A 132,704-nucleotide genomic window follows, 5' to 3' on the forward strand; every position below is an offset into this window, starting at 1 on the left:
CCCCCCCCCGTCTGCCTGCCCCCCCTCCTGGGTCTGTGGGTGCCTCGGCCTCCTGGCTTCATTCTGGATGTCACCTCCAGGGTTGAGCTGGAGCCAGTTAGACCATGGAGAGGAGCCAGGGCCTGGACTCTCCTCTGCTCCGGAGGCCGTCCAGCCAGACCCCCACCATCCCTGCCCTGGTCCCATCCCAGCCCTGCTCCCTGGAGCCCCTCCTTCATCTTCCACGCTACTCTGAGGGTCTCCTGGTGAGTCTTATTTTCCAGAGAAGGCCCTGGGCTGCTGGCCCGTGGGGCCCCCATAACACTCTCAGTGCAAAGGCCCCAACTATCCAGAAGCCTGCTGCCCGGAGATGACCAGAGTCCACTTCCTCTGCAGAGCCAGGGTGGGGGGACGCAAGACCTCACAGAGCACAGGAGGCAGGAGTAGGGGCTCTTTATTACCCTCCCTGCTCCCCCAGAAGGCAGTGCCGCTCAGGCCAGCCCCCACTCTGAGCGGGCCCAGGTCCCGCAGCAGGGTCAGGTGGGCCCAGCGCCTCTGCTCCTGGTCCTGCTCCTGCGTCCTTGGGGGTCTGGCAAAGTGACATGGGTTTCCCCAGCCCCCAAGACAAGGAAGGTGAGAAGCAGCCGAGTCCACCACAAGCCAACGTGCTGCCCAACAGCTGCAGAGGGGCTGGGTGGACCTAGCATGGTGGCCGGGATCGAGCAGCGCCAGGGACAGCGGTCACACTCTGGAAGCAGAGACCAGGCCAAGTCAAACCGGCACCTGCTGCTCATGTTGAAGCGCCCTCCTGAGTGCAGCATCTCTGAAGGGGCTCCGTGGGCGGGAGGCCAACTAGTGGCCCCACTGGGCTTCTTGGTCCTGGCTGGTCACCTCTGGTGTCACGGGGCTGCCACGAGGGTTGCCAGCCTCCTGCTCTCTGATGAGGCCCTTGCGCCCACCACGCCTCTCAGGGGCCAGGACTGCAGCTGGCTTCCTCGTGCCGTGCCAGAAGGGACATGCGGGAGAAGGTCTTGGCACAGCCCTTGCACTGGTATTTCTTGGTGCCAGAGTGGGTTTGCAGATGGGCCCGAAGGTTGGAGCGGTCAGCAAAGGCCCTGCTACAGTGAGGGCAGGAGTAGGGCTTCTCACCTGTGGGAGGAAGACAAGGACAGATGAGTGACCACAGACCAGGACAATGCCACAGGTGGTGACAGGAGCTCTCTGTGAGCAGTCTGCTCCTCCCCTCCAAGTACCCTCGCACTGGGGCCCCAGATGGAAGCTGCTTGGGCCACAGCCTGTCACCCACGGGCCAGGTGGGGCCACAGCCTGTCACCCACGGGCCAGGTGGGGCCACAGCCTGTCACCCGCGGGCCAGGTGGGGCCACAGCCTGTCACCCGCGGGCCAGGTGGGGCCACAGCCTGTCACCCGCGGGCCAGGCCGCAGCTTCTGAGGCCTTCCCAGGAGCACAGTCCGCAGAGGGCTGGCTAGCTTTCACTGGCTCTGCCTGGAGGGTCCCCTGGCTGCCCAGGTCTGTCCATCATTGGGGACCCTGGTATCTCTTCTGGGACCCTGGCCAGCAGAAGGTGGGAACTCCTGGCTTTCGGCCGAGGCCAGGGTGGGGGCAAAGAGGGACGGAGGAGCATGGTCCTTGAGAGGCACCACTTCCAGTCATGGTGACCAGGGACTGGACAAGGTCTTTCTGTAGAAACGTGGACCCCAGGATGACCCTACCAAGAACAGGGCGAGGGTCGCCGACCATCCCCTCCCAGTGCCCCAGTCTGTGGAGTGTTGAGACGCCAGCCGTTGACAGCACCTGCCTCCTGCTGGCTGGAAGCCCACAGGTTGGCTCCAGCTCCCCAGAGCCAGAGTCTCTGCCCTGGTGCTGGCCATATGTGACTCTGCTGACCCGGTTCTGATGCCCACTGGGCCTTCTCACCCCTCTCCCTGCTGCAGGTCCTGGAGGCCCTGAAACATGGGTAGACGCCCACTGAGGCCCTGTCCAGTCTCCTGTCCAACTGCATCCCCCAAAGGGATGTGTCCACTGACTCCTGCAGCCTCACTTGGAAACAGGGTCTTTGCAGATATGATAGTTAAGAGGAGGCTTGACAGTGTCCCCTATCCATGGGACAGATTCTGGTGTCGTACGGCAGGGGGAGACTTGGACACAGACACTGGGGGCTCAGATGAAGACCCAGGCAGAGGCAGGAACTGAGAGAGGCAGGAAGCAGCCTCCCCTAGAGCCTTCGGGGCAGTGTGGCCCCTGACGCCCTGAATTCAGGTGTCTGGCCTGCAGGGCTGAGAGAGGGTACGGGCTGCATCCTGGCAGCTGCAGGAGGGGGGCGGGCCAGGCTGGCAGAGGCTGTACATGGACGCGTCTCCCCCTCCTCCAGCCCACACCCTGCCCTCAGGCAGACCCTTCTTGGGGCCGCAGCCCTGACTTCCTACCCGTGTGGGTCCGGACATGGCCCTGGAGCAGCCAGGGCCTGGAGAAGGCCTTGCCGCAGAGCTGGCAGACGCAGGGCAGCGTGTGGGTGCGGATGTGCATCTTGAGGGCGCCCAGGCTGGCGTACTCCTTGCTGCAGAACTTGCAGGTGAAGGCGCGCCCGGCCTGCAGGTGGCAGTGCAGCTGCTGGTGCCTGGCCAGGCCCGCCAGTGTGTGGTAGGGTTTGTGACAGTGACCGCACTCGAAGCCCCCTGTAGTTCGAGGAGCCCCCTCAGTCCTGCACAGTTTGTCTGGAGCCCTGTGCCCATCTGGGTGCAGGATCGGGGGCCACCGGGTGGGCAGCACCAGCAGCGGGGGCAGGTTCAAGTGGTTCAGGCTGTCTTTGAGAGGGACGCTGGGGGCCTGGCCAGCCCGAGGGCCCATCCAGCTGATTTCCTGTGGGTGTGACCCTGAGGCCCCTGGTGATTCCTCATGATGTGGCAGGAGAGGCAGGGAGAGGCAGGCGACGGCGGGCGTGCTGTCCCGGGGGCTGGAAGGTGCCCTGGGTGTGGGAGCGGCCTCCTTGCTGGGGGGGTGGAGCGGTGCCCCCGGCCCCCGACAGGCAGAACAGGTGTCATCACCTGCTGGAAGGGCAGAGGGGAGAGAAGGTCTGGTGAAGACGAGTCCCAACGCCATCTGCTCTCACAGTCCTGTTCATGCCTGTGACCACAGCCATCTCTGAGGCCACCAGCAGCCCACAGGAGGGGGGGGACACTGCCCAGGACCAAGATGCAGGGGCCACACAGGTGGTGGTGATTGCAGCCAGGGCCCAGAATCACAGGAACCTGGGTCTAAGATTAAGCCTCTGCTGGGCCCAACAGCGAGAAGGGAACATCTCTCACAGCAACCAGCTCTCCCGGCACGCCCTGCCTGCAGACCACTCTGGGGAGCTCCCATCATACCCCGAGGTGGTGGGCAACGGCTGGGCCAGCACCCTCCAGGCTCCCACAAGCAGCCCCAGGTCAGAACACTTGGTAGCAGGATGCTGTGAGATCACCCCTCCCACCCCCATAATAATTGGCCTCCAGTCACCCCACCATCACCCCATGACGTCTCCGTAAGTGCATCAGGATGTGCTGGGCTCTGCAGCCTCCACGGCTCCGGCAGCACATGCTCCCTTCTCTGGGAACATGCACGAACGTGCTCGGTGGCCAACCGGGTTCAGTCACTGTCATCTTAGGGGGCAGCAGACCTGCTCCTGGCTCGGCGGGTGCTCTGGCTCTGGCTCCTGGGTTAAGGACCAGCTTGCTGTGTGTTTCATCCAGTTGTAATGCCAACTGGATGCCCAAATAAAGAGGCTGCTCTGCAGGTAAGAGGAAGTCTGGGTTCCTTGAGGTCTGAATCACCAAATGGCCTTCTGCCCATTTCTTTTTCCTAAATGTTGAGAGAAACCTCTGGCCCCATTTCCATCTCCTTTGAGTAGAGAAAGATAACCCACAGGCTGCGAGAAAGTATTTGCAGATCAGATATTTGATCCGAATATACAAAGCATGACTACATACAGAACGCCTGCAACTCTACAGGAAAGAACTGAAAACGGGCAGAAGAACAGCTGTTCGCCAAAGAAGACATGGACAGGAAGCCAACGAACCCACGAAGAGGTGCTCAACACGGGAGTCACCAGCAGCCCGGGAAGCACAGTGGGATGCCATCTCGCACAGGACGAGTCGGGAAAAGGAAGAGGAGGCAGAGAGGACACGGAGGGCCAGTGGAGAACGCCATCCCCTGCTGGCCCTCCTGCCCTCTCCTGCTTCCCCAATCATAAGGAGCATCCGGCTTCTGTCCTCCCCGAGAAGGGGAGGGCAGTGACAGTGAGAGGCGAAGTCCCACAGCAGGGGACTGCCCCTGCCCCTGCACCCAGGTTAGTCAGGGCCTCTCTCCAGGGGAAGTCACTTTCCCTGAGGCTCCGACTCAGCTTCAGCCCCTCTCTGTCCCAACTGTGGACCCTGCGGCCACCTCAGAGCACAGGCCAGCAGGGCCCCCAGGCGGGGGCCAGTGACTGTCTCCAGCCAGAGTCTCCCACAGCCTCTGCTCTCTGCTCACTCTACAGCCAGGTTCCTGGGAGGGGGTCTGAGTGCCCTCTGGCTTCTGGGGTTCCCTGGGTGCCCTAAAGAGGCACTTGTTTAAAAGGAGAGAGTGGGGGGCCCAAATCTCCACATCTCAGGTCTCTTCTGAGGTGACATCCTGGCAGGGGGGGAGGAGGACAGTGCCACTGGGCCCTGCGGAGCTAAGGTGCACATTCAGATGGTAAGGCTGGTGCACGGAATGACCCCAGGGACCCTAACAATGTTTTTTTAAAAATATTTTTATTAGTTATTGATGGACCTTTATTTATTTATCTGCTTATACATGGTGCTAAGAATGGAACCCAGTGCCTCACACATGCTAGGCAAGCGCTCTGCCCTGAGCCACAACCCAGCCCCTCAACAATGGTTGTAAGCTGTTCTAACTATGACCTCCGGGAGGGAGGAGGAAGCAGTGATATTGGTGGAATTCTATCGTCATGTTGTGTGTGTGTATGAATATATAACAGCAAATCCAACCCCATGTACAACCGTAACGCACCAATAAAAACGTGGAAAAAGAAAAATCTAACCAGGCAAAGATCAGGAGAGTAGAGGGAAGGAAACAGGGGAGGGAGGACAGGGGAAGAACAGGGGCTGAAATTGAACAAATGATGTTCCATCCTTTTATAATTATGTCAAATGAATCCTGTTGTCATGTATAACCAAAAAGAATCAATCAAAAAAAAAAATCTATGGTTCTAAAAATACAAAACAAAAGCTAGCTAGGCTCAGCAGCGCACACCTGTAATCCCAGCTCAGGAGGCTGAGGCAGGAGGATCACGAGTTCAAAGTCAGCCTCAGCAAAAGCAAGGCCCTAAGCAACTCAGTGAGGCCCGGTCTCTAAATAAAATACAAAATAGGGCTGGGGATGTGGCTCAGCGGTCCAGTGCCCCTGAGTTCAATCCCCGAACCACCACCACCCCCCAGAAAACTATGACCTGGGGCTATGGGTGAGTTAAGTGGTTATTACTTGCTAGCATGCAGGTAGCCAATGAACTACCTGGGTTCCATTCCTGGCACCCAAAAAAGAAAAAACGAGGCTGTGACCCATGGAAACCAGATTCCTGTCATATCTGTATTTACATCCACATACATCATTTGAAACAAAAGTTTCACTCACTGTGAGCTCTGCACTCTAATACTTCTATTTTGTTTTTAAAAAGTTCTGATGACTCTTTAAATTGGTTTCAAAATGCAAATTGGAAGAGCATAGTGCTAGGTGGCACCCCCTGGTGGCAGCCTGGGTAGCAATTGATCCAGGGGACACTCCCCTGCCCCAGGCACAGGGCAGGGCTCCCACGGGTGACCGGTGTGGCTGGGGGGTCCTGAGCTCTAGAATGCAGCCCCCCTTCTGGAGAAGTTGCCCAGCTGGGTGGGGGCCACTCTGCACTGGGGCAGGCTCTCCTCTGAGGAGCGAATTTCCAGCCCATGCGCCCCGCGGACAGGAACAAGTGGATACCTGAGCCTGCCTGGAGAACTGCAGTCCCTCAACCCAGCCTACACCCGGTCAGCAAAAGGGTGAGGGGAGTTTTGGGGAGGGAGGCCATCAGAGGGGCAAGAAGGCTGATGGAAACCCAGCTGAACAATGAGAGCTGGGCCTCCGAACCCCAGGGATCACAGGGGTCCTTCTTCTGGTCCCCTGAGGATGCTCTGGGGGAATCCTCCCTGGGCAGCTCCAGATGGCCCTTCCTCTCTCTCCCCACTACCCCAGGGCAAGTTTCACGACTTTGGGGATTACTTGGGCTTCCCCTGGGTGGGTGGACACAGCGCCTGGCTGGCCTTCTGACCTTCCCAAACTTCCTCCACAGGGAAAATTACTCCAGGGTCCCCTTAGCTGGGACTGTAGTGGTGGGAATGGACGCCGGTCCACAAGGAGACCTGGTGGCCTGAAAAACTTCTCCAAGCAGGGAGAAGAGCCCAGAGGCAGGTCTAAAGTGGAGAAGGGCCCGTGGGCCATCTCCCTGTCCGCAGCCCCGGTCTTGGCCAGGAAGGACTCCTGGGCCCCAACTGTGCAGAAGAGTTAGTTCCTTCTCCTCTCACCTGGGACAGGTGTGGCTCCGCTCTCGGAGACCTCCGGGCCCCCTCCCGTCCCGCAGGGGCGAGTTCTGGGAAGGGGCGCGGGGAGGCAGCCCCTACCTCTCTGCGTCTCCAGCTGTCCGTAGTTGGGGACTCTGTGGCTGAGGTGCGTTTTCACCAGGAAGGAGCGCGGCATGGTGCCCGCTAGGATGGTGGTCTGGGCGCTGGAGGCGAATGGGGTCCGACTGCAGCGTCTGCGGCGCCCGGCCGCGGGCAGCGAGGCCGGCAGGTGCGGGAAGGGTCAGGCTCATTAGCATAACGCGCCGCCTCAGCCAACCAGCGCCCGGCGCGGCGGGGCGGGACTGCAGCGCCACGCCCAGGACAGGTGCGCGGGCGGGGCCCGGCGCGTGGCCGCCGGTGTCCTCCCCACGGGACTTGGCTGGCGCGCGCCGCGGTCACGCACAGACCCTGGGGGCTGGCCACCCACTCGCAAGGCTGAGAGTGTAGAGTTTAGGGTGGGTGGAAACCGGCCGAGCTGCAGTCCACGCTGCGCGAGCGCTGGTCCTCGGAAAAACGTCGGACGCAGGTTAACCTGGCTACCACCTTTCCTAGCTCGGTCGTCTGCAAACCGAGTACAAGCCCTCAAGTCCATTGCTGGCCTACCTCAGCAGCCACAGCGGGGACCAGAGTCAGCACCTGGACAGCCCAGCACAGGCAGCCTGGGTAGAGTGGCCTTTCCTCCTGGGACAACGCTGTGGGAGTGTGCCCCATACCTCCGGAGAGCTGCTCTAGTTGGGGTAAAGGCAGCCTGGAACTCTGGGTTCCCCCGGGTGTGGGCAGTGCAGTAGAAGGGGCGAATCCCGCGTTCTGCAATGCCTGCAGCGAGGCGGACTAGCGCTCCCCGTTCCCTCCTCTGTCTCCTGCGGAAGGAAGAGTAGGGGGCAGTCTGTCTACTGTAAGTCCCTCTCATCCCAATGTTTCAGGGCTTTGGAGGCCTAGTGGGCAGTCTCTGGGTGGGTGGTCACTGCACCTGGCAGGCCCTTGAGAGCCCTAGCTGGGTGCCTCCCTGGCATTGTTTTTGACACCGCCCCCCCAGGACCAGAGATTGAACCCAGGACCTCTTGCATGTTGGGCAAGTGCTCTATCACAGAGTGACACCCCCAGCCCTTTTTAAACTTTTTATTTTGAGACAGAGTCTCTAAGTTGCCCAGCTAGACTTGAACTTGCCATCCTCCTGCTTCAGACTGGGCGAAGCAGTAGCTGGGAAAGGAGGCGGGAACCTGTAGAAGGCTGGGGAAGGAGCTGGTCACGGAGCACCTAGGTTCCTGTGGTTGTGGGGCAGGAGCAGCTGGGGTAGTGTCACCCCTGCCTGCAGGGAGGAAGCCAAAGCTCTTCAGGGTCAGGGAGCAGTGGAACTGGGACCGACTAGCACGCCAGCCACGGACAGCTGGAGACCATGCTCTGTGGCTTGATTAGGGAGCATGTCAACACAGGTGGCACTCCTGAGAAGGAGCACTTGTCCTGCAGCAGAGCCTGGCACTCTGTGCTGATGTGGTCTCAGAGGACACGCGTCTGCCTGCCACTCATTCACCTGCTCCTGGGCCTGGTAAGGTTTCTGTTTGTAGCCTCCTGGACACAGATGATGCCTGCCGAGGGCTGCGCCAGCCCTCCACCCACACGGTCCTGCCTCACCCACCCACCCGCTGGCTGTGTGGCCACCAGCCCTGGCTTGGCAAGTTTCTCTCCTGACCCCAGCCTGAGGCTCACATTGTAAGGCTCCTCTGGCCTGTCTGTGGGGACGGCCAGCCTGGCCTGGGAATTCCCCAGAGCGCCTGAGGGCCCTGAGTCCACCTTGGGGTGGGGCCCGTGGGGCCCCAGAGGAAGTCTGAGGTCCCGTGACCACCAGTGGTGCCTCCTCGCGGCTCTGCAGGCTCATTCCTCAGCTGTGACTCACGGTTGTGTCCAGGCTGGCCCTGCAGAGCTCGGGGAGGAAGACCTCAGTGCTGGCCCTGTCCCCACATGTGTGGCCCCAGGCAGGAACCTGGCTGTCTTCATCTGCTCAGTCTTTCTGTCCTAAGGGGCTAAACCTGCATGCCCGCATGGGAAGCCCCTTCCCCAACCTGAGAAGGCCCTGCAGCACCCGAGGTCCTGGCTCTCTTCCCTGGAAGTCTGGGACCTGGGGATGGCGGCCTGCTGTGGGCTGCACCCCCTCCACCAGACACTCAGTGCAGTTCTCAAGTGGAGTGTGTCGCCTTGGAGTGGAGCTGTGGGTCAGGCTGCAGGTCAGGGAAGACTGTGCCACCTTCTGTTCTTGTCGACATTTGTCCCCCTGCATCATGTGTGACGGTGCCGGATGCACAGTGCCCACACCATCTGTAGCCCATGGGGTGCTCGCCTTCTTGCTGGCAGGCCTCCTGGCCCCATATTGCCAGTGGCAGCCCTGGTGATGGACAGGTGGAAACAGCCCTGGTTAGGTGCAGTTTGCCTGTGGCCGGATCCACAGTGGGACCACCAATGCTTGTTGAGCTGGATGGAAAAGAATCAGGGCCCCCAAACAGCCTGGCCTTGCTGGAACACCTGCCCGGTGCCCTAGGGTTCTCTGAGGGCATGAGACCCCTCTGTGCCCGTGGTGGGGGGGACGTGGGGAGGTACAAGGCCCCAGTCTGACCCAGGCAGCTGAGGGCTTAGCTGTCCTGAGAGGTGGGGCAGAGGCTGGCACTGTGAGGGGCAGCACAGTCCTCAAGGGCAGGTGGATGTGATTAGACCCAATCATGCTCTGACCTGGGGCAGCCCCACCATTGTCCAAGGTCTGTGGAAACTGGAGCCCGATGCCTGAACTCCTAAAGGCCTGCATGTGCTTGGTCATCCTCAGTGAAGGGAACTCACTAGCACTCACAGGTGCCCACACCATGCCTGTTAGAGGTGAATGGTTCCTATGATGTGGGGGTCCTGGGAGATAGACATGGTCCCTTAAGACAGCCGGGCTGGGGGCTGAGGAGGGGTGCTGGGGAGGGCAGAGGGGCTGGCAGGAGGTGCTCTGTGTGCTTGTATACTCGCACACGTGTGCAAGTGTGTGTCTGTGTGCTCCTGTGAAGTTCCAGGAGCAGGATCAGATGTGGCCTGGAGGGAGTGAGTCCAGGGCCATGAAGGGAGGGCTCCGTGGGGTGAGGTTCCAGCCTGGTCCCAGCAGGGAGCTGGGTGCCCACTGGGCTGCTTGTCAGTAACGCCTGGTTCCCTGCCGGTGTTGGAGCCATGGAGATGTTTTGCAGGCCACCTTTGTCATGGGGGGTTGGGGGGCGGGTCTCCAGGGCACTTGATGTCCTTCGCTCACTCACTCAGTGTCTTGTGCTTCTCTAGTCCAGCCACAAGGAGGACAAAGGCCAACAAGGCCAGCCTGTCCTGCCAACAGCGCAGGGAGGCCTGTCTCTGGGGCTCACAGCTCACTGCAGCCTTGCTCCAAGGTGCTGAGACCTGGGGGCCAAACACGGCAGGACCCAGCGCAGGCAGTCCCTTCCCCACCAACCTGCATACTGAGTCACCTGCCACATTTAGCAGGGCTCCTGGTCAGCAGGTCTCAGCCACCTTCTGCCAGGCGGCACCCCAGTGGCCCTCCAGGCAGGGCAGGCTTCAAGGCAGCCAGGACACTGCCCTCACAAGAATGGGAGCCAGCATGGCTCTCTCTAACAGAACTTCCTGCCCAATGTGCCCAAGAGAGGTGGCTCCCAGCTTGTCCATATCTGGGCCTGTCTGCCTGAAGACAGATGGTCGTGAGTTGAATTACCAAAAGATGCTGGAGTCCTCCCCGTCCCCATGCACAAGACCTTATTCAGAGACAGGGTCTTTGCAGATGTGACCAGATCAGGATGAGCCTGTCAGGGCCGGCTCTAATCCAATGACTGGCATCTCATAAAAAGGGGAAACCTGAACTCAGACCCCAGCGGAGACCACGCGAGGCACGGGGCCCAGGCTCCACAAGCCAAAGGCTTGAACTGCCAGGAGCTTTTGAGGCCTGGGCTATCCTCTCAAGGGCCCTGTCCACCTCTGTGCTAGACTCCTGACCTCCAGAACTTACAGAGACCAGACTTCTGGGGTTCCCACTGCCATCCCTGGCACCTTGCCCCAGCAGCCTGGGACGCTCATGGAGATGGCATCCTAGATGGACAGAGCTGCAGGCTGGGGCTTGTGCCTGACTCTGAGGCCCAGGAGGGTTATCAGAGCTTTGTCTGTGGCGACCCACAGCACATCTGTCCAGAGCTTGTAGGAAGCACCTCCCCCAATTCCTAGCGGCCCACTCCTCACACACGTGTGCACTCGCCTCCCATCTCCAGGCGCTCCTAGGGTCAGGGAGGCACAGGTCTGCAAAGAGCCTCACCAGCCTCCGCTCCTCTTCCTGTTCCACAGATGGAGAGAAAGTCCAAGCCCAGGGCTCAGGGTCCTATCTACTTCCTTTGCCTGAGGTTCTGCCCGGGACACCACCCTAGGTCTTCCTGTTACCCTGCACAAACCACCCCAATTGCTTCCCAGAGTCTGCACTTAGAGACCTCCCTGGGGCCACTTTTGTTTTTGTTTTGCTGTACTCGGGTTGAGCCCAGGAGTGCTCTGCCACTGAGCTACGATCCTAGCCCATTTTATTTATTTTTTGAGGCTGATCTTGAATTCGTGTTCCTCTTGCCTCAGCCTCCTGAATAACTGGGGTCACAGGCACAGACCACCATGCCGACTCATTTTACTTTTTATTTTGAGATATGGTCTCACTAAATTGTTCAGGCCGGACTTGTGTTGAACTTGAGATCCTTCTGCCTTGGCCTCTCAAGTCCCTGGGGTTACGGGCGTGTTCCATTGTGTTCAGCTTTGGGCTGTGTCAGTCCTTGACACCTTGCTGTGAGTGAATTTAAGCCTCTTTCCCCAAAAATGTGTTCCGTGAGGGGACAGAGGGAGAGTCTGGTGTCTGAAGGAGGGTCATGGGAGGGAGGGCAGCAGTGGCGCTCAGCCTACCAGGTATTTTGTGTCCAGGGGAGGGGCCTGAGCCTGAACTGTGGCATGAGGACAGCTCCCTTCTCCTCCCAGGTGCTGGGGAGCACAGTCCTGGGGGCTGCCAGGTGTCCAGGTGCCAGGGCCCCGCCTTCCTCTCAGCAGGGGTTCGGCAGGTGCTCATGAAACAGAAGCAGCTACTTCTGTTTCTCTGGGACCTCACGAACCCCAGATGAGGTCCTCCTGCTCCACAGGAGCGTAGGCACTGCCCAGAAGTGCCTGAGGGGCCACGGCGCAGGGCTGCTAGCACAGGCAGGCAGCACAAGCTGTGGCGGGGGGACCTGTGCACACTGGCAGATCTGCAGCACTGGCTGGGTCTTGCAGACCTATTGTGTCCACCTGCTGCCACTGAGTGCACAGAGCTCAGGTGACATGGAAGTACGACTCCCAGACAGTTTCTCAGGAATCCTGAGTCTGGTGCAAGGTGCCGGTTCTGAGGTCAAGGACCTCTGTTCTCTGAGCATCTGCCTTGGGCTGGCTGCCTGACCCCTTCCTCACGGAGAGGCTCCAGGTACCTGGTGGCCTGGGGGCACTTTCTAGGAAGTGGGGTGCAAGCTCCCACACCATTGCATAATCTGAAACTATGGGCATGTTGCTGCTGGCCTGGGCCTGATTCCCTGGACCCTGTAGGGAACAGAGCCCAGGCTCCTGGGGGTGAGGCCCCGCTGGCTTCCTGCTGAGCCATGCATGCTTACATGGCTCAGGGTAGAGGGAGACCCCCGCCTAGAGAGGGTGGCTGCATGTGGGCCGAGGGGCCACCTGACAAGCCACTGGCTGATTTGCCTGAGGCCTGCGAAGACTGTGCTGTCTCCCAGCCCCGCTCTGACAACTGAGGGAGGACTGAGGCTATGTGGCAATGCCCACGGAGGGAGCACCTCCACTGGATGCCATCCTGTGGCCTTGCTAGGGGTGACTGGCCCCAAATGCTCCAGACACCAGACCAGGGGAAGGGCAGAGCAGACCCTCTCGGCTTTCCCACCTGATCCCAGAGCCTTAAAGCTGCCATCTGGAGGTTGGACAGGCAGGGGCAGGTTGGACTCCAGTGTTTGGAAAGGAAGGACAGGTTGGGAGCCAGGAGCGGCATGACCCCCTGGCTCCTCCTCCTCCTCTTGGTGCTGGTTCCCTCTGGTTTAACTGGGGTCTCTGTTGTGCACGTGGCAGGCTTGTGGTTACTGTTCATCCAGGGGGGAGCATGGGCCACCTGGTCCTGGAGGACAGTGGCCCATCTAGCTGGGCCCATGGAAAGGGCTCCCCTCCAGCCCTGTCCCTGTGACATCCTGACCCCACCTGGGACAGTTGTACCTTATTCCCCTCCCCAGGCTCCTGCCTTCCAGGGGCTCAGGTCCCCTCTGGGCCCCATTTGGCCTCATCCCAGGCACCCTGCACACAGCACTCACAGGAAGCCAGCAGAGCTCCTCCCTTCCTTCCCGTGGCGGTGCAGACCTCAATGACTTGGCAGACACTGTGGCCTCTGCAGATGAGACAGAGAAACTTGGTGGCGTCTCCCTGCGGGTGGGCGGTCAGCAGAGAGATGTTGTTGAGGTCAGGCCCTGCTGAGACAGGGCTTACCTCTGGGCTGCCTGGGCACGAGGGGTCATGCCCCATGACGACTCCTCTGTCAGTGGCACGCAGGCCTGGGCCTGCAAGAACAGCAACCTCAGTTCCCACGGAACAGCAGGTGGCTGCCCAAGGGTGGCAGGCTGGGCCAGCAACCAGGGGGTGAGCACAACCAGCCCTGCTCTGAGGGCTTTCGGCCTCACTTGGTTCCAGGGTGCTGTGTCTCTGGCCTCTTCCTGGAAGGCAATGGGGAGCACAGGCTGGCTGAAGTTCTGCTGATGCCCAGAACCCAGAGAGGGCCTCCCAGGCACAGAAACTGCACAGCAGATGGCAGAGGAGGTGGAACTCTGGTGTCTTCCACAAAAGCACCTGGAGGCCACTCTGCTCTTAAAGGTGTGCACGCTGGCCCAGCAACCAGATACCTCGAGTTACAACCTGTGGATCTTGGGCCTGCCTGGTCCACGCCATGCTCTAAAGCCCTGCAGAACACTCTCCCCTGAGAAGGACTGTCCAGAACAGAGATCTGCCTCTGGTCACCACCTGGGAACCGAGGGAGCAGGGAGGCACCTGTGAGCATGGCCACAGGGAGGTGATTCTGGTTGACCTGAGGGCATAGGCACCCTGTGGCCGTGAAGGTGGCCCCTCAGAGGTTCTGAGCAGCTGGCCCAAGGCCTGTGACCCGGGAACCCAGCCCCAGGCCAGCCAGAAATAAAGCCTGGGGGGACATTTCAGAGGGAGACGGCCTGGCCAGGGTCTTCTCAGTGGTTCTGTGCCCCCTACAAGAGGCTAGGAAAGCAGGGAAAGGGCACCTGGGGCGGCACAGCCATAGCAGCAGCTGCTGACTCAGACAGAGGAGGGCGGGTGCTCCAGCGTCCTCACTGGGCACCGAGAACAGAACCAACACAGGCCTCTGCAGATGCTCAGAAACATTTAATTTTTTTTGAAAAGACAGCAATAATTTATGCCATGGACACAACAGGAGAGCCTACAGGTGTTTTCTGGCATGACCCAGCTCCCAGCAGGCCACTGGTGGCCCCCCACACTCTGCCACTGTCGGATGCAGTCTCTGCCTGGGAAGGATGTGGTCTGCTCTGGAAGGTGACTCTGGGCCGAGGCCAGGACCTGGCAGAGGAAGCCCCCACACTGCACGGGCCACCCTGCGTCTGTAGGCATAGCCTCGGCAGGCAGTCAGGGAGGGAGCGGTGTCTTCTCCTGGTTATCGCCAAATAAACCACAAGCCAGAGCCCCCGCTAGCAGCAGCCTGGGTTTGCCACCTCGGTTCCCTTGCAGAGGACACCAGCTGCCTCTGGTTCCAGAGCACCCACTGCTCCTGCACTCCACACACTGATCCCTTACACGTTTTTTTTAAATCTTTTTTTTTAAAAATATAATTTTGTAAATGTTCCATAAAAATACTATTCTTCCTAGTCAAACACAGATATTGCAATATGAAGGTAACTGCTTCGTCTTTGCTCTATAAAACGTGAAAAGATTATCACATGGGATAAGATAGAAAAACGCTGGGGTTTCTAAGTATCACAAAAGCCAGTACCAGGTGCGTATGTGGAAGCGAGCTGGATGCCCGTCGGGCGGCGGGGCTCCTCCTCCCGTTCCTGCAGCACACCTCAGGGCACCCCATGCTTCCCAGCAAGGAGGACATCGTGGCTTGGAAGAGACAGCGACTGCTCTAAGTCCCAGATGGCAGCACCTGCCCCTCAAAGCACCGAATGCCCAGCGCGGCTGGCCAGGACCCAGGCAGCCCTGCTGATGGCAAGGGGTAGCCAGCCAGGTCCAGCCCTAGAGGCTCTCGGATGAGCCCTCCTCGTGCAGGAGATCCCACTTGGCCCGGTGAGGTGTGCTCCTGGGCAGGAGGGCAACAGCCCTGTTCCTTGAGGCGGGAGGGCGTCCTGGACCCCAGGCTAGGGGCAGGTGGCTGGCTACACCTTCAGTTCTCAGAGAGGGACAGAGCCAGGGCAGCCTGGAAGGCAGCTTCTTCATCGATGCTGTAGTCCTGGAAACAGCAAATGGAGATGGGCAAGGTCACAAGAGCCCAGCTGACCCCTGCAGAGCTGGGCTACTCCTGGTCCCAGCTGCCCCACACAGACTCGCTCCATTGCTTCAGATCTCCCTGATCACGGCTCACAGCACAGGACACCTGTCTGCCTTCCCTAGTTCTGCATTAAGCTGGTCCTGAGGGCGGCCTGGCCTCTGCAGACACTGCATGCCCTGACCGTGCTCCAGGGTGGATGCACCCGTGGGAGTGCCGTTCTTGCCTCCGACTGTAAGAACTGGGGTTTTGAGATGACAGGCAAGCCAGAAGGCTCCGAGACCTCCAGCAGTGGGCCGGAGTCGGCAGGAGTCTTGGGTGGCTGGAGGCCGGCAGGGTGGGAGGTGGAGTAAACAGAGAGGAAGGGCTGCCCGAGGGGAGAAGAGGCTGTGAGGGATCCACAGGCCTGGGGGGGCTCCCTTCCAGACCCACTGCAGAGGAAGACAGAGCAGAGCACGGGGGGGGGGGGGGGGAGTCCTCTAGCTTCCCTCCAGAAACACCTGGGAAGCCTGGCCCACCGAAGGCGCTCTGTCCCCCAGGTGCCGCCTCAGGGACACTAGAGCACTTGTGGCTGCTCTGGTGCCTAGTGTCCTCTAGTGGCCCCTGTGCCTGTCCTGTTCCAATGGGCCCCTCAGGTTTTGTTCTGGCCTTCTTGGGACACTTGGGCCCTAAAGCTGGCTGGGTCGAGCAGGAGGAGGGAGGGGTGTGGGCAGGGCACCCACCACGAAGGTGTCATAGGAAAACTTGTGCCGGTGCAGCAGGTGCTGGAGGAAGTTGGCGCTCTTGTAGCTGGGGTCGCCCCAGGGCATGGCGGAGCAGATGGGGCATACCTGGAACAAAGGGGCCAGTGTGTGGCCAGGGCTTCCCACAGGGAACTCGACCTCCACTGCCCAGGGACACATGGGGGCTCATGAGGGTTCACTGTGGCACTCACTGCACCCCAAGACTGACATGCCACCACCCCTGGGATCCTGGAAGGCCCTGGGCAGCTGGGCACCACAGGCAGTCCCTGCCCACGGCCTCCCAGCTGGCGCTCACCACGCGGTGGGGGTCACTGCGGTGGCTCTCAACACAGTGCTTCACCAACTCCTGCTGGTCCAGGTTGCGGGCGCCGCAGTAGGGGCAGGCGAAGGTAGACCTGTTTGGGATGTTGCTGGTGGAGCAGGAGGACAGTGAGCAACTGTGGGGTCAGGGAGCAAAGGGCACTGCCACCCTGTTCTCTCACACAGAGAGTGGCCAGCCTGCCCTCTGCTCTGTAAATTCCAGTCAGGAGTCAACTGCTGCATGGCTGCAGGAGCATCGTGGTTGGCAGGCAGGAGGCAGAGCTGGAGCCCTGAAGACCACCAGCCCAAACCTGCCCACACATCTGCACTCGGGTCTGACTGCTGAGAACCGCACAGGGAACCACCTCCCTCTCCCCCACCCCGGCTCAGTGGGGGTAGGGGGGTGTGGCCAATGAGGAGACCCTGTGCTGCCCACCCTGGGAGGTGCCATCTCTTAGTCCATCCCCCCGCCTGGTGTGGGTCCCCATCTTGGCTCCCACACCTGAGCTGTCCCCATCTATGAGTGGCATGGCTTCCCTAGAGTCACTTGCCCACTGAGCACCCCCAACCTGCTCAGAGATGGAAAGGAGGGGAGGCTTCCCACCTGGGGATGGGCTGGGACGTGGGTACCACAGGGACGAACTTGGGGCAGTTGGCCATCTGCTCCTGGACCTTCAGGCAGGAGGAAATGTGCACTCTCATCTTCGCCAGGGTGACCTAGGAGACAGGCAGGGAGGTGAGGCTGGCTCAGTCTGCAGCCGTGGCCACGCCTTCTGCTCCTAGGAGACCTGGAGGCCCTAGCAGCTGCATTCCAGCCAGGGGAAGGGGCATACCTGCTGAGGGAACCAACTGGAGACACCCCAACAGGTCACCTCTGCTGGAGGGAGCACCCCAGCAGGACACCCCTTCCAGCTGGCCAATTCCAGTCGCCTTGCCCTAGCACCTCAGTCTCCTCTGGCAATTGGACAAGGTGGCAGGCTTTGCAGCCTGAAGCCTCCCCTCCCGCCCTGCCCCAGGAGGTCAAGTGCTCTGCCCCCAGAGGTCAAGCATGTACCTTTTTGTGGCAGCCCCGGCAAGGTGCCTTGTAGGAGGACAGCTGCTTCTCCACATGTGCAGCCTTGTCCACTTTCTTTGGGTCAAAGGGCAGGCGGCAGAGCGGGCATAGGGGGGATGGCACCTGCAGGCACGGCTGGAGGCACTCCCCACAGAACCTGCAGGGGACATGGGCCTGAGGGCTGGTGGCCAGCATGGGCCTCATAGAGGCCACTTCTCATGCACTAGCACACAGGACTCGCTGTTCAAACATTCCTGGAGAGGGCTATGCCCGTGCCCAAGGCCCACCAGAAGGATGGGCACCATCTGGCTAAAAGATGAGCAGGGTCCCCTCCCAGCAATGGGGCTGCTGTGTTCTGAGGCTGGGCAGAGTCACGGCTTCAGCCTCCAGCACACGTGGCCCTACAGGAGGGGGAGGTTCTGTCCCACGGGCTCCTAGTCAGGGTGACAACAGAACCTCAGAGGGCAGGGGACAGCCTAGGAGCACAGAGAGTAAAATCACTAACAATTGTGGGAAGAGCCCTGGACTCACTGGACAGCACAGAGCTGAAGCTGGCCAGTTTGTCAACTGGGGACAGCTTCCTCGGCAGGAGGGGCTCAGTGACAGGAAGGGCTGTACTTGGGCTGGCTCAGGTACTGGACACACACTCAAGGCAGAGGTCCCCTGTGGCCCCTGAGCTCTAGCCAACATCACCTGGAGAGACTGTCCAGAGCCCTGCTTGCTGGCAGCAGGGGCCTGGCCTGGCCTGGCCACACTCCAGCCTGCGTTCACACCACTTCCACCTGCCACTTGCCAGTAGGGGGCGCCAGCTGCACAGGATGACCTCAGTACAGCTTCACCAGCAGCACTGTGGGGACAGCCCGTTCAACAAAACTCCTGAACACAAGGACACAGACTCCAGCCCTGAGGACGGAGCTCAGTTGGAGGAGGCAGAGCTGGCCCAGCCCCAACAGAAAGATGGAGAATTTGCAGACTGCAGGAAGTTCCCTGCACGCTGAGCAGGCTGGCCATGGGGTAAGGACGGGGAAGCCAGGCTGGATGGAAGGGATGTGGGAACGGTACTGAATTTAGAGATGACTCAGTTAAGGTTAAGGCCAGAGTTCCTCACATGATCTCATCCCCTCTCAAGAGAAGGTCCTTCTTGTGGTGCCCAGAGCTTGAGGCACCTTCGTCCCTCTTCCTGCCCTCTGCCATCTGGCTAGTCAGATTATCCCGCACCTGAAAGGGGCCAGACTCATCCTAAGACCTAAGGACTTCCAGGACACACAAGTTCCTATGAGCCTGTCCTGCAGAGTAGAGGGCCTCAGTCACTTCCTCCGAGTGGGTGGGGGTCTTGCCAGCACCACATATCACCCCAGTGCTGTCCCTGGCCCCAGGGTTTGGTGAGCCTGAGGAAGGGGCTGGCAAGGCCAGGCACAAGGTGTTCATGGCGGCAGACAGTGGCAGCATCCAGTGTGGATGTGACACTGGTGGAGGAAACGTGAGAGGAGCAAAGCAGCAACATACATGGGCCTGCTCGGGCCTCACCTGCTCAAGGCAGAGGTGCCCTGTGGCCCCTGAGCTCTAGCCAAGGGCGACACCAAGGCCATGTGCTGTGGACAGGGCTGCTATACGAAGTTCCAGCAGACACGCCTAATGATGGAGGCAGACCTGCAGCGGCCAGGGCTGGGGAGGACAGTGTGCACTGGGCTCCTTTCCAGGGCGGAGTGTTCTACACCGTGGGGAGTTTGTGCGACTGTGTGAACGCATTGGCTTCCATCTCAGTGGAATCCTTACTACCCATAGCAGGCAGGGCCACATGAAAAGGTCAGGCTGAGTCGCAGCCACTTCTTCCAGAAGGCAGCATGCCCTGTACTCCTGTGCAGGATGCAAGAAAGCTCAGGAGGAACCTGATCCACCTGCAGGGTGACTCCTGAGTCACAGCCCTTTAGGAGCAGAAAGCAGACTAGAATACTCACAGATAAGGCACAGCTCTTGACCAGGTGTGCAGTGACTGCCACCCTGGCACACTGTGGGCCAGCAGCCGCAAGCAGCAGCTTCCCCCACAGAAAGTCCCCCTGCGTCTGCTTAGGGTCTTCTGCAGCCCAGTGAGGTGGCTGAGAATGGTGGGAGTGGGGCCAACTTGCCTAGCACTTGGGACTGCCCAGGATGGGCTGCAGGTCAAATGGCACCAACCAATGTCACTCTGCCCTGGGCTCCTGTACACACCAGGGAGCTAGGAAGGGCCAGTTTCAGAGATCCACAAGGCTATCAGGCCTGTCTTCTCAGGCCAGCCTGACAGCTGTCCCACTGCAGGCTGCCTTACAAAGGCTTCCTGGGCAGCCTCATGGTTGTGTGTGTCCTGGCCCACTTGCTTCTGGACTGGATATGGCTCACACCCTAGGCTGTTCCTTAGGCAGCAGGCAATAGCTCCTTTGGGGCCCTAAGGCCATGTCTGCGAGCTGCTCCATTGAGGTTCCTCTTGCTCAAAGCTCAGGCTGGAAGACTCCCCTACCATCACCTCCTCTGCCTCCAGGCAGGGCCCCTCTCACCACAGGGAAGCCAGTCTTCAGAAGGGAAATGGCTCTAGAGCTCATGGCAAGGAAAGAATCAGACCATCAGTGAACTTTTAACAAGGGGACAGGATGTGCCCTTAAACCTTCTGTGTTCATCTGCACACCTCTCTCGGTTGCACCTGACAGACAAAGGAAGTCAGAGGCAGGCAACAGCCAGGAAATGAAGCCAGCAAAGTGGGAGGAAATCTTTTCAAGGCAGAGGCCACACAAAGGGTTCTTAAGGATCAGCAATGAGAAGAGCTGACAAGAAAGATGCTTCTCAGTCCCATGGAGTCTCCATCCTGTCATGCAGCTCTCATTTTAAGAAAAGACCAATTTTGGAAAAGAGAAAGGGAAAATACTGATTTGTACAGATTGAGAAACCAAAAGGCTGTGGCCCACATCACGGTGAAGGTGCTGGTTTCAGGGAGACACTGCACCAAACCTATAAAGGGTTTCCAAAACGCAGACAAGCCTCACAGTCCTCTCAACCACAGTCTGGAAGATGCAGAAGACAACACACCTACTAGCGTGTGCTCACAAGAAACAAGTCTCTGTCAGAGCCTGTCCTGCCAAAATGTCACAGCCAAGCAACTGAGTAGGAGCAGGGCACCACTCTCTGGTATAAGCAAGTGTCTGTGCTGCCTGACACCAGGGGGCAGGAACGTGAGGCAGCTCTGGATCCTGACACCATCCTCATCCTTGGATGACAAGCAGGCACACACGCCCACCCAGCAGTTCCAGTTCCCTCTCTGCAGCAGGAGCCTCCAGACAGCTGCCTTTGTTTGCAAAATGTTCTAGGGCTTCCTACCATGCTGGGTGCACCTTGCCCACCCCCACTCCCTGGAACCAGCACCCAGCTTCCTCAGCAGCATGGCCACTGCTGGGAAGCCCTCCAGCCCTCTCTCCCCATCCCCGGAATCGCTCCAGAGCTGTATCATGCAGCACTTAGGGGAGGTAGGAGCGCACACTCATGTTGACTCCTTCCCAACCGGGCTGGAGCTTCAGAGGTCTGGGACTTGAGCACAGCTCTGGGCCAGGGGGAGCTACATGCTCCAGGTTCAGTTCCTGAAACGCTGGAAACCCCTGCAGGATGCTTGGGGTCCGGTCCCCTCCGTGCCGGCCTGCATTCTGGCGTGACCCCAGTCCTTCAAAACAAAACAGCACCAGGCTCCAAACGAGCCCCCCAACTGAAGGGCACTCCTTTCCTCTGTCGTCAGAGCGAGCGGACAGCGGGTGGACAAACAGTTGACAGCACACGCCACAAGTCATTTATTTGCGTTGCCCGCCCGTCTGCACACCTCGGGGCCCCGCGCGGCGGCGGCGGCGGCGGCGGCCTCTGAGCACCCGGGGCTCGGGCGGCGGTGGCGCGGCCCTGACGCCCGCAGGCCGCCGCCGCGCCCGGCCGTCCCCCTCCCGCGGCTCCCGGCGCGCGCTCACGTGTGGCCGCAGCCGCCGATGGCCACGGGCCGGTGGTACACCTCCAGGCAGATGGGGCAGCTGAACTGCGCCTCCAGGCCGCTGTCGCCGCCCGCGGGCCCGGCCGGCGGCTGCCGCTGCTGCGCCGAGGCCACCAGGCTGCGGAACATCGCCATCCCGGGCCAGGCCGCCGCCGCCGCCCCCCCCGTCCTGGCCGGCCGGGCCCGCGTCACCGCCGCGCCGGCGCCGTGTGACGTCACGGGGAGCGCCCGCCACGGTCCCCGGAGACGTCATCGGGGCGCGCCCGCCTGGCCGCCGGCGCTCGGGAGGCGGCGGGCGCAGCCATGTGCCAGGCGGGCGAGCACTACGCGGAGCCGGCGCCCCGGGAGCCCCCGCCGGCGCCCAGGCCGGGGTGAGAGCCGCGGGCGGCTCGGACGAGCCCTCGCGTCCCCTGCGGGCGGAGCGGGAGGCCCCCGGGCCGGCCTCGGGGGCAGCCGGGAGGGAGCGCGGGGCGGGAGCGGGCGACCGTGCGACCGTGCGACCGTGCGACCGTGCTCTCTCTGGTTCTCCAAGCCGGGCGCAGAAGTGCGTGAAGTGCCGGGAAGGCCTGCCGGTGGTGGTGATCCGAGCGGGCGACGCCTTCTGCCGGTGAGCCGCGCGGGCCGCGTCGCCGCCGTGTCCCTGGGGCCTGTCGTGGAAGTGGGGCGCCACTGCCAGGGGCCTGGGCGGTCCCGGAGGGCACCTGTGGGGAGCGTGGAGAGCGGGCGGCGGCCACCAGGGGCGGGTGCTCCGGGTGGGACGGCGGCGGGGCGGGGGTCAGAGTTGGAGGGAGAGCTCCGGCCTCCCCGGGCCGCTGGGCCGAAGCCTGGCTTCTCCCGAGGGCCCGGGGCTCGGGTACCTCCCGTGGTGTCTGTGACTCTGGCCAGTGACAGCTTGGTGTTCCCGTTTTCCCTAGGTTGTAGCTCCCCAGGGTTAGGGTTAGATCTCTCCTGTGTTAGCCCTCTCATTCTTCGGGCGGTGTGCCTTATTTTATTGGGGGAGTTACCTCATGTCTTTAAGTTGGTCCCCAGAAATCTTGGGCTTTGTTTTTTAAAAAATGTGACAATTAATATGAATGATTATACTAGATATACTACTTAAAAAATATAAATATATATGCAACATAGTAGATGTAATTTTCTTTTATAATTTATTTATATTGCTATTTTTTTCTTATGGGGCTTTTTTTTTTTAAAGCCAGGATTGAATTCAGGGACTTCTAACTACTGAGACAAACCCCCAGCCTTATTTATTTATTTATTTTGAGACAGGGTCTTGCTAAATTGCTTAGGGCCTCCTCAAATTGCTGGGCCTGGCTTTGAACCCGAAATCCTCCTGCCTCAGCTTCCTGAAACACTAGGATTACAGGTGTGTGCCACCACGCCTGGCCTCTGGGAGGATGCTTTTAAAAATGTTCCTGGGAGAGGAAGAGAGCAAGGAGATTATTTTCCAAACACTTCCTCATTCCTAACCATCCTATATGTGTGGTCTTGAGAAGGGGTGGGAGGCCAGCTCTCCTGGTGCAAGTTTTGAGAATCTAGGTTTTGAGTGAGGCGCTCTGGTGACTCAGACCAGGCATGTGTAGAAACTCTGGCCTTTCCTGGCCCCTGGGAGAGTGGTTTTGTGAGTGCAAAGCCCTTGTTCACAGGAATCCACCATGCTGGAACCCAGCTGGCAAAGCAGGGAATGAATGGCAGGGTTCTCCTCACCCACAGCCTCACCCTTGCCTCCTCATGATCAGACTGTTCTCACTGAGCTGCACCTGGGAAGTCACTTTCTGTGTCCAGGCACTGGACTGGACCCTGGGCTCATCATTTTACCTTGAAACACTGAGCTGCTGTGGGGTAGAAATGTTGGCTCCTGTACCAAGTGCTCATTCGGTGTTGGGAGGCATTGCCATGGACACGGGGTGTTTCTGACAGGAAGGAAGCAGACCTGGGGCACAGGCAGCCTCTCACAGAAGCCTTGCTCCCCTTGTATCCAGCATTGCTCTACCCTGGCTGCATGCCAGGGATGCCAAGAGTTTTGTTTCTTTGTGGTGCGGAGGGTCAGACCCAGAGCCTTGTGCATGCTAGGCAAACTGAGCTACAACCCCAGAAAAACTTTTAAAATGGAAACTGCTGGGCTTGGGCCTGGGAATCTGACTCAAGTCAGGGAGGGGTCCAGGAGCCAGCTGGAATGCTTTTGAGGGCATAGCCTCTTGTGCCCTGCTGGAAGTTCTGCTCTGGGTTCTGGAGACCCCAGGCTTCTATTTGCTTGTGCTTCAGGGCCATTCATGCTTCAGTGGGTTTGGCATGCTGGAGTCTCTGGTGGGTGGGCCTGGAGACCCCGAATGTTAGGCACTCTCTGCAATTTATTCAGTGCTCCCCTCTCCCCTCTCCCAACTCGAGGGGTTGCGCTGCTGCCTGAAGGGCTCAAAACCAGGTTGTCAGCATGTTTCTTCTGAGTCGCTTCTGGCGGGCCTGTTGTTGAAGTGGAGACCTTCCCTGGGGCTGGAAGGTCTCTGAGGGAGCTTATTGGGAGAGTTGAGAGCAGGATTCAGGCCCTGCCCCATCTCTTCTGCCAAAAGCCTTCCTGAGCACTCATGGGGTGTTAGATGCAGCCCCGTGCCCTGTGTCGCTCACACCTGCTGGGGTCTGGATGGGACTCCAAGAACCTTAGTGCCCCCTGGGGAAGCCCTCTGCCAGGTGCTGGTAGAGCTTCTCTGTGCAGATGCTGCCCCTAAAAGGCTGAGTAACCCAGTGGGGCCCCAGGTTGCTGCCTGTGCTGAGCGTCTGTCTTGCAGGGACTGCTTCAAGGCCCTCTACGTGCACAAGTTCAGAGCCATGCTGGGGAAGAATCGGCTCATCTTTCCTGGTGAAAAGGTAGATCTGGGGCCCTGCTCTCAACACTTGGTGCCTCTTCTGCAGGCAGCCTCTCCCCACTGTAGCCCATCTGGGCTTTGAGGGTGGACTTGGTATCTGGGGCTACCCACAGGTGTGGGGGCACATGGTGTTGAAAGCACGTGTTGGCTAATATTTCTTCTCCCCAGGTGCTTTTGGCATGGTCTGGGGGTCCTTCGTCCAGCTCCATGGTCTGGCAGGTACTTGAGGTGGGTCTGTACTACCCTCTAGGCCAGGCTACTGGGCCCAGCTGGGGTGGGGAGCCTTCCTTCTCAGCCAGCACTGAAGGGCAGTTGGTTGGCACTAGGAAGCATCACAGCCCCCAGCTGGGATGTGCATTCAGCAGGTACACAAACCAGAGGACGTGTGTAGGCAGAGAGGCAGCACATGCAGGAGGGACAGAGGGAGTGGGTGGGACTTGAGTTGCCAACCTGGACTACAGGAGTACCTGAGGGCTCCCCTGGGCTCGGGGCCTCGGCAGAGGGGAGGGCATGCACACTTCCTCCACGCTTCCTGGGGGGCAAAGCTTCATGGGGCTGGTGAGGAGGCAGTAGCCACTGGGATGGGGTGGGGGGTGTCAGCCTGGCTAAGGGCACTGGCCCAGATAGGCCCCTGCCTGCAGGGTGATGAGATAAGCCCCCCCTGAGGCTGTTTTGTAGATCTGGCACTGCTCCTTCCATGCCCACTATGCCCCGACCTCCAGTGCCTTGTTGCCTCTGTTCTTACTGCAAGAGTGTTTTCTGAGTGGTCCAAGGTGCCCAGGCAGGTGGCACAGTGGCCCCTGTGGACCTAGCTGCTGGTCTCAGAGGTTCCTGGGACATCAAGGGGACTGGTGAAAGCAGGTTCTGAGGCTTCTACAGACAGATGTATTTTTCACTGGGGAAGAAAGACCTGTGGCCCTCTCCTCAGCAAGGGCAGAGCCTCACCCACAGGTCTGACTGCCTTTGTTTACTAAAAGGGGGCTCTTTCCTCCTTTTGGGTTGGCTTTAAAGCCAGAGAAATATTCTTTGCTGGAAAATACCCCATGGGTTCTGGCCAGGGTCTGAGTTCCCAATCCTGACTTCTTTCTCCAGGGCCTGAGTCAGGATTCTGCCAAAAGACTACGTTTTGTGCCAGGGGTTGTCTATGTTGACGGTACGTGGGGTCAGGCCCCAACTGGGACCTTTTCCTGAAGGAGACTATGTATTGGACGGCGCCCTTGTCCTGGGGTCTCAGACTGTGTTGGAAAGTTGGTGGGGTGTGGGGACAGGAGCACCTGCCTAGTCCCATCATGGGTCCAGTGGCTAAAAAGGGCGAGTTTGGTACTGTTGCCAAGGGGTGGGTGTGGAGGTCTGGGACATCTCTAGCCACTATATGGGAATCCACTGCCTGCTCTGAGGATGGCCCCAGAGGAAAGCGGTGGGCACCTGCCATCCCCCCAGAAGCTACTGCCCTTCAGAGTGCAGCCTGGCAGGAAGTTCTTCATGGAGTTAGCCCCTTAGCCTGCTCTGCTCAGGCTTTTCCTCTGCAACCCCTAACCCCTCTTGCCTGGGATCTGCAGAGGGAGCAGCCTGTGGTCAGAGCCCAGAGGACAGAGCAAAGACTCTGGCTGAGGTGAAGTCAGTCCTACAGAACATCGGCTTTCCGTGGCACACAGTTGCTTTGGAAGAGGTGAAAGGCCCGGGAGGCGACTGTTGGGGTGCCACAGGGCCACGTGCCTGCTTGCTGGGGCAGCCCTGGAACTTAGCTCCCCACTGGTGTTGGAGGGCATGTGCGTGCTTTGCCTCACCACACTCTCCTGTGTTCTGGAAGGTGTTTGGCCTGCCACCAGCAGTGCTGCAGGGCTCTGCCCAGGAGCCAGTGGGGACGGAGGAGGCCTATAAGTCTGCTGTGGACAGCTTCCTCCAGCAGCAGCATGTGCTGGGTGGGGAACAGACACACCAGCCCCACACCCAGGACTCCCCGGGGCCCTGCAGCCTGGGCAGGTCCCCGACAGCCACCCAGACTGCGGCCCTCTGCAGACTGTTTGACTCTGTGAGGACGCTCACAGCCAAGGAGGAGCTACTTCAGACCCTGCGGTGAGCCACCCCCAGGGGCCCTGCCCTTTGAGACCTCCATTGTCTACAACCCTCTGCTTCTGCCATAGGACCCACCTCATCCTGCATGTGGCCCGAGTCCATGGCTACTCCAAGGTGATGACCGGTGATAGCTGCACTCGCTTGGCTATTAAGCTCATGACCAATCTGGCCCTGGGGAGAGGGGCCTTCCTGGCTTGGGACACGGTATGTAGGACCTGGACACGGGGTGCCCCCTCCCCACACTTATCCCTTGGCTTCCTGCGCAGGATCATTTGTTGGTCCTGGGGACTCCCCCATGGAAGAGGGTCCTGGGATCTACCTGCAGGCGGGGTCAGCCTGACTGCACCCACCCTTAGGGCTTCTCGGACGAGCGGCATGGGGATGTGGTGGTGGTGCGCCCCATGCGGGACCACACGCTGAAGGAGGTTGCCTTCTACAACCGCCTGTTTGCTGTCCCCTCTATCTTCACACCAGCCATTGACACCAAGGTGGGCCCACCAGGTTAGCTGCAGGGGTGGGAGTGGCCTCCTCTGGGCTGACACTGGGGCCTCAGTACTTGCCACCTGCCTCTGGTAGTGCCAATAATAGGCTCCTCTGGGCACACCTGCTCCTTTCCTGTCTCTGAGGGGAATGATGGGGTGGCCCTTTGGAAGTGGGTTCTGTGCTGCTTTCCCCAGAAAGGGTAGACCCAAGGGCTGGCTGTGTGGAGCCACTCCAGGGGACCTTGGTCTCAGCCTGAGGGCTGCCCCTCTGCGCTAGGGCCCTCCCTAGCCCTATCCAATTTCCCTAGGCCCCTGAAAAGGCCAGCATCCACCGGCTGATGGAGGCCTTCATCCTGAGGCTGCAGACCCAGTTCCCCTCCACCATCAGCACTGTGTACAGGTAGGTGTGAAGGGGCACTCTGCTTGGGAGGGCACAGAGCCCCTGGCCAGGGCCCCCATGGGACCACTCGCTGCCCTCTTGCAGGACAAGTGAGAAGCTGGTAAAGGCCCCCCGGGAGGGCCGTGCTGCCGGCCCCGCAGGGCCCCGCTGTCTCCTGTGCTTGTGTGCGCTGGATGTCGACACTGATGGTCTGCACCTGGGGTGCTGGGTTGGGGAGGGAGTGGGTGTGGGTTCAGGAGCTCCAGGTTCCCTCTGCTTACAGACAGCGCCACAGCTTTTGGAGCTCAGACCTCGCGTCTCTCCCAGACACTGCCGTCCACCCCGCCAGCTGAGGCTGGGACAACCACAGGGCCTGGCTGCGTTGCAGGGGAGGGCCAGGCCTGCTGCAGGGCAGCCTGCAAGTGAGTCCTTGCTCCATCTGTGGCCAGCTGGGGTCTGGGGGTCCATGGCCTAGGGCAGCACCAGGACCAGGCACACAGCTCAGCTATGTCCACAGGAAGGGTGTCCAGGCCCAGGTCATGGAACAGCTGTGCTATGGCTGCCGGGTGAACATGAAGGACCTGGTGAGTAGGGCCGCCCTGCACCACTAGAGCCCTTGCTCCCAGGTGTCAGGTGGGCTGGGGCACAGCTCCTCACCTACACGGCTTCTATCGCAGCCTTCTCTGGACTCTCTGCCCCCCTACATCCTGGCCGAGGCCCAGCTCCGCAGCCAGAGGTACTGCTGACCCCTCTGCTGGAAGACTCCCGGTGGGTGGGAGCCCTTTAGGGTGGGTTCCCACTGCACACTTCCCCAGGGACTGGGTCATGCCGGAGGTCCAGGAGTACCTGATCGAGGACAGTGACTCTGAGGCAGAAGATGCGCTCGCCCAGCCCCCAGGAGCAAGGCTGACCACACAGGAGCAGGGAGGCGAGAATACAGGGACTGGCCTGTGACTGTCCATGTGTATAAATAAAAATGTTTTTAATTAGAAAACTCTACAGTACGCATGGGGAAGGGAGGGCCAGGCCCCCAGGCTCGGTGTGGCCAGTCCTGGGCCCACAGGGGCAACAGGTGGGGACCTAGCATCCTTCTGACAGCAGCATCAGGGCTCAGGTGGGCCAGGGAGGACGTGTCACAGCTCATGGCCCTGACTGGGGACAGCTGTGCCCCTGGCCCAAGGAGCACCACTGGCCCTGGTGGCCCTGCTGCCCGTGGGGCGGTGCCTTCATTCCCGGTGCCAGGAGCCAGGCTCCTACTCCTTCTCGCGCGTCCACTTGATCATGGTCTCTGGGGAGCGGTACAGGAAGATGAGCTTGGCGTACAGCTCCTCCTCCAGCTCCAGTTCACGGGTCTCGCGCACCAGGAAGATGTCCTGGCACAGCTTGAGGATGCGGTCCACAGAGGGCAGCTCCTCGAACATGATGGAGTGGGAGGCCTCGCTGAAGAAGCCCCTCACGAACTTGCCGATGACAAGCACGATGGACACGTACAGCCCCACGATCCTGCAGGACGACCAGTGAGGCTGGGCTGCTGCCAGAGCCCCCCACCAGCATCGTGGGTGTCCCCAGGCCCCTCACTCACCCGTAGCCGGCCAGGAAGCCGAGGCTCGGGGGGCTGACCTTGTCGCTGAAGATCACCATGGGCAGCAGGTTGCAGTCCGTGTGGCAGTCCTGCAGCTCCACCACCCACCACTCCAGGAAGCCGGCGGCCCCCGTCCCCACCTGCTCCCTCCGCAGCTGGATGCGCACACCTAGGTAGTCGGCTTCCTCGTCTGGGTCAGAGCCAGCGGGGGATGGTTGGAACCAGGAGGGCCCCCCCCCCAGAGCCCAGGTGGTCCCGGCCCCTGGTCCCAGCCCCTAGTTGCCCACACTCACTGGGCTGCAGCTGCTTCACGGGGTTGGCTTCAGGCCCGTTGGGGGCACGGATGTACTTGGGGAAGAGGTGGGGGATGACCCTATGGGGAGAGCACATGGGCTGGGTCAGGCCCAGGGCTCCCCCAACCCCTGCCCACCCCACCAGGACCCCCACTCACACGGACTGGTCGGAAGTGCCCTCCAGCAGGCGGGCCAGCTGCCGCCGTGCCGAGCTATCAGGGGCCAGCTCCAGGGTGTGCTTCTCATTGGTGTACTCCGCCTTGCCGCCCTTGGCCAGGTCCCTGGAGGTGGACAAGCATGAGCCCCTGCAGGGAGCACCCACCAAGTCCCCGGGACACAGCACCCACCTCTGGAAGTTCCAAGTAAAGCGCAGGGTGATGTCGGCAGTGCCGTTGTACAGTTCTCGCTTCATTTGAGCCCGACTTGGGGGGCTGATGCGCCACAGGGCCCCAGAGCTGCCCTCGATGTAAGCTGTGACGATGTCCTCGGGACTATACTGGCTAATGAACTGCATGGCCAGCTGTGGCATGGCATGCTTCAGTGGGGGTGGCCACCCCCACACCCACCAGGCCATCCCCTCTCACCACATGGACACAGCCGGGGGGCCACTCACCGGGTGGGTGTCAAACTGCCGGGACAGTTCCTCATAAGCTTCAGGTGTAAAGGGCACGATGGACGGCTGCTGGGCACTCATGGTGAACAGGGGCTGGCGGGGGACAGGGCAGCTGGTGGGCAACAGGGTGGGTGATGGGGAACCTGGGGGTCACGGACAGGCTGGGGTGGCGCTCGGTGAGACATCGGGGAGCGGAGGGGCCTTGCCCTGCTTTCCAAGGCAGCTCACCTCATAGCCACCCAGCTTGAGAGTGACAGTGACATCGATGGGCTGGTTGACAACGCCGACCACAGAGCGCACCAGTGACATGAAGAGCAGCGGGAACCAGATGATGGCGATGAGGAAGACGATGATGAGGCCGCCCATGCCGTACTTGACGATCTTCTTCTTCCTCTGCCCCTTGGGCTGGGGGTATTTCTGCGGCAAGACACAGGTCACCCAGCCCCTCAGGGCCAAGGTCTCTAGCCTCCAGCTGGGGTCAGCACAAAGCTACGGTGGCCAGCCTGGGGCAGAGTGGGCACAGACACGCAGCTAGACCTAGACAGGCCAGGTGTCCAGTGGGGGCATCCCCCAGGAATGCTGGCTTGGCCCAGCCTGCAGGCAGCCCCCCTGCAGCCAGGCCCCAGGGCATGAGCCTCAAGGCATCATCTTATGACCTCTCAGGCTAACAAGGCATGAGCCGTGAAGGGAAGAAAGTAAACTTGTGCTTCCAAAGACACCAGCCTGGGAGCACGTCCCCAAACGAGCTGTCTGGAGAGGACCAGAATACACACAGAGCGGCGGCAGCTCACTTCCCTGAGCACATCCTCAGCCTGTTTTACTTTGAGATAGTTCTCGCTACAGTCTCAAACTTGGGATCCTCCTGCCTCAGCCTCTCCAGTTGCTGAGATTATAGGTGGGCACCCCCGCTCCTGGCTGCCACTTATTTCATGTCAGGAAATGAGCCCTTGTACTGCTAGTAAGAGTGAGTAGCTGCTTAGAAAGCAGCTCCTTAAATCCTAGCCAGAGCCTGCCCACAGGTCCAGGGCGCCTCCATAGATGGACGCCCACACACTCATGAGAGACTGTGATGTCGACAGCAACACTACTCAAGGAAAGTCCATCACTGGGGAGGCACAGGCAAGCGAACAGGGTTTTTGCATACCATGGAGTATTATGCAAGCATAAATAGGAGTGCTGACTTTCCCCTAGGTGGGAGAACTTTAGAAACATGGTGCTGTGGGCCTGTTTGTGGAAGGCCTATGACAGGCACAACCGATGGGAAGCAAACTGGAGACTGCCAGGGCTGAGGCGGAGGAATGGTGTGACTGCTACTGGGGACAGGACTTCTTTAAGATCCACTGCACTGGTAGCTGTCAGTGTGCTGAGCACCACCGATGTGTGCACTCTATAAATGGCTAAGTTGTACGGAGGAACACACCAGCGACCATGTGGCCTTTCCTCCCCCACTAAGCCTCTGGGCTGCTGCCCTGCTGAGCGCCCACCTCTAGAAGGCCAAGGCTGCTGCCCCCTGCCTGGAGGAGTTCTGTTTATCTTTTGGTGCTGGGGATTGAGCCCAGGGGCACTGGACCCCTGAGCCACATCTCCAGGCCTATTTTTATTTAGAGATGGTCTCACTGAGTTGCTTAGTGCATTGCTTTTGCTGAGGCTGGCTTTGAACTCAAGATCTTCCTGTCTTAGCCTCTCAAGCCGCTGGGATTACAGGTGTGTGCCACTGCACCTGGACACTTGATTTATTGAGACAAGGTCCCTGAGTTGCCCAAGCTGGCTTTGAACTTTACATCCTCCCGCCTCGGCCTCCAGAGTTGCTGGGATTATAGGCACTTGCCACCATGCCTGGGCTCCAGAGGGTTTCGGAGAATCCTTCCTTTGACCTGTGGTTGGCTTCTGGCCTCCTGTCCACACAGGCAGAGCCTCTGGGGAAGCAGTACCCTGCTGTCCCTCTCCCAGGCCTGGTCCTACCTTCTCTGTCTCTCGACTACACTTGATGATGAAGATGTTGGCGTAAATGTCCTCCACACACATCCAATTTGACAGGGACAGGGTGGTGTCTGTCCACACCCAGTCCATGACTGCCCGTAGCTCCACCAGGAATGGCACCAGCCGGAACCTGCCAGGTCAGGATCCCATCAGGAGGGTCTCCCATGCTAGCTCTGACAGGCTACCTAGCCCAGCTGCCCCTTGCTCTTGGTGACCCCTGGGAAGACCACTCACCCCTGAAAAAGGAAGAGATTCAGGTGGTTGTACTTCTTGGTGAGGAAGTTGCCCAGGATGCGGGTGGGGTAGCCGCAGCGGATCTGGTAGGCGGACAGGGCAAAGTAGATGCACTTCACGAAGTACCACAGCTGGGCCACGGCATTCTGGCTGAACATCCTGGGACAGGGTAGCAGGGACCGTCAGAGACGGAGGCCCTGCCCTGCGTCGTGCCCACCCCGGGATGAAGACCCCACCTCTCGGTGACGGCTGGCAGGATGAAGAACATCCAGAGGTGTATGGCGAGCACCAGCACCACCTGGAAAGCCAGCTTGCCCAGCACGGTCTTGCGCAGGTAGAGGGCACGGTCTACCACCATGGTGCTGAAGTGGATCAGCAGCATGACCAGGAAGGCCTCAGGCACCTGGTCATCTGACAGGGAGGATGTGATGTCTGTGGCGGCCGAGTGCTTCTGTAGAAGGGGCAGAGGAGGGGAGCTAGAGCTGGGCCGCTGGCAGCAGCTGGACTGCACCTACCCGGGCAGCCAGCCCTGCTCACCCCAAAGGCCCAGAAGCCAAAGATGATGATGATGAAGTCCACAATGTCCGCCAGGAACATGAGGACATAGACGTCTGTGGCTGCCCGGTACTTGGTGTGCAGGATGTCATGGAAGAAGCGCTGCAGGGGCTGGTATATGCTCTGTGCCCTGTGGGAGGGGGCTCAGCTGGGTGCCTGGCCATAGGGACCCCCTCCCTGCCATGTGGAAAGAAGGGCCGGCCACTCACAGGGACAGGCAGAAGCTCTGCAGCCAGCGCGCGGCTGCCTTCATCCGTTCTTGAGAACGGCTCGGCCCCTTCTTTCCCGCAGCCTCTTCCTCCTCTTCCCCATCCACAGCTTCTGTGGGCGAGAAGTGTGGAGGCTGAGCCCCCGGGGGACTGGGCCTGGCTTCTGGCCACTTCACAGAGAAGCAGACAGTACAGGGGGCGCCTCTTCATGGCCCTGTCAAGGGGCAGCTGAGGCCAGCCAGGGCACATGCTCTGCTGCTGGCCCTGTAGACAGCAGTGTACCTCTCTGTCCCCCTGGAAGAGCCAGAACCCACAGCCAAGTGCTGTCCTGTCCCGGAATCCAGCTGGTCCCCTGCTGGGCCTGGCACCTCCAAGGGATGGGATGGGCCGTCCGGCCTCCTCTATCTCCCCTGAAACAGCCGGGAGCCAGCACTGCCTGTGAGATCCAGTGGGACTGAGCTGTGGTCAGAGCTCTCTCACCCATGGCTGCCGCTCCTGCGGGTCCAGGCCTCTCCTTCCTCCTCCTGAAACGCAGGCTGATTCGTCTTGTGTCCTGAGGCCTGAAGTCCACCTGGGGCTCTGGAGCCCCATCCTCAGGAACAGCCCTCGCTTCTACCTGGATGTAGTCCTTGGTCGTGGCTCCTGCCACCCCCAGCTCTGCCTGGTGCCCGGCGCCTGCCTCTGCCTGGGGTCCCAGTAGGACCTCTGGCCCCGCCTCAGCCCCCTGATCCTTCCCACTGCTCCTGCTCTGCTCCTTGGAGAACTGGTCCTCTTCATGGTCCCAGAGGCCGTAGCACTGTGTGGAGGGCAAGGAGGACAGTGAGGACACCAGCTGTACCATGCTTGGACCAGGCCCACCCTGGGCTGCCCGCTGTCTGGCCCGCAAGCCCCGGGGTGCTGGGGCGTGTGCTCACCAGCAGCTGGGAGCGGTGGAAGAAGAGCACCATGAGCTGCAGCAGGTCGCACTTGGTGTAGCTGTCCGTCTTCTCCAGGCCCAGGATGCGCGGGGGGAAGTAGGGCTTGTTCTCGTAGCGCCTCAGCACCGTGTGGCTGTTCCAGGGGAAGAAGCCAAACTGGAACAGGTACTTGGTGACCACCGTGACCTGCAGAAGAGGGGGTCAGCACGGAGCCGGGCTGCCCCCTCCCTGGCCCCACTGGCTGCAGCCCACCTCCGTGAAGATGATGGCTGTCATCCAGAAGCGCTTGCTGGGCCTGGGGATGGACAGCATGGCCCACAGGAAGATGAGCACGGGCAGCACCAGGGAGGCAGCCGAGGCGGTGACCATGTGGTTGAGGATGATGATGAAGTAGCAGAGCAGCTCGGAATGTGCGGCCACGCACTGGCACACGGCCTGCAGCAGCCGCAGCGTTCGGCCCTGCTCCGCCGCAAAGCTCTCGGCCTCCTCCAGCTCGGGGATGTGCAGGCACCTGCAGAGGAACCACCTGGCTGCAGCCATGCAGGCAGGTGGCTCCGACCCTCCTTGCCCAGCCCCACCCCACCCCACCTGTCCAGGAGCAGCTCGCTGGCTGTGCGCGTCCGCACGCGGGCGTTGGCCAAAAGCTCCTGGGAGCCCTGCAGGGAAGCCTGGTCCCGGGAGTCGGTGGCAATCTCCTCACTGCCACTGCGGGTGCTGTAGCCGGTGCTCAGGGGGCTGCTGATGTCGTCTGTTAGGCTGCTCAGGGGCTCCTCAGCACCCAGCCCACTGTGGGGAGCCAGGTCACAGGGTTGGGATAGCTGGGACGCTCCACTCCATAGCGCCCCTAAGGGATCAGCCCCGGCTTTGGGGCTGCCCTGGCTCAGCTCCAGCCCCCTCAGTCTTCCACCCACCTTGACACCGTGCTGGGTCCGTCACGGGCCTCTGGGGGGCCTGGCAGTGTGGTCTCAGCTGCACTCACATACAGCTGGTCCAATACGCTCCGGTGCACCTCTCCACCCTGCAGGCATGGAGGGTCTCAGGGCTCTGCTCCTGACGGGCAGGGCAGCACCCAGCAGGAGTGGGGAGGGGTCTGCAGTGGGTGTGACCGCACAGCTTACCCGCAGGAGCTCCTGTGTTAGCAGGTAGCGCTCTGCACGCAGCACGTCGCTCATGGTGCGGTGGTGCCTGGTGAAAGCACACAGCCAGCGTGTCAGCCCGTCCACCGTAGCCTGGCCAAGCACCCAAAAGAACTGCATGGTGCCCAGCACGCGCTGCATGACGTGGCCTCGGCCTGTAGGGAGGGAGGAGATGCTGAAACAGGGGTTGGCCAGGAGAGTCCTGATCCCTGCCCTGGGGCCCACTCACCTGCCACCTCATCCTCGAGGGCTTCCACGGGCTCCCCCAGGCTCGGGTCACCTCCTGATACAGGGGACTGGTCAGTGTCTCTCAGCTCTGCTGGTCCCCACCACAGCCCTGCCGCAACTCACCAGCAGGCAGCTGCCCTTCCTGGTGCGCCTGCTCCCGCTGCGCCTGCTCCCGCCGCTGCCTCAGCACTGTCTGGGCGTTGGTCACCCAGGCCTGGTACGCCATCTGCCAGCCCAGGAGTGGGTCAGGACCCTGGCCCCAAGTTCCCCTCCCAGGGAAGAGGAGGAGGAACCTGGGCTTGTCAGGGCCTGGCCCCAGCCCTGGCCACTGCACCGGCCGGGGACCTGGCTGCCCTCACTTCCTCTGGAAATGGGACCCCAGGGCTGCAGTGGGAGGGCACAGTGAAGGCAGCCCACCCACAGGTCCTTGCTACTCAGCACCAGGGCCCCACACTGAGAATCAGAACCAGGGACGAGAGGGCCCTTCTGGCCCCAGGACACAAATGTGCCCAGCAACTACGGCAGGCTCCACAGACCAGGCCCTGGCAGCAACAGTCCAGCATGGCCAGAGCCAGGACCTAGGAAGTAAGGCGCGGAGGGGCAGGCGGCTGCTGGTGATCATCCCAGCCTAGGGCCTGTTTCCCGCCGCTAGGGAGGTCTGAAGGGGGTATGCAGAGCTGGCTGCCTAGACCCTGCAAGCCTCTGTCCCACCTCAGGCTGCCTGGCCCCAGGCCAGGACCTCCACGGACAGAGGGGAAGGGGGCCACCATCTCACCTGGAAGGCGCTCTGTGCTGATGGCCTGGGGTCCTCCGGCAGGGCTTCCTCTTCCTCCTCACTGTCAGACTCAAACAGGAAGTAGTCCCCAGAGTGGATGACTGCAGGCAGAGAGGGCTTGAGACCCAGCCCCCAGGCAGGGCTTCCCCTCCCAGCAAGACCCTTGAGAGGCCCTCCAGTTCCTCAACCGGGCATCAGCCAAAAGCAGACCCAGCTACACTGCCCAGAAGTTCCCCTTGTCCCACCACCTGCACAGGCGCTGCCCAAACTGCCACCCTAGTGGGGGGCCAGCAGGCTAGGGGATGGCAGAGCATGCATGGACGCAGGCCAGAGAGCAGGACGAGACCAGACCGGACAGGAAGGCACCAGGGAGAAGCAGGGTATCTGGAGTAGATGGTCAGGCAGGGTACCTGTGGCATGGTCCAGCCAGGGCCGCCACCACTGTCTCGGTGGAGAGGAGGCGCCCCCTGGACTGCTGGGCCCTGTGGAGGGGTGGGGCGAAGAGTGAGGTGACAGGGAGGGGCCGGGGAGGCTGTGGGAGCCACCACAGACACGGAGCCCCTGCAGTGCTGGAGCCGCAGGATGTCCTGTGGCTCGGCCTGGAAGGCTGGGAAAGAGGGCCCACGAGTGCAGACAGACAGTCACAGGGTGGCCACACAGCTTGCTGGGACAAGTGACCACACCACATGGCATAGGACAATGATAGGCAGGGAACTCTGGGGACATCACATGACACAGAGGCAGGCAGGCTCCGGTGGGCATGGACATGGGGAGCCCTCCCAGGTCCTGGGCTCCATCCACGCTCACCTGGCTCCTGGACAGGGTCCTCAGGGCCCACGGCCTGCGGGCGGCCACGGCCTGCCTGGCCTTGCCTGTACTTTTCCTGCTTGGCACGGATCCGCCTCATCCTGTGGGAGGGAGTGGGCTCTGAGTGCCAGGCTGGCCAGAAAAACCCCAGGGTCCTCGCCCCAGAGGGCACCTACTGTCTCTTCAGCTGGGCCAAGGACTTCTCCTCTGCCTTGCGGTGGGCCTCGATGCTCTTGAGGCTGGCTGCATTGTAGAGGGCGAAGCCCCTGTGGGGAGAGCCGTGAGGGCAGGACTCAGCTCCGCCTGTCCCCACCCCTGGCACTGGGGTCCCTGGGAGAGGCAGATGAGGCTGGCTCTAATCAGACTCTGTGCCCAGGAGGTAAGACACTGTCACAGTCAGGGCTGACACCAGGTCCATGCAGCACTCAGCCTCTGAGCTCCAGTCTGGGGATGGCCAGGGCACAGGCGATCCATAGGGGGCCAGTGTTCTCGGGCTTCCCTCCAGGTGACACAAGAGCCTCAGAGTGCAGGTGCCCGTGGTGCTAGCTGGGCTGGGGCTGACCTGGAGGCCTGCAGGGCGGTGGCCTGCAGGTCCACACTGACGTGCAGGAAGTAGTAGCTGAGGAAGACGCGGCGCTGTAGCAACAGGAAGAAGAAGCAGACGCCGTCCCAGATGACACCAGCCTCCTCCACGGGCAGCAGGCAGTCCTGGTCCCTGCCCATCATCTCCTTGGCTGTGGGACAGGTACCGGCATGGCCAGGGGTCAAGGCCTGAGCACCGGGGATCCCTATGCACCCCCTGCCCCAGGCCGCACCCACTCACGGTCATAGTAGCCTTTGACGGTGCACACGAGGCTGAAGAGCTGGATGACCCAGCAGAAGCTGCTCTGCATCTGCTCCACGAAGACGCAGGACAGGAGCTGGGGGAGGGGGAGGGTCAGCCAGGCCTGGGGGAGGGCAAGGGCCAGCCGAGCCTCGGGAGTGGGGACGGCGGGCGGGCAGCTCACCGACAGCATGTTCTTGGAGATGATGACTGTGACGTTGTAGAGGATGAGGCAGTCCCACAGTACGAGGCGGGACCGCGTGCCCTTCTGCAGCAGGGTGGTGCCGAAGAGCAGCAAGTAGAAGCAGGCCAGCAGGTAGCCCAGCCCAAAGATGCTGATGCGCGTGGCCCCCGTGATGAACACCACCACCAGCACCAGCCAGAACAGGTAGCGGAAGACGGCCACCTTCAGCATGTCCAGGTAGGACCTGCAGGCAAGTGTCACCGGCTGGCTGCTGGTCGTCCTGGCTGCCCCCTCCCAGCAGGGCCCTCCATGGTGGGCATGTGCCCCCACCTGCAGTGGATGAAGTTGGGCACAGGGTTGGGCTCCCCCCGCAGTGGCTCCAGGTGGTCAGTGTTGGTGCCGGCCATGCGCTGCCACTCCTCAGTGCGCTCGGCTGCAAACACCTGCCACTGCTGGGAGGCGCAGAGCAGCAGGAGGAAGTCACCTGCGGACACAGGAGAGCTGCCGGGGCCACGTCACACCGTAGGCACCACTGAACACAGGGCAGCATGAGGACATCAGCAGGTGGTGCCTGTGCATACGTGTGCTGCGTGTGTGTGTGGCAGGAAACGTGGGCCGCACACCATGGCCATGGCCTGTGAGCCTGAGGGACAGTGAGTGCTTGGACCTGTCCTCGGGCCCTATCAAGACGTGACTGCAGGCAGGGGCAGGCCCACTTGGCTCAGAAGTACAGGCCCTGGGCCCGCCTGGCAGTACCCGGTGGGCCCCTTCCTCCCATGTCCTGCAGGTCCACATGCCCTGCAGGCGCAGCCTCTGTGGCCTCCGGAGGCTGGCAGGTGAGCCCCCCAGGGTGGCACGAGCAGGATGCGGGCCTGCTTGTGAGGCACTCACTGATGAGGTTGGTGGAGTTGGGGGCCCTGAAGAAGTCGGGCAGGTACAGCCACTTGATGAGAGCGGAGTTCATGGGGATGGCCTGGCTCCAGCGCCACGGGTAGTCTGTGGGCATGAGGGCATATCAGGAAGGGCGAGGCCTGTCCAGGGCCCACAGCACCCATCTGCTGGCCAGCAGCCTCAGAGGTTTACGATTTTGGCTTGGGCATTCCAGTGTTCACAGGGGATGTTCCCATATCCTGACGCTCCCATGGTCTCGCCGTCACATGCTCCCACACTGGGAGCCCCGAGGACTTACAGACCCAGGGGCACCGTGCATTCTGTGATGCACCAGGGTAAGGATGGGGGTGGGGGACAACAGAGGAACCCAGCCACAGGCCAGAAAGTAAGGCAGCAGCTGGGCTTCTTGTAAGGCAGGAGGGACACCCCCCGGGGGCAGGTGACACTGGGTAAGCATGGCTCACATGATGCCATGACATGGTAACCACACACAGGCCACACCTGTGACCCCAGAGGCAGGATGGCAGGCCCACAGCCAGCCTGGGCAACTCGGCGAGGCCTTGTCTCCAGAGAGAAGGGGTGGGGAGCCGTCTCAGCGCAAAGTGTCACTGAGCTCAGTCCCACTGCTGGGGGGACAAGAATCAGATGGCATGTAGCCGTTATGGTCTGGGTGCTGCTTTTTTGTTCCTGGGGAGCTGAATCGAGGTGCTTAACCACTGAGCCACATCCCTAGCCCTTTTTTGTTTTGAGACAGGTTCTCACTAAGCTGCTTAGGGCCTCGCTAAGTTGCCAAGGCTGGCCTTGAACTTCAAATCCTCCTCCTCAGGAAGACACAGACCTCCGTGCTTTCTGTGGCGTGGTGGTCAGATGACGCCACGCTGAACTAGACCCCAGAAAGGGAGCTGGCCCGTGTGCAAACCAGGACTCACTGGGCCCAGCTCAGTGCCATGGAGTCTGGAGTGCAGCACAGCACAGCTGGAGGGACCCTCGTGGCAGATGTGAGATGACCACCCAAGTCACCCCCAGTGTCAGGTCTGTAGCATGGAGGCACAGTCATGGGTCCCCTGAGCTGGCCAAAGGGGTACACTTGAAGCCCAGTGGTGGCCACACCTGCTCTAGAGCCTGAGGGCACCAGAGCACAGCCAGGCCTCGGGGCGTTCAGCAAGACCTTGGAGGGGCTGGGCGTGGTGGAGAGCCTGCCTGGTAGAGCTCAGCCCTGGTTCAATCCCCAGCACAAGGAAGAACACCAGCTGGCTCTCCCAGGACAAAAGGCCAGGACACTCAGACAGGAGCTGGAGGACCCCCTGCACACGGCAGGCTGACCCTGCCACAAGGACCGCGCTGTGGGGAATGGGACCCTGGGCAGCTGCACTGTACCCTAGACCACCATCCCCAGAGTCCCGTGATAGGCGGTCCTTGGGCACAAACACCGGTGCTCCTGGGATACCCTTGACCTCTCTGAGGGTTTGAGACGTCTCAGGATGGGAAGAGAGCCATGGATGCAGGGAGAGCCTGGGGGCAGGAGCACCCCAGAGAGACGCTTCAGCTGGGACAGGGGCTGAAGGGCAGTGGGACTCACAGGGCTGGCTCGGGGCTGGGCTGTGGAGGGCCCAGGCTCGGCCCGGGGAGTCGGGGGAACAATGCCACGGCTCCCTCCTCTGCGCCCACAGCTCGGCTCCTGGCCCCTTGGCCCTCTGCCCCACTGGCACCCACAAGGCTCACCGATGCACAGGGCAGGGGGCATGCCCAGGCACAGCAGGTACTGGTACAGCAGGAAGAGCGCCAGGAAGAGGCAGTAGCTGGGCCAGAGGCGGGCGATGGCCTCACGACGCCGGCGAGTGAGAATGGTCACCAGCCAGCAGCCATGCAAGATGACCATGAAGTTCATGCGCTGCCCAATCACGTTCACGGCCATCACGAAGCAAATCTGGGGAGGGACAGTGGGGACAGGGGTGGACTGGGCTTAGGTACAGGCCTCCTTGGCCTGCACCAGGCCCACCCTGACGGCACAAGGGACAGACAGGTCAGCACCTCCTGCCTTGAGGCCATGGGGCAGCAAGTACACGTGGGGGGCCAGCAGTCCAGGCTCCCAGGGTGACTGCCTCACCCCCGGGAGGGCTGCAGAGGTAAGCCCTCAGGCTCTGGAAACCTGAGGCTTGGGAGGCAGTTCTATCCCCAGACCCCGGCCAGCCCTGGCCCCCTGCCTTCCTGGGCACTGTGATGGGCCTCACTGGTACCCGAAGGGCCCCAGCTCAGCCTCAGAGTTGTGCCCCAGCCGCACACCCCAGGCAGCTCCAGGTGCCTGAGAGGTACAAGGCCCCCAGAGGCCGAGCCTGCTGGGAAGGGGCAGGGGCACTGTCTGACCTCACCTCCAGCCCAAACTTGTAGAAGAAGAAGTTGACGAAGTACTTGAGACAGCTGAGCAGGCCCTGGTCGAGCCGCTGGCGGGTGCCGTCAGCACACACAGCCTGGGCGGGCAGCGGGGCAAGCTGGTGCTGCCGGCGGTAGTGCTCCTGGCGGCGGTACACCATGGCCTCGAAGACCAGCAGCAGCAGGATCTGCAGGTGGTTCTGCAGAGTGGAACGGTGTCAGGGCAGTGAGGACAGCTGGGCTATCTGTCCACTGCTGGGCCCCTTGCTCACCTGGATGTAGCCCAGGTTGGGGAAGCCCTTCCGCACCCCAAACCAGTTGGCAGGGTCGACGGGACCGCGGTACAGGAGGGACTGGTTGATCTCTGTCCGCTGCAGGTTGGTGCTGTTAGGGAGGGGCTGGCAGGCAGGTCAGGTCAGGTCAGCACCTGTGCCTCCAGCCCAGGTCTAGCCATAACAGTTACCCAGCAGGGGCACCCTGGGTGGCCTCAGAGCCATCCTGAGGGGGAGGGTCCAAGTGTCTGAGAAATGAGAGGCCACAGGCCAGTCTGGGGAGGCAGAGCTGTGCAGGGAGAAGCAGGACAGTGGCGAGATCCTGGCAGAGCTGCCCTGAGGCCCTCCCTTCTGCATGGCAGGGTCTCTGCCGGTGTCCCTCACACCGTGACTTGCATCCCCTGAGGGACTGTCCAGGTGGAAGTGCCCGTACCTCGGAGCAGTTGCTGGAGTACTCCTGGGGGTTGACGACCTTGAGCTGGTACAGCATCTTGCACACGATGATGATGCAGCTCCACACGGTGGACAGGCAGGAGGCCATGGGCCGGAAGCGTGGGTAGGGCAGGGCGAAGGCCCACAGCACCACCAGGAGCAGGTTCATCACCGACACCTGCAGAGGACCCGGGTGTCAGGGAGGCTGGGCTGGGGGCGCGCCCCCCCCCCCCCCGCATGAGGAGATAGAGGCTGAAGGGAGGGGCCGGTGCCACCAGCTCACCTCCTTCAGGGCCACCCAGACGGTGTACAGGGCCACCAGCTTGAAGATGTGCAGTTCCAGCAGTCGCCGCACGAACACCTGCACGCGGGAGAGGACCTCCGAGAAGCCAGCGGCCAGGTCCAGCAGCCGCTCAGCCACCAGACCCCACTTGCTGGCTGTGCCTGTGATGGGGGCAGGGTGGGGGTCAGTGAGGCTCGGGGCTCAGAGGGGACCGTCAGTGCCCCTCAGCTGGGGCATGGCAGAGTGAATTCTGATCGGCCACTGTTGCACTTACCTTCAGGGACCTGTGTGGCCTGGCAGGGGCTGTCCACGTTCAGCCCCCTGTCCCCAGGGACCTCTTCCTCCTCCTGCAGCAGAGGGGCCTCGCTTGCCATGTCCTGCCTAGAGAATCCGAGTCACTCCCCGCCTGTCCTCTTCTCCCTGGGGCTGAGATGCCCCCACCAACACCCCGTGTCCCCTTGTGATTTTGCTGCAGCTGCTGGGCCTGGTGCACGTGGCCCTCAGAGGTGTGCCTCCTGCCCAGGCCGATGGTGGTCAGCTGACATTCCCCCACGGCCTGGACGTGCCCTCAGGCCCATGAGGTGTGAGAGGACGCCCAGCGCCCAGGGCCTTGGATCTGAAGGCACAGCCAGGCCCTGGCTCCTCCCGCCCCCACACAGTGAGGCCCTTCCCCAGCTACAGCAGGAGCAGGGGAGCCCCGAGGTGGGAGGCACCTGTGGGCCCTGCGAGGGCGGTGAGGGCCGGCGGGGGGCACGTGCTCCAGGTCGGTGAGCTGCATGAAGGGCCGGTGGAAGTAGTGCAGCTGCAGGATGCAGGCGAGCAGGAAGAAGCCCGGGATGAAGATGCTGGAGAAGAGCTCGGACACGCTGAACTGCTCCAGGCCCAGGTCCCCCAGCCTGTGGGGAGAGGCGCAGTGGCAGGCCCAGCCCCAGGCCAGCCCAGTGGCACAAGTGGGCCTGAGGAGGGCCCCTGACTCACTGCTCGTCCGTGAAGCCGGTGAGGTTGCGCCAGTAGGCGGGGAAGTCCTGGAACTGGAACGTATACACGGCGATGAGCACCAGCATGGTGTAGGCCACCACGAGCCACCAGAACACCTTGAGCAGCCTGCGCCACAGGCTGTAGTACACCTGCGGGCGGCACAGGGCAGTGAGCGGTGCCCAGGGAGGGGGAGCGGTGCCGCGCTGCCCACCCCCGGGGCTACGCTCACCCCCAGGCACCTGGAAGAGGGTGAGGCAGAGCAGGAAGAGGAACATGTACACGATCTTGTAGACCACCAGCCGGCCGGCGAAGCTGACCACCACGAACATGCCCGCACACACGTAGATCCAGTACTTGGCGTACACGCCCGTGACCAGCTCCCCCAGGCTCCGCAGCAGCGTCTGGGTCTGCATGGGCTCTGTGGGCCAAGACAGTAGGCAGGGAATGGCCCTGGGCCCGGCAGGGCGGGGCGGCGCCACCCTGACCGCCCCACTCACCTGTGTCGGCCACGGCGACCTGCAGCAGCACGGCAGGCCCCTGGGCCTTCTTCAGCAGCTTCTCCTTCACGAACTGCCGCAGCAGCAGCCAGAAGGTCAGGGTGTAGAGCAGCTGCGAGGAAGGCACGTCACAGCCGGGCAGGGGAGCGCGGCACCCCACCCAGGCCCAGGCCCACCCGACACGGGCAGTCAACCGCCAGACACGGGTGTGCTGCACAGGGTCACACACGTGGGTCCACACGCTCACGGTCCCACGCTCAGGCCCACGGTGACCGCCGGACTCGAGCATGCGTGTGTCTCACACGTGTGCAGACGCTCACGTGCCCACTCTGGCTCACGGGCTCCTGCGCCTCACGGGACACACTGAAACCCACCACCCACAGACAGTGGCTGACACAGAGACTGGCCCATGGCCACAGCAGCACACTGTCACCCGAACACATTGGGCCATACTCAACAGCGCCCGGGGGGTTGGCAGGGACTCCATGGTGACCTCCAGCCGGCTCCCTCTGCCGGGTTCTCCCAGCCGGGCAGGCAGACGAGGCGCGTGCCATCCTCACGGGCACCAGGGGCCTCAGCCAGCAGGGGGCTCCCAGGCCGGCGGGCATACTCACCATGGCGCCCAGGTCCAGGCAGGGGTAGCGGGTGTGCTGCAGCCCCAGCTGGCGCAGGCTGACGGGGCCCAGGGTGGTGGGCAGCTCGGGGCGCAGGTCCAGGGCCCACACGTAGCGCAGACAGCACAGCGCCAGCCCGTACAGCAGGATGCAGGGCGAGCACAGCATGGCCAGGTGATGGCGGCTGCGCACCGTCCAGATGAGGCAGGCCCAGAGCAGCAGCACGAATGTCAGCCAGCTGTGGTAGGTGATGCTCCACACCTGGGCAGCCAGGGCCAGCAATCACAGCCCCAGTCTGAAAGGCAGGCTGCAGTCCCCCTCCCCCACACAGCGCGACTACCGCCAAGGGCCCTGGGGCTGCTCCTTACCATCATAGCAATGAGGGCACAGACGTAGCTCTGGGCCATGATGAGGTGGCCCAGGCCATGCAGGGGAGAGGCCTCTCTCAGCTCTGCCAGCCTGGGATGCACTGGGGGCAGAGCAGAGGTCAGCTCTCATGTGGGGTCACCCAGGAGTCCTCTCCCACACCGCTGTGGCCTAAAGCCTGCACCAGCACAGGACCCAGCAGGCAGGAGGGGGCCAGCCAGAGAAGACGGCCACTGTGGGCACCGGGCAGTCCTGGCCGCCACATCTGACCCGGTACCTGATGGGACACATGACCCTGGACGGCCCCTGTTGGGCCCAAGTTCCAAGACCCTGAGGGGACAGGGTGCACAAGAACAGCCCAGCCCATGCCCGCACTCCATCACTTCACTCAGGGCAGGTCAAAGAGCGAAACCGAGCTCAGTGGAGAAGCAGCCCCTGGGAAAGACCCCACGGTGCTGCCGCCCGCCCCAGAGTCCCTGCCACCACAGCAGCAGCTCCCTGGGCCCTGTGACAGCTGCAGCCAAGGCCAACTCCAGCACAAGGCCAAGTGCTTGGAGAGGCCTCCCGAGGGGTCTTGGCCAGGACAGCTGGGGAAGCTGCAGGGTGGACATAGGATCTAGTGGCCACTAGGGGGAGCCCTGGCCTCACCCCTGGGGCTGAGAGGGAGCCCGCGTGGGCCGCAGGAAGGTGAACTGGATGGGGAGCAGGAAGGTCCTACTCACAAGGATGGTGCTGGACAGGGCTGTGGCTTGTCAGGTCATGCACGATACAGTTGTCAGTCTCAGTGTCAGGCCCCGGGGGTGCAGGCATCATCTGCTGTGGGGGACAGGGGGGTAAGCCAGCTGCACAGGAGGCCGCCAACCCTGCTTGGCCACCTACTCACCTGCGTGGCTTCCCTGTCCTGCGCAGCAGCCCCTGCCGGGCCCTGTGGCCCCTGCTCCAGCTGATCCAGTTCCAGCTCCTGCTCCTCGTCCTGCCCGGCCACTTCCTTCCTCTGCAGACAACAGAGCCACAAGGTCAGTCCCACACCCACCCAAGGGCTGGGAGGCAGCAGGACACCTGGCTGGCCCAGGTGGGGAGAGCAGGTACCTGGTCCGAGGGGCGATACTTGTGGAGCTTCGGGAGAGAAGTGACCGTGTAGTGCAGCAGCAGCAGGATGCCCGGGCTCACGTAGATGGGCCAGTCGTGGCTGGTGTTGAGCACCAGTGCGTTGGGGCAGGAGCAGTTGATGGGGCCCACAAAATCCTTAAGACCAAACACCCTGTCCAGAAAGGACATGTCACTGACCACCCGCCCTGGGGCAACAGGGCCAAGGACCCAGCCAGGAGAGGACCAGGGTCTGTGTGGGAGCCCTCACCTGGCCCAGATGCTGGCTGGGGGGAGCACGGCCTGGACCAAGGGTGTCTGATAGCAGTAGAGGCAGATGAGATGGCCGGCACCAAAGCAGCTCACCATGACGCAGAGTGTGCTGAAGCCCAGGGGGCTCATGGGAAGATGGCAGGCCCACCAAGTGCAGATGGCCAGGAAGACCAGCAAATAGACGCTAGAGAAGGCCGAGGGGTGGGCGATGCCTGCAGGGCAGGGCAGAGGTGTGCTGGGTCCTGCTGGCCATCTTGATGGTCATGGGGGAGCTCCGAAACCCTCCTGGACTGACTCCTGATGCCGCAGCCCCACCCCCACCCGCGGTACCTGCCAGGGCGAGCAGCACGATGGCCAGTGTCCGTCCAGCGGCCACCAGCAGCCAGTGGGCTGTGACCCGGAGCCGGGCAGCCAGCCGCGACCTGGGCCTGGGGGCCAGCAACGGGGCTCCCTGTGGCCAGGCTGGGCGTCCAGTGTCCACATCCATGTCCCCTTCATCATCCTGCAGTGGCCCAGAGAGGGGAAGGTGGGTCAGGCACGTGGGACCGAGGCTTCTGCTGCCCCTGCCTGCGCCCAGCGTCCCCTGGCCCAGAGGCTGCCCACACCCTCCCTCCACACTGCTCGCTGGCCTGGCTGGCCTGGGGGCAGTGTCCCAGAACCACCTGGTGTCTCCTCTTGATCTCCCCGCCTGTCTTGGAGCCCTGCAGGTCAGGCACCATGCTGCCGTCTGCAGGCCCGAGACCCCTGCCCTGGCCCCTCGGGCATAGAAACAGGCCCAGAGGTGACGGTGACTTGCCCAGATCGCAGCCAGGAGCTGCTGGAACCCGTCTGCCCCCTTGAGGTCCAAGGAGAACAAGGGGCCTTGGGGGCACTCAGGTGCCAGGTCTTCCTGGCACAGGAGCTGACCGTGTCCGGAGAGCCGCTGCCCTCCCACAGCCTCACTGCCCGCCCACAGGCCTATCTCCCTGGCTCTGACGGAGGCTTCCCGTGGCAGAGCTGCTTCCAGGCATCAGGGAGAGGCGGGTGTGGTGGAAAGAACATGGACTGTCGTCAGACTCCCGGCCTGGCAGCCACTGGCACCTGCTCCCAGCTGCGCCTCGTAAACACTGAGCCTGGAGCCCAGGCTGAGCACAGGCCCTGGAGCAGAGGGCCTGGTTCTCCCCAGTTCCACGTCCCCCTCTGCGCAGCCTGCGGGCGGCCTCTCAGACTGTTCCCAGCCTGCAGATTGGAGCTGGAGCTGGACAGCAGAGATGACCAGACAGCTCTAGCCTAATGCCCTCACAGCCTGGGCCTGGAGATGCCGTGCGCCTGGGCTGGCTCGGGAGGCCGGCTGAGAGGAAGGCCAGGTGGGGGGGGCGAGGCACTCACTGCCCTGGAGCCGTCCCTTGATGCTCCCGCCTCCTCCCAGCCCACCCTGCTGGCCGGGAAGGGAACAGGCCTGCATCACCCTCCCATGGCCTGGCACCAGCCGTGGGAATGGGGTGGGAACAGGGCAGCTGCCGACAAGGGACAGGTGCCCTGAGGCTACCCGTGGCAGCAGGCTGGCCAGACCTTCCCAGCACTGACCTGCTGGGTAGCCTCAGAGTCCCTCACCCTCTCTGGGCTTCTCTGGAAGTCAAGACCCATATGCCCAGTGAATGTCAGCTGCTGGCAGGTGGACGCTGGAGCTTGGCTCCAGGGACCCGGACCATCATAAAGCCTGGCTGAACCCCGGGACCTGGCCCCAGCCACACGCCATGGCTGGGGTGGGGTGGGGGGTGCCTGGACCACAGCCTGAGCAGGGCAGGAGGGCCCAGAGGCTCCACAGCCTTGCTGCCCGTGGGTTAGAGCCAGGGCTGGACAGCTCAGGCCCCATAGCAACTGAGGGTGACCCTCCTCACCCTGGAGGGCACAGACTGGCCCGGGCCTTGGCTCCCAGTGCCGAGGCCCCGCTGGGCTCTGTGCTCTGCGCTGTGCTCCCTACAGTGCCCTCGCCCCACACGGGCACGGCTTCTCAGGACCCGTGGCTGGTGCTCTGCCACCCCGACTGCCCTCCAGCTCTGCCGACTCCCTGTGTGGCCCGGAGGGACCTCCGACAGACCCCGTGAGCACAGGCCCCCTCGGGCCAACTTAGCGAGACCCTGTCTCTAAATGAAAGGGCTGGGGGTGGCTCAGTGGTGGGCACCCTGGGTTCATCCCCAGTTACCCCCCACGTCTGTGCTCAGGACGGCCGGGACTGCCGCTCAACAGCTGCCCACACCCTCACCGACTCCTGGGCACACGGGCTCTGCTGGGCTCTTCTCGTGAGGCGCCTGCCAAGGCCGAGGCAGATGGAAGAGACCACCAGGACACCCAGGTCGGGGGCCACCATCCGGGTGGTGTTGGGAATGTCCTTCAGGTCCAGCCTAGGAAGGGCCCGGCAAGGGCAGGGTCAGCACAGGAGCAGGGCTGGAGGCTGCCCCTTGGGCTGGGGCCCCCAGGGAGGTTCACTGTGGGGTGTTACCTCGTGACCCCGATGTGTTGAGAGACGGTCTCCCAGAAGCTGCCTGCAGAGGGAGCACAGGGACCCCAGGTCAGGCAGGCGGCCAGCGGCCAGCTCCTCCAGGTCCCAGGGAGGCAGGGTGCCCACTGTTCCCACCGCCTTCTCAGACAGGGAAACTGAGAGTTAGCCAGGGACACTGGGCCACCTGGCTGCACCATCAGCCCTGAGTGGCAGAGGGGACTCGGCCCAGCTGGGACCAGTCTCAGGTGCTGGCCCCGCCTGACAGCCACGGCGCTGGCCCTCCCGCCTTGGGTTCCCAACACCAGGACGGCAGCAGGGCCTCGGGACGAAGGCTTCGTGGAGGAGCCAGGGGCCTGGGGCAGCGGGGACTCGGAGCACCTGCTGGTGCTCGTCCCTGAGCTGGTGACACCACCCAAGTGCTGATGGGGAGAGCCGAGGCCCCTGGTGCCTCCCGGCTGCGTGGCTAAGCCCCAACAGGCACCGGAGAGAGATGCTGACAGGGCATCCTGCGGAGAACAGGGTGCGCCAGGCCTGGACGCAGCTCAGCCCCACTCTGCCTGCCCAGCCCCTGGCCCAGCCACTACTGCCAGCACCTGACCTGGGCAGGACATAAACTGTGGCCAGGCACTCGGGCTAGCCCACGTTGGGTAAAGCCTGGGTGAGGCTGGGCGGTCTGACGAGCTGGGCCAGCCTCTCCAAGGAGACCCCAGGTCCCCGAAAGGGCCTGGTGGCCCTTCTCCCCTCCACGCCCACACGGCCATCCCCAGACCCCCTGCCCTGCTCACGGAGACTCACAGTTTGACCCCAGGAGCTGGTCCAGGTGTGGCACGGTGTGCAGGCATATCTGGAAGACCAGGTGGGCCACCAGGAAGAGGAGGCTGAGTGAGAGCAGGGCGCGGAGGAGGCGACCGGGGTGACCTGGGGGAGTGCACGACAGCTGCGGCCCTCTGCCTGGGCTCGCACCCCAGCCAGGCCACTGCCCCGTCACGAAGCCAGAGGTGCACCCCAGCGTGACATGGGGTCTGGGCAGGCTGTCCCTGTGGCTCCTGGAAGCGGCCCCAGCAGGCACTGAGACCTGAGCAACCGGAGTGGCCCTCACAGCACGGCTCTGTCCAGGGCTGTCCGGGACCCTCTGCCCTGTCCCCGCTGCTCCCATCCAACTTACAGAGGAGGACGTGGCACAAAGTGCAGAAGCAGTCAGCCCACGGCCACATGGTGAGGGGCTCTCAATGCCTGTCCACTGGGGCTCATGCTGACCTACTACTGCAGGGCAGGTCCCCTCCTGAGTGCTATAGAGGGGACGGTCCCCAGGCTTGGGGGAATGGGAGTGAGCTTTTCCATTTACCCATTAAGTATCTACTGGGCGCTACAAAGAGTGAAGAGGACACAGAAGGAGGAACGTCAGCTCTCCACCCAGGACAGCTGTCTGCCTTGCCTGCAGGTGAAACAGGCAGGGACACACCTGGGCAGCGGGCACCACTGCAGGCTGAGATGCTTTCAGCGGCTGCAGGAGCAGGGAGCCACGGGACAGACGGCAGCCCTGGGCCCGGGCTGCTGTGTGCCCACACAGCCAGAGCCCCACACCTCCCCTCGTGACCTCCTGGGGGACAGGCTGAGGCTGCGGGAGGCAGTCACAACCCAGCCACCCGGGCCTGGCTCTGCGGTTCCCAGCCACCAGCCCTCTGTATCAGCCTACTCAGCAGGGAGGTCCTCAGCCACAGGGACTGGGCTGCAGCCTATGAGCGGGGGACTCGGGGTTCCTGGCCTGGCCTCTGCCCTTTGAGTAGGTGGGCAGCTGGATGGGAGCTGGGAACTGCCTCCAGGTCCTTGCTCCTGCTGGGGCTGACCAACTGCAACTGCCCAGACCAACCCAGGGACACAGCCAGCAGCTGGCACTGAGGCCTGGCAGGGCAGCAGGGTCCCTCCCCCGGAGACAGACAGGTCACCATGGAACCTGGCCTCTCCCTGGAGGCGAGCATGCCCAGAGCCAGTGTCCTCCGGTTCACCAGTTTTGGGCACAGGTAGAACAGATCCAGAACTGGCCCCAGGGCCTCCCTGCCAGGCTGGCCCAGCAGGCCACGTGCACTGACTGCTCACGCACACTCAGTGCAAGCCCACCTGGGCTGAGCCAGCCAAGCTGAGCCGGAGGCAGCACCCCACTGTTGCCCGAGTGTGCCCCCAGGCCCTGAGGCTGGGGCAGGCTTTCCCAGGATGGAGGGAGGTCAGCCTGGGTGCAGGGCAGGGTCAGCAGGGAGGGCAGCTCTGGGGCCAGGCCTAGAGAGTCAGGCAGATGCAAGGCTTCAGCAACCTCCACGGGGGACAGACATGGGGCTGGTGTCCTCTAGGGGTGCTGAGACGAGCTCTCTGTAGACCCCACAGTTAGGCCCCGAGCGGGCAACGTCGGCACCACCACAGACGTGGGAGCAGGGAGGGCTGGGGCTAGGTGGCCGCTGGCTGATGACCAGTGGGCGCAGGCCCTGCAGCGCAGACCCAGCCTGGAGGATGCCGGGAAGAGTCCATTTCTCAGCAAGAGCCCCTCCCTCTGACAGCTAGCTGGGGGGGGGGTCCTGCTCGGACTTTTGACTGCCCCCACACATTAGGACCACCCCCCATCCTGCGGCAAACCCACAATGGCTGCCGCTGTTCCCCCGTCTTCAATGAGGAGACCGAGGCTAGGAGAAGGTGGACAAGCACGTCCACTGCCCAGGAGCCCTCCCAGAGCCAGCGGCCAGCTCGCTCCTGTCAGCCCTGAGGTCCAGGCTGAGCTCTGAAGGACTGCAGAGCCGGGCCTGGCTCCTCTGTCCCAAGGAATGGAGCACAAGCCCTGGCTCCAGGCCACCCAGGAGCCTGTGTTCCCAACTGCTGTCTGGGCCTCGGCCCATCTGCTTCCTGCATGGAGGGAGTCCACGGGAAAGGAACTGTCCTTGACCCACCAGAGCAGGTGACCCACCCCCTTGACCCCCTCCTCACAGGGGAGGGCTCAGCATGCCCCGCCAGTGCCCGCCAGCACAAGGGGCGGGCTTCCCGGGGTGGTCCTGGCAGGGCTCCCTGCAGGAAACAGGAAGCAGCTGGGGCGGTGCTCCCTTGGAAGGCCTGGCCCAGGTCCCAGGCCCACTGCCCATCCCACAGTGACTCCGGGGGTCTCCCCCCCTCCCCCCTCCCCCCTGCCCCTTCCTCCTGGGGGAGCCTCCAGACACCCCCCACCAGGCGCCCTCTGAGCCGGCCGCCCTGCCCATCAGGCCTGCCCTGCGGGCTCCTGCTATGTGCGGCCACCTCCTGACGGAAGCTGGGCAAGGGCCGAGCCTGGGTCCTGAGTGTGCTAGTGACCAGAGGGGCCCTGGTGCCACCTGCAGAGGAAAGGGTGGGGGCCAGCCACCGGGGAGGAGGCTCCGCGGGACGGTCCCCTCGGCCCGCTCAGGACCAAGTCCCAGATAAACCCAGAGGCCTAGGAGCCCACCTATGGCTGGTGTCCCCAGGCTACAGACGAGGGAGCAGGCCTCTGTCCTGTGACGTGGTCAGGTGGGCGGGGCTTGGCCTGGGTGGCACACACCCACCAAGCTGTTGGACAGACTCACCCTGTCTTGACCTCCCAGACCCTCGGTTCACAGGAGCCCCCGAGGCCAGCCAGAGCCCTTCTGGCGCACACGGGCTCAGGCTGGCTTCCCAGGGCCCAGCTGGGCTGGGGGGCTCTCGAAGCAGAGGCCTGAGTCTACCCAAGGCCAGGGAAAGGGTCCGGGAGGCTGCAGGGGGCAGAGGACCTGTGGGGTAAAGGTGGGGTCTCTCTCCAGGGAGCAGAGGCAGCCTGGGGGGGCGCTTCCCTGAGCCCTAGATGGCAAGCAGGCTGGGGAGCTGACCCCCAGGGCCCCTCCCTGCTCAGCTGAGGGCCAGGCTAACGCCTACGTGGGGACCAGGACGGGCAGCGTCAGACCTTCCACAGGGCCAGAGCCAGGGGCTGCACAAGCCATCAACCTGAGCGGCCCTTTACAGGCCTCACATTTTCCTCTCTCCCGCCCGGAAAAACTGGGCAGCGTCTCTGTCCCTGAAGGGCCTCTGAGGCTGGACAGATGGAGGTCAGGCGGGGAAGTCCTCCAGCTCTGCCTTCCAGGCCCTCTGCTGGGAGCCCTCCCCACCTGGCAGGAGACTGCTTCCCACCCGGGCTCCAGCAGACCGCTGCCCAGCTGCCCGGCCGAGCGTGCTGGTGGGGTCAGGCCCAGTCCCAGCCGTTCCCGGACCTCCACTTGTGCCGAGGACCCAAATCCTGCCCGTGCTCCACGACCAGGGCCCACTCCAAAACACCGGAGCTGGGCAGGACCCTGAGAGGCAGGGAGGCGGCCAGAGAGAAGGTGGCCCTCCCCCACAGCTGCCCCTCTCCTGATCTCTGGCCCCTGTGGCACATGGCCTCACACAGCACCTGGAGTGAAGGCAGCTGACCTTCGCCACCCCTGGACACAGGGGACGTCGAGGTCACCAGCGGGGAAGAGGAGGCAGGCAGCAGGACGTGAGAGCTGCTGGCCAGCTCTGGCTCTGAAGGAAGAAGGGGCTGAGAGCCAGGAAGTGGGCGCCCCACAGTCAGGGAGGCCAGTTGCCCGGGAGCTCCTGAGCAGCACAGCCCTGCCCAGACGGTAGCCTGCAGCCCGCGGGGTCGGCCTCCAGAACCGAGCCGGGGTTTCAGCCCGTCGGTCACGGAGACTCACCACGGCAGTCTCAGAGGTCCACTCACACCTGGAGGCCCCTCACAGCCAGTCTGCTGTGTCCAGCATCTCCAGAAGGATGGTGCCCAGGGACAGGAGCACCCCCCCGTGGGTCCTAAGCGCCGACAGGCCCTGGGCACTGACCCCCGCCCTGTTCTGCTGCTTTCCATGCCAGGGGCCCTCCACGCCCTGGGTGCCTCTTCAGCCTCCAAGCTACAGGCCAACGGAGGACCCGTCCCCACCTGGGGACGTGTCTGGGGATTTTCTGCTGTTCAAAGGCACACACTGACACCAGGCGGCCATAGTGCAGGCAGAGGGCCCAGTGGAGGCCCCCTCAGGAGGCCCATCCTCCTGCTGCATGGAGCCTCTGCTCCCAGGCCTGCTGGGACCAGCCTGCTACCTGGCCTCCACGCCACCCCTCAAGCTGTGGACACAGTGGCATGGCCGGCCTTCCCACCACCCTGTGAGATGTGTCCCTACCCAGCTAGATCCTGGCTAAGCCACGGTGGCCTAACTCCCCACACACAAGGTGGTCTGAGGGACACGGAGGCCACAGGATGCCAGGGAACAGGTGAACCTGGGCAGGCAGGGGCCACAGGAGAGCGGATGGGGCAGCCACACCTGAAGGGTTGACTGGAGGTGGAGGAGGGCAGACAGGGCAGCCCACAGCCTGCGGCCTGGGCCTCTGCAGGACAGGATGTCCAGGGGCCACTCACTCTGGGACGTCCAGGGACAAGGGGGGAATCTGCCCCACGACCCCACCACCACCTTCAACATGGCCCTGCCTCAAGCGAGCAGCAGAAAAGGCCCTGAAATGTCTAGGGTTCTACAGTGGACAACGGAAACCTCAGCTGACCCGAGGAGCCGCTCCGTGCGTGGGCCTTACCTGGGACGTTGTGCCGCGAGGGGCCTGGGAGCCAGGGTAGCAGCAGCAGGACCAGCAGGTAGACCAGGGAGAGGGCACTGATGCGCAGCAGGGCAGCTGGAGGGGGACAGGCGGTCAGCATGTGTGCACCGCACAGGCACCTCCCCCAACCGTGTCCACGTCCGTGTGACCCATGCCCGCTGCCGCACAGGCGGCACCCTGAGGGCGGGCACCAAGGACCTGATCAGTTTTCCTGGCCTCCTGCTTTTCCTCCTCCTTAAAGCTGTATCCTTGGAATCTGCCACAGTGCCACTGAGTTCCAACCCCACGTGGGGGCTACTGGGACCCGGCATGGCTCGGGCCCCTCCTGCCCACCCAGCGCCTGCTGACCAACCCACCTTCCACCGTCACCGCCCTGCCTTTTCCAGGCCACTGACCGGAACCACAGTGTGGAGCCTGGCTCCTCACTGCTCTGCCTAAGGGTGCCCATGCTGCTGCCCACAGCAGTACCCAGCTTCCCCGATGCCTGTGCGGCCCCCACACCATCCTGACGATGCCTGCCTGGTTGGAAGAGGGCTGGACGCCAGAGGCAGGAGGCCTGCCACTCACGAGCTGAGCCAGTCTGCTCCCAGGAATGAGGAGATGGGACTTAGCACCAGGGGAGTGGGGGCCACCAGCAAAGGCTGGGGTACAGCGGGCAGGCCAGGAGTGGCCCCAGCAGCAATGACCACCCACAATGCCACAGCCACCTCCCTGCTCCTAGAAACGGACCATGCTGACCTCAGCCTGACCCACCCCAGGCCAGAGACGCAGGTGCCACCATGCATCACGAGTCCCATTCCCCTCTAGGACAACCCCACCTCTGCGCTCAGCAGAGGTGACACCAATCCCTTGCTGTCCCACTAAGAGGGACAGGATCGAAGCCTGAACCAGAGCAGCCTCCTCAGGGGGCCACCCTCCTCGGTCCATTCTCAGTCCCCAAGACCCCAGGTGTGAGGACCAGGAGCCCACGGTGGCTAAGCTGGTGTAGATGGCGGCCACTCGCCTGATGTCAGAGATGAGCTGGCCACAAAGATGGTTCCCTCCAGGAGGCAGGTGACAGCAGGGGGTGGTCACTGCTTTCCGATCAGAAGGGCACAGAGCCACTGGACCAGCCTCGGCCGGTAGAGCACCTCTGGCTCAGGGCTCCACCCCACCCCAAGCCGCCCAAGCTTGGGGTCCTACCCAGAAAGGGCCCCCTTCCCCAGGGCCTCTGGGGGATACACACGCCCAACCCCACAAGACCTCTGAGGGACAGAGGGTCCTGGCTGGACGGCGCCTCCTTCCCTCTGCACTGCAGGGTCCCTGGAGTCGGGCACATCCTCCTCCCCCTCCTCCAGCAACAGCAATGGGCCCAGCTCCCTGAACTTGGAGTTTCCGACAATTAGACACTTTCATCAAGAGGCAATCTGATCTGGCCCAGAGGCAGGAGGAAATGCACTTACGTTCAGCCCTGGGCCTTCCCGACTACCCGTGCCAGTCCACGCAGGCAACGTTTCCCGTGAACCAGACGGGGGACACCCACCCATCAACATATCCACCCACCTGTCCACCCTCCCCAGCGACTTTCTCCTTAGATGCTGCAAGTCCTGCCCCTGAGGGGCCCATGGTCTGATCGGCCAGGAGTGACGGACCCTGAGCTGGTCCACGTGCCCCAGTACTGGTGACCCAAGCCTGCAGCAGGGGCCCAGCAGGATCCAGGAAGCGGGGCAGCTGGGGAGCGGGGCCAGTGTGTCTCCCTACGCTGCCCAGCCCACTTACTAAACGCCCCTGAAGCAGTGGGCAGGGAAGGGCTAAGGCTGAAGGGGGTCCCAGAGCTGGGCACCGACCCGGGCACTACAGTGGGTAAGATGGCGATTTAACCAAGAAAAGAAATAGCCCCTGAAGCCCATAAAGGGTTTCAGGAACCAGGCCCGAGCTGTGGCGGGCAGGGCTGGTCCCAGGGTGGGTCCCAGGGTGGTCTGCTGCCAAGGACAGAGAGCAAGATGGGGGAGGGGGAGCTGGGAACTGGGGGCCGGGGCCACCACACCCGCTCCCAGTCCCTCAGCTCCATCTGCCAAGAGCAAGAGACTGGAGCTGAGGAGTGGGGGGCACTTGGAAGGCCAGGGGGTGCTGCCCCACCCTGGGGACCCTCCCCCCCTCAGCACAGGCCGCGGTGGCAGTTCAGTCACATCAACACAGAGAAGGACACTGAGACTCAGGGCGCCCAGCTGATCTCCAGCTTTCTGGGGCCCAGGGGTGTCTCCCAGCACAGCCCACCTGGCCCTGGGGCACGCATCTGGCCAGCCTCCCCGACTCCATCTTCTGCCATTAGCCCTGCCAGGAAGCTGGCATCAGGCACGCCGTGGCTCCTGGACAGCCTGGGACACCCGCCTGGGAGCCCTGAGCAGGGAAGGCCAAGCACGCTGTCTCCAGCCCCCGGTGGGGGACAGAGAGGGGCCCTGGGAGGACATTTCCAGCCTGTCCTCCCTCAGCCATATGGCCTCAGTGTCCAGCACAGCAGGAGCCAGGGCGCCCCTTCCCCCCTGTTCAGGCGAGGAAACGGGCTCTGGGGGCGGGCACGGGGAGAGCACAGGCCGCTGGCTGTGACCCAGGCTGCCGGGGCTGCAGCGCTGCTGCCCTAATGCATCCATGTGACTGCGGCCTTGCTCTTGCCCTTGACGCTGGCTGCAGGGTGGGAGCACTCAGGGGTCCCCACCGGGGCGGGCGGGGGTCTGGCAGCTCCCGCCTTCCCATCAGGGCCCCACGGGAACAGGCCTTTCCTGAACCAGCACCAGGGGGCTGGGGGCTGGCGCCAGCACCCTCTGACCCCTCAGGGACCTCCGAAGGCCCGAGCCAGCCTCCACAAGATCCCCACCAAGGCCAGAAACAGGCTGCTCAGCTGGGGCTGGGTGAGGAAGGGAAGAGCTGGGCTGCAAGCACAGAGCCCCTCCCAGGACTTCCTGCCCACTCCCACTGCCCACAGAAGACAGGGCCTGCAGAGGGCCCCAGACACCCAGGACCCTGGCCAGGGTGCAGTTGCTGAGACCTGTCCCCCGGGGCTGGCACTGGCCCAGGCCCCAGAGGGGGACAAAAGAACCCACATCCTGGCTCATCAGTCCCCACAGGAGCTTGAGCAAGACACCTGCCCTGAGCCTCAGGCTCCTCCATCGTGGACAGGCCAGGCAGGACAGGGCTGGAGGGAGGTGTGCAGCACATGGGTGTGCTCGCAGGGGCCTCTGGGAAACAGGAAGGGCTGTGGCGCCAGGCGTCTGCAGCCAGTGCAGGACGGTGGCAGACGTGTGCAGAGAGGAGCAGAGGCTGGGGCAGCTGCAGGTGGCCCAAGCTCCTGGGCACCCCAGGCCAGGAGGTAGCTGCTGCTGAGCCACCCTGGGGGGAGCTTTGTGAGCAGGGGACCAGGCGAAGGCCCTGGCATGACAGAGTAGAGCCAGGCCAGGGCTGGGTCCTCCAGTCCCTACTGCAGGGCAGAGCCGCCGCCGGGCAGGCCTGGACTCAGGCAGAGCCTCCCAGGCGACCAGAGATCTCACAAACAGGACCTGGGGGCAGGGACGGCTGTGGAGGTCAGGAGGCCAGACCTGGAGCCCAGGGGTGCACAGTCCTGGGCCACTTCTCCCCCTGGTCCGGCTGCAGGGGCGGGTCCTGAGGCTGGGCTGGCAGAAGCAGGGGTGATCTGACCGTCAGGTCCAGGAGGGGGGGCGGGGGTCTTTGCCAGGGAAGACACATCACGTGGGGAACCCTCCCTGCCCAAAGGGGGCCACGGCCACTAGACAGGCAGCCTGAGTCCTCTTCCTGTGAGTGGGCAGCCACGGTCTGGAGGGACATGCGGACCCCCACTGGTCCCTGGAAGCCAGGCCTTTGCCAGGTGTTTGAAGCCCTGGGTGTGGTCCCTGGCACTAAAATGGGGCCGTCCTGTGGTCAAGACCTGGTGGTTCCAGTCAGTTCTGGGGGGTGGACCTGGGGCGGGGCCAGGCAGAGCGGGCACCATGCTGCCCACTCCTGGGGGCACTGGACTGCCTGTGTGCCCTTCCTCAGGCTGGCAGACCAAGCCCAGGTGCCCATGAAGAGACCCGTTTCCAGTCCGAGCAGGGCCCTGCTCCAGCAGGCACCCGGCTGCAGGAGGGGTCCGGGACTCCAGAGGACCCCAGAAGATGCCTCAGGAAGGCCTGGCCAGGCACCCTGGCCACCCTCGTGCCTCTGCTGTGGAGGAAGGGGCAGGGCTGGACCACTGGGCCACAGTGGGGAGCAGAGCGCCTCATCCGGGAGGGAACTCGCCAGACCCCTCACTCCTCAGCCTTGTCCATAACACAGTGGCCAGTGCTGCCTTCCTCCTGCAGAAGATGGCCGGAAAGGAACTGACCCCGCAGCTCCCAGAGCAGATCCAACTGGTGGTCTGGTTCCGAGCTCCACTCTGGGCCTCTTGTCTGCCCAACCTGTGGCCTTCTGCTCTCCAGCCCGCCAGCGTCCTGCAGTTCCAAGCCTGCCTGAGCGGTGCCTTGGCCTGGGACCACCTCTGTTCCCGCCAGAGCCAAGTGAGGGGCTCCTGCCCCCCAGATGCCCACAGCAGCTCACATGACCCCCTTCCCCTCTGGCCCGAAGATGCACAGCCCACACTGCCACTGGAGGGTCCTCAGAAAATGTGGCCATGGAGTGATGGGACAGAGCGGGCAGACCTGGCACCCCAAGCCACAGCTCAGGAATGGCCCCCATGTCCCCCAGCAGAGTTTGGGCAGTGCCACAGCGTGTGCCCGGATCTGCCCTGCAGACGGCCATGACTCATGCCCAGTCCCTCAAGCCTCTTCTCCAGGGACAAACCCAACCTCTGCTTGGCCACTGAGAGTCACACTGTCATCTTCACCAGGGCCAACACACCTGGGTGGGCAACAGGCAGCCACCTCCGGGGCGTGAGGGTGAGGTGCAAGCCACAGAGCAGAGCACCCACCGTGGTCCCTGCTGTAGGAAAGCCACCGCAGCCTCGTCCTGCACACGCGCATGCACACCCACACCGGACGGGCTGGGCGGCGCTCTGCCGAGCTCGGGGAGGGCCTGGGTCCCACAGGAACATTTTCCTGCCTCGCTGGATTGTGAACAAGTGAACTGTCGGAGGAAGAAGCCCAGGTGGAGGTGGTCAAGTGGGGACACTGCCCAGGACACGGGAGACTAGATCCCAGGCCTCAGTCAGCACCTGCTGGACTCTGCCTTCTCCTGCTGACAGCGGGTGGGGCCCAGGGACAACCAGAGTCCCAAATGATAGCTGCCAGACTTGGGGGCCTGGTCCAGGCCACACTCCCCGGCCCCTCCAACTCTCAGGGGGCACTCAGCCTAACGAGGGCTGAGCCAGAGAGCCGTGAACACTTCAGGGCAGGCTTCTGCCAGCGGGTGGGGCCAGCACAGTGGAGGAGGAAGAGGCGGACGTGGCACAGGGAGCTCCGGCAGCGGCCAGCTCTTCCCGGCTCCTGGCTGGAACTGAGGTCAGGCCAGTGGCCACACCTGTGCCCCGCCCTCCCGCAGGAGGCACATTCAAAAGAGAGGAGGCTGGAGGGCTTGGACCGGCCCTGCCCTGCTGCAGAGGGGTGTGAGGCCTGCAGCAGGCACAGAAGCCGCCTGCCAGGACATGTCCCAGCCTTGAGGACCTGCCTTGGTCAGGGCCAGCCCAGGCAGTGTGGCCGTGGACAGCCAGCAGAGGTGGAGCTGCAGGGAAAGGGGCTGGGGACCGGGGACTTCTGCAGGAAGGACAGTGTTGGAGGGAGCACTTCCTCTTCACAGAGCGAGCGCCCGGGAACATGCAGAGAGCACAGGACTGAGGGAGAGGAGTCCGCCGGGGTCGAGGGTGGGCACGGCTGGAGGGCAGGAGGCCTCCTGGAGGCTGCCAGGACACGTGGGGACTGGGCGGCGACAGACAGGAAACAGTGTTACCTACTTGGAGCCCCGCCAAGCAGCCCAGGGCCCCGAAGCGCTTTCGGAGCATTTAATGAGCCAAGTGTCCGGGGTTTAACTAGCACGGTATCCAGGAAACGTGGTTTTATGCCTCATCTGACCTGCACGAGGCAGGTCACCAACAGCCGGGCTTCCTCCCCACACAGGGGTATCATGAAGCCAGAGTGGCCAAGGCTGAGGGTGGCCTGATGGCCACTGTGGGTCGGGCACAGAGGGATCCCCCAAGAGCAAAGGACCCATGAACCTCTACCAGGTCCTCCTGCTTGAACCCACTGGACTGGACAGCCAGGTCCCTCCCTGCTATACTCAGCCCATGGTGACTACCCAGAAGGGTCGCAGGACAGTAGGGGGCCAGCTGCAGATAAGGTGGCCTTGCAGGGAACAAAGGGACAGCAGGCCCCAACACATGGCCATATAGAGGGGGCAAGAGGGATGGTCACTGGCCAGGAAGCAGGTACAGTCTGTAGGGCCCAGTGGGCGTGAGGCCCTGAGATTCTCACATGAGCCGGGGGGATTCCTGTGTAGGAGGCAGCTCCCCAGTGGTGACGGGGGCGTGCCTGAGCAGCTGTCCCAGCTCCCAGCCCAGAGGTGCTGGACTGCCCAGCTCCGTGGAGAGTGGCTCCTGCCCCTTTGGGGCGTTAGTACGGGCTGTTCACAGGCCTTGACCAGCGGCTCCCCCATGTGGCTAGCATCCTGCTGGCCAGGCAGGCCCCGGTGGGCAGGGATGCATGTTTGGTGCTTAGGACCTGGGGATGAGACAAGGACACCCCAAAGCCCCCGTGGGGGACCAGGCTGGTCCTGCCGGTCAGCTCAGCCCTCCCACAGCCTCTCCAGTGTCCTGCTGCCCTTCCCTGAAAAGGACCACAGCCCATGGAGGCCTCAGTATTCACCCTGAGCACCAGTTGGGGCCACCCTGACCCGCTGGAGCCGGCCCTCAACAGGGAGGAGGAGGGATGGATTCCAGGGCACGGGACGGCGGCATTCCATGCCAGCCCCCGACCTCCTCCAGGCCAGCCTTGCAGGAAGGAGGAGGCAGGCTTATCTGGGCGGCCATCTGGGCAGCACAGGTAAACAGGCGGGCGGGGTTGGGGACAGAACCGCCCAGAAGTCCCCAGCACTGGAAAGGGAACTGGGCAGCAGAGCCACCGGGGGCCCAGGGGGGTGGGCCAGGAGGGACTCCGTGCCCTGCTCACAGTGACACCCGAGGGCCAGTCTCAGACCCAGTCTCTGCCTTCAGCTATCATACGATCCCTGGGGCCTGCCAGGGGCACTCAGGCAGTAAGCCCTGTCCACTGTCCTCACCTGACCCACAGGTCACTGCCCTCCAGATCACGGCCAGTTTGGACCCCCAGGGATCCCTGCAGCCTGAAGGAAAGGGTACATCTTGGGAAGCTCTCAGCTGAGCCGAGACAGACCCCGTAAGCCTGTCACGGCCAGGTGACTCTCCAGGCACGCAGGGCAGCAGAAGCCAGGGCCAAACACCCAGCCAGCCCTTCAGGGTGGAGACTTCTAGTGCATCATTGGCCAGCGGGGGAAACTGAGGCACGAGGGTGCAGGTGTGGACGTCAGGGCCTCTCAGAGCCTGGCCTGCTGTCCTGCACATGGCCCCACCTGGACCTGGATGGGAAGAGCTGTCCAGCCGCAGCCCACCAGCAGTGTGCAGACGAGTCCCCCGGCCCTCCTGGGAGCAAGCTGACCCCAACACACACATGCCCACCTGGACCCTGGGCTCCTGACAGTGGCTGCCTTACGTCCAGAGCCCCAGAGGCGGGGAACAGAGCCCTCGACACAGCTGCCCTCGGCACATGACAGGCAAGGCCGGGGTGCAGGGCCAGATGACGCAGCTAAGTCAGTCCTGTCCTGTGCCCAGCTGGTGAGCTGGCAGCCAAGGAGGAAGCCACATGGGAGCGGCCACCTCGGACAGGCAGTGGGCCCTGTCAGCTCAGTCACAGCCCCATCTGGGACCCAGGTTCCCTGGAGGGGCTCCTGGGTGGACAAGGTGGCCTAAGGCAGGGCAAAGCCAGCTTCAGGCCAGAGGCAAGCCCCTGCCACCCCTCTGTGGCCTTCTGTCTCTTCATCTAAAAAGTGGGGACTTGGGGAGAGGTGTGCTGGATGCCCCACCTCGTCATCAGGAGCCCTTGACCGGCCGAGTCTTGGACTGTGCAGAGCAGGTCACAGTTGGTGACGTCTCGAGACTGGACAGCACATTCCAGAGGCCTCCTGGGCACACTGATTAGCATGAAGGATCGGCACCAAGCTGTGTCAACAGAGTTGCTCAGTGACCTGGAGCCACCGCCCCCAGCATTCCCGGCTAATTGAGATGGCAGGACCTGACAGGGACAGCCCTGTCCCAGGTACCTGGAGACACATGGAAATGCCAGCTGCCAGCCTCCCCAGACCCACCTCCTCTGAGGCTGCTGAGTCTGGCCCACCAGGCCCCTCTCACAGGCAGACACACCAGGCTGGTGCCGGGCAGAGGGGCCCTCCGCACCCTGACAGCAGGACCCTGGAGCTCAGGCCCCGCGCACCTCACTCCTAGGGAGGCCAGCTCTCGGCCTCCATGCTCCACCTCAGGACACCCAGCCTGGGGGACACGGGAGGGACCACCAGAACTCTGGCCCCAGGCACCTGCAGATAGCAGTGGGGAGCTGGCCCCCACAGCAGACGAGCACTGGGCATCAGTCAGGGTGGGGTCCAGACTGCCACAGGACCCCAAATGACAAATACAGTCGCCCCTCGAGATCTGTGAAAGACTGGCCCCGGACCCCATGGATAGGCACCCGGGTGCACGGGAGCCTTCTAGAAGACGGTGTATCTGCATCAACCACACAGCCTCCCGCGCACTGCCATCCCCTCTGGTGTCATACCACCTGACCCCATGTCAGCGACAGCTGTCACCACGCATTGTTTCGGGAAGCCAGAGTTCAGGGCACATGGCCACATGTGAGCGAGACGCAGGGCTGGACAGGGCTGGAGGGGGCTGGACAGGGTGGCCGCACGCTGTCCACTCCCAGGCATGCAGCATGGTGTTCTGAGCACGCAAATTAAAGTTCTGCTTCTTGGAACTTCCCAGAATTTCCCTCATGTTTTGGTCCGAGGTTGGCGGAACCCTCAGGGCAGACCCTGGGGATAGGAGCCCACTGCTGGGCGGGGGTGGCCACCGCAGGCCAGGGGGTGGTAAAGCGGTGATGGAGAGCAGGCCCAGTCCCGCCTCGGCTCGCTGCCTGGGCAGGGACCCCTCTGGGGGGCGCCAGAGCCCAGGCCCTGCCGCGGGGCCGGGCCTGACACAGGGGACCTGACCTTCAGCGGGGGTCACTACCTCAGCTCGCCCCCACCTGCTGCAGACGCGCCCCCCATGGAGACATGGACTCAGACCCCCCCTTGGTAGGAGGAGCAGGTGGCAGGCCACACGACCAGCCATCAAATCTACCTGCACAACCTGCTAGATGTGACGTCATGCCGGGGCCGCACGGAGGGTGCCTCCCTAAGTGACAGCTCACGGCAGGCGCAGAGGCTGGCCACCACCCTTGGGCTCTCCGGCTGTGGCCTGGTTCAGCCCGGTGTCTCCCCAGGGGATAGACACTGGTGTCCACTAAGGGTGACCGTCAGCACTTGTCCTGGAGGAGGCAGACTGCTGCTGGAGTGTGCTCACGGCCACCCCTTGGGCCAGGGCTGCCTGGCGGACAGCTCCCGTGCCCATGCCCCTCAGCAGCGCCAGGCCAGGATGCAACACTGGGTGCTGACTCAGGGTCCCCTCCCCATGACTCACCAGCCTGTCAGCCGTCCGGTAGGACCTGTGCAAGCTGCCCCAGGACCGGCCACAAGCTGGTCTGCTCCCGAGGGCCTTCCGGAGAAGGAATGCCACCTGGCCGCCTCCCTGGTGGGCCAAGCAGAAGGGCGGCCACGGCCCTGGGGAAGTCCGGCAGGGAGCGGGTACAGGCAGTTCCCTGGTTCGGCAGCCTTCAGAGCCCCGACCCAGGGATGGGGCGCTGGGCAGGGCTCCGCCCACCTCATGGTGGCACAGTCCAGCTGGGGACGGCATCCTGCCCACCTGGCTGGGTTTCCCTTTGTTAAAATGGGGTGATTCTGGGGTATCCCAGCTCAAGGACTATCTGCTGCCCAGGGGACACTGCCCAAGAAGGTGTGTGCAGAGCTGGAGAGTCAGGGCCAGCCACCCCGGGGCCACCTGGGCTGGGAACCCCACAACTACCTCTGACTGGGATAAGGGAGCTGGGGTCCCACCCCTGGGGCTGGCCACCAAGTGCCCGAGGTGGGTCAGACACCACCATGGCAGGTGCTGGTCAGCTCTGGGGGCTCCCAGAAGGGCCCCCGCAGCTGCCAAGGCCAGCGCTGCTGGCTGCTGCCCCACAGAGCCAGCACAGCATCTCCTGGAGCTCCCGGCCGGCTGGCCACCCTGCCCACTTCTGCCCGTGGGCCCGTCTCTTACAGTAAACGCCTGTTTCTCTGGACACAGGCGGGCAAAGCTCGAAGGGCAACCACTGCCCAGCACCAACGGGAAGCCCGAGAGCCAGGCCAGACCCAGGCTGCTCCGAAGAGCTGTGTGTCCACTGTGCAGGGCCCACTGGGGCAGCCGGGGCCCCCCACGTACTGTGGAAACAACCACTCAGGAAGTGACCAAGGAAAGTCAACACCACTGGCTCCAGACACCCAGCCTGGCAGCTCAGCCTGGCGCCCGGGACAGAGGGCACGAGGCGGGCAGCCGCCTCCCTGGGCCCCGCAGGCCTCGGCTTCCCTTGTGTGACAGGCCTCTGGCCGGCTGTCCCCCTCCCGGCCATCCTTTCTATCAACAGGCCCCTGAGTGGACGTGGGGAGCTGCGTCGGGTCTCTCCCTTCCCAGAGACCTCCTTCCTGGAAGGGCCATTCTGAGCTCCGCGGCTTCGCCCCTGGGGTCTGGGCAGGTCCAGTGCCCCCAGACAGGAGCCGAGGCCCAGCTCGCACCCGTGGGCAGAGGCCACCTCCGCCTCCGTCCTGCCTCACTTCCCAGCAGCTGGACACCCCGCTCCAGTCTCTCCTCTCAAAGCCCCCTCTCAGCGGGCCCTGCACAGGCAGGAAGAGCCATGTCACCCTGTCACCTGAGGAGAGGCACCACTGCTGTCACAGTACAGAGGAGGAACTGTGCCACAGCAAGCCCCCACAGGCCACAGGCCAGGGTCACACAGCAGGGGCCAAGAGCCACGCCACGGAGCCACCCCACTGGGGTCTGCCCTGCCTGCCTCACCCCCCTTCAGGGTTCAGAGAAACAGGGACCGGGGGCCTGGGGCCCAGCCCCTCTGGCCCCTCTCTGCAGGCCTCAGCACTCCCAGTCTTCCCAGTTGGCCAGGACTGACCCCTCCCGCGGCCCCCACAGGTTTTCGGAGGGGGCCGGCTCCTCTGGGCTCTGTGCCTAGGTCTGCCCACAGAGCGCCAGGAGCAGCAGCCTGCAGGGACCCAGTGCCTGTGGACTCCTGGGCGGGGCAGGGCCCTGAGGTCCAAGCAGGGGCTGGGCTCTGCCCGCTCCCCTCCTCGGTGTCCAATTTGGCCCCGGGACCATGGTGACGGTCCCCACAGAGGCTCCCTGGCTCCTGGCAAAGCCATCAGCTCCCCAGCTGGGAGCAGAAGCAGATCAAGTAGCCACTTAAGAGCAGAGAGCCTTGTTCCCTACCCGGCGGCGGAGGGTGGACAGGGGACGGTCCTGCCAAGGGCTATGTGTCCAGTTCCTGGAAAAAGAGGAGTGAGAAAAGTGGCGGTGGCGGCCTCTTCCCCGCCACATCCTGTTTTTATGGAAAACTAATCCGATTCCTAACAGCGGAGCGAGCGACAGACATCCCCAGGGTCCCCAGGGCCCAGGGTGAGGGCTCCCTTGGTCCAGCGTGGCCGAGCACTGCCTTCCCCCAGTCTGGTCCCTCGAGACCAAGAGCCTCCATCTCCGCCTCGTCCAACCCCCGGGGAGCGGCCGGGGATCGATGGCCCCTTCCTGGAAGCAAGGAGTGGACTGGGTCTCGTCCACCGTCCTCTCCAGCCCAGCCAGCCCTGCCCTGCACGGCCGGGGAAAGCCTGCACAAAGGCAGCCCTCACTCGGGGGACTGCTGCCCACAAGGGGCAGGTCACACAGCGCTAGAGACGCCGTGCGCTCCAGAGCTGGTCCTGGCCCCGCAGCACCCAGCTGCAGCAGCTGGTCCCACCTGCACAGCTGCACGGCCTCTCCGACCCTCAGTCTCCTCATCTGTAAGTGGGGACACCGGCCCTCTGGCTAGGCCAGCCGCCTCTCTCCCAACCAAAGGCCACCACTCAGTCCTCCCACAGCCCGACACACACAGAGCCCACAGGGCCCAGAGCCAGTGCGGGTGCAGGCAGCCACAGGATGGCCCACGTGTGCTCCCACCAGCTGCCCAGGGCCTCTGAAGCCAGTGTCAGCTGCCCCCACTCCCTGTGACCGGCCACTCTGCCCAGGGTCAGGCCCTGGTAGCGACACTTTCTAGCTGTGGGCGTGGGAACTCTCTGGACTTCGCCTCTGGCAGGCCGATGGCAGCAGCTGCTACTGAGACCCGAGGGCAGCGGGGGAAGGTCCAGTGGAGGGCCTGCCATGGTCAGGGCCTCAGGGACGTGGCTGCAGTGGGCACCGGGCCTCGCTCCTTCCACCAGCAACTCCCACCCCACCCAGGAGCGGAGTCTGCCCGGAAGTGTCCAGCTGAGGCTGCTGGGCCGCATCCTCCCTTGCGAGGGCTCCCGGATGTCCACTCAGTTGGCCCTTACAGTCCAGGGTGGAGGGGCTGATGCCACTGCAGTGGCATGGCTGCTGGCAGCCCGGACCCCCTGCCCAGCAGCCCAAGTGGACACTTGGTGTCTCGTGACCGCCAGCCCGCTGCAGCCCGCACGGTCACACGTCACCCTCAGCAGGGCCCGGGGCTCCTGCCTGGGCAGCAGAGCCACAGGCTGGACTCAGAGCGGGCTCTTGTGGGCTGCGGACTCTGGAGAGGGCCTCGCCCGGGAGGCGCTGAAGCCCTGAGGGCAGGAGCACCTGGCAGCCACCGGGTCCCAGTCACCACGTCCCCGTGGCTTCCCCTTGCTGCCTGTGACAGGTGGCCACAGGGGCCCAAGATGAGGACGGGGGTGAGGTCGGGTGGAGCCGCAGCCCCGGCGCACACCACCTTCTGTTCCACCACCTTCTGTTCCACCACCTTCTGTTCCGCCAGGTGTTCGCACCTGCATCACCCAGAGGGCGTCTCTCGGAGCCCCGGGCCAAGCCGGGCAGCGGCTGATCTTGCAACCAGAGATAAAAAAAGAAAATAAACCTGGGGCGGGCGGGAAAGTCCCCACCAACAGAACAGTTATGGGGCTGGACCTACCTTGCCAGGCACCAGCTCGGAGCTCTGTCCCCCTGCCTCGTGAGGGGGACAGACAGCAGTGGTGCTGCTGTCCTTAGGTGACAGGGTGACATGGCTCTTCCCACCTGTCATGTCCCACTTTTAAACTCTCTCTGAGGGTTCAAGGCTCAGAGAGGCTATGTAAGTCCCCCAAAACACCCAGAAGCAGAGCTGGGACTCAGCCATGTCTGAAAGTAGGAGGCTGGGGAGGAGAGACCTAAGCCAGCCCGGGTTGTCCCCATCCTGTTGCCCACGCCCCAGGCCTGCTGCCCTGCCAGGCTCAGGGAGAACAGCTTCCTAACCCAGGTCCTCAGACTCCCAGCACCCTGGTGCCACCAGACACGACTGCCTGGCTTTCAGGCAGCACAGTGCAGCCAGGGCCGCCACTCAGAACACAGTCCCAAGAGAAATGCCCCTGGGTCACAAATGACCTGAGTGTCCTGTGGCCGGGTGGCCTCTGCCCATGCCTACATCAGGAGGCCTGGTCCTTGGGCAGCGGGACTGGACACCCCAGGGCTGTACCTGCAGAGTCCGGTCGCCAGGGCCCAGGGCACCTCCCACCCAGCTCCACCCAGGTCCCTCCCTCAGGCAGGAGCTCCTGAGGTCACTGGCCAGAGCGCCACGTGGGGCCTAGGCTGGAGTGTGACACAGGCATCTCAGATCAGCGGCACCGAGGCTCGGCACGCCGCAGAGCAGGGTGGGCGGCACGGGGAGCTCCATGGAGGAGCCCGGGGCGGGACGCGGAGACCTCGAGGGGCAGGGTGGGAGGCTGGAGGAGCTCAGGATTGGGGCCAGGGTCCAGCAGGGTCCTGCCCCAGCCTGACCTCGCCCAGGGGGGCTGGGATAGCAGCAGGGGCCTCCCCACGAGTCAGACTCTAAGGGCCAGAGCTGAGTGGGCAGGGGTTGCTGAGTGGCCAGGAGGAGACGGCCCTCCTCCCCTGCTGGTGTCCACCCAGGCTGACTTGGAAATGGGGTCCAGGGCAGTCCACTTATGCCTGATCCCACTCGCCACGTGTCCCTCCAGCCTCCAAACCAGCCAGAGCCACCTCTGACGGGCCCCCCACTCGCTGGAAGCCACCTCATTTCACAAGATGAGGAAACTGAGGCAGGAGGCCCCTCGCAGAGGCCACAGAACAAAGAGGCCAGGGAACACACGCCGCCTGGAGGGCTGCCGCCCACGGGGGTCCTCGTCTGGCCCTGTGGAGCGTCCCTCAGATGCCATCACCCCTGATCAACAGCTCCCTGCAGGCCCCCGACCCTGTGGCACTGCGGGCCTCCTCCCCCACACCCCTGACCTCTGGAGATTGGGGCCTATCGAGACGCCCTCTCCCCTGGCCCCCTGGCCGGGAAGGTCTGTGTCCGCTGATAAGGTCTGGAACGTGGTCCCCAGCAGCGCGGAGTGCGTCACCAGGCAGGGATGGGCTGCGGGACCTGGAAGCTGGGGCCACGCCCACTTGTCACCTCCGTGGCCTGGCTGGCCTTCCCTCCCACCGGGACAAGGCAGGCCGGAGAACACGCCATGACCACGGCCACGGCCCGGAAGCCGCCGGCAGGGCAGGATCCCCAGGCTGGTGTGGCCCCGAGCACCCAGGAGCAGGCCCAGCGGCCCCCACTCGTGCAGCGGAGGACAAAGGGACAGGCTTCACTGGACAGTGGGGGACTGGTGGGTCCCAGGAAACCCCCCACTCGGGGCCTGACTGTCCCACAGGAGGACAGGAGAGCTCCAGAGAGTCCACGAGAGCAAAGCCCAGTGCCCGGTGCAGCAGGGGGCGGCCAGGAGAACCAGGCAGTGGACCAGGACGGCCTCCCCGAGGCCCGGGACAAGGACAGTGGTGGGTCAGGGAGCCTGGTCACTCTGCTTCACCCATCAGACTTCCACAGAGGCCCCCGGGGGCCGCAGTAAAGAGGGCAGACGCCATCATCCCGTGACACCCAGGAGGGGAGCAGCTGAGAAGGGTCGGGGTCAGCTGGAGGCCCTGTCTGACCGGGTTGAAGGCCGAGCAGGATCGGGTTGGTGGACGGGGAGGAGGACTGAGCAGAGGGTACTGTGCGGGGAAGTGGACATCTGGACAGTAGCCAGGCGAGTTAGCCCGATGTCATCTGAGCTAAAAGGGCCTGATCCTTAAATGACACCATTAAGATCAGACAGGCAGAGGCCACACCTGTCCCCCAGCCCTCGGAGCTGGAGGCAGAAGGATCACAAGCCTGAGGCCAGGCTGGGCAGCTGAGAGGCCCCGTCCCAAAATAAAAAATAAGAAGGGCTGGGGTGGAGCCCAGAGGTGGAGCACTCCTGGGCTCCATCCCTGGTGCCAAAAACAGGTCCGAGAGGGAAGCCGGGCAGGTGCTGGCGCAGGGGCTGATAGAGCCAAAGACCAACGGCCCGTTTTGAAATCAGCTGGAAGACCTCAGAGACAACACGGTCAGTAAGAAAGGGAGACACAGCAGCCGCAGGACAGACCCGGCCAGGCCCCCTCACCACCAACCTGCTGGTGGACGTGGCCCGGGTGGCATGCCTCACGACCTGTGGCGGTGGCACCTGGGGTCACACACCCCTCTGACCCAGCAAGCCACTGAGGTGTGCCTGCGTCCACTGTCCTCAGGATGCTGAGGAGGCCGAGAGTGAAGGCCCACGCTGTGGGTCGGTGGCCCATCTGCACGATACAGCCGCATGCCGTGGGAACAGCGGGCCCTGGAAAGGGGCTGCAGATCTGCACCCAAGTGACCGGTCACCGGAGGGGCAGTCAGACAATGGCAGAGGGGAAGAGGACGAGACCCAGCCATGGTGCCCAGCTCCACCTGGACAGGCAGGGTGAAGCTGGGGAGCTGTGGCCCCAGGCTGTGCCGTCCACAGCAGCTCAAGACCTGTGCCTGAGCTCATGCCGAGGCCGGCCAGGCTGCAGTGCACCCACCTGCCCACAGGGCAGCCTGGGCAATCAGGCCACCCTCTGACCCACTTTTTATGCACAAGAACACAGCCTCCCCAGAGGCACCCAGCCAGGCACTCACGGGCCTCGTGCCATGGCAGCCATCACTGAGGCGCCCAACGAGGGCAAAGGAAATTGGAAAACAGCAAGAGCCGGTCGGCGAGGTGGAGTGGACGATGTCACACTGGTGTGTGCTGAACAGAGTTCTGACCTTAGCCAGAAACCAGATACGGGGCGGGGGAACCCTACCTGGTGCTGCCCACTTGACCCGCGGACCTGGGGTGCAGACCCTGGGGCTACCCAGAGGTGAGAGAGCAGCCCACGGCCTGCTCCTCAGAAGGCTGCCCGCCAGGACCCACGCCTGGACTTCTCTGCTCTGCCGCAGGGTCCCGTCAGCATCGGCACTGTGCCTCTGCTTCTGTCCCTGGGGACTCCCAGGAAGGGTGGCCAGGGCAGGTGGCTCTAGAGCACAGGAGGGAGAGGAATGCAAAGGAAGGGTGGACCACCACCTGGCACCACTGGGGTCACGGGGTGCCACCGGCACTGTCCGACTGTCCTCCCAGCTGCAAGACTTGGCCTGGGACGGAGATCCAGCCCCAGCCCCAGCCCCTGCCCCTTCCTGATCTCAAAGTCTGCAGATGCCCCAGCCCATTTTAGCTGCCCATTCAATGGCCAACGAAACCACAGGAGGCGGCGGCGGTCACTGTCCTCTGTAGCCTGACCCAGGGAAGGAGAAGTGGCCCCAACTATATATACTCCCAGCCTGGTAAACAGCCACGCCAACCCAGCTGGCCCGTTAGAGGGGACCTAAAATACCCCCTATAATTATGTCATTAAAACACACCAGAAACACTGACCCGCCCCACTCAGCAGAGGCTCCTGACCAGCTTAAGGAGCTGGGAGCTTGGGCACATCAGCCCAGGGGCTAGTGTCACCAGAGGAGGACCTGGCCAGACAGCTGCCCTGGGCTCATCACACAGGGAGCTGGCACTGCGTGGCGGGCGCTCACTGCCCTGGGGTGGGCAGGTTCCAGCATATAAAGTGACCATCTGAGCATGGCCTCAGGTCCTCATGCACAAAGGAGACAGTCACCCTGGGACCCAGAGTCCACCCCAGATAAACAAATATGCTCCTAAGCAAAATGAAAGCAGAACGGCCCGACCCACAGGCCGGGTGAGTCGGCGTCCACAAGGCGGCCAACAATGGCGGGTGTTTGACCTTGAAAGAAAAGACAGCGAAGGCAGGGACAGGCCTGCAGCCGGCCCCACTCCAAACAGACGGGTGGGAGATTCCATAATGAACGTCCCATAGGCTTTCGCGACCTCTGTGACAGTGCGCTGTCACAAGGGCTCCGTCTTCTGGTCAGTTACTGGGGGTGATCTGTGTGCTGGTCACAGGATGAACCTGACACACACACACACACACACACACACACACACACACACGAGAAGCACACGTCGAGGGGTCAGGTCGGGTGCAGCCAGACGCGTGGCTCCCTGCGACTCATCTGAGTCTTCATGAACCTTCGCTTTGAGCGGCTGCTAAGCCTTGGCCAGGTCTGTGTAAACGGAGGGGAGAGGTATCTGCTGTGTTTTCAGAGTGAGATGGCTCCCTCCAGCCAGGCAGGACTCCCTGACCCTCTGCCCACCTCTCCCCAGCCTCACAGCACTCCCCTCCCACGGGTCTCCTCTGCACACCCAAGCTGGCCTGGCCTTCAGAGCATGGTGCCAGGGCCACAGCCCAGGCCTGTCCGCCTGACCCCTGCGCACCTCGGTGTCTGCAGGGAGGCCCACCTGCGTGGCTGGGAAGACTGTTTTAGGCTGCATTAGGGGCCCGACCTGGGAGGATACTGTCAGGGACCCTGTTTGGGTGGCATTGTTTGGAGACCCCATTTTGGAGAGAGCTGCAGTTTGTGGACAGATGCCGGGACGCTGGCAGAACACTAGGCCAGCAGAGAGGAGTGGCCGCCAGCCCTCAGGTTCCTGGCACCACCCAGAGTTCCTCCCACAGACCAGGACAGGAGGACACACGGACAGATGGTCTTCAGGACTCCGGAAGAGGCCAGAGAGAGCAGAGGGACCTGCGTGGGTGCTGAACCACCCTGAGGCGGGGGGGCCCTTCCCCTGTGCTCCCGGGAGGCCCGATGGCAGCCTGTCTGGGGGTGCCGGCCCACACCCCGCCCCCAGGATCAGCCAGCCTTCCACTTCTCCTGCGAGAGGCCCCAGCCTCACGCTGTTGCCTGGGCCTGACATCTACAGCCTGAGACCAGAGATCAAAGACCTATAAGCACCTTAAAGATTCCACAGTCCCTCCTCCCTCAGGGGAGGAAACTGAGGCCCAGTAAGAGGGTGAGGGCTGGCACGTTCAGAGCAGGAGAGGCCAGGCCGAGCCTCCGCCCAGGAGCACCTCCCTGCAGCCTCCTCCCCTGTCCTCCCAGCAACCTTCCACCCCAGCACCTGCAGGTGCGTCTGCAGCAGGAGGTGTGGACTCGGGGAAGGAAAGGCTTCACCCTGGGTGTCACCTCCCCTGGGGATCTCGGGCTAGAGAGAAAACTTCCTGCAGTCCAGATTCCCGATGCAGAAGAGGCTGTCCAGCTGCTCTGAGGCTGATGGGTTCAAAGGGTCAGAGAGGGCGAGTGACCCCTGCCCAGGGCTCAAATGGACAGGCTGCAACCCCGACAGATCTCACCAGGGCCCAGCTGCCCAGCTGCCGGCCGTGACTGCCGGCCTGGGGAGGGGGGAACACCGGCTCCAGCGGGAGGTGCGGGATCGGAGCTGCCGCCAGCCGCTCAGACTGAAGCCTGGATTCCTCACCGCGAGGAAAGGTTCTCATTTCTTAGTAATAAGAAAAGCATATATTTAAAAAAAAAAAACTGACTGCCTAATTACACATTTCTACAACAGATGTGTCAAAAGGGGATGAGCGCAGGCCACGGTGGTCAGGATCTACAGGAGGGACCTGGAGGTCCCTCTAGTGCTGCCAGCAGAGGAGGGGCCCACCCAGGAAGCAGCCTGGGGCCAGGGTCAGGGGCCACCCCTCCACCCACCCAGCAAGGATGCTTCCTCTGCAGGACTCTCCCGCTGGACCTGGCTCCCCAGCGCTGGGCGCCAGTGACCACCTTCAGGAAGACCACGGTGGCCCAGCCTCAGCTCCAGGGCCCCTGGTCCCTCCCCCCCACACCCACACTGTGTAGGCAGGCCCTCCCTGGTTCTGTCCTGTGTATTCTTCAGCCTCTCAGGCCCAGCCTGGAGGCCATGGCCCTCCCCTCTGCCACACAGGAAGCTGACACTCGGCAGGAAGCCCCCGGGCTGCAATGGGAAGTGGGACCTCCCCGGCTCCGGAGGCCAAGTTCTGGCACTGGGACCCAAGATCCAGCCACCCACAAACACTGCTCCTGGGCAGTCCTACCAGGTCCTCTCACTGCCCAGAGCCCAGTGGAGCTGCCGGGGAGTGTGACAAGTCTCTGCTGCTGGGGGGATCAATATCAGAGAAGGATTTGTCTTCTCCGTGCCATCAAGCCTGCCCCAGTGCCGTCCCCAGCGGGCTGGGTGTGCCCACCAGCCTGTGCCACCGGCAACCGAAAGCAGAAGCCACGTTGCCCAAACGCACTGCTTTCCACAGTCGGGTTGCACCACCCTGCCACTGCTGATGGCTGCTCGGGCTGCCCAGCTAGGCCAGGGGTCAGAGCGGTGGCCCTTCTCCCCGTCCTTCCTCAGCCTGGCTCTGGGACAAGGGGTGGGGCTGCTCCAGATGACCCCAGTTCTCGCTGAGGCTTCTCAGGTAGTAATCCTGTAGGGGGAGTGTCATGGGGGCTGGGTGACGGAGGATGACTCACACTCTCACCCAGCACAAGGTGACTAATCCCTCTGAAGGCCTCCTTTCCAAAATACCACAGAACCAACACTCCTCGAGAGCCCCCCCATCCCACTTCCAGCCAGGCCAGCTGGACCCTGCCATCAGCCGGACAGCGGCTCCCTCAGGAGTGCCTAGAGGCTCAGGTGTGCCCAGGCAGGGCTCCTGGCTGATCGTGTCCCCTCCCCCAGCTACAGGCCCAGGCCCAGCACAGATCAGGTGGGGCGTGGCCTGTGCATCAGTACTTTTTTCATGAAAAAAACTCTATTTGGGGGCAATTTTAGGTTTAGGGAAAGTCCAGAGAGTTAGTCATCAATCACTTTTAAAGCTCCCCAGGTGACTAACAGCAGGGGTGGGAACCCCCAGCCAGAGACACCTCCCAGAGCCAAAGCTTCGGGCCTGGCCCACGCAGAGTGACAAGGAGCCAGGAAGCTGCAGGCCCCTGCTGTCCCTCGGGACTACAGACCTGCCGCCCACCTGACCTGGCCTTGCTGCCTGCTCCAGTGCTGTCCACGAGCTAGGGATGGATTTCACATTTCTAAGGACTGGAACAGTATCAGACTTCTATTTCACCATGTGAAATATTTACCATCTGGCCAGAGAGAGAAAACAGCCCACCCTCGGAAAGGGCAGCCCCTTCAGGAAGAAGCCCTCCCTCCTACTCAGAGGAAGAAAAGGGAAGATCCGTCTAACCCCAACTCAGGTGCTTCCAAATCACAGTGCTGGAGTCCCCGGGGCTGCAGTGCCACAGGACAGACTCAGGTGAGCCTGCCCCTTTAAGAACACTCCTGGGGCCAGCTGCTTCTAAACTCTGACCCTGTGCCTGCCCAGGCCACTTGATCTGGTCCTCTGGCTTTCTACAGTCACAGGGGAGAACAGGCCAGCACTGTGGGCCTCTGACCCAGTGTGCTCCTGAGCACAGTCCGGGTGGCGTGGTCCTCCCGGGGCTGGCCACACTGAGGACAGCTCCAGAGCCCTCCTTTCCAACCTCAATGGCTCCCATTGATTCCTGCCTTGAACATCTCCCCACATCTGGCCACCTTTTGGTGCTGCAAATCCAAGTGCTCTCTGTCCAGGCTGTGCTGGGTCCCCAGCATTTGGGGAGCTGCGTCCTATCTGCCTGGGCCACACCAGGTCCCCAGCTTTCAGGGAGCCTACCTGGTTACCTAGAACAGAGTGGACAGTGAACTCCCGGGAATGGGGGAAGGCTCAGGAAGGGTGTGCGGCTAGGAGCCCCCCCACGGAGGACCGGGGTGTGCACACTGCAGACAGGCTTTCCCAAGGCCAATTGCTGTTTCTCTGGGTAAGCCCAGGCTTGCAGAGGGTCACATGTGGGGCGGAGCTGACCAGAGGGGTTGTGGAGGGGTGAGTTCTTGGGCACTGTGCCCTGGGCAAGGCCCAGGCAAGGAGGATTGCAGAGGTGTTCCTCTAAGAAGGTGGTGGGCGCTGTGCTTTCTGACAAGCAAGGGACAGACCAGGGTTTCACACTGGACCTCTGATGCCAGGCCAGAGCCTCCAGGGGTGGCCCTGTTCCACAGCAGGGCACAGGCCTGTCCCCGGTCCTCTGGAACCAAGCCAAAAAGAGCACGAGGAAGAGGAGGAACCCTAAGTACTTTTCCAAAGCAAGGGACTGCCTCAGTCGGAGCAGGAGCAGGGCCAGGGGCTGTGCCCGGGGCTGGACGTTAGTTCTGCTAGGAAAACTCCAAATTAAACAGCTCCAGGCAGGAAGCCGCCTGCTCCCAGATTGGTCAGGAAGTCGTGATGCAAGTTTGCACTTTTTTTTTTTTTTTTTAACACAAAAGAGAGAAAGAGAGATTTCTACTCCCCACCCCACCACCATCGTAGCGGCCCTTCTTCTAGGGACAAACAGACCCCCTCCCCCGGGCCCCTCCTCCCAGCCCAAACGCCAGGTCCTGGGCGCCCGCGGTGCACCTCGTCGCCGCCCTTCCACCCCGCGCCGGGCCCGCCGCGGCCGCCCGCGGTCTCATGCTTCTGGAATGCGGGCGCCCAGGGCCGCGCGTCCCGGGGAATCTCCGCGCCCTCCCGCCCGCTCGCAGCCCTGGCCCCGCGGGCCTCGCTCGGCGGCCCAGCTGGGACATGGGGAGCCGGGACGCAGCTCCGTTCTCGGTCCAGCCGCCCCCCACTCACCGGCCAGGAGCGTGCAGGGCAGCAGCAGCCAGTACAGCACGGCGCTGAGCACGTGCGGCTCCATGGGGACGGCCCAGGGTCGCGCCGCCGCGGCGCTAAGGCGAGGCGCTAGGGCGAGGCGCGGAGGCCGGGGGTCGGCGCTCCATGGCGCACAGGGCGGGTCTCCGCACGTGCCGCGCGGCGCGGCCCGGACCCCCGACTGGCCCGCCGGGACCCTCGCGCCGCCTCCTCCTCGGGCCGGGCGCGCCGCGCCCTCCGGTGCCGACGGTCGGGGCCCGAGCGCTCGGGAGTCAGCCTGCCCGCGGAGGAGCGCAGCGCGGCTTGCAGAGGCCAACTTGGGCCGGACGGCGGCTCGGTGGCTCCCGCCCTCCGCCCGCCCGCGGGCCTTTATAAGCTCGGCCCCCGCCCTCTCCGGCGTGCCCGCCTCCGCGCTTCCCCCGACGGCCGGGCGCGCCCAGGCATCCCCTCCGCTGTCCCACGCGCCCGCGCGCACACCAGCCCTCTAGGCCCCGGCTGCCGCGCAGACCCGGGACACCTCCGTCCAGAGCAAGTCCCGAGAAGACCCCCACCCTCCCAGGAACCTAGCACTGCTGCTCAGCGTGTGTGTGCGGTGGTGGGGGGCGCTTCTCCCTGGGTGGCCCAGGGCCCGGGTGTTACAGAAAGGCTCCCTAGGGCCCGGCTTCCTTGGGCAGCACCCACGCGCAACTGCACCCCGCCTGGCCGTAGCGACTTTCGCTTTGCTCCCCAGGACGCTAGAACACAGCGCCCCCTGGGGACTGTGGGTAGTTAGGAGCTCCCACCGGTTGGACGGGTGGCCGTGGTAGCTGGGATGGAGGACTCAGAATGCCTGCTGCGTCCCAGTACTGTCTGAACTGGACCCTGGGGACTTGTTCCAGCCACACCTGCCACCACCATGCGGTTTGGCCTTAATCCCTTTGCCATAGACAGTAGAAACTGCAGCCAGACACCTGCTTATCCTCTTGAATGGAGGAGTTGGTCCCCAGTCCAGGGTGTGCTGAGTACGTCACCTGGGCCTTCTCAGTTCAGCCTTCATCTGCCCTTAAGATGGGCAGGAAAGGAGAAAGGGGAAGAGCACAGACCCTGTCGCTGGGCTCAGGCCATGGGTCCCCAGCCCAGCTGCTTTAGGAAATGAAGGAGTCTGGGGGCAAGGGCTGGAAGGACCAAGGGAGACCACCACTGAGCCTCAGGGCACAGTCAACTGATGTGAGCTGATCACAGGATCAGACCCTCCAGCTTTTCCCCAAAAGCCACAAATGCAGAATTTCATGGGAAGTCTAGGTTTCAAATCCTGACTATTTTTCTGAGACCCACTCTGTGATTTGGCCCCAAAATATTTGCTGCAAAGAGAAGGGAAGCTTCAGAACTCTGTGGTGATCTTCTTACAAATGTGTCCAAAATTGTTAAAGTAGCAAAAGATCAAAAACATCTAGTCACAGGAGCTGGTGAGAAAAAGTGTATCTTTCAGAGCAGAACTATGTAGCAGTTCAACCCCCATCTAGGAATACCAATAGGAAACAGTCTCTAAGATACAATATTACCACTGCACCAAAGCCCCCTGGAGGCCTGCCCTCTGGAGGGAAGCCCTTTCTGGGGTCACCTTTTGGGGCTGCTTTCATGGTTTGCTATATACATATTCCCCCTATTCACGGAATGCACCTAGCCAAATGAGGGTGGACCCTCAGAAACAGAACTTGGCTACTTGGCCAGGCAGGGAGAGGTAGGGCCAGCAGGGGCGAGGGGAGCCTGCCTGGCCCCGGCTGTCCATAGCACTCCTGCTCTGCCTCCTGCATGCCCACCAGCTGAACTCAGGGGCACTCAACCACAGCACATCCCAGCCCTATTCTGTACTTTATTTAGAGATGGGGTCTCACTGAGTTGCTTAGTGCCTCACCATTGCTGAGCGATCCTCCTGCCTCAGCCACCGGGATTACAGCCGTGAGCCACCACACCGGGCGCTGGCCACTCTACGCTTCCCCTGGCGGTCATGGGTGGCATGATCAGCCAGGGCTGGGGCAGCCACACCCCTCTCACTGTTGCACCTCCACTGTGCCCTGCACTCAGGGCCCCGCGCTGGCCTCCCCAGTACATTGCCATCCCCCCAACTCCTTCTCCTTCTCTTTGGACACCTCAGAAATTCCCTCCCCAGAGAGCCCTTCCTCACTGCCCAGGTCACCATGCTTGGGCCTCTCTGTGATGGCCATGGCCTCCTGGGGTGGGACCATCTGTGGCCATGGGCCTAGAGGCTCTGGGGGCTCCTGGAGCTCTTTCAGGTCATTGCACCCCCTGGGCCAGCAAGTCGCTTTCACATAGCAGGGCCCCAAAGAAGTGTGAGGCCAGGGCCTTCATTAGATGCCATTGCATGGCACTGACCACTGACCACAGCCTTGAGCCATTTCAGTCTCTCAACAGTGATGTCACCCCAGCTGCTGATTCTGTGCTCCTCCCACACCTACCGCCCTGCGCCTACCCAGAGCTATTTTGATGGACAGACATGATACCCACCCCATGCCCACTGTGCCCGCCTCAGAAGGGCATGAGACTGACTTTCAATCAGTGAGAGCCAATGGGTGACTCCTGGCACAGAGAATGGCCTGCCCTGCTTTTCAGAGGATGCTCAGGTGTGATGGAGCAGTCGGTTGCATGTAGGGACAAACAACCAATTTCCTGACCCTGTCCATCCCTCCTGGCTCTTCTCTGGTCACGCTGTTCCTGTGTAGCCCACCCAGCAGAACCCAGCTGAGGAGAGTGCCCTAGCTGGGCTGGGCTGTGGCTCAGTGGTACAGCACTGGCCTGGCTTGTGCATGGCCCTGGGTTTGATCCCCAGTCCTGCCAAAACCCAAACCCAAACCACGTTCCCACCACAGACGCTGAGGCGGCTGGCCTGACAGGACAGACCCACAGCCAGGCACCCACATGGGGCCAGCCGCTCCGACGTCTGCACATGCACTGGCCACCAGCAGGTCACCCTCACACTCACTAGGAACCTCCCTTCCCTTCCTTTGACCTCCTGTCATGCAGCTGGACTTTAGTGGAAGACAGAGTCATGGGGAGGCACCAGGCTGCAGTTCCCACCAGCACCCCTGAGCCCCACGGTCCACCCCGCTCAGAGACTCACCTGGGGGCTCCATCCTGCTGACAAAGGAAGGCTGCCCAGCCCTGCGCAAGGGCCTGCTGCCCTACCAGCTGACCTTCAGGAGAGGCAGGGCCGCACTTGAGTCCTGTCACCCCAGAGCTGAGGCCCCACAGGCCTTCTCCCTCCTCCCTTCCTGGGTGCAGGGCACACTTGAGGACTCAGCCCTCTCTCCAGCTGTGCAGGATGCAAAGAGTCTCCGTGGATTCCAGGTTGGGGCTGGGCAGGGCAGGGGGTGTGACCCAGGACCAGACCCAGAAGGCTTTGCATGTGGGCTGCCACCCCCTGTAGCAGCACCTCTTGTGGGCCAGGAGGGACCTGGCTCTCTCCTATGCTAGGTCCCCACCCTGCAGCACTCGCTGGTGTCCCTGCTGGCTGGTCCACGGCCTGCCCCAGGCCTCCCTTAGCTCCTGCCCATCCTTGCACAACAAGGGGTTGCAGTCACTGTGGATCTGGCAGCCACTTCCTCCCGACCAGCCACTGGAGGAAGTTCAAACTCCTCAGTGGTACTCAGAGGCCTCCGTGGTCCGATGCTGTGGCCACTGTGGCCTCACAGTGATGAGGTATGTGGGGCCGTGTCATGATCCTGCCTCTACAAACACCCCTTTCCAAGATAGAGATCCAGCCACGCCTGGCTTCTGGATTCAAGTGCCCTGGCCTGCCTCTTTTCTGGGCCACAAACCCTGTGTCTGGACCATCCTCACCGGGCACTGAGGCTCGTGGGACCTGCCACCATTCCCACCATTGGTTAGCTTCTGCTCCTCCAGCTGCCCACCGTGCAGACAAGCCCCATCACCCTCAATGCCTTGGAGACCCGTGCTGGGTCTCCCCACCCATGTACGAGGCCCTGAACCCAGGGGCACTGGACGACTGAGCTCTATCCCCAGCCCTTTCTATTTAATTTTATTTTTTATTCTTTTATTTAAAATTGTGTTGGTACTGGGGATAGAACCAAAGGGCACTTTACCACTGAGACATATCCCCAGCCTTTTTCTTATTATCCTGGAGGGGGCCATCCCCACTGGGAGGCTCTTGCTAAGTTGCTGAGTCTAGCCTCAAATTTGTGATCCTCCTGCTCCAGACTCTGAAGTCATTGGGATTACAGGTATGTGCCACCTTGCCTGGCTCCATTTTATTTTATTCATTTATACTAGAGATTTACCTCTGAGCTATATCCCCAGCTTTACCACTGAGCTATATCCCTTTTAAAAAATTATTAGATTCTTATTTTGAGGCAGGGACTCACCAAGTTGATGAGGGTCTTGCTAAGCTGCTCATGCTATCCTGGAACTTGCAATCCTCCTGCCTCAGTCTCCCCAGTCGCAGGGATGACAGGGTGGCCACCGTGCAGGCTCTGTGTCGGGTCTGTGCGTGTGGCCCAGCACCTGAGCAGCTGGCATCTGACCTAGTCTTGAGCATCCTCCACTTAATGCCAATGCTGTGGGCTTGGGGCAGGCGCCTGCATCAGCTGCCCTGGGCCCTCCCACCCCCTCAGGCTCTTCCCAGACTCAGCGAGGCCTCAGAGCCCTTGGGAAACCACACTGTGTGGGGAGGCCAAAGAGACCTGCAACCCCACCCTCGCTGCGAGCCCTGACACCCTAATGCTCTGTCGGCTGCTCCCTCCCAGGCCTTGACGGACAAGTCCTGAGCACGCTCGTCCAGGGCCATTTGTCTCACAACTGCTCTCCAGAGGCAGGTCCTGGCCCATTTCAGGAGTCTCCATCCAGGAGTCTCCCCTTCCCCCTGGGCTCCCAGAATGATGCTAGGTGAGTGATCGGCACAGTCTGAGCTCCAAGGCACAAAGCCAACCTGTGTGCCGAGCTCTGAGCTTCTGCCCCTGCAGGGTGGTCACCTCACCAGGCACTTGGATCAGGGCCTTTAGGTCATTCCAGAGGGAGCCTGGAGGTAGTCTAGGGCCCCCTGCAGTCGCCTGGTGTGAGGGCAGGGCTCCTGATTCAGGTTGCTCCAGCCTGGCCTTCCGACCGGGATGGGTGCCTGGTTTCGGAGTGCACTCAGAGGCACCCCGAGCTGCTTCTTACGTTATTCCTGCCTCCAGGCATTCTCCCCTGAGGCCTTGTGAATCATTCAGTGACCTCCTGCATCTGGGGGCCGAGGGTGGGCGTCAGGTCTGCAGGAGCCAGACAAGGGTCTGCGGGTGCCTAGAGGAGCCAGATGGTAGTCCCAAAGCTAAGGACCCCTCTGTCACAAGAGTCCTGTGACCGACTGCTGCACCCAGAAAGCCCACAGCTGCCTGACCCTCTGGGAAGGCGACGCTGAGGGAGCATGGGGGACACCAGTGCTGGGGCTGAGCCTAGTTTCTCCCTGTGTGGGCGAGGGGGGCTCTGCTGCCCAAGGAACCTTCCGGACTTCCTGTGTGGCCCTAGGGAGCTGCTGTCCTACCTCTCCAGGAGACAGCCTGGTGGGGGCTGACACCCCTAGCCCTGGGGGTGGACCACAGAGCGGAAGACATCACCTGTACACCCCCTTCTGCTGCACAGCCTGGCCTACCACCTGCCCCACCACACGCGCACGCGCGCACACACACACACACACACACACACACACACACACACTCTCCCTGCCTCTGCTCCTGGCTCTGTGGCTCCGCGGTGTAGAACCATCACACAATGGTGGTGCGTTTAAAGCTGTCCCTGTGGATATCAAGCAGCCCAGTGGAGCAGCACAATGGGGAATTGGACTTTAAGTCTAGTTTATCTTTAATTAATTTTTAACACTCTATTCAGATATTGGAAACATTTTGGTGTGCTGAGAACAAATTGGTTACTTGGATCTACTTTTTCAAATGTAAATTTTATGAAATCTAAGATAGGGATGAAGTTTTTCATGCAATTATAGTACACTTTGAATTCACTTGTGTTTTAAGTATAGAATACTCATCAGAGTTTGAAAACTGTATGTTTAGTGTTTGTGATGGTAGTGATGGGGATGGTGTAGATGGCGGTGTTGATGGTGGTGATGATGGTAGTGATGGTGGTGAAGGTGGTGGTAATAGTGGTGGCAATGATGGCAGTGATGGTGTAGATGGGGGTGGGTGGTGCTGATGGTGTTGATGATGGTGATGATGGTGGTGGTGATGGTGTTGATGGTGGTGGTGATGGTGTTGATGGTGGTGTTGATGGTGGTGGTGCTAGTAGTGTTGATGGTGGTGATGGTGGTAATGATGGTGATAATGTGGAGGTGATGCACTGACTTTGTTTTGAAAGACAACATTTTGGACATAATGAGTAAAATTTTAGATGTTACTAAATAACATCTTTGCTTTTTAAGATAACTGCTAGAAAACTTAACCCCAGGGGCTCACACTACCTACTACTGAATATTGCAGGGCAAGGTACCCACACAGGGATCGAGGCAATATTCCCTTTAATGCTCTCCAGGAGACGCTCGGTTCTGTTTTCCAGGACTCTTGTGGCTGCCCTGCTCTGAGCAAGTTCTAGGTATAGACGGGGAGCTCAGGCTTGGGAGGAGAAGAGCCTTCTCTGGTCCCCGACCTGTGGGCAGCAGCAGCTTCTCCATCTTCCTGCTTGTCCCACCAGTGATGGATTCCAAGGTCGTCTGGCAGACAGGGAGCCAAGGGCAGATTGATTCTGGCTAAGACGCAAATGCCTTCATTGAAGGTAAAAGCTGCGTCCAGACTTGGCCACGGAGCTTGAGTTGTAAGCCAAGACCATCAAGAGCTCCCTGGTGGCTGCGGGTGACTGACAGCTCTCTGAGGGTCAGAGGGGGTGCCATGAGCCTGCACCCACCGTTAGTCATTGTGTCCTGCCTGGCCGTGCGTGACACAGCTGATGCAAGTCAAAGTGGGATGCAGGCCTTGCTCCCCAGCTTTGCCCCCTTGAGTCTTGGCTGCTTTGCCCACCACGGGTGTCTCTCAGAGGCCCATTCTGAGGGTAAGATGGTAAGGTCTTTTGATCACAGATAACAGGGCTGCATGTAGCAGAATGTGACAGAGTCCACTGTGACTATTTCACAAAATGGCTTTGGAACCTGGGAGGCGTCCTGAACTCTGGGAGGTTGTCATTGTAGCGGGCATGATGCCGGCAAGGCAGGGGAACACCTATTGCGAGCGCTCATTCCATGGACGTATTGAGGGAGTCAGCTGCAAGGAGCAGGGCTCAGGGGCCTGGGGTGAGTTCTAGGGAAGACAGGCAAGGTCAGTGCGTTGGTCTGGTCCACCTCAGGACATCGCAACCCTCACCACCTATTTAAAAAGTGGTTACAATAACGATAGGGGTGATGACGATGATGGGGTTTGGGGATGTGATGGCAGCAGTATGATAGTGGTGATAAGGGTGATGGTGACAGTGGTGGCAATGGTGATGATGTTGGTTTTCTCATTCTTTTTTTACCTGGTACACAGGTGGCCCTCAGTGGCCTGGCCTGTAATGGGCTCCCAGAAGCCAGTCTCCTGGTGGGCACCTGTAAACACTGACTGACCTGATCTCTAGGTTTTTGCAGACAAGGGTTCTACCTGCTTTGCCATCTGGTTTCTTTCCCCTGGGAGCTCAGGAGCCAGGCTGTGTCCTCCTAGCATCTCAGACCCACAAGCCAACACGATCTTTTGGGTGGAACCTGGATACCACTAATCCAAAAAGGACTTTCACGTCTCCTCTAGTTCTAGACTGTGCTTCTATTAATGCTGCTTCACATTAAATCGAGACTCCAGGGGTTGGAGAAAAGAGAGACCCTGTCAGATACACTGAGGGGCAAAGGGGAAGGAGTCAGCTTCTTAATAAAAACCGGGCATCATGAAGGACGGTGGGGCCTGGCCAGAGACCCAGTGGAACCGGCTTAAAGCCATCTAAGCTGGCTGTGTGTGTCGGGTCACCTGCCCTGGGCCATGCTCACTGGCTTGCTCTTGCACTCAGGAGGGGTGGTTCTGACTCTAGTGCCCCTCATCCCAGGAGGTCATGGGACTGGCTCAGCAGTACGCATGAGAATGGCTCCTGAACTCCATCACTGTTGCAGAAGGAGGCAATTTTCTGAGGAGACTCCAAGGCTGAGCGAGGTCACCCCCAAAGGCCTACTTTCTAGGGGTGACATCACATGTCTCACAGCTGCAGGGCTGTTCCTGGAGACACCAGAGCGGACCCTGGCCTCAGCACGGAGGCAGGGTCCTGAGGTCCTTGGTGCACAGGCCTCCTCCTCCCACCTGCTGCGAGTCTCCAGTCACAGCACTTCATCCCACACGGGCCAGGCTGCCCTAGAGTCACAGGCACATTCTGGATCCTCAAGCCCCATGTGAGCTTCCCGGAGGCAGCTCAGCCTCAGAGCCTCAGCACCCTGGGCCCTGTTCCAGGCTTGTGCCCAGGGTCCTGGGAGCAGGGGTAGGCAGTGACTGGCCTGCTGTGTAGTTCCATGCCAGGTGGTAGAGGGGCAGGGAGGCCCCTCCTGGTCCTGGTCTCCCGGGTTCCCTTCTACCTTGGGCTTGCCTCTGACTCCCCAACACAACCACGGGTGCCCAGCATAGCCTGTGCTGGTGGCAAAAGAAATGGAAAGTTGGTGGAGCCTGCTGAGTTCTGGAGGCAGCCCCCCCAACCCACACACAGGCTCATCTCTGCAGGGCAGGGACCGGGCCAACTATCATGTCCCAGACCCAGGTACTGGACAGTTGCTGTGGCTAGGTCCCACTACCTCTACCTCCCTGAGACCAGGCGTTTCTTTTTCTTTGAGGTACTGGGGATTGAACCCAGGGATGCTCTACCACTAAGTTACATCCCCAGCCCATTTTTAAGTTTTTTATTTTGAGACAGGGTCTTGCTAAGTTGTCTAGGCTGTCTTCAAACTTGTCATCTTCCAGCTTCAGCCTCCAGAGTAGCTGGGGTTATAAGCATAGCCACTGTGCCCAGCTTGGAGTTTCAGAGAGTAAGGAACCACTAAGCTATTTGGAAAAAAGTTAGCTCCCTCCCTCAGATGACAGCTATGAGCCAAAAGGTTTACAACATTCCCTATGAAGAGGCTGAGCCTGTTATTTATGCTCCCATTACAGTTCTAGAACCCTACAAGATTCCGGCTTTGGACTGCATTCTACTTTGATCCCCAGGTCATTTTCTACCACCTTTGAGAAAAGCTGGATTTCCAATCTGAACTGGAATACAGCAGAATACTCATATTACAGCTGAGAAGACCCAAAACTAAGTGTTGCCCTGCAGAGTTGTGCAAGCTAAGGCCTGCATTTGGGAGCCCAGCCAGGGGGCAGCAAGGCTCAGCTCCATTTGGCTCTGCTTGTGTACTGGTAATGGGCTGTGACCCTTTCCTTTTTTTTTGATATCAAGGATTGAACACAGGCATGCTTAACCACTGAACCACGTCTCCAGCCCTTTTTTTTACACTTTATTTTTTTGAGACAGGGTTTCACTAAGTTGCTGAGGCTAGTGTTAAACTTGCAATCCTCCTAGTTTCCTAAGCCACTGGGATCATTGGCATGTGCCACCACACTCAGCCCCTTTCCTATTTTCTACAAAGGTGCTTTCCGAGCCTACTGGGCCCTGCTGGAGGATGTCTGGCCACAGGGACTTTCACATTTTCTTGTCTACAACCCACAATAAAAAAAATAAAACACACTGAAAAGATTAAAAAAAGTCACATTAAACACTCATGTACCTATTTGGACACCAATATTAATGTTTTATAATTGTTTAAGTCAGACAGATGTCACTTCTAAACACGTTGACTCATGCTCTTTATAGTAGCTTTTTTTTTTTAATAGTAGCTTGATATTTGTTTGTAATTTGATTTTTGTACAAATTTTTGTACCTTGAAGTGCATATCTTGATGTACCCTCCAGTCTCCGTGCATTCATACATCTGGGTAACCCACAACTGCCATGATACCGACCACTTCCACCAGTTGTGAGTTGCTTCTGGCCCTTCTGGTTTTAAGAAATAAATTTTCGGGGCTGGGGTTGTGGCTCAGTGGTAGAGTGCGTGCTTGGCAGGTGCGAGGCCCCGGGTTCCATCCTCAGCACCACATAAATAAATAAATAAACAAAGCAGCTTTACCGGGTGGCACAGAGCACACGTACCGAAACAAGGCCATTAACAAAGTGCCGGCCTCAGCCTGCCCTGGGCTCTCGTTTGTGGCTTTCCGTGTCGGGCGGAAAGAGCGCCCCGGCCCCGGGCCACCCCCGGGCCACGCCCAGGCCCCGCGCGACTTCGCGGCCGCTGGGGGCCGGCGGCGGCCGTCCGCCCCACGGGGCGAGCCGAGCCCTGCGCCGTGCCGCCCGGCCTCGGCCCGTCCCCGACTCCCGAGCTCCTCTCGGAGCCCTGGCCGCGGCGCCCGACGGCGCTCCCCGAGGGCACGACTCGCGCCTGCGGAAGCGGGAGGGCAGAAGGCCCCGTCGGCCCTCAGCTCCCCAGCGGGCGAGCCTGTCCCCAGGGCTGGGCTCTCCGGGCGCCCCAAGCCTTCTCAACGAGAGTCTTGCCGCCGGCTTCCCGGATCAGGGAAGCACGTGGCCCCTCCTTCCCGCACACGGGCTCTGGGCCGGTGCACCGCGCTGGTCCCGCGTTGCCCGGGGCGGCACAGCTCCGGCGAGACGCTGCCAGCACGGCCGCGTCGCAGTGCGCACGCGCCGGCCGCGTTCCTTTGCCCCCTCGCGCTCGGACCGATGGTACGATCTGGGCGGGGCTATAGCGGCGCCTGCGCAGGTGACTCCAAGGCAGCCGTGCGCGTACTGGCCGCGTCCGTTTCCCCCGCGTGCTCCGCAGGATGGAACGGCCCGGGCGGGGCCTTGCGAAAACCGCGCGAAAACCGCGCGGAGACAGTCCGGACGCCGCTTCCCCACCATGGCGCAGCGCCGTGTTACCGAATTCTTCGCGCGCCGCCGCCCGGGTTCCGCCGCGCGGCGGGCCAAGTCGGCCTGCCGCACCCCGAGCTCCGCCGTGGGCCCCGCGCTCACCCCGGGCAGCAGCCGCAAGCGCGCCCGCCCTCCCGCCGCGCCCGGGAGCAGCCGGCCCGGGCCGCCCGCGCGCAGGAGGCTGCGGCTGCAGGACGCGGTGAGGGGACGGGGACCGGGCAGAGGTCAGAGGAGATGGGGACGGAACGGCGGGCTGGAACTGGAGCGCGGACTGATCAGACGGGGGGGGGGATGGGGACGGGGAGAAGGGCGGGGACCGCGGAGCCGGAGGGGAGCCCACCCGCAGGGGCGTCGCGAGGGCCTGAGCACCGGCCTGCAAGGACCGTGGCCCTGGAGTGTCGGGGCCACGTGAAGCTCCCTCACCTGCAGTGGTGGGTGAGGGGTCGGCCTCGAAGCTGCCCCAAGAATGGACGGGCCGGATGACTATCCCGCCGGTGGCCCAGCACAGATTAGCAGGGATGCCCAGGACCTCTGCTCGGTCCTTGCAGGGTCCATTTAGTTGGCAGTCCGTTCTCTTGGTGTTCCCCAAGGCCTGTCATGTGCTCACCTGTGGCTTCCTTCCCAGCAGGACTCCTGTCCCACTTCCCCACCTGCCCCTATCTCCCCGGGCAAGAAGGTTAAGAGAACTGCTCCCTCCGAAGGTCAGCTGCCCTGCCTGGCAGCCCCCAAGGACAAGGTGAGGAGGCTGTGAGGCTGGACCAGGCAGTGTGTGAGGGGCTGGGGTGACTGGATGGCTCACCCACCCTGTGTCCACAGGCCCTCTCCAAGGACACCATCTCTGAGCTCCAGTCACGTCTGCAGCGGGCACGGGTGCTGGGGGCACAGGCCCAGGCACTGAGGGCCAGTGCTCAGAAGGACGCTAAGGAAACTAGCACATCGGAGGCTGAGGGCTCTGCAGAGCAGCCATGGTGAGTGTGCTCAGGCACCCTGGAGAAGACAGGGAGCAGCAGGCACAGCAGGGGCCCGAGCAGGTGGAGGGCCAGGGCTGCGCCTCCTAGAGGGTTTGTTATGTGGAGAGGGCATGGAGTAGACGGCACAGACCATGCTGCTCACCAGCTGCATGCTGCAGCTCTGGGTGCTGGTCATTCCTGCCTGGCTGGGCTCAACACTGACAGTTCACCCACAGTGACATCCCAGTGTCACTGTCTTCCCCAAGCCCTATGTCTTTTGGAGCTGAGGAAGCTGGGCTGGGGCCCGAGGGAGAGTGGCAGAGTTGGCTGTGGAGCAGGTTTTAAGTGTGCTTCCTTGAGGCTGCTCCTTAGGCAGGCAGCAGGCTGGCAAGGGCTCTCTGAAGGGATGTGATCTGGGCCTTCCTCTGACCCCGGCTCTCCTTGACAGTGGCGAGAAGGCACCTGCCTACCAGCGCTTCCATGCCCTGGCCCAGCCTGGGCCCCCAGGCCTTGTGCTGCCCTACAAGTACCAGGTGCTGGCTGAGATGTTCCGCAGCATGGACACCATCGTGGGCATGCTCCACAACCGCTCTGAGACTGTGACTTTTGCCAAGGTCAAGCAGGCTGTCCAGGACATGATGCGCAGGTGAGCAGGCTGAGGGTCAGGCCTGGCCCACCCTAAGCCGGAAGCCTGGTTCCTTCTGACCCAGCCCCTTCTGCTGTAGGCGCTTTGAGGAGCGCAACGTGGGCCAGATCAAAACTGTGTACCCTGAGTCCTACCGCTTTCGCCAGGAGCGCAACATCCCCACCTTCAAGGATGGCGTGAAAAGATCCGATTACCAGCTCACCATCGAGCCCGTGCTGGAGTCAGGTGAGTGCCGGTGGCTGGGTCTGCTCACCTGGCTTTGGGCCCCCCTTGCAGCTCTGCATGCTCTGAGGGAGGGCATGAGGCATCCCCGTGGGGCTGGGCTGGCCTGGGGCTCAGGCCTGGACTGTCCCCGCAGAGGCTGGCAGTGCCCCCCAGCTCACGGCCTCGCGCCTTCTGCAGCGCCGGCAGCTCTTCAGCAGGAATCTGGTGGAGCGAGTCAAGGAGCACCACAGGGTGAGCAGCAGTGCCCTCAACTTGGGGCCTCCTTGGGAGCCATCAGCCCCTCTGTTAGGCTCTGTGATTGCCTCACAGGAGTGTGCACTTCTGAAGTTCCCTCTAACCCTCGCCATGGCTGTCCCAGGTGGGGACTCTAAGATGTCCTGTTACACAGTCAGCCATAGCTGCTCAGGGCTGACCAGAGGCCCCAGAAGTCTCTCAGTGGGTCAGTGAGTCCTTGTTGTGCAAGACTGCACGTGTTCTCTTGCCCAGCTCTCTCCAGGTGGCCTGTGTGTGTGCGTGGAGTTAGGCCCAGAGCAACACTATCTGGGCACAGAGAGGTTAGGTGAAGCCCTGCTGGGAGTCAGGCCGCCCAACACCCAGCCTTTCTCCCACAGGCTTTCCTGGCCTCCTTGAGCCCCCCAATGGCTGTGCCTGAGGACCAACTGACTCGCTGGCACCCACGCTTCAATGTGGATGGTGTGCCTGACATTGAGCCGGCCGAGCTGCCCCAGCCACCCAGCACAGAGAGACTCACCACTGCCCAGGAGGTGCTGGCCCGGGCCCGAAGCCTGATGTCACCCAGGGTGAGGCTGCTGACTTCTGACCTGGCCCCTGTCTCGGGGGGCAGTGAGGCCTAGCTGGGTGTCTGTCTGGTTCCTGAGGCTTCACCGGGCTCATCCTTGCTGAGGGGCAGAGAAATGGCAGGATGTGCCCTTGTTCACCAGCTGCAGCCCTATGCCTGCACCCCTGGGACTGCTGCTGGTGGGCTATGCGTGGGCATGGAGTTGGGCCTAGAGCAACACGGGGGTCTTGAGTTGGGGCTTCCTTGCTTCCTGTGACCTCTGACTCCACCCACCCCGCAGATGGAGAAGGCCTTGAGTGACATGGCCCTGCGCTCAGCTGAGCCCAGTAGCCCAGGGCCCCCCAGCCCTGTACTGCCGGCCACCCCACCAGCCACCCCTCCAAGTGCCCTGAAGGGTGTGTCCCAGGCCCTCTTGGAGCGGGTGAGTTCTTACAGATGGGCAGGGGGTGGGGGGCGTATGGTGACCTGCTTTACTGACCTGCTTCCCTCCCTGGCCACAGATCCGGGCCAAAGAGGCCCAGAAGCAATTGGCACAGATGACACGGCGCCCGGAGCAGGAACTGCGCCTGCAGCGGCTGGAGCGGCTACCTGAGCTGGCCCGAGTGTTGCGTGGTGTTTTTGTGTCTGAGCGCAAGCCAGCACTCACCATGGACGTGGCCTGCGCCAGGATGGTTGGCAGCTGCCGAGCTGCCCTGAGCCCAGGTACGCGCAGGCCGGGGTGGGTGTGGGCTGCTGTCTGTGGCGCACTCGCTCCACTGGCCCAATGTGCACTGGGCACCTGTGGTGTGCCCTGCTGGGTGCTGGGCACTACACTCCTCCAGGAACCCTGAGCCTGCCTGCTTAAAGAGCCTTTGCTTTTTGGGTGCTGGGGACAGCCCAGGGCTTCAGCACGCAGGGCAGGTGCTCCCCACTGTGCTCCACCCGTTCTGTAGCCATGGAGGCGGCTTCTGCTCAGCCTCACCTTCACAAACCCGCCCAGTTACCTGCAGAGCTCAGAATAATCCCGACTTCTTACCCAAAGCCCTGTGTGAGCATCCACTCTCCCAGGCCTCAAGCAGGTGGGTACTGCCTGCCTCAGGGCCTGCACAGTTGGGCAAATTCCCCAGCACGTTTAGTTGTAGTTGGACACAACACCTTTATTTTGCTTATTCATTTTTATGTGGCGCATGAGGATTGAACCCGCTGACCCACAACCAGTCTGTTTTCTCCACTTCTTGGGGCACAGCCCAGGGACCCCCACGTCTGGGCTTCTGCTTGGAACCAGTGCACATAGATATACAGAAGGGCTGTTGGCTCCCTGCTAAAGATCTGCGTACAGTCACGGGGGTGGTGGCGCCAGGGGGAGAAGTCAGGGGTTGGCTCACACACCCATCTCTGCAGGGGAGATGGAGCAGCATGTGCGGCTCCTTGCTGAGTTGCTGCCAGACTGGCTCAGCCTGCACCGCATCCGCACGGACACCTACATCAAGCTGGACAAAGCCACTGACCTGACCAGCATCGCAGCACGGCTGGCCCATCAGGCTCGTGCAGAGGGGCTGTGAGCCATGGACAACCAAGCCTTTTGTTCCACTAATTGGATGGACTTTGGATCTTCCTCCCAGGGTGCCTGCCCCCTGCCCTGCCCATCAAATATTGCACATGGGTTGCAGGCTGTGTGGCCTCTGGCCATGTGGAGAGTGGGTCTGCTCCAGGGATCTCTGAGTGGGCTCTGTCTTGGCTGCTGGGGTGGGGAAGCCACTTCCAGCCCCTGTGGGTGTATCCGGGAAGTGGGCTGGGGCAGTTGGCCTTTGCTGCCACCCAGAGTGTGGCTCTGTGGCTGGGAGGGCAGTGTCCTCCCAGATGTCCATGTCCTAGCCTGCTGAGCTGTGATCTCATACAGCAGAGGGGACACTGACACAAAGGCTTGCTGGGTGTCCCACCATGAGCTGCTGAAGTGTGCTTAGGTCCACATGTTCCATTGGCCAGCTGAGAGCTGTGTCCTCCCAGGGCACTTCCTACCTTGCTTGAAGGAGCCTCTTTACAAAAGAAATCTAATGTACAAAGACGAGGTTCTGAGAACATGAAATCAGACTTCCCTTTGAAGAATGAAGAGAATTTTGATTTTCTAGATTTTGAGCTAAAATACCTTATAAAATTAAGCTTTTTAAAAGTATCTCACCAGGAAGATCTTTTCTGCTTACTTTGAGGTTAACTTCCAAATACCCAAGGCTTTGGAGTTTCCAGTCTTGTTCGCTTTTTGTCATGTAAGATTTGAATAAAAGTTTGCTGCTGAGAGGGCTGCCTTCCTGAGTTGGGTCTCAGTTCCTCAGGACAGTGCCAACAAGGGAGCAAAGGTCCCACCTGAGGGTGGCCCAGGACAGTCTCAGTCCCAGACTGCCACAAAGTATCTGGGGAACTGGAAAACACTGGTGGCCCAGTATCACCACAGGGTTCTAGAAAACCAGATTTGAAGGTGTCTGCAAGGTCGTGGAAATCCCGGGGAAGCTGGCAGGGCCTCCAGACACCTGACTGTGGCACTTTGGACTCCAGAGCAGGCGGCAGCCACCTCTTGGGCTGTGACTTGTGACATATAGCTCTCCCACCTGCCAAGCTTTATCTGAAGTGAGACCTAGAGTGCTGAGCACTGCCCCAGGCTTCCCCCAGCAAGTGATGGACAAGAGACGGTGGTGTAGCAAAGCTGTTTACTGGAGTGATCTTGCTGCATTTTTAACTGGGCTTGGTGGCCTGGTGGTGGCTGTGCTTTAGGTTTGGGCACTTCCAGAACCTGCAGGAAGGGCCCCAGGTGGAGACCTGTGGGTACCAAAGGTCACTCAACCAAGGAACAGGTAAAAAACATTTCCAAGGGCAGCCACTGGCCTCTGGTGGCCATGGAGGTCATTTAAGGCACTTGGGGTAGAATCACAATCTTGTCCAGCTGAAGATGCGAGGCAGGGGGTGGGCAGCCATCCTGGTCACCCAGTCATTCATACTGCAGGAGGGAGAAGAAGGGCACAGCCCCCAGCTTCTCCCTGCCCTTCAGTGAGGTCAGTTCCACCAGGCACACACACTCCAGCACCTCAGCCCGCAGCTGGCCCAGCAGTTCACAGGCTGCACACATGGTTCCTAGGGATGGTGTGGGTGTAGGGTGAGGCCCCCGGCTCTGAGCTGGGCCAGCCCCAGGGGATAGGGAGGGGAGAGGTGGTTGCCACAGCACCAAAGCCCCCCTCTGGCCCCAGTAAGCCAGAAAGGGCTGAGATGCCACCTGTTCCATGCTACTTCAGTGGGTAGGCATTCCCTCCCACCCACACCCAGGCAGCTCACCACCAGTGGCCAGCAGATCGTCCACAACAACCACCTTCTGCCCGGGCTCCAGGGCATCCTTTTGAATTTCCAGCTCAGCCTGTGGACAGGAAGTGGGCAGTGACTGGCTGTGTGAGCCTGGGGAGCTCAGGGACCCGCTCCTGCCCCCCTGGCCACCCCAGCCTGCCCACCTTCCCATATTCCAAAGCGTAGGAGGCAGACACTGTAGGGCCCGGCAGCTTCCCACGCTTTCGGATGAGCACAAAGCCCAGGCCCAGCTCCTGGGCCAGAGAGGGACCAAACAGGAAGCCTCTGGAGTCTAGGCCTGTCAGGGGAAAAGGGTGTCAGGCAGTAGCCCGGAGTACAGCAGCATGGGGACAAGCAGCCAGTGACAAGGGACACCTGGTCTTGTTGGCTCTGCCTAGAAGGTTGATGACACCCATCCCAGGGCCTAGTTGATCCTACAGGCCAAGAACGGTTGCCTGGAGAGGTCACCTGGCCTCAGTTCAGCTCACTCCCCAGGGGCAGTGCCTGCTCTGTAGCTCCTTGTCCACAAGAGCAGGCAGTGATCAGGCTGGCACCTCAAGAGGCGGACTGAGCCGAGGATGATGCTCAGTGTACCCCCATACACTGGCAGGAAGTGAGCTCACCCCTCCCCTGGGGGTATGTCCCTCAGGGCAGTGAGCAGGGTGGGATGTGTACCCCTCGGGTGACAAGAACCACCAGGAGCACCCTGTTTCCCCCCAGCCCCCTCAATAGGGCTCTCCTGATAACCCCTGGTGGGCATTGGGCTATCCAGGGCCACCTCCCAAGCCCCAGGCCGGGTCCTGGGTCTGGAACACAGCAGGCACTCAACACAAAAGCTTTTGCAGAGGCAACAAGGAGGGTGGCTGGGTCGAGGAGGTCAGACGATCCTAGAGACGCCATGGCTGTCCATATAACAAGCTTCTAGGGGAGAAGGTACCCCGCCTGGAACCCAGAGTGGGCACCACCAGAGGGAGGCCTCCAGTTGGTGCTGCCAGGCCCAGGAGCAGCCACCCGAGGGCTGAGGCTGTAGGGGTGGGCAGCCCTTTCTCAGCGCTACCAAGCAGGGCGTCCGGTGGCCCGGAGCAGGCCTGGGCTTACAACCCTTGATGGTGATCCCAAGATGGGTCCTTCCTCCTGGCGGTCTTCTGAAAAACCTCCAAAGCCCTCCCCTAAGCTCATGTGTGGACCCCACACAGCCCTGCCCCCAGGATGCCTGGCCACCCTAAGCAGGCAGAGCCAGTGGGGTCAGGGGGCAAAGGTGCAAGGCTGTGCAGACACTGCAGGCCACAGTAGGAGGAACGGGAAGTCACCCCACCCTGTCCCATTCTCCCATTAAGCGGGGAAGAGAGGGGGCAGAAAGGATAGAAGAATAGGGAAAAGGGGGGACAGAAGGGTCGGGGTAGAGGAATAGGGAGCAGGACCCGAGGGCATGTAGGAACTGGAGGACAGGGTCACGGCGATAAAAGACAGGAGGCTAGGCGACAGAGGGACGGGGAACGGGAACTTGGGCGCGGAACAGTTAGACGAGCCTGGAAGGGGGACCTGAGCAGGAGCACTGGACAGGGACGGGCGGGGCAGAGGAGGCCGCGCCGGGCCACTCGCCTGCGATGTAGTCTATCTTGCCGCCGTGCGTGGTCCTTAGGTGGCTGGCCAGGAGGCGGATGCAGGCGCGGAAGGAGTCAGGGTCCTTCAGCAGCGGCGAGATGTCCCTGCGCACAAGGACGGGGTGGTGACTCGAGCTGGCGGGGCGTGCAGCCTGCGGGACCCCGGAGCAGCCCACGCACTCGCGCCGGGGGCCGAGCGTGGCGCCAACGCTCGGGCTGTGCCGCGCCGCCCGGGCCGCGGCCGCACCTGAACAGCACGCCCGGGATGGGGAAGTCGGGGAAGCTGCGGATGCTCCGCGCCACCAGCTGCAGATCGTGCTCCGCCATGGCCGCGTGTGAGGGCCCGGGGCGAGGGCTAGGCTGCTCCAGCGGGGCCGGGCCGGACGCGGGGCGGGGCCGGGCACCGGGGCGGAGCCGGGCACCGGGGCGGAGCCTGAAGCGAGGGCGGAGCGGGGGAGAGGGGCGGGGCTTGGCGCGGAGACGGAGGGCGCGCGGGGAGAGTGCGTCAAGGGGCGGGGCGGCGCCGGAGGGGCGGGGCCGGGCCGAGGGGCGGGGCTCCTGCGGGAAGTACCGTTTTCTCGAGTCCTTGGTGACCAGTTTCATGACGTGTCCTCATTTCTTGCACCACAGTTGCTTCCCGTCTCAAGCATGTTGGGCGGGACGAAGGTGGCTCTGCTCTGGTCCCCACAGGCCCCCCGTGAAGGGCCAGCCGGGCCCACCTCAGCAGGTCGCGGAGACCGAGTGCAGGGGGCGGGATGCTTGGCCGGCCTCTAGGCCCACGGGGCCTCTGTCCCTGTGCTGGGACCATGGAATCGCCCTAGCCAGGGCCCGAGGTGCCGGTCAGCGCCCGAGGTGCCCGGTCAGCGCCTCGGCACCTTCCTAGGCCAGGTGCCTGCCTCCCCCAGGTGCAGTCTCCTTCTACACCCCAAGTCGACAAAGTTAAAACAGGCTTTGTTCTTTATTATGAGCCGATTCTTCGACACTTCCCAACTTCTACGATTTGTTTTGGCGGAACGGCAGAGATGTGAGAACCCACTCATGGAAGGCGGCTCCCACCTGCCTTGAGACAGGTGGGCTCACAGCAGACAGAATCAGTGTGCTGAGCCCGGGCAGAGAGCCAAGGACACCGACACCCTCCACAGAAGAAGTGGCATGGGCGCCCAATGTGGGGTGGAGTGTCTGCCTCCTCCCTGTCCCCCCTTGTCCACAGCCCTGTGGGGTGGTGTGGAGAGCACCCTAATAGCACCGAGGGGCTCAGAATCCAATCACACCACTGCCATCAATCCTTCATCACTGAGATGGAAACACGCAGGAGCAGGGGAGGCAGCAGTCACGCCTGTGGCCTCCTTCATAGCCAGCCGAGATGATGGGCTGCAGGGTCAGGTGGGTGGGAGGAGCAATGAGGAGTGGACTCTAGAACCAGGTCTCCGGCAGGCCTTGCTGGGGGCTGCAGGTGCTGTCTGGCAGTGAGCACTTCGCAGAGGTCAGACACTTCCTGCTCTTGGGCACCTGCAGGGTCTGGAGATTCTGGGTTCAATCAGGTGCTAATGGAGCCAGGAGCACTTCTCTGGGACAGACTCTGGAGGCCTCAGACACTTGCCTAACTTTTCACAGCCTGGGGGTGCCCAGTTCTACGAAATGAAAATTCAAGAAAACATGGAGTTACTCCAGGCACTTTTGTCTTGGCTGCAGTGAGATGCTTGCCCCTGCCCAGGTTGAGTCTCACACCCACAGCTGGGCTGCAGTGGGGAGACCATCTCCATCTCCACCTGGTCAGGCAAGCTGCAGCCTTGCTGGGCATCACGGGAACCTGCAGCCTCGCTCTGAGGGGGAGTGGCTGGGGCAGGGCTGGTGAACATCAAGGCAAGTGTCAGCAGCCAGGGTGAGGCCAGCATGAGGCTAGCTGTGGGCAGGGGACACCAGACACCTGCCCATGTCCTGGGCAGTGCTTCCAGGTGGAAGAAGGAAGTGGAGGACCACCCCAGCTCGGTGTTGGGGAAGGAAGGCATCTCTCTGGGAGGGAGCTGGGGTACAGACTGGAGTGCCCCTAAGGGTCCCCTGGGAGGAGCCTTCTTGTGGGGAGACTGAGGGCAGCCCGGTTTGCTATGGTCTGAATCAGAGCATTTGACGTTTCTCCCCGATGGCATAAGGCACTCAGTGAGCCCTTAGCAGGATGGTTGGGGGGAGGGGCTGTTCCCAACCTTTGAAGGACAGAAGTGGCAGGTGTGTGTGTCTAGACTCAGGGTAGGGGTTATGCTTCTCAAGGCTGCTGCTGTGTGTCCTGTGGGCAGTGGGACAGGCCCCTCTTCAGGGGCTGTGAGAAGCTGCATGGGGACTGAACTTAGAGACTGAGGAGGTGCCACTGAGCCCCGCACAGTGTGGCCTGGGATTTGAGGAGCAGAGCTCTGTAGGGAGGCCCTAGAGAAGGCAGGGCACTAGCGACCCCTGAAGCTCCATGGTAGCACTCACCATGGAAATGGAAGCGGGGCCTTCCCTGAGTCTCGCCTAGGGTGTGTCCTGGACCCTAGCACCCCTTCTCCTGCACTGAAGAGCCTGGATGCAGCTAGCTGCAACAGTTCTCCCAGCGCCCAGGAGATGGCAGCAGCACACTGGCCATGTGCCGCCCACTTCCCTGGCCCTTCGCCCGTCAGGAAGCCCACCATGGCTCTGCACAGTTGGAAGGTAGCTGCTCTCTGGAGACAGCTTGATCCTGCAGAACAGTCACAGAAGCAGCAATGCCCGACCAGAGGGCACTGGGCTCCTGGGGCCAAAAACAGCGGTCCTGAAACAGGGACCTCCCAGCTCCACAGCCAACAGAGGCCCAAACACCAGTAGCACGGGTGTCCCTTTGAAGGAAGGGCCCAAAAGTCCCATGTGAGACTCAGCCATGGACACAGATGAGGCCACCCACTGGCCCTGACCAACTGAGGAACCTCTGCCCATCCCAGTCTCCAGTAAGCCCTTAGCAGAGTGGCTGGCCCCTGGCCCTGGACAAGGACATTCACCAAGGAGGGTGCTCCTCTGCACTGCCTCCCTGCTGCCCAGAAGGTTTCTCTGGGTGCTGAGTCCATCTAGTCAGGCTGAGCCCAGGCACACTTCACGGGAGTGGAAGTGCCCCTGAAAGGCCAAGCCCGCACCTGGGGCTCAGAGGCTGCACCGTCTGACCTGGAAGGGCCCTAAATCAGGCCTTTGTCCTGCACAGGAGGAAGAAGGTCTGACAAGCTTGGTCTTCTCTGGAGCAGCCCCGGGGCTCAGTTGGCATGACCAGTGGGCACGGGAGCCTGGGTGTGGCCAGGTGAGCAGAGGGCTGGCTCTGGGGCTTCCAGGAGACCCTGTGGCTCTGCTGCTTTTGTCACACAAGGTGTGTCACTGGAACTCCAGTCTGAAGGGGGCTGCAGGGGTCTCCCATGGGGTCAAGGTCCCTCCTAGCTGGTACCTGCTTCTGCTATGCTGGGAGGTGGGCACCCCTGGGGCTGTGCACACCCTGCCCCCATGGCCCTGAGCACAGCCCTGGGCTGTTTCTCCTACTTAGGCCTCCTTCTTGCTCCCCTTGGTAACATCAGTCTGGGCCTCACGTCTACTGTCCTTAACCATTACCATGACGACGTCACAACGCCCCTTACGGCCTGAGTGGAGGTTTACTCCCTCTGGGGATCCCTGTGGGACCTCCAGCCTGGGGACAGCCCCCCATGTGAATCATGGGCCACGGTGCCTGGTCCCTCCTGTGCTTCAGTGTGCACAGGGCTAGGGGTTGGACAGCTGGCTGGCCTGGCCCTGCCATGCTCAGCTCAGCAGGAGAAAGGCATGGTGGACCCTGGGGCCTGCTGCCTCCCTGAGACAGTGTCCTTGGGTCCCCTGAGGGTTCTAGCTCATCCTCCATCTGCAGAGCTCGTGGGAAGCAGCAGGAGGGCAGTTTCTAACTATAGCCCTGTTCCCTCAGGTGGAGTGGCGACTCTGCTCCATGGCCCAGGTGATACCTGGTGCACCTGTGGCCCTTCCATGAGGCACTGGGCTCTAGAACACACTACAACCCAAGATGGCTGTGTGCCAGGGTGCTGATGCTCTGATGCAGGCCATGGTTGGCCCTGGGTTCAGGGTGGGTAGCTGCAGCCCAGGTGCAGTGACGGGTCCAGCAAGGACAGTCCACTCACCATGACTGCCTGGTTGCACACATTGAGCTGGGGCTGTCCGGGGACCAAGGCCTCCTGGTGCTGCTGGACAGCTGGGGTGATTCTGCCAAGGGCGTCCTGGTACTCAGCACTGCCAAAGCTGGAGAAGAGAAAGGCCAGGGTCACTAAGAGGTTCACTGGCAGCATCTGGGGCTGGTCCGCTCCCGGGCTCCTGGCTGGTGCTCAGGAAGGCCCACAGCTGTTCTAGGAGGGAGAGGGCTGGGAGGGGCTGGGTCTGGGACGCCTCAGTCTCTGAGCTGGTCACCAGAGATGGGCAGGCTGAGGATGCCAGCCAGTGGTCCGTGTGGGCTATGGCCTCTGGACTGCTGACTTGGCCTCTCTGGACAGGTGGCCTGTGCTAGTCTCCTGAGTCCTGGTGACGAGGCCCTCTGGGGAGCTGAAGCTCTTGGTGTCAGGACATCCACAACACAACTCACAAATGGGACCAGGAGTCGGGGTAGTGGGCTAGCGCCTGCGAGGGCAGAGATGGGGAGAGGCCAGGGAGAGAAAGTGGCCCCGCCCAGGAGGCACCAAGGCTGCTCTGGGAGGGCTGCACTCCGGGATGCTCCAGAGGAGCCCGCTCAGGCGCCTGGGTGTGGCCTTGCCTTGGGCTGGGTTGGCAAGCATTTCCTCGGTCCGGTGCCCTGGTCCTGACTCACCTGAGCGGGTACCTCTCCCCAGGGTCTCGTCCCAGGTGGAACATCAGGGGCAGCTTTGTGTGCTCTTCTTGGGTGTGGGTTGTGACTCCTGAGACGTTCTGCCCAGGACAGAAGTCGATGCCCTGTGGGGAGCCGGAGGGAGTGTGGGTGCCTCAGGAAGCCCTGCCTGCACTGCCCTGCTCCTGGCTCTCCAGAACACAGGTCCACGGGCATGCGGGGCAAAGGTTGTGAAGCCTGGGGCAGACACTGTCTGGCAGCCTGCCTCCGTGCCTCCCTCCATGATCCCGTCCCTGTGGAGGACAGGTCTTGAACATGTTAGTCAACCTCACGTTCTTTCTTTCTTTTTTGGTACCAAGGATTGAACTCGGGCACTTTACTTCTAATCACACCCCAGCCCTATTTTGTGTCTCATTAGAGACAGGGTCTCACTGAGTTGCTTAGTGACTTACTTTTGCTGAGGCTGGCTTTGAACTCATGATCGTCCTGCCTCAGCCTCCGGAGCCACTGGAATTACAGTGTGTGCCACGGCGCCCAGCTTTTATTTCTTTCTAAAGTACTGGGGATTGGGCCCAGGACGCTCCACCACTGAGCTGAACCCCTAGTCCTCTTCCTTATTTTATTTTGAGACAGGTTCTTGCTAAGTGCCGAGGCTGGCCTTGAATTCCTGACCCTCCTGCCTCGGCTCCTGGGTTGCTGGGATCATAGGTGTGGGCCTCTGCACCTGACCAGCCTGACATCTTGGCTGCTGCCAGCATTATGGAGAAGTTCTCCTTCCAAACCCCTGTGGGTCTAGGAGGAGAGGTGGCCTCTGGTGGGAGACCAAGTCAGGGTGAAGAGTCACAGATGCCCCAGAGCCAAGAGACCACAGACCCAGGGCAGATGCTGAAGCGGAGGGGCAAGGACATCAGAACCATGACCACAGGTGGGCCCGGGGACTAGGGGCCTGGAGGCCACGCAGGTGGGCCCAGGGACTAGGGGCGTGGAGGCCACCAGGTGAACCTGGGTTTGATTGTCTCCACATCCTTTCGATGACCTGGGCAGCCTCCCACTGGGTATCCTCAGACACTCTGGCCTTCTCCAGGGGCTTGAGGTCAGTGGTGAAGCTGGTAGGCACAGGCTCTCTGGCCAGGCTGACCTGCTGCTGTGTGGCTCATGGGCCCTGGGTGTCCCCCTCCAGCCTGCACACCACAGAACAGCCAGTTCCCACCTGTCTGCCCCTGGGAACTGCCAGGCAGGGCCCCTGACACTGGGCACCTACTGGAGCCGTGGGCTCACTGTGCTCCTGCTCTGAGCAGAGGAAGCAAAGCGCCAGTGACCCCGGCGCCCGCAGGAGTGCCAGGAAATGAAAGGGGCACCGAGTGGACAGCTGTGGGCTGAGCAGAAGCCCTGCCAGGAGCCCAGCCTGGGCTTCTCCCCATGCAGACAGCTCCAGGCCACCAGATGGTATGGTGTGGGCTCTGTCCGTGGAAGTTGCTCCACACCTTCCTGGAGGTAGCCCCACCCCCATTCTGTGTGTTTTTTTTTTTTTTGGCACTGGGGATCCAACTTGAGCCACACCTTTTACTCATACTTTGGACAGTCTCGCTAAGTGGCTGAGGCTATCCTTGAACTTGTGATCCTCTTGCCTCAGCCTCTCAGTTGCTTAGGTTACAGGTGTACAGGTGTGGACCACCTAGATGCCCCATCCCCTCTGAATATCAGCCTGGCAGAAGCCCAGCTGGGCCTTAGGGCCATGTGCTAGGGAAGCCAGGGGACAGACCAGCCACCCTGTTCCCAGGATGTAGGGCAGGGGCCCAGAGAGGGACCCTGCAAGCCTGAGGGGCCTTTCTCCTACGTCTGAACCACCCAGACTCTCGAGGAGCTAACAACAGGGACCCCAGGAAAAGCTAGGGAGGACATAGGAGTCCTCTGGGAAAGGTAGAGGAGCCCCCATCTCTGGGGGTCCTGCTCCCTCCCTCAAGGGCACTTTTAAGCATTTCTTAGCCACTTGGCCAGGTGTGGCCTCTGGGGCCCAAGGGAAATGGGGCAGGTGCCTTTGGGGCACCAGTTTTTGCTTAGGGCCTGGTGGGGCAAGGCCAGTGCTTAGGACAGCCCTGAGCACTTGTGAATCCTGACCTGAAGGAAGAGCAGGGGCTAGGGCCATGCAGGAGGCCGGCAAGGCAGCATGGGAGGGGCCAGCAGACCAGCAAGGGCCTGGGACACTATCCTGCCGCCCATGTGTCCACAGGAGGCACTTGTGTCCTGGGCTGGACAGCAGTCCCACCAGCAGCTCCAAGTGCACCTTCTATGTTGCACGCCTACCTGCCGGCCTCCTGCCCAGCCCAACTTCTGAGCCAGGAGCTGGCCACGCGGGCCCCAGCTGGCTCTGAGTGTTCTAGCACTCAGACTGTGCACTGGCTTAACTCGACTGCCTTCCCAATTAAGGAAAATTAGCAAGGTCTCCAAGTATCTAATGACCTTGGGGGGCTGGGGGCTGGAGGAGGCAGGACCAGCCAGCGGCCAGAGGGCAGGCCCTGGGGTGGCTGCAGTGGGTAAAGGAGGCAGTAGGAGCCCAGAGCCTGAACGTGTGGCATTTCACCCCGACTCTGGGCTGGCACCCTGGTGAGACACCCACAGCTCTGTTCCCTGGGCCTGGCCAGGCCACTCTGTCACCTTGTCTGGGAAGGAGTGAAAAGGAGCTCATGTGCACGGCAGGAGGTTGAGGCCCATGGGGCCATCTGATGTGGGCCTGGGCTGTGAAGGCCTCCTGTGAAGGGCAGGGCACCCTGTAAGGATGTGACAAGGCCTGAGGGTCTCTGCAGAACACCTGCAGCCCTGAGCACCCTCTGGGCATCCTGCCAACATGCATGGCAGAAAGAGGCAACCACAGAGGTCTGCGCAAGGTCCTCCTGAGCGTGTCAGGGGCCACAGGGCACCTCCCACCTCGCCAGCCTCAACAGCGGCTCAGAAGTGGGTAGAAGTCTTTCAAGTGTTGCCCCCTTTCTGGGCCCCGTACCCTGAGCCCTGTACCTGTTTAAACTCCTCCCAGGAGTTGGTCCAAGTCCAGAAGTGGGCCTTGTACAGGCCAAGAGTGACCGCCATCAGTGTATTGCCACGGTAATAGAACATGGGCCTGTGGGTGGGAGGGTAAGGATCACCACCGGGTCCCAGCATGGGCTCCTGGCAGGGTGAGCAGTGAGCTAGCCACACCTCCAAGCCAGGCCCAGCTGACAATCTAGAGATGACCACACTGAGATCAGACCGTGCACCGGAGGAAGGGCAGGCTGAGTTGCTCAGTGACGGAGGCTTAGTGTACACAGACAGGCCTGAGGCCTGGGCACACTCCTCCAGGGACCTCCGGCCCTTGTGGGGCAAAGGCAGGCCAGCATGGGAGTTAAGGGTGGCAGCAAAGGGCCCATCCTGGGGCAGAGGACCAGGGGAAGTGCAGGTGTGAAGCTGGGGCATCGGCCCCTCTCTTCTCGATGTAAGCGAGCTACTTGTTCAGGTTTCAAAAGGAATTTTAAAGGAAAAGAACATAAGGAATTTGGGGGAAGAAAAAAGCAAGCTCCTCCCAATCCTCCCCAAAGCCAGCGGCCCCACAGCGAGCTTGGCGGAGGCTCTAGGCCTGAGAGGGGCAGCTTCGCAGGCCCACACCTGTAGCTGGGCACACAGGCTGGAGTCCGGGAGAGCTGGCGGCTGTGCCGAGAGTCCTCCTCCCACACAAGGGACTGTGGTGGTGGTCACAGTGACTGGGCTGAAGGTGGGGACAAGGCACCTCCATCTCCCTGTGCCCTGAGCCCCAGGGGCCGTGCTCCACACGGAGGCCCCAGGTCCTCTGGCCAGGAGCTCCCAGCCTCCCGTTGGCCTTCAGCCACAGCAGAGGCTGACAGTGTGGATGAGGAGGCTCTGCAGGGGGAAGGCTGTTTGTCCATCACCAACCTGTCCATCAGCTGGCCCTGCAGAATGGCAGGAAGGAGGTCGAGGCCGTCGACAGCCCTGTCACGGGGCGGCTTCAGGCCTGCGAGGGACAGGCTGGTGGAGAAAAGGTCCATGATGCTGCCCAGCTGGTGGCTCACCTGAAATGGACAGAGCAGTCACCTGTGGGCACCTCTGCCCTGGCCAGAGGGTGGCTGGATCTGGAGATGTACTCAAGTGCTCACGGGCCACCCCCACACACAGGGTCAGTCAAGCTCAGTCGTGGGCCTGGGGCAGCAGACAGAACCCAGACTGTATGTCTGACCTCGGAGCCAGGGCTGGACAGAGACGGGAAAACAGCTAGAGCTGGGAAGGGACACAGGGGGTCCACTTAGGCCCTGCTGTCCTGAGACAAATGGTGGCATTTCACACTGGGCACCTGCAGCCACAGTGAACTCTCAAATCCAGGCGGGCTGTGGTTGGGAACAGGCCCCAGAAATACTGCAGAGGACAGCGAGGGCAGCCAGGGCTGACGTGGGCAAGGCACATGGGCAGTGCTCAGGGCCAGAGCCCACCGGGTCCCACAGGTGCACCTCTGTAGATAAATAAGCTGGACTCTGGGGCAGCATAGTGACTGGTCCCTGGCCAGACCCTGAAACACCAAGGGCAGGACCATCTGTGACCACAACTCTGCCTCCTCAGGCCTGCTCGGGTCCTTCTCTGGAGGCCGAGTCCACGGCGGCGCTGCGCTTGTGCTGGGGACGGGAGGCAGGCTCCTCTCTGGTCCTGACCTCTGCAACCTGGGGTGCAGAGTGGGGTGGGCACCACCCTGGACTGCACGACTGTGGTCAGCTGAGCAGGCATCAGCTCATGGCAGTGCTGCCCTCACCTGGCCCCACTCAGCTGAGCCAGACGTCGGTCGTGGCCCTAGCTGGGCAAGGAGGAGCCTCGTGGCAGCTGTCTGGCTGTGCTCCGCACAGGCAGGAATTGGTTCAGAGGCCCTCTGGTCACTGCAGGGGGAGCAGGAGCCTCCCGACTGGTGCCCCTCCAGGTCCCTTACTACTCTCTGGGTTTTCATATTTTTCAAGGACAGGGAAAAAAATGGGGGACAAGAGACAGAGACTTTCACCATCTCCAAACAACAGAGGTGGCTGCTCCTGGCTGGGGTGGCGGGGAGTGGGCCTGGCACCCTCCACCAGCGTGGCAGCCCTGTGGAGGACGGAGGCTGAGGGAAGGCTGAGGAGGCTGTGGCCCAGCAGGAGGCCTGGAGGCTGCTCCCAGAGCCCCAGCCTTCACTCTGAACCAAAGGCCGCGGCAGCAGCAGTGGAGCGCCATGCAGGTGATGTTGGGTGGACGAACACCAGGTGTCAAAATCTGTCACCACAGCAACAGGCCTGGGTCCCCGTCTAACTCAACTTCAGTTTGTGCCCATGGAAACGGCAGAGAAGAGGCGCACACCAAGCTCTGCAAGGTGTTCTGGTCTCCTTCAGGGCCCAAGGCGGATTCCAAACCTGGGCTTCCAGCTGGGTAGGAGGGCGGTGGGAGAGAATGCCCGAGCCCACTGGATGGGAACAGATGGGCAGGTATCTGGGCACGAGGGCAGCCCATCTCACCTTCCCAGATGTGTCTTAGCAGAGCAGTATTGGGCTGCACGTGTGCAGCAGTGCTGGGACCCGGCTCCTCACCAGCACGCAGGGCTGCTGCAGCCTGTCCCGGCCCTCGCGCCTCTCCTACTCCCTCAGCCACACGAGGCCTAGAAGTGATGACCCTGGGGCAGAATCTGTCCAGCTGCAGCCCAGTGCCTCTTGCACAGCAAGTAGGATGATGGACGTGGCCCTCTGTGTGCATAGATGTTACCTGCTGGCCACACTTATCCCACCCAACAATGTGGTCACTGCCACGGCCACTCCTGCCCTTCCAGGGAGCTGGCAAGTCGACAGGGGGCCTGCAGCTGCCTGCAGTAAACCTGGAGGTCCTGGTGACCTGGAGTGACCTGAAGGTCTTGGGCAGAGGGTCCTGAGGGACAGAGCCCAGCTGGGTTTAGAGACCATGCACCTGGGGCAGGTGCCACCCCAGCCCCACCTGCTGCTGGGGACACACAGGGACTGTCCCATGCATGGTGGGCAGGATGCCTGGAGGCTACTCCCAGCTCTGAGAGGCTGGTACGTGACTTGCTTTCTTGAAGCTTTGCCTCCTAATGTGTGTGGTAGGGCACAGTGTGGTGGGCAGGAGGACTGCTCCAGGGACGCTGTGTCCCAGTCCCTGCCACCTGTGCACATGGCCTCATGTCCACACATCAGCTGACCCGGATAGGAGAGATGGCCCTGGTTATCTGCACAGGCCCAGCGAGGCCACAGAGTGCCACGGTAGGAATGGGAACCCAGATGGCCCTAGGGGCTGGGGCAGCTGGGGCCTCCAGAGCAGCCGGCCCTACAAACTGGACTCAGTCACAGTGGGATCCCAACTCCTGAACCAAGGGGTCAGGGGTGCTGTCCAGGCCCAAGTGCCTAGAAGCTTCTGCAGCTTGAGAACATCATACCTCCCAGCCCACTGTCCCCAGAGTGGGTGGACGCTCTGCCTGGCATGAAGGCAGGCCAGGATGGGGATGCAGCAGGACACTCCCCTGTCTGCACCCCACAGGCGGAGATCAGGGGTGCCCTGGCAGGCTGCTGCTCCCTGAGGCGTGTCCACAGGACACCGGCCTTGGGGATCCTGTGGCCCAGTGAGCTTCACAAACCAGGTCCCACGTGTCCGCTCCAGAGTTCGCAGTGCCACCAGCGCAGCAGAACACCGTTCACCCAGGATTGCCAGAGGACTAGGCCCAGAAGTGTCCTCCCCACCACTGGCACCCACACCCCGTAAGATCCTGTGGGTGACAATGACTTACCTGGCCTGCAGGGATGTGCCCGGGCCACCACGCGATCGCAGGCACCCTCATTCCACCTTCAAATGTGGTCTGTTTCCCACACAGAAAGGGGCCATTACTGCCACCTGGGGAGAAAGCCACCACCATCAGGGACATGGGCATGGCACTCTTGGTAGCACTGCCCGTGCTGGCCCCTGTTCTGCAGTGTAGTCACCGAGACCCATCACGGAGAGAGAACCAGCCAAGGAGGTCAGCTCTACGCACAGGGTTGGGAGGCCTCAAATGGCTCCAACCGGGCAGCTGCCTAAGCTGCTTCGGCTGCAGGTGTCCAGAGACCTGCTCTGACGAGGAGCTACTGCTGGCCTGGCCAGCAGTCATCAAGGCTGACTCTTCAGGCAGAGCTGGAAAACATTGCTCACGGAGCAGGTTGCTGGGCACAGAGGCCTCTGCTTACCGTTAGGTGCTGGGGTCTGCAGGCTCCCTGTGGTCTGGGCAGAGCCACTCTGATCCTGACAGTGGGCAGGTGGGCCAGGGGTATTTCCCACCAGCCAGAGGGGGCGGAAGCAGGTGGCCCTGCATTGTAGCTCTCGGGATGCTGCTGCAGTCTCTCCCTGGTTCTTGGGGTGTGTGGGGTCTGGCACAGGGACAAGCGCTGTCCTTGCCACCAGAGCCTATGCTGCCAGAGTGGCCAATGACCAACATCCCATTTCCCTCCCTCAGAGTGCCTGAACAGGAGCTGGACCTCAGCCCTCCCTGAGGGCAGTGTGCAGCTGCTGACCCTGAACTATGCTGGGAAGAGCCGGGCCCCACGCCTTTCTCTGGGACGCCGCCTGCACAGAGAGGGCCTGCCTGAGAGCCAAGCCCACTCAGCCGTGGGCTGTGCTGGTTCCTGTCACTCGAAACCAGAAAGCCCGCTGTCTTCCCTCCACCCTCCAGTGTGCACCCCAGAGGAGACGGCCAGGGCCGAGTGGGGACAGGTGAGTGGGGAGGGTGAGCACAAAAGGCCAGGACTCGAGGACCCTGGCGCTGGTGGAGCCCCTTGCTGTCTCATGGCTGCCCGCCCCAGGCCACGCACCGCAACCTCCGCCATGCTCACCCGCACGCCGGCCGATGCCGGGCTGCCTGCCCCAGGCCACGCACCGCGACCTCCGCCATGCTTACCCACACGTCGGCCGATGCCGGGCTGCCCTTCTCCAGGAGGCATGCAACCTCTCCTGAGACACAGGTCCTCCCCCACCACTTCCTGCCACCTCTCCGCAGCAAGGCCAAACTGACCAACACTTCAGCTGGCCCTGGGCAGGAAGGGCCACCACTACCCTGCTCAGAGGCTCCCGACCCAGGGAAGTCCCTTCACGCTCCACCGGGAGCAGGCTGCTGGCCTCTGACGTGTGAGCCGTGAGCCGCACGGGCCGGTTCCGTGGGCGGCCAGGAGGACCAGCACCAGCACTCGCCTTGCTCGGGAGCAGAAATGAGGGCAGCGCCGTTATCCGAGGTGAAGAAGACGAAGGTGTTCTCCCCGAGGCGCAGCTCCCGCAGCAGCCTCAGGATTCTCCCAACACTGTCGTCGATCTCGCGAACGGCGTCCCCATACCTGTGGGGAGCGGGCAGCTTGTCAGGCAGCAGGGCGCAGTGTGACTGAGCACAGGGACCTCTGAGGAGGTGCCCACGGAGCAGGGGGAGGCTCAAGTCAGGTGGCCGATCCCGGGGAGCCAGCCTCCGCCCAGCAGCCCTGAGCTGGCCGTGCCCAGCAGCCCTGAGCTGGCCGTGCCCAGCAGCCCTGAGCTGGCCGTGCCCAGCACCCCTGAGCTGGCCGTGCCCAGCAGCGGGGATGCTCTGGGTTCTCTGAGCGCAGGTCCCGAGGCAATCTAGCCCCCGAAGCCCCCCGGGGTCTCGGGTTCCCTGAGGGACTCACCGCCCTCGCCTGCTGGTACCCAAGAAAGATCTGGAGGCGTAGACAGGCGCGTGGGTGGCGTCGATGGCCCAGTAGAGGAAGAACGGGCGTTGGCTGGCCTGCTGCCTCCTGATGAAACCCAGGGCCTCCTGTGGGGAGACTGCTCGTCCTCCTCTGCCCGCAGCCCCGCGGCCTGTCCTGCCCAACCCAGCTCCTCACCTCTAAGTAGATCTGGGTGAGGTTGGCCTCCCCAGTCTTCAGGTCGATTGGAAATTCTTCATAAAATCTGAAAGTACAGCCCCAGACAGAAATCAGGGTTTAGCCCAGACCTCTTCTCTCTGAGGTCACCTGTAGCCGTGGCCTTGTTTAGAAGAAGGTGGAAATGTCCCAATTGTGGAACAAATCCAGCTGGAGGCTGGCACTGCCCTGGACACTTCTCCTGGCCCCACTGACCCTGCCCAGGATGGAGCAGGGCAGAGCAGAGGCCACGGGGCGGGAAAGCGCCAGCCAGGGCTTCTTTACGGTGGTGAAGATGGCGCGACATCGACTGTGGTGGTCTCACAGCTCTGGACACACCTGCACACCCACTACAGGCCTGGTGAACATTACGGGGCGAGGGTCACGGACCAGCAAAGCTTCACTTTAAAAAAGCCAATGGGTGTTCCAGCTCTGGTCCATGATCCGTAAGAAAAGTTAAACTAACAAGAAAGACAAGGGCCCCTGACCAGGTGCTGCCGGGAGGAGCTGCCCTACACCGGGCCTGAGCTCCGGAGGGCTCCTCCCTGGGGACTCCCATCCCCCCACTTCTGCTGCGCTCACAGGCAAGGGTCAACCCATCCTTTCCCCTGCGTGCCCACTGTCTAGACGCCACAGCCGACTGCTGGGTCCTGCAAGCACCCTGTGGGACGGGCATTTGACTCCCAGTGGCCCGGGTGTGAGTCCCGGGAGACTCTGGCTGCGCAGATGCAGCATGGGCCAGCAGGTGGCTCAAGAACCATCATCCTGCTCTGGGGGCAGCTGCAGAGGCCAAGGGAGGACTGCTGGGCACCCCGTCAGCAGGGCAGGGCTGGGAGGGAAAGGAGAGACTGCTTTACCTGCCGACCATCTCCCAGTCCCTATACACAGGGATGTTGGGCCTGGCCCTGTTGTCATAAGGTCCAAAGTGACAGTTGGGGGATCCAAACCACTCATCAAATCCGTGCTTCAGGGGGTGGAACTGGGGCCTATGACCCAGATGCCTAGGAACAGGAACCAGCACTTCAGGGCCCTGCCGGGTGCACTCTGGGCAGCAGCCTACCTCACCTTCGCCCATAAGCACCCCCAACACCCAGTGTGTGCTGAGCCCTGGGCATACCAAGACAGACAGACGGACCAGGACGGCACCCGGGGAGCCCCGGAATCCACCTCCCTTCCCAACAGAGTGCTGCCACACCACAGAGCACATGGGCACAGCCCGGGGTGTCCACCGGAGGCTCAGTGGAGGCTGGGTGTCCGCAGGGTGCCGTGGGGAGCTCTGAAGCAGAACTGTCCCAACCGACTCGAGACCTGAGCACCCATCTCTGCTGTCTCCAGGTTCCCTGGGCTTCCCTGCCCTGAGCTCTCAGGAATGTCCCCAGAGCTGCACCCAGAGCGCCAGTGTCCCCCTCAGGGCTGCAGGCAGCAGGGCCTCGCTATCTCTGAACGCCGCGTGTCTCTTCTCCAGCTAAGGGAAGGCAGAGCCAGAAAGCCTGCGAGCTGCTCATGTCCCCAGGCCCTGGATGTGACCTGCCACAGTGGTCACAGGAGGATGTGCAAAAGCCACTGAGGCTCCTGTACCCTGAGAGGGGCCGGCACTCTCGGCCCTCACACCCTCTTCACTTTTGGGGGCACCTAATCTCACTCCCGCCTCTGCAGCTCCTACGGTCAGTGGGCCAGTGGCCTCACAGGTGCTGGGCAAGGCCATCAGCCCTGGAAAGAACAGTTCCCGCCTGGTCTTCAGAACAGGTGTTGGAGAGGTGGCTCCGGTGCTGGCTCCTGACCACTACAGACCAGTAGGGGGTGCCCATTGGCTTGCCTTCCGCCCCTGCACCAAGGGAAGCCTTCTGCAGCTACTTTCTGAAACCCCAGGCAGAAGAGTCCTTTTCTAATCTGCACCTGGGACAGTCCCTGGTGGAGGCAGCTCCTGACCACTATCATTGGTCAAACGGTGGGCAGGGTCATGGGGGCTGTGGGGAAGGCTGAGGACCAGGGAGGACAGGCTGGCACAAGCTGGCTGCTTTTCCAGGACAGTGGCCTGGCTGGCACGGCCGCCCCCTGGAACAGGTCACTGGCCTTGTGTGCCCCACCTTCTCCCCTCCAGGGTACACTGTACCACCTGTGACTTCATGGGCCTTGAGCTGTAGCCTGGGCCATGTCCTGTGTGTCTCATGTGCTGAGACACATGAGACACACAGGACCCCTGCTGTGACAGCCTGTCCTTTCTGAACACTGCTGGGCAGGTGGCTGCCCATGTCCACATCTGTCAGCACGAAGGCCTCAGCTTTGAGGGTCATGCTCTAGTCCTGCTTGGACGCAGCTGCCAATGACAATGGTCAGGTGTGGGCCCACAGGAGAGCCGGAACAGGGTGCTGTGGCGACTGGGTGTGGCTTTGGGCAGATCATGCAGCCTCTGCAGGCTTCCAGCCTGGTCAGCCCCAAGGACTTGGTCAGGCAGACAATATCCAGATTCTTGGTGCTGAGGTCCAAATGAAGGACTTCAGGTTGGTCCTGGCCACAGCCCACAATATCCCCTCAGCCCTGCATTGGGCCTGCTGGGACAGGACCTCTCACTGAGGAATCGCTGCACCATCGCCCCCAGGCCTCCTGCAGCCCACCCTTGTGCGGCCTCCACCCCACTGGCCTGTTGCCCGTGCGCCCGTGTCCCAGGTCAGAGCACAGCTACTTCTCTGGTCCTGTGGGCTCCTCCACGGCCTGGCCGCCTCTCTGGCCAGCTCCACGGAGATGCTCTCCCTGTTCCACTCCTGCTGCCCTGGGTCAGGGATGGTGAACGGACGGCTTTGCACAGGGCAGAGCTGCCAGGCCAGGCACGGAGCGTGCTGGTCACTGCAGGGGCTCGTCACTGAGGCCACCGCTGCTCTTCCTCTCGCTGGTGCAGCCCTCAAGGCCTGGCCTCTACCTTGGCTCCCTGGGCCCTCCCTGCACCTGCTCAGGGACAGCAGGCAACAAGGGGCCCTGTCCTCCCTGAGAGGACCTGGCCCTTGCGTGCCCACCCAGCTCTGCTCTGCCACCAGTCCTGGCTGTGGCCCAGCTCAACAGGCTGGCTTCCCTGTTGCCAGACGGTGCTCTTCGGTGGCCTCTGATGGGACGCATTTTCTGGCCTCAGCAGACTCCACATCCCCATGACCATCACCATCCCCAAAGAAGAGTGCCCCAGGGAGCGCGTGGGAGGGCCCCAGGCAGCAGAGGAGGCCTCCCGAGGGAAGGGGGTCTGTGGGCTGCAGCGTGGGGAGGGGCCCCAGGACTCTTTCACACCTGAATGTCCCCAGGGAGCAAAGGAGTAAACGTTTCCTGTGCTTGAAACAGGACATGGTGTAGCAACAGGTTCCCTCCTGCTGACTGGGCCCCGCCTCACCCACCACAAGCCTGTGTGTGCCACTGGGAGGTTCCTTTAGTCACCAGGCTTTGGCAGGGGGTCCCGCAGGAGCAGAGGTGGCAGAGCATGGTGGGAGGCGACAGGGGCTGAGACGTGTTGTGGGGCCACGTGCCGCTTGCTCACGGAGTCTGACACCATGAGGTGGCTCTGCAGGGCTGGTGTCCCAGCCTCAGGACTGAACTGAGATGCTACCAGCACATCAGGGCAATAGCCCCGGGGACCACACCAGCTTTTAAAAGCACCTGTTGGCAATCTAAGTGGACCTAGGAGTCAGGGTTCCCAGAGCCCCTTGTTTGGGATGGCGTGAGCAGGGGCCGTGCAGGGCAGACGCCAGGCGTATCTGGGACTCACCACTTGCCCACGATCTTGCTGGTGTAGCCGGCTTCCTTCAGGAGCTCAGGCAGCAGGAGCTCAGAGTCGGGGATGCCGCCCACTACCTCCTGGGGCGTGTAGGCTGGAGGGCAGTGGTGTGTGTGGGCAGGGAGTCCCAGGGGTCTCACCCAACCCTAACAGACCTGCACAGTGGCCTGTCAGGACCGACAGGCAGAGGCCACCCAGCGCCACAGCCAGGGTGGGACGCAGGCCACTGCCCCAGGCTCCTCCCAGGCATGGCTCCAGGCCTGCCTCCCACTCCTCTGCCCTTCCAGCTAGGACACCCCCCTGCCCGCAGGCCACACCTGTGTCATTCCTACACTCCCTTCTTCTTCAGGGCCCACTGAGATCCCGTTTAGTCTATGAGGTGTCCTGGAGAACCCACCCAAGCTCTGGGTAATTTCCAGAACATTCCCTGCCTCCGCAGGTCTCTGTGGGTGCAGGGCTGACTGCCAGAGTGGGGCAGGAGCCCTGGACAGAGGGACGTGCCCGCTCTGTAGCCATGCAGTGTCCCAGGGAGCATAAGGGGGTGGAAGGAGGGGTGCTGGGCAGGGGTGGGGTGCCCCAGCCTCAGCTCTGTCCTGGTGGGGTCAGTACAAAGAAGCAGGCCTGGCTAGGCAGGGCCTGTGCAAAGCTCTGTGTTGGGGACCAGGTGCCACCTTGCCTAACAACAGCTTTTGGTGGAAGGGCAAGAATCTGTCTTAAAGCAACTTTAGTGCAGAAGCAAGGTGTCTGGCCCTGGGCAGTTTGTGCTGCTCTGCAGAACTAAGGCCACAGGTGCCAAGGGCCAGCCAATGCCCCCCTGCCCGGTGTCTGATTCTGGCCCTCAGCCTCCCATGCCTGAAGGCTTGGGACACCAGCCTTCCTTCCCTGTAGGGCACCCTGGAGGGGCACGGGAGCCATACCATTCCGGGCGTGCGCATTGGTGGTGTAGAAGCCGTTGCGGATGGGCAGCCGTCCTGTGAGCAGGGCTGCCCTGGCTACATGGAGGTGATAAAAACAGGTGGTGAGAACAGCTCTACGGTGCGTCCTGCTGTGCAGCTCCCACTAGCACACCTGGTACACTGTCCAGCAACCCTGCCAGCCTCTGTGTGTCCTGGGGTATGCGTATAACAGCCTGCTGATAGGCAGAGGTGGAACCTTGGCCTGCAGGTCAGCTCTGTCTCCTTGGCTCTTGCCTGGCTCTCTCAGCTCCAGGATGGCCACCAGGCTGCCTCCCCACAGGGACCGTCACCAGGTGCTGATCCCTGGCTCCCCATGCCCTTTAAGGTCAGAGTTCTGTATCCGTCTCCCCAGCAGGAGTGAGTCTCTGCAGGGAGAAGGCACAGCTGCACTGCCGCCCACCTGCGTCTCATACCCGTGAGGGGGAGGCACCCAGAGGGCTCTCATGGCCCTTCCCTGGATGAGGCCACCTTGGCGCTGGGAGACAACAACAGCTGCCAGGGCTGGACGTCAACTTTGAAGGCCCTGGACAGTCCCCAAGCCCACTGACAGCCTCTGAAGGCTCAGTGCCCCTGCTCCTAGCACTTTGGAAGAGAAGGCACTGCCCAGAAGTCTGACCTCAGGGCTGGAAGGAGGGGATGGGCTGGGCTCTGTGGCCCCATCCCTGGGCCAGGAGCCTGCAGACTTACATGGCGAGCACAGAGGGTTGGCCGAGTAGAAGTTTGGGAAAAGCATCCCTTCTGCAGCCATCTGGTCCAAATTTGGAGTCTCTCTGGAAGGTTCTCCGTACACCCCCAGGTCGCCCCACCCCATCTGCGTGGAAGAACAGAGATGCGGAATGAACCCCTTTTGCAGGTGGCACTTCCATCACAGGGGGAGTGCGTGTCTTGGGCCTCCCTCACCCTAGCAAAGCTTGTGCCAAACACCAGCGCCTGGGCACAGGCAGCACCGCTGCAGGGTAAACTGGGCTTCACAGGCTTTCACCTCCATTTCTGTCTCGCCCTCACTTGGGGAAGGTGTAGGCATGTCTGCTTCCCTGGACTGACGCGGACCTCTATGCCCCTGGGAAACTGGCAGCTACAGGCCCATGCCCTCCGTCACATGAGCTGCCAAATTCGCACATGCCCAGTGTCGTCACAGAGCCGCCACACCAACTCAGATCTCAAACCCAGGGGCAAAGTTTCCCCACAAGCTAAGCTAGTGTCGTCAACCCTGCTTGTCCATTGGTCATTGATGGACACATGCTTGGTTCCCGCTTCTGGCTGTTTGGATGCACTGTGTGGACACTTATGTCCAGCCTGTGTGTGGTCGCAGGTCTCCAGGCCTGACGTGTACCAGGACTGGGGCTGCCGGGTCATGAGGGGTGCTGCCGCAGCAGGCAGCGCCCTCTCTCCTGTCAAGGGTGCAAAAGACTGAAGACTGTCCATGTTCCAGAGGAGTGAAAGCCACCACAACCAGGCAGTGGCCTCTGCTGCCCTGGCCACCTCCCCTGTGGGAGCGTCGAGGCTTTAGAAAGCGTGCTGCACGTCTTCCTGGCTGCGTGGCCCTGACGAAGGCAGAGGACCAGCTCCCCAGTGAAGGTGCATGGAAGGCCGCAGCGTGCACGGGGTTGGAGGCTCTGCTCAGGGCCTCTGTTCCAGGAGACTCCGGTGGCAAAGGCACTGGCCTCTGACGGCAGCTTCTTCCAGAACCACAGGTTTTTTCTTGATCCTATCTTGCAAACCCAGAGGAGACCTGGGAGGCAGGAGGGGTCTGTGGGCGGGAGGGGTGCTTCCTCACTCCTGGCAGCACTCTGCAGGGCCTATGGCAGCCCTAAGGCTTCAGACCTCCGAGTTCCCGCATCCATCCATCCAGCCCACCCACATGTACTAGACTCTGAGCACCCAGGAGGGACCAAACAGATGCCATCCCTGACCAGACAGGGCTGGGCACCTCTGGACGGGTGAGGGGCTGTAAGCTGTACCCCATTCTGGCCCCAACCCCTGCAGGGAGGGTGGGTCCTTTGGCAGATCACATGGTCAGCAGGGGAGTGGACCTTGCCAGGTGCAGTACCAAGCTGTGGGATACCCCCTTTCTTGGAACAGCATCTGCTCAGATGGAAGGGGTGGTCCTGGCATCATTGCACTCCTCCAGCCACAGATGACTGACCAGGGAGATGGAGCCTGGGGCAGCCAGTCCACAGCGGGTGATGGTGCCAGGCCTGGGGCTGGGAGGTCAGCCAGGTCATCCTGCAGCAGGCCAGAGTCTCGATACCCAGTTACAGGTTCAACACCAACCTGACAGGCAGTGGTGTGCAGATGGGGAGGATGTGTGGAGAAGGCGGAAAGGGAGGCTGGGGCTTCAGGGGACAGAGCAGCACCCCTCAGCTGCCATGTCGGGCCTGCTGTTTCACTGGCTGCACCCCCCTCTCCCCCAAAGTGTTGTCTGGTCTGGTGGACTAGCCTCCCTTTCTAGGAGTGGGCTCTGGGTTCCAGCTGGACAGGTCAGCACAGGCCCCTTCCCCAGTGTGCTTGGCTCGGGCTGTGACCCACGTCAGGATGATGGGACTACTGGGTACAGCCACTGTCTCTCCAGGTCTCTGACGGAGGGATGGGGCCATCACAGGGCCACTCTGGGGCCAGCTCAGAGACAGCAGAGGTATGGGAGGGTGGAGACGGGATCCCACCTGCCTGAAGCCAGGGTGAGTTGGTCTGGTTAGTTAGGAGAGCCAGGGAGTTCCCATTTTCTGCTTAGATCACTTTGTTTCCTGTCATTTTAGCATAAAAAAGTCCTTGAGTTCTTTGTCAGTCTTTTTTTAATATTTTTTTAGTTGTAGATGGACATAATACCTTTATTTTGTTAGTTTATGTGATGCTGGGGATGGAACCCAGGGCTTCTCACATGCCAGGCAAGCGCTCCACCACTGAGCCACAATCCCAGCACCCCCACCCCCCCACCCCCACCCCGCGGGCGCTGTCAGTCTTTCTGATGCGACTGCACTAACCAGGATAGAAGGATGGAAATCCTCCAGAGCTCTTTGGATTTCGGCTGCCAAAGAACCCCCAAACCACAAGAAGAACCTGTAGGAAAGAGCCCCTGGGCACAGCAGGGGCCATCCTGCCCCAGCCCTAGGGAACCCAGACAGGCGCGTGGGGGTGGTGCTGGTCACACTCCACCACCCAAAACTTGCCTGCTCCAAAACAGCCCTGTAGAAATCACACTGTGAGCCCATTGTGTGATTTTACACTCTCTAGCCACAGCAGAAACGCCAAACACCATCATTTCAACAGATCTTTGACATGAAAAGTTATTAGTGAACTCCGAGCAGGACACGTGACTTTTTCACACCCTGTCATCCTGGAAAGGAAAGACACACAGAGCAGAAAGACTAAGCCCTACCCCTACACCCCTAGAGTTAGTTCCTCCAAAAGAGACCACACAGCTACCGTTGAGAGGGACTCAGACTTTGGAAAGACTGAACACTGCAACGGAAACTGCTTCTCAGACTGTGGAGCTGCGCATGACTAAGTAAAGCCTGCAGTGGAAAGCTGTCAGTGACCTTAACCAGCATGACTTGAAAGAAGGGGGTCCAGTGGCACCTGTGGTGACCTCTGGAGGAGGCATATATGAGGGCCGTTAACTTTTTGTAATAGATAACTAGTACTTTAATAATCATAAAATGTGATATTTATATTGTTTTTCTCATACCAAGTCTCTGAAATCCAAGTGTATCTCACACATATGCCATTTCTCAGTTCCCACCAGCCACAACTGCAGGACACCCTGGTATGGCTGGGGATCACTGTGCTGGTCAGCACAGGATAGGTGGAAAAGCTCTCTTGGAGCTCTCTGCTGGCCTGCAGCCCGTGGGAACTGATAGGTGCCCAGATGGCCTCAACTGTCCTGAACCGGATGAGGTCTTAGCCCACTGGGTGCTCCCAGGACAGCCAGGTCCACCCTACGGGGGAGCAGACTGAAGTCCAAGCCTAGGAGGGAGAGTGGGAGCTAGGCTTCCACGTGACCCGTGTCTCCGGGTCACTCAGTGACACCGGGTTCCTCGGATAAGTGCCCCGGGGAACCGAGCTGCCCTGGGCAGGGCGGCCAGGAGAGGGACCTCGGGGATACTCCCCCTCCTACTCTCCGCGCCGGACCTCTGGCCAGATGCTGGAAGCCGCGGCGCGGGTCGAGGTGAAATGGGGCGGCGGGCGGCTGCGCAGGGCCAAGGGCCGCGGCTTCCCGGCGGAGTCCGCCCCGCGCCCGCCCCGCGCCCGCCCCGCGCCCGCACTCACGTCGTCCATGAGCAGCACCAGGATGTTGGGGGGCTGCCGAGCGCCGGCGGCCGCGATCCCCGCGGTGCTCAGCACCAGCAGCAGCCGCCACCCCTTCGTCGCTGCGGCAACCGCCCTCATGACAACCAAACCGGGCGCCGCAGGGCCCAACCTGCGGAGAGAAACTTGGCAGAGGCCCGAGCCCCTTCCGGCCCAGCCGCCGGGCAGGGTGAGTGACGGGGCGAGGGGCGGGGCCCGCGCGGCGGCCTGCGGGGTGGGCGGGGCCAAGCCGCCGGGACCCCGCCCAGACGGGAGCTGGCTGAGTGACGGAAGGGGCGGGGCCCACTCGGCGGAGTGCGTGGTGGGCGGGGCCACAGCCGCCGGGACCCCGCCCAGACGGGAGCTGGCTGAGTGACGGAAGGGGCGGGGCCCACTCCGCGGAGTGCGGAGTGGGAGTGGCCACAGCCGCCGGGACCCCGCCCAGACGGGAGCTGGCTGAGTGACGGAAGGGGCGGGGCCCGCTCCGCGGAGTGCGGAGTGGGCGGGGCCACAGCCGCCGGGACCCCGCCCAGACGGGAGCTGGCTGAGTGACGGAAGGGGCGGGGCCCGCTCCGCGGAGTGCGGAGTGGGCGGGGCCACAGCCGCCGGGACCCCGCCCAGACGGGAGCTGGCTGAGTGACGGAAGGGGCGGGGCCCACTCGGCGGAGTGCGGGGTGGGCGGGGCCACAGCCGCCGGGACCCCGCCCGGTCAACTGCTGGACCGCAGCGGGGCGGGCCGAGTGACGGGCGGGGGGCGGGGCCTGGTCGGCGATCACGTGATCCGCGCAGGGCCTCCCAAGATGGCGGTGTGCATCGCGGTGATCGCCAAGGAGGTGCGTGCCGCGGTTGCGGAGAGCGGCCCCCGCCCCGGCCCCCGCCCCGCCCGGCCCGCGCCCCCTCCGGCCTGACTTGTCCCCCGGCGCCCGCCGAGCCGCGGGCCGGGCCGCCGGGAGTTGTGCGGTCCTCCTCCCGCAGCCTCTCCCCGCTTCCCGCTTTCCGACCCAGCCGCCTCTCCCCAGCGGGTTCTGTTGCGCCGGTGTCGAAAAGCTGTCCCCGGCTCCCGGCGGCGTGGCGTGGCGTCCCCCTCCCTTGCCACCTGCCCCTCCTCTCCCTCGAGCCTGTCCGCCGCCCCACGCGGCCCTGCGCGCTCACCTTGGCCGCGGCCCTTGCAGCCCGCTGGCCGCGCGTTTCCTCCGGAAAGCTCTGTCTGAAGGCCTAGGAGCTCAGGGCGACTCAGGTGCTCCTGCTTCCTGGCCATTCTTCTTGAGACTGGCTTCGGGGGTGGCAGGGACGTGGCCTCTCCAGGCTCTTGGCCAGCTTCCCTCTGAGCACACGCCACAGCTTAGCGTGCTTAATAGGTGCTCTACTTAGGGTGGCCTTACATCATACATCAAAGTGCATTTAATCTTTCTGGAAACTCATGGTGAAGGCCAGTGTTTCTTGTGGAGCCATTATGTGTCAGGGACTATTTTCTGATCTATTGATCCGTTACCCGTCAGGTATCAGTAGGTGTGAGCATACGTATTGTTCACCAGATGTCTACATTACCTTATGCTGGGCAGGTGTGAATTGTGGTCTGTGGGAGCCCAGGAAAGGTGCTTGTCTCTGAGGTCAGGCCGGCAGCAGTGCTGAGCTGCGGAGGCTGAGCCAAGTCTCCAAGGGCTTAGTGACAGGGCTCCTGTCCTTGCATGGTAAAAACAGCTGGCATTCATGGTGCCATACTGGGAAGGCTCCACAGAGTGGAAGGTGGCCAGGACACAGTGAACCACAGGTGAGTGACCCTCCCAGGTGACAGGGCCAGCTGTCAGGGGGCATTCAAGCCCCACCCTTATGCTGTCCCCCGGCATAAACTGCTTGGATTAGGTCAGGCCCCTGAAGACATACCCACAACAGTGTGGAGAATTAAGCTGTGGATTTTAGAGTGAGAGCACATCTCCTAGGGGGTTGGTAGGCCACAAGGCCACTCTCAGGGGGCTCTTTGGCACTAGTCAGAGCTGGCACAGGCTGGGTGGGTGCCTGCCCTTTCAGTGGCCACTGTCCTTTCTTGCAGAATTACCCCCTGTACATCCGCAGCACCCCCATGGAGAGTGAGCTGAAGTTTCACTACATGGTGCACACCTCCCTGGATGTGGTAGATGAGAAGATCTCCACCATGGGGAAGGCCCTGGTGGACCAGAGGGAGCTCTACCTGGGCCTGCTGTACCCAACAGAGGACTACAAGGTGTATCTTTTAGGATGCTGTTATCTCAGGGTGTGCTTGGGAAACACTTGAAAAAAAGGAGTGAGAGTTTCAGTTATCCAAGGAGATTGAGGGGCCTGAAGCTAACGAAGTCTTCCTTTTAATCTCCTTGTAATTGAAGATGCATTTGGGAAATGCTGGACTTGCTCTCCTGGAAGATGGGGAAGACTGGGGGGCGGGTTTCCTTGCCCTGTACCAGCAGGGGCTGCCACCTTAGAGCAACAGGGATTTCATTGTTAGGTCCTGCCTCACGCACCACTGGATGCTCTTGACCTTAGGATAAGGTTGAGACCTCGGAGTTCAGAGACAGCCCTTCAGGCTGAAATGCAGCTTGTGTACACCAGCATTGGCCTGGAAGCCGCGTGTTACACTAGGATATGACCTCTGGGGCAGCGGTGGGGGATTCACCTTATCTATTTGCACTTGGCTTCCTGGGCCCAGTATTGCTTTATAAAGAGGGTTAGACATCTCCAGTGCCCAGAAGGACTTGGGTCTGTGAATTGGTGGGGTTACGTGCCTCCAGCAGTCACCTTGGCACTCCAGGTGTGCAGTTTCCCACCTGCATTGTGCTGCAGGACCATCCTGGCCTGGGCACTTCCTGTGACTCAGGGTGTCTGGCTCCTCCAAGCAAGGATACCCAGAGGTCCCTTAGCTCATAGGCGCGTTTTAAAAGTGTTTGTTTATTTATTATTTATTTTTATGGTGCTGGGGATGGAACCCAGGGACTTGTGCATGTGAGGCAAGCACTCCACCAACTGAGCTGTTGGTGTGGGGCTGGGCCAGTTGCTGTCACGCATCCGGTGTTAGAGCATGTTCCCTGACTCACTGTGCAGATACGGCTACGTGACCAACTCCAAGGTGAAGTTTGTCATGGTGGTGGATTCCTCCAACACAGCCCTTCGAGACAACGAAATCCGCAGTGTAGGTGCAGGGCTCTGAGGCCACGCCTGGGGGGACGTCTGGTATTCTCTTTCTCACTTAATTGAAATCCTGGGAAGCCACAGGTCTGGCAGTGCCATGGGTATGTTGGGTCTTGTTTCAGATGTTCCGGAAGCTGCATAACTCCTACACGGATGTGATGTGCAACCCCTTCTACAACCCTGGGGACCGCATCCAGTCCAGGTGGGCCGTGCTTCCAGTCTCCTCTCTGTACAAGGCCTCCCTTGCTGAAAAGGCCAGCCTTGGAAGGTCAGGAGCCCTGTCCCCCCGAGGTCCACTTAAAGCAGCAAAACCCTGATCTCTGAACCAGCTCTGACAGATCTCCAGGTACAGAGCAGATGGAAGGAGGGGGCAGAACTTGCCCATTTGGTTTCCCAAGTGAGCCCCCAATTACCTGAGGCCCTCGGGGAGTTAAGCAAAGGCCCTGTTCAGGGAGAAGATCTGCTGTGTCTTCGCCTGAACTGCTTTTCACGTTGAGCTGGGATGGTCAGGAACCTGGATCACGGGTTTTGCGGGTTGCTCCCACATGGACAGACCTGGGGCAGGGCGGTGCAGTGGTGAGAGCACCTGCCTGGCAGGCACGAGGCCCAGGTTCAACCCCCAGTGCCACAGACAAGTAGAGCAACAAGTGAAAATACGCAAGGCTTGAACGAACTTCAGGAAGGCACGCCATCGGGGAGCGCAGGGCTCATGAGCTCACACTCCAGACCTGCTTCCCAGAATCCCTTGTTCCAGAAAGTTCCCAAGAGGCCCTCCTCTCAGCCTCGACCCTGTGTGTCAGGTCCTCCTAGGTCCCAGGTGACAGCAGGCAGGGCAGGGCCAGCACTGTTCTCGTCACTGCTGCCTGCCCACCTGTCTGCGACCTTTGGACCTCCATGCTGTGAGGACCGCCAGGGAGGGCGGTGGGCAGCTGTGGTCTCATTCCTGGTGTCCTGAGCCTGGCCTCACCGAGTTCACTTGCCTGGCCCTGAGCAGCCCTGAGCAGCCCTGAGCATCTGGGGTTGGGGTGGTCGTCTGGTGACCAGCAGAGGGACAGAGGCTTGGAGACCGACTGCCTCTGAATGGCCCATTTCCTGCCTAGGGCCTTCGACAACATGGTGACGTCCATGATGATCCAGGTGTGCTGAGCAGGACTCTGCCCTGAGGAGACGCTGTGCCGAGCTGTTTAGAGACTTCTGTTTCTGTCCTTTCTGTCCCGGGGGCGGGGTGGGCTGGTGCGGGTGCCTCCCCACTAAAGGCCTTTTGAGGTGAGATGCGCTGGGTTCTTCTCTCTCAGCAGAGGGCTCTTGCTGAGTTCCCCTGTAGCATCAGGGGGGGCTGTGGCCACAGCAGGAGGTGCAGGGAAGGGGCAGGGGACAGGAGGTCAGCCTCTGCCTCTCACCTCTGGCTGGGGCCTCCTGTAGGCTGGACGGCCCAGAACCAGCCTCAAGGGTGGAGGCGTGGGTAACTGCCCACACCTTCAGGAGCCCGAAGGGCTCTGGGTGTGGGACTTCTCTCCCCTCCTGGACACCCACATGGACTCTGCTGTGGGCACAATTCCCGACTTGCCCCTGCTTCCTGACCACAGAGCCTTCCCTCCTGCTCCTGCCAAGGTGGTCAGCAGAGGCGTCCAGGCTGCTGCTCCAGCCCCTGGCTTCCCTGAGCCCTCTGCAGCCAGAGGCCACATGGCAACCCTGGCTGTGACCAGGAGGGGGCAGCACCTTCTCATCTGGTGGCTTTTGTCATTCAGTGGCTTGTCTGAGAGGTGAGGGTCTTTTTTTTGGTACTGGGGGTTGAAGCCAGGGCACTTTACCGTAGAGCCACATCCCAGCCCTTTTAAAAAGTTCTTATTTGGAGACAAGGTCGCACTAAGTTGTTGAGGGTCTCGCTCAGTTGCCCAGACTGGCCTTGAACTTGGCCTCCTGAGTTGCTGGGGTTCTTAGTGTGCCCTGTTCCCTGCTGTTCTTTCTTTTTATCTTGGGGTCCTGGAGGTTTAAATGCCTTTAAAGCCAGTGGCTTCCTGAGCCCTGGCGCCCCTCTGAGCCCTGCCCTCCTGCGCATTGTGTCAGGACTCGCAGGGCCCAGGAGGGCCTGCGACGGGTGTGTTGACGGCCCCTCGGCTGCAGTGGTGTGGAGGTGAGCTGCTTCTCCTGGTCTTTGTACTACTCCCACTCAGCAAGAATGGTGCTGATTTTTAAAAAAAATACACGAGAAGAAAGCCCTAGGCCCTGGTCACCGGGGGAACAGGAGGACCTGGAGAGGCCTGGAGGTGCAGTGAGCGATGGCTAACTCTGACGTCCTGGCCCCAGGCTCTCCTGGGGCCTTTGGTCTTCAGCAAGAGGCTTGTGTTTGGAGAGGGAGGACAGGACGGAACGGACGGCAGCCCATGGAGGCACCCTGGTTGGCCTTCAGTGTTGGCTGTGGTCGGGACAAAACAAAGTGCATGTGCCCGACGCCCCTTCTCCTCCCTTCCCAGCAGAACCCCAGCTTTACTGGAGCCTGTTGGCCAGAGACAGCAGTCCCCCGCTCTGGCTCAGCAGGACAGGTCGTCCAGGCTTCGAGAGCTTGCCATTGCAAGAGAGCCGCAGGTTGACAGCTGACAGCTGCAGGTTGCTTGAACTCAGGTTCAATCTGAGCCATGTCCCCAGCCCTATTTAGAGACAGGGTCTCACTGAGTTGCTTGGTGCCTCGTCGTGGCTGAGGCTGGCTTTGAACTCACCATCTCCCCGCCTCAGCCTCCTGAGCTGCTGGGATTCCAGGCGGGCAGCACCACACCTGACAGGAGAGCCACATTTATAAGGGGGTTCAGCTGGCTATGGAGTATCCTTCACCATGTCCTATCTGGAACATTGGTGTGATGGCTGGAGCTCAGATAATCCTTCTAAGGGCATGAGGACAAGATTCATGCTCTGAGGATGGGGATCAGTGCTCACTGGGCCTGGACCTGGCTGGCATGTGGCCCTGGACTGTTTACCTTCAGCTTTTTTCATGTAACAAAACAAAACAGACTCCTCTTGTTCAAGCTGCTGCGTGGGTGTTCTGTCAGGGTGGCCAGACCACTCCTGAGTGTGCTTCATGCGAGGGGTTTTCCCCGCGTTGTTAGGTGGCTCCCCATCTTAAGCTCTGGAAGGCCAGAGTCAGGACTGAGCTGCAGCAGGGGGTCCACTCACTCTGCCCTGAGGCCAGCCCTACCTGAGTGCCACCTGGCGGCTCTCCAGGGCTGCTCCCTCAGCCTCCCTGTTAGAGGCCCACCCTGTGTGGCCAGAGCCACCTCCACGCAGCGGCAGAGCTGGAAGCCATGCTGAGGGGGGCCGTCATCAGCCCCCGCCCCCAGCCTGTGCAGGTCCCCAGGAGTGTGCTGCCTCAGGCCAGAAGACTGGTGGGCACCCAGACGGAAGGTAGCCCCTGGGCCCTGGGCAGGGAGGGTGGGAGGATGGCCGGCCCGAGCCCCCCCACCGAGTGAGCCTGCTGCAGCCCCTCCCCCAGGGGCCCGCGGGCTCCTCTCTTGGCAGGACCTTGACCCTCAGCCTCTGGGGCCCCACCTTCTGGGTGGGCCTGCAGCCCTGAGTCCTCCCTGGAGCCAGGTGTACCTCCCTCCAGGACGGGCCACTTGCAGACTGCACTGCCCATCGGGTGGAGCAGACCCAGGCCAGCTGGACGTCTGACTCACCAGACACAGGGGCCTAAGGAGTCGGAGCTGCGCTAACACGTCCCCCGGGTGGCCTTGAAGCAGCTCCTGCTCTGGCGCTTCCTGGCCCCTAGACTGGGGGGTCACTCCGGCTCTCCCTCTGCCTGTCCCGTCTGGTGTTTCTGGGCTCAGTGTCATGTGTCATTGAATCACTGAACCGAGGGTCGAAAGTCCAGGAGAACCTCAGCTGGAGGCCTTTTTCCCCTGTACCAGGGGTTGAACCCAGGGCGCTTTCCCACTTAGCCACATCTCCAGCCACCCGCCCCCCTGCTTTTTAATTTTGTTTTATTTAGAGACAGGGTCTAAGTTGCTTAGAGCCTCACTAAGTTGCTGGGGCTGGCTTTGAACTCTGATCCTTCTGCCTCGGCCTCCAGAGCCCTGGATCACAGGCCTGCGCTGCTGTGCCCAGCCTGTTTTTGTTTTGAGAGGTAGTCCGAGTTACCCAGGCTGCCTCACATGCCCCATCCTCCTGCCTCAGCCTCTTAAGTAGCGGGTTACAGGTGTGCACGTCATGCTGCACAGAAAGAAAGTCTGAAAGTGTGTTGAAAGGTTTCTGGATTACTCAGGTGTGACGGCCACACCTGTGATCCCAGCTATAACTCTGTCCCAAAAAATAAACAGGACGGGGATTGAGCAGTGGTAAAGTGCCCAAGGCTTAATCCTGTTCAAAAAAGACTTTCCAGGGGCTGGAATGGAGCTGTGCCTCAGTGGTAGAGCGCTTTCCTGCTGCGGGTGAGGCCATGGGTTCGATCCTCAGCACCACATAACAACAAAAGTGAAGGCATTGTGTCCATGTACCACTAAAAATGACCGAAAAAAGAGACAGGACTTTCCAAATGAGTTTACACCGACGGATTTTGGAGGTTGGGACGTGGCCCTGTTTGGGGCACCACTCCCCTTGCTGGAAAGGCCAGCGCTGACCCAAGATTACGAGGGGGCCGTGGGCACAGGTCCCCGGCAGCGAGAGCCTTTCCTGCAGGATGGAAGACCCACTGCCTGGCCCTGCTCCCTGTGGGCTCTGGGCACAGAGGGCCCAAGTGGCAGCTTTCTCAGGACACGGTGCCCAGGGGGTCTCCACTTCTGCTTCCTGACCTGACCAGGTGGACCTAGGCCAGGTGCCTCGAGGGGCCAGTGTGCCCTGGCCCTCAGCCACATCCCACGGCGCCCTCTGGAGTCCGCCCGGAGGAGCACGCCCAGTGAACTAGGAGGCAGGAGACCTGTCGTCAGTGCTTTTAAAATACTCAGATTTAATATAATTTATGCTTTATTCTAAGACACACAGGTTTCTCTTTTTCTTTAAAACTATCGGTTGAAGAACCAAGTGATCCCATCCCAGCCCCAGGGATGCCTGCCCTCCTCTTGCTCCCCACCCAGATCTCCAGAGCCCCAGGCTGCCACCCACTGGCCGACTGTGTAATTGTGGCAGTGGCCGTGGGGTCCAGACCACCCTGGTGGACGGTCCAGCCACAGACCTGGCCATCTGCAACACGTATCCCCAGGGAAACTTGGCTATCCCCCTGACTGCACCCCTCTCAAAACGCTGTGCCTTCAATACGGCGAGAAGCGCGGAGAGGCTCTTCCGTGGGCCCTGTGGGAACAGGAGGCCCACGGTGAGGACACGGGCAGGGAATGAGGGCCTCTTGAGAAGGTCCCCGGGAAGGAGGAGCCTCATCTGGCGGCTGCCATGTGTCCAGATGCCCATCTGCAGGGCAGCCCTGCCATGGACCATGGCCTCACACCAGGGTGCTGCTGAGCCTGGGGAGACCAAGGGGCAGCTCTCCAGTCCGGCAGGGCCCTGCCTCAGCACCCTGGGCAGCCAGGGCCAGGCCTCTGCCAGAGAACTGCTAGCAGCCCGAGTCCCATCACGCGATCTCCAGGCCAACACAGCCCACTCACCAGTGCTGCCCACGAGGTCTGAACCGGGACCGGCACTGGAGGTCACTGCACAGGATGGCTGCGGCCCTGGAGGCCGAGGGCCCCCGCAGGCCCCCACGGTCTGTGGAGCTGATCCCTGGGAAGTTGGTCCTCTTGGGCAGCACCTGGCACCAGAGGCCACATGGGTTCCGGCCCTGTCCCTGCCTCCTCCTGGCCAGGGTGGCCTGGCAGCAGCCCTCAGGCTGGGCCCAGGGCTTGGGGCTCTGAGCTTCTCCGGATGCCCACGTAGGCCTACAGCTCCCTCTTGCACCTGGCTACAGCCGTGGTCACGAGACGTGCCTGGTGCTCACCCTTGCAAAGGGAGGGGAGTGTCTCCTTCAGGCCACACCCAGAAGGTCCAGCTTTGGGAATGAGGGCCTGAGGCTCCTGCCATGCCCCGCCCTGGCCTTGCCCTGCCAGCTTGCCCAAGGCACACAAAGAGGGCTTGGCTGGGACAACTGTGTGTCCTTGGGTAGGTGGCCAGCCTCTCTGTGCCCGTTGGCTCCATTCCAAGGATTCGCGATAAGAAGTGCTCGGCACTGCAGTGCACTGGGTGGCCTAGAGGTGTGCAGGACGCCAGAGACAGGTACCTTGATAACCCGGCCCCGGAAGACACTCTCGTCCAGCTCCATGGCAGCCTGGGCTGAGCTCTTGGTGGCAAACTCTATGTAGGCATAGCTGAGGGCAGCATGGGCACAGTGAGGACCCAGTCTTGCTGCCCACCCAGCCTTGCTGACCCCCCGGCCCTGCCCGAGGCCCTGCACCGACCCCTTGGGGTGTCCCGAGAACTTGTCGCACAGGATGGTGACGCGGTGGACCTGGCCGCAGTGGTGGAAGTGGGCCTCCAGCTCCCTGGCCGTGCCCCCGTAGTCCACCTGCTGTGGCAGGGCAGCACTGTGGGGCTGGGCTTGCACAGGCCCCGCCCCTTGGAGGTCTCCTTGGCTGAGGGCTTGGGAGGACCCCAAGACTGGGCCCCTGGCCGGGGGTCATCGAGGCCCCAGTTCCCAGAGGACCGGAGGACAGGCTGAGAGGGGTTCCCCCGCCCCCCTCGGTGCACCCAGGCTGCGCCCGGGGCCTCGGCTCAGGCGAGGGGCACCAGGCTTGTTAAAGGTGGTAGACCTCACCCGAAGTCCCACGCGGTGGCACTGGGGCGTCCTCATGTGGGGCAGCAGGCCCACCCCATCCTTCCTGGAGGCCAGATATGCCCCCTCCCTCCGTCCCTCCATCTCGTGAGTCCCAGCCACAGAGGACACTAGTGTGACCACCTGCCCACCCTGGGGTCTGCGCCTCCGGGAGGGACGAGCCCTTGCTGCCCTCCCCCACTCACGTTGCCCACGTAGATGGATCTGTGGTCAGCCTCCACCTTCTCCTTGGGGGTCCCAGGGAAGGGGCAGCCTGTGGAGACAAGGCCTCAGGACCAGAAGGCCCCCCACAGTGGGCACCTCCCACCCCTCAGGGAAGGTCGCGCTGCTCGGCGGGGGTCTTGGGGCTCCTACCTGTGGTCCCAGGGCTGCTTAGCAGCTGCCCAGTCCCTGTGCCGTCCTCTTCCCTGGCCCTCCCCTGGATGCTGGGTGGCTCCGGCCGCTGCTTCGCCTGCTCCAGGGCCCATAGCTTCAGCTTGATGGCCTCCAGCTCTTGCAGGCCCTGTCCGCAGTCAACCTGGGAGGGGGACAGCCTGTGGGCCCTTCAGAGGGAGGGCAGCAGTGACCGGCCAGCCCTGGCAGAGGGTCACAGCCCCTTCGGGGCAAACCCTTCTCTGGACAGGATAAACCTCCTCCGAAGCCACCAGCTGGAGGGAAGCTCCTGGGCCCACGGACTCCACCCCAGGCCTCCCCAGCTGGAGGCTGCCTGGGCCCCAGCCCAGAGCTCGCCTCACTGCCGCTTGGCCCAGGCGGTGGGCCCAGCTCTTGGCCACCCGCGGGGTGCTACCTGGTCCCGCCCTGGGCTCTCGGCCGGGCTCCCCGGCTCCAGCAAGGACAGCAAGAAGCTGGCGTCTCTGTCGTCCTCCTCAGCTTCTCCCCACCGCTCCCCCTGCCCACCCCCACCCCCTGACTCCAGAGGGGTCTTCTCAGGCCTGCTGCAGGCCCCCCAGCCCTGGGCCTCGGGGTCTGAGGAGACTGCCTGGAGCCAGGCCTCAGTAGGCGGCGGGAAGAGAGCGTGGCTCAGGAAGGGCCACATGGGCAGGTCGGAGGGCTGGCCGGACTCCTGCTGCGCACGCCCACACCCACCCCTGCCCGGGCCTGGCTTTAAGCCTGCCCCAGGACAGCTGATCCCACTTGCCGCTGAAGAAGGCCTCCCTGGGTGCCCCTCCGGCCTGGGAGGTCAAGGCGCAGGCCCGCCTACCGTCCTCCTCACCTGGCGGCGCCCGGGGCCTGCTGAAGAGCAGCACCTGAGCCCAATCTGGCCCAGCCTGGCCTGGGGGGCTTCTGCAGGCTGCCAGCCACCACCCTCACAGGTGTGCCTCCAGCAGCAGCCGGAGGTGGCCTGGCATGAGCAGGTCACCAACACACACTGCAGGAAGGGCAGCTTCTGGGGACAGTGGCTTGAGGGACTTGAGGGCCGGTCAGGCAGAGCAAGGCCCTGGAGGGTGGGCTGACCCAGGGTGGGGTCCTGGGCCCAGAGGAGAGGCAGGGACCTCTGTTGCAGACCTGCCTACCCCATGGCTCCAGAGCCCCCCACCCCACTTCGAGCCACATTTATCTGGAGCCCCTTGAAGTGAGTAGACCTGGGGGCCATATGGGCGGACCGGGTTACCCTACTTTAACTCGTGCACTTCGGGTGGTCCTGGCCTCCACCAGCAGCTGCCCCCACACCTCACAAAGCCCTGGGCTGCAGCAGGCGTGTGTCCCTGTGTCCACCAGAGTGGCTGCTCTCGAGGCATGCTGTGGCCACAGCTCGCCCTGGCCTGATTCTGGTGGGGCTCTGGCTGCTGCTTCCTGAGCTGCCCTGTGTGCCCCCCTAACCCAGACCCACAGCCCTGCTTCTCTGGGACCCCCCAAGCTGGCGCCTGGGGTCTCTTCCCAGGGCATTCGGGTCAGGGCCGAGGGTGGAGCTGCACGGGGGGACGGGGGCAGGGGGTGGGGATGCAGCCTGGGAAGCGGTCAGCCCAGCCTGCCCCTCCCTCACTGGCCCAGGCCTGTTCTCACCTCCAAAGAGGCTGACCCAAAGCTCCGTCCCACGTAGCCCCTAAGGGAAGGGTTCTCTGGGCAGCCACGGGCCCAGGAGAATGAAGATCTGGGGAACCACCTCCTGCCCTCACCTCCAGACACACTAGTGGGCAGGACCCCAGGGTCCTGCTCCCCTGTCCCGCATCAGTTATTCATGGCAGGTGTCCCCTGTCAAGCCAGAGTGTCTTGGAGCAGTGTCCATGTCCATGCTGAGAATAGGCTGGCTATCCAAGGGCTGGACAAGGACACCCCACCATAGGCTGCACGCCTCCTCTGTTGTGTGGCCCAGATGCCCGTCCACTTCCATGCAGAAGACAGGACACTGCAGGCCGTGTCCACACCAAGACGGCTGGATGTGGCCCAGCCCTGGTCGGACTCTGCTCGGAGCTCAGTGTCTGCAGCCGGAAGAATGTCAACCCTGTGTGTGCTACCCTGAGGTGTGGACACAGCCCAGCGGGCCCCCACCAGCTGCCTGGCCTGGGACAGCCCGCCCACGCCAGCCTTTCAATACCCTCAGAATGCACATGTTCAAATCCCGGCTGAGTGTCAGTTACTGACCCTTCCTCTAGGCCACCAGAGTGCCACAGCCTGGTGCCAGATTCTTGCCTAAGTCAGGACACAAGGTGGCCCCACCCTGGCTCAAGATGGGTGACCGTCCTGCCACATCCTCCTCTGATGGCCGTCTCACACCCAGGCCCAGCAGGCACCCAGTCGGCTGTGGGCAGGTGGCAGGGTGGGGCCCTCAAAGTCCTCGGGGTCATCTCTGGGCCTGCAGTGTCTAGGCCTTCCTGAGGTGTGGGCCTCGAGGCTCCCCGACTTCCAGAGCTGCCCACAGCGCCCTCTTGCCGCACCTCGCCAGCCTCCTCTGTGTCACAGTCCCCCGACGCCCACCCTCTGTCCTCGTGAAGGTGCCGCTTCCCCTGCCTGCACAGAGACCCCCACTCTGTGCCTGGTGAGTGAGCACGTGACCTGGGGCCCAGGAGGGGCATAGCCGCCAGACAGACCCAGGACAGGTGGGGGAGCTGGGGCAGGCAGCAGGACCCAGGGACCGAGGGACGCAGAGCGGGCGCGGCTTTTAGAGGAAACCCACACTCCCCAACCGGCAGCACCCGGGTCTGCGCCCCAGCAGCTGTGGCCACGCCCTGGCCAGGCCTGGTGCAGGGGTGAGGGGCTGCTGGCCTGGGCCGGAGGGGGCAGGTGTGGTGCCTGCCTCTTGGCAGCTAGAGAGCGGTGGCATTTGGTCCATGGTGGATTCCCTCACCCCGGTCTGGGGGCTCTGCCGAGCCCGCTGGATGGAAGGCCGTGAGATGGAGTCTTCTGGAAGCACTGGCCCTGTCTGTGGGGTGTCCAGCGCAGGCCCAACCTTCCCTTCCCCCCTCAGCACAACAGACCACCGTCCAGCCCTTGTTTCAGACCAGCCCTGGTGGTGGAGCCTGGGAGGCAGGGCAGGGAGGTGCTGGCAGGGGACCTGCGTCTGGCCCGAGGTCCCAGAGAATACCACCTGGTACCCAGTTCCACCACCTGGTACCCAGTACCACCACGCCAAGTCAGCAGGCAGCCCAGGAGGACTGAGCCTGGGCCAGCCGGGACCCAGCAGAGCAGATGGGAGCATCCCAGGGCTAGGGTCAGGCAAGGGACACATAAGTGCCCTGTCCCCTGGGCTCACCCTCTGCTCCTGGGCACCCTCCTCTGAGCACTGGCCCTGAAGAGAGGAGGGAAAGGGCGCCCAGCCAGCGGTGAGGCCTCGTGGGGCAATGTGCTTACCCTGACGGCTGGCGCCCAGCCCAGCGAGACTGGGCACCAACTCCCAACACGTGCCCCGCGCCCTGCCACACTCTGCCAGCAGGCCCGGGTGGGTCAGGGTGACCACCGAACCTCGGCCCAGGCTGCCCACCCCCTGCAGCAGATGCTCACCTGCCCCTGCAGTGACAAGATGGCAGGCGGGGCACTGGGGCTGTGCTCACAGGCAGCGTCCCTCGGGGCAGCCTGAGGGCCCAGGACAGGAGGATCCACAGAGTCCCTGGGCTCTGGGACACTGAGGAAGTGGGGACACTGCTCTGGATGCAGTGGAGGGCCCTCTGCCTGGGGGACTACAGGACACAGGACAGGTATGGGGTGTGCAAGGCCATGGGCACCAGGACCAGAGTGGGTGGAGGGGGCCAAGGTGGGGTAGAGGATGGGCAGACGGACAGAGAGGGGCAAAGCATAGGAGGGACAGGGATGGGCAGGAGCGGGTGGGTGGAGAGAGGAGGGTATGTGGATAGATGAACAGATGGGTGGTGGACAGGAGGGTGGATGGACAGATGGACATAGGGGTAAAAGGTTGGATGGACAGAGGAGGGTGGACAGATGGTTGTGTAGATGGATGGACAGGTGGGCAGTGATGGGTGGACAGGCAGGTGACCGAGTGGACCAGAGAGACAAGATGAGGAGTGCGTCAGTGGCCGCATCTGGGCTGGGCAGTGGGCAGAGCAGGGACAGATGAGGCCAGAAACACAGCTGTGGTGTCAGCCTGAGGGTCCATTTGGAAAAGCTCACACCAGGGAAATCTGGGGCCCAACCTAGTCCCTGTCCACTGTGGCTTGGGTGGACCCCCTGCCCTCCAGCCCCAGCTGTCCCTGAGCTCAGGGACAGTGCTGATGGACGTGGGGACTAATGGGGGGCCCACTCCTTGCCCTGCACAGCCCTGGCAGGCAGTGGGGCTGGGGTGTGGTCCAGCCTGTCCCACCCACCACCATGGCCACGCAAGGAATGGGGAGGCCCACGGGACGCAGCCAGGGTCCTGGGCAGGGCAAGGAGATGAGGGCGGGAGAGGCAAGGGAAGCACACCAAGGTCTCTTTCTAGAAGGGCAGGGGCAGCCTCTGACCCCCGTCTGCCTGTCCCTGGCCGGGCCTCAGGCCGGGATCTCTGGCGCCACCTGTCTGCTGTGATGGTCTCCCCTGCGAGCTTTGGCCCTGGCACAGGAGGTGAAGCTGCCATCCTGGTTGGGCGCACGGTGTTCATTGTCACCCATGAGGCAAGGGACACATAAGTGCCCTGTTCCCTTGGCCACCGCTCTGTGCTTGGTTCTGCTGCGGGGTCTTTGGCTGGGTGGATCCTGAACACAGTGGATCCTGAACACAGTGGCCCCAGTAATACTGGCCCCAGGGGCCCTGCCTTCCTCACCGCTCCCCGACTTCAGGTGGCTCGGGAGCCCCGCAGCACAGCACCGCCACCTGCGCTTGGTCTTGGTTTCTGGGTCCCTGGTCAGGCTCCTTACACACGCAGGACTTGCTTTGGGCAAGTGGCATTTAACAGTCGGCCTGAGGGGCAGCTCTTCCCAGCTGGCCCCTGGAGGCTGGTCTGGCTGGGTGCAGCAGCTGGCCCCACCTCTCTGTCCCGCTGGTCCCGGGAGCAGGAGGTACTTACAGACAGAGCAAGGTAAAACCGCAGGTGAGCGCTCACCCACACCGCCTGGGTCTGCTGCCCTGCCCCAGAGCTGCCCAGTCCTGGCCCAGGGACACGGGACCCAGGAGGGCTGCGCTGGTGCTCCTCACCCAGAGCCCACCTCGCCAGCCAGCAAGCCCCTCTTCCTCCCGGAACATGGCGTCCCCCCACCGAGCTTCGGCCTTTTGGGCAGTGGGCTGCTGGCCGGGCACCAGCAAGACGCAGCACTAGGGGCATAGGTGGGGAGGGAGGTGCCCCCCCGGGGAGGCAGGGCCCTCTGTGGGCATGGACATGGGCACCTCCTCTGTGCCTGAGCCGAGGCTGGATGCGAGACCAGGCTGCGTGCCCTGCCATGGAAGCAGACCCAGGCCCTGGCTCT

General features: G+C 62.1%; 9 protein-coding genes across 21 annotated transcripts; 3 read left to right on the top strand and 6 right to left on the bottom strand.

The window, feature by feature from the left end:
* Positions 1–417: 417 nt before the first annotated feature.
* On the bottom strand, positions 418–6,892 carry Snai3 (snail family transcriptional repressor 3). The gene is made up of 3 exons (XM_005335425.5): positions 6,665–6,892; positions 2,426–3,046; positions 418–1,128 (listed from the first exon to the last, which is right to left on the bottom strand). The coding sequence occupies exons 1-3, from the start codon at positions 6,738–6,740 to the stop codon at positions 947–949; spliced, it is 879 nt and encodes a 292-aa protein (XP_005335482.1). The 5' UTR covers positions 6,741–6,892; the 3' UTR covers positions 418–946.
* A 7,151-nt stretch (positions 6,893–14,043) lies between these two features.
* Positions 14,044–21,463, bottom strand: Rnf166 (ring finger protein 166). Of its 4 annotated transcripts, none has more exons than XM_078032822.1 (6): positions 21,251–21,463; positions 17,277–17,433; positions 16,827–16,939; positions 16,218–16,359; positions 15,902–16,065; positions 14,044–15,143 (listed from the first exon to the last, which is right to left on the bottom strand). In XM_078032822.1, exons 1-6 carry the CDS (start codon positions 21,403–21,405, stop codon positions 14,930–14,932), a joined length of 945 nt encoding a protein of 314 aa, XP_077888948.1. In that variant the 5' UTR covers positions 21,406–21,463; the 3' UTR covers positions 14,044–14,929. The 4 variants fall into 4 exon arrangements, with proteins under 4 accessions (XP_077888948.1, XP_077888949.1, XP_077888951.1 ...); XM_078032823.1 differs by having other exon boundaries at positions 16,218–16,332; positions 21,251–21,462; XM_078032825.1 differs by having other exon boundaries at positions 14,945–15,143; positions 15,902–16,009; positions 21,251–21,461.
* A 47-nt stretch (positions 21,464–21,510) lies between these two features.
* On the top strand, positions 21,511–28,062 carry Ctu2 (cytosolic thiouridylase subunit 2). 5 transcript variants are annotated; one of them, XR_013431107.1, is made up of 15 exons: positions 21,511–21,641; positions 21,803–21,877; positions 24,054–24,132; positions 24,300–24,359; positions 25,224–25,284; positions 25,691–25,800; positions 25,942–26,207; positions 26,276–26,411; positions 26,564–26,695; positions 26,998–27,089; positions 27,174–27,277; positions 27,352–27,490; positions 27,569–27,652; positions 27,746–27,804; positions 27,884–28,062. XR_013431107.1 is itself a non-coding variant. In XM_078032819.1 (15 exons), exons 1-15 carry the CDS (start codon positions 21,574–21,576, stop codon positions 28,020–28,022), a joined length of 1,575 nt encoding a protein of 524 aa, XP_077888945.1. In that variant the 5' UTR covers positions 21,511–21,573; the 3' UTR covers positions 28,023–28,062. The 5 variants fall into 5 exon arrangements, 4 of the variants coding, with proteins under 4 accessions (XP_077888945.1, XP_077888946.1, XP_077888944.1 ...); XM_078032819.1 differs by having other exon boundaries at positions 27,364–27,490; positions 27,586–27,652; XM_078032818.1 differs by having other exon boundaries at positions 21,512–21,641; positions 27,586–27,652.
* On the bottom strand, positions 28,032–76,265 carry Piezo1 (piezo type mechanosensitive ion channel component 1 (Er blood group)). 3 transcript variants are annotated; one of them, XM_005335423.4, is made up of 51 exons: positions 75,766–76,265; positions 53,526–53,621; positions 48,744–48,866; positions 47,949–47,991; positions 47,712–47,850; positions 45,797–45,968; positions 45,465–45,678; positions 45,197–45,368; positions 44,991–45,101; positions 44,830–44,923; positions 44,110–44,210; positions 43,742–44,002; positions 43,128–43,239; positions 42,870–43,048; positions 42,631–42,779; positions 42,366–42,548; positions 41,927–42,033; positions 41,653–41,813; positions 41,371–41,547; positions 40,938–41,063; positions 40,665–40,865; positions 40,018–40,222; positions 38,296–38,400; positions 37,735–37,888; positions 37,405–37,648; positions 37,221–37,317; positions 36,960–37,131; positions 36,574–36,663; positions 36,398–36,498; positions 36,001–36,072; positions 35,591–35,691; positions 34,939–35,041; positions 34,817–34,870; positions 34,570–34,742; positions 34,363–34,469; positions 34,040–34,237; positions 33,704–33,962; positions 33,449–33,637; positions 33,015–33,330; positions 32,535–32,646; positions 32,308–32,455; positions 32,007–32,221; positions 31,771–31,929; positions 31,519–31,666; positions 29,785–29,973; positions 29,557–29,649; positions 29,291–29,463; positions 29,102–29,224; positions 28,944–29,023; positions 28,651–28,840; positions 28,032–28,571 (listed from the first exon to the last, which is right to left on the bottom strand). In XM_005335423.4, exons 1-51 carry the CDS (start codon positions 75,827–75,829, stop codon positions 28,322–28,324), a joined length of 7,605 nt encoding a protein of 2,534 aa, XP_005335480.2. In that variant the 5' UTR covers positions 75,830–76,265; the 3' UTR covers positions 28,032–28,321. The 3 variants fall into 3 exon arrangements, with proteins under 3 accessions (XP_005335480.2, XP_040136131.2, XP_077888943.1); XM_040280197.2 differs by having other exon boundaries at positions 44,830–44,920; positions 75,766–76,147; XM_078032817.1 differs by lacking the exons at positions 47,712–47,850; positions 47,949–47,991; positions 48,744–48,866; positions 53,526–53,621; positions 75,766–76,265 and adding an exon at positions 46,129–46,200.
* A 9,840-nt stretch (positions 76,266–86,105) lies between these two features.
* Cdt1 (chromatin licensing and DNA replication factor 1) lies at positions 86,106–91,624 on the top strand. Of its 2 annotated transcripts, none has more exons than XM_078032830.1 (10): positions 86,106–86,931; positions 87,358–87,468; positions 87,549–87,700; positions 88,131–88,328; positions 88,408–88,553; positions 88,687–88,784; positions 89,165–89,353; positions 89,633–89,773; positions 89,853–90,054; positions 90,733–91,624. In XM_078032830.1, the coding sequence occupies exons 1-10, from the start codon at positions 86,722–86,724 to the stop codon at positions 90,891–90,893; spliced, it is 1,608 nt and encodes a 535-aa protein (XP_077888956.1). In that variant the 5' UTR covers positions 86,106–86,721; the 3' UTR covers positions 90,894–91,624. The 2 variants fall into 2 exon arrangements, with proteins under 2 accessions (XP_077888956.1, XP_077888957.1); XM_078032831.1 differs by having other exon boundaries at positions 86,107–86,931; positions 87,361–87,468.
* A 395-nt stretch (positions 91,625–92,019) lies between these two features.
* Aprt (adenine phosphoribosyltransferase) lies at positions 92,020–94,669 on the bottom strand. Its single transcript, XM_005335422.5, has 5 exons — positions 94,510–94,669; positions 94,261–94,367; positions 92,823–92,956; positions 92,653–92,731; positions 92,020–92,454 (listed from the first exon to the last, which is right to left on the bottom strand). The coding sequence occupies exons 1-5, from the start codon at positions 94,587–94,589 to the stop codon at positions 92,312–92,314; spliced, it is 543 nt and encodes a 180-aa protein (XP_005335479.1). The 5' UTR covers positions 94,590–94,669; the 3' UTR covers positions 92,020–92,311.
* Positions 94,670–95,201: 532 nt separating this feature from the next.
* On the bottom strand, positions 95,202–118,254 carry Galns (galactosamine (N-acetyl)-6-sulfatase). 3 transcript variants are annotated; one of them, XM_078032829.1, is made up of 14 exons: positions 118,125–118,254; positions 113,376–113,499; positions 112,650–112,724; positions 111,724–111,826; positions 108,836–108,979; positions 107,961–108,027; positions 107,763–107,890; positions 107,302–107,441; positions 105,872–105,975; positions 103,009–103,145; positions 102,100–102,202; positions 99,091–99,212; positions 98,414–98,531; positions 95,202–95,893 (listed from the first exon to the last, which is right to left on the bottom strand). In XM_078032829.1, the coding sequence occupies exons 2-14, from the start codon at positions 113,497–113,499 to the stop codon at positions 95,807–95,809; spliced, it is 1,452 nt and encodes a 483-aa protein (XP_077888955.1). In that variant the 5' UTR covers positions 118,125–118,254; the 3' UTR covers positions 95,202–95,806. The 3 variants fall into 3 exon arrangements, with proteins under 3 accessions (XP_077888955.1, XP_077888953.1, XP_077888954.1); XM_078032827.1 differs by lacking the exon at positions 118,125–118,254 and adding an exon at positions 116,955–117,214; XM_078032828.1 differs by lacking the exon at positions 118,125–118,254 and adding an exon at positions 115,856–116,022.
* Positions 117,650–121,401, top strand: Trappc2l (trafficking protein particle complex subunit 2L). Its single transcript, XM_078032832.1, has 5 exons — positions 117,650–117,805; positions 119,023–119,195; positions 120,045–120,132; positions 120,254–120,333; positions 121,232–121,401. The coding sequence occupies exons 1-5, from the start codon at positions 117,773–117,775 to the stop codon at positions 121,275–121,277; spliced, it is 420 nt and encodes a 139-aa protein (XP_077888958.1). The 5' UTR covers positions 117,650–117,772; the 3' UTR covers positions 121,278–121,401.
* A 3,684-nt stretch (positions 121,402–125,085) lies between these two features.
* Positions 125,086–127,969, bottom strand: Pabpn1l (PABPN1 like, cytoplasmic). The gene is made up of 6 exons (XM_005335470.3): positions 127,658–127,969; positions 127,228–127,363; positions 127,059–127,126; positions 126,500–126,606; positions 126,322–126,409; positions 125,086–125,856 (listed from the first exon to the last, which is right to left on the bottom strand). Exons 1-6 carry the CDS (start codon positions 127,907–127,909, stop codon positions 125,710–125,712), a joined length of 798 nt encoding a protein of 265 aa, XP_005335527.3. The 5' UTR covers positions 127,910–127,969; the 3' UTR covers positions 125,086–125,709.
* Between the last annotated feature and the right edge of the window lie 4,735 nt (positions 127,970–132,704).

Source organism: Ictidomys tridecemlineatus, chromosome 15, assembly GCF_052094955.1.
Source record: "Ictidomys tridecemlineatus isolate mIctTri1 chromosome 15, mIctTri1.hap1, whole genome shotgun sequence".
In the NCBI taxonomy this organism is placed as follows: Eukaryota; Metazoa; Chordata; class Mammalia; order Rodentia; family Sciuridae; genus Ictidomys; species Ictidomys tridecemlineatus.

Bases quoted from the DNA above. Each gene is read 5' to 3' on its own strand.
- Snai3 (XM_005335425.5), bottom strand. From the start codon at position 6,740: ATGCCGCGCTCCTTCCTGGTGAAAACGCACCTCAGCCACAGAGTCCCC. The intron at 3,047-6,664 runs GTAGGGGCTGCC...CTGCCCTTCCAG, and splicing joins ACAGCTGGAGACGCAGAGAG to CAGGTGATGACACCTGTTCT. The intron at 1,129-2,425 runs GTAGGAAGTCAG...TTCCTCCCACAG, and splicing joins CCATGTCCGGACCCACACGG to GTGAGAAGCCCTACTCCTGC.
- Rnf166 (XM_078032822.1), bottom strand. From the start codon at position 21,405: ATGGCGATGTTCCGCAGCCTGGTGGCCTCGGCGCAGCAGCGGCAGCCG. The intron at 17,434-21,250 runs GTGAGCGCGCGC...TGTCCCCTGCAG, and splicing joins ATCGGCGGCTGCGGCCACAC to GTTCTGTGGGGAGTGCCTCC. The intron at 16,066-16,217 runs GTGAGCGCCAGC...GTCCCTGGGCAG, and splicing joins GCAGTGACCCCCACCGCGTG to TGGAGGTCGAGTTCCCTGTG.
- Ctu2 (XM_078032818.1), top strand. From the start codon at position 21,574: ATGTGCCAGGCGGGCGAGCACTACGCGGAGCCGGCGCCCCGGGAGCCC. The intron at 24,133-24,299 runs GTAGATCTGGGG...TCTTCTCCCCAG, and splicing joins TCATCTTTCCTGGTGAAAAG to GTGCTTTTGGCATGGTCTGG. The intron at 27,805-27,883 runs GTACTGCTGACC...ACACTTCCCCAG, and splicing joins GCCCAGCTCCGCAGCCAGAG to GGACTGGGTCATGCCGGAGG.
- Piezo1 (XM_005335423.4), bottom strand. From the start codon at position 75,829: ATGGAGCCGCACGTGCTCAGCGCCGTGCTGTACTGGCTGCTGCTGCCC. The intron at 53,622-75,765 runs GTGAGTGGGGGG...GTCCCCCTCCAG, and splicing joins GCCCTGCACGCTCCTGGCCG to CTGCCCTGCTGCGCATCAGT. The intron at 33,963-34,039 runs GTGGGGTGGGGT...GTTCCTCTGCAG, and splicing joins AGCGAGCTGCTCCTGGACAG to GTGCCTGCACATCCCCGAGC.
- Cdt1 (XM_078032830.1), top strand. From the start codon at position 86,722: ATGGCGCAGCGCCGTGTTACCGAATTCTTCGCGCGCCGCCGCCCGGGT. The intron at 87,469-87,548 runs GTGAGGAGGCTG...CTGTGTCCACAG, and splicing joins TGGCAGCCCCCAAGGACAAG to GCCCTCTCCAAGGACACCAT. The intron at 90,055-90,732 runs GTACGCGCAGGC...CCATCTCTGCAG, and splicing joins CCGAGCTGCCCTGAGCCCAG to GGGAGATGGAGCAGCATGTG.
- Aprt (XM_005335422.5), bottom strand. From the start codon at position 94,589: ATGGCGGAGCACGATCTGCAGCTGGTGGCGCGGAGCATCCGCAGCTTC. The intron at 94,368-94,509 runs GTGCGGCCGCGG...CCTTGTGCGCAG, and splicing joins ATCCCGGGCGTGCTGTTCAG to GGACATCTCGCCGCTGCTGA. The intron at 92,455-92,652 runs GTGAGCTGCCTG...CACCATCCCTAG, and splicing joins CGATCTGCTGGCCACTGGTG to GAACCATGTGTGCAGCCTGT.
- Galns (XM_078032827.1), bottom strand. From the start codon at position 117,074: ATGAGGGCGGTTGCCGCAGCGACGAAGGGGTGGCGGCTGCTGCTGGTG. The intron at 108,028-108,835 runs GTAAAGCAGTCT...CTGTACTTTCAG, and splicing joins GACTGGGAGATGGTCGGCAG to ATTTTATGAAGAATTTCCAA. The intron at 105,976-107,301 runs GCGAGTGCTGGT...CTTTCTCCCCAG, and splicing joins CATTTCTGCTCCCGAGCAAG to GTGGCAGTAATGGCCCCTTT.
- Trappc2l (XM_078032832.1), top strand. From the start codon at position 117,773: ATGGCGGTGTGCATCGCGGTGATCGCCAAGGAG. The intron at 117,806-119,022 runs GTGCGTGCCGCG...CCTTTCTTGCAG, and splicing joins TCGCGGTGATCGCCAAGGAG to AATTACCCCCTGTACATCCG. The intron at 120,133-120,253 runs GTAGGTGCAGGG...GTCTTGTTTCAG, and splicing joins GAGACAACGAAATCCGCAGT to ATGTTCCGGAAGCTGCATAA.
- Pabpn1l (XM_005335470.3), bottom strand. From the start codon at position 127,909: ATGTGGCCCTTCCTGAGCCACGCTCTCTTCCCGCCGCCTACTGAGGCC. The intron at 127,364-127,657 runs GCACCCCGCGGG...GGCCTGCAAGAG, and splicing joins GCCCAGGGCGGGACCAGGTA to CTGGAGGCCATCAAGCTGAA. The intron at 125,857-126,321 runs GTACCTGTCTCT...CTCTGGTGCCAG, and splicing joins TCCGGGGCCGGGTTATCAAG to GTGCTGCCCAAGAGGACCAA.